The 144,179-nt window shown below is 45.8% G+C and overlaps 5 protein-coding genes and 2 pseudogenes across 5 annotated transcripts; 2 read left to right on the top strand and 5 right to left on the bottom strand.

The window, feature by feature from the left end:
• The first annotated feature begins 34,226 nt into the window (after positions 1–34,226).
• LOC136481731 (probably inactive leucine-rich repeat receptor-like protein kinase At5g48380) lies at positions 34,227–39,161 on the top strand. The gene is made up of 3 exons (XM_066479043.1): positions 34,227–34,552; positions 36,118–37,048; positions 38,084–39,161. Exons 2-3 carry the CDS (start codon positions 36,233–36,235, stop codon positions 39,077–39,079), a joined length of 1,812 nt encoding a protein of 603 aa, XP_066335140.1. The 5' UTR covers positions 34,227–34,552; positions 36,118–36,232; the 3' UTR covers positions 39,080–39,161.
• Positions 39,162–58,816: 19,655 nt separating this feature from the next.
• Positions 58,817–69,294, bottom strand: LOC136483638 (uncharacterized; annotated as a pseudogene).
• Positions 69,295–79,957: 10,663 nt separating this feature from the next.
• LOC136479656 (2-alkenal reductase (NADP(+)-dependent)-like) lies at positions 79,958–102,878 on the bottom strand. Its single transcript, XM_066477445.1, has 4 exons — positions 102,688–102,878; positions 80,993–81,050; positions 80,679–80,856; positions 79,958–80,595 (listed from the first exon to the last, which is right to left on the bottom strand). The coding sequence occupies exons 1-4, from the start codon at positions 102,876–102,878 to the stop codon at positions 79,958–79,960; spliced, it is 1,065 nt and encodes a 354-aa protein (XP_066333542.1).
• A 3,188-nt stretch (positions 102,879–106,066) lies between these two features.
• On the bottom strand, positions 106,067–106,693 carry LOC136481730 (2-alkenal reductase (NADP(+)-dependent)-like). Its single transcript, XM_066479042.1, has one exon. It carries the CDS (start codon positions 106,691–106,693, stop codon positions 106,067–106,069), a length of 627 nt encoding a protein of 208 aa, XP_066335139.1.
• A 2,647-nt stretch (positions 106,694–109,340) lies between these two features.
• On the bottom strand, positions 109,341–119,715 carry LOC136481728 (acetolactate synthase small subunit 1, chloroplastic-like; annotated as a pseudogene).
• On the top strand, positions 115,958–116,815 carry LOC136481729 (uncharacterized mitochondrial protein AtMg00810-like). The gene has a single exon (XM_066479041.1). It carries the CDS (start codon positions 116,175–116,177, stop codon positions 116,718–116,720), a length of 546 nt encoding a protein of 181 aa, XP_066335138.1. The 5' UTR covers positions 115,958–116,174; the 3' UTR covers positions 116,721–116,815.
• A 21,446-nt stretch (positions 119,716–141,161) lies between the features above and the next one.
• On the bottom strand, positions 141,162–143,526 carry LOC136481727 (probable pectinesterase/pectinesterase inhibitor 35). The gene is made up of 2 exons (XM_066479039.1): positions 142,464–143,526; positions 141,162–141,862 (listed from the first exon to the last, which is right to left on the bottom strand). The coding sequence occupies exons 1-2, from the start codon at positions 143,524–143,526 to the stop codon at positions 141,183–141,185; spliced, it is 1,743 nt and encodes a 580-aa protein (XP_066335136.1). The 3' UTR covers positions 141,162–141,182.
• Between the last annotated feature and the right edge of the window lie 653 nt (positions 143,527–144,179).

Genomic DNA, 144,179 nt, shown 5'->3' with positions numbered 1-144,179 from the left:
GTTCGATGGTTATTAATGCCACCTCATTGGGTACCTCGGTATTAGGTCCCCAACAATGGTTCTTTCAAGTTCAACAAATTTTATCAAAGACACGAGTTGGCTTCAACAGAGATCAATGGCACTCATGAATATTTAGCATATTATAGATCAGATCAAAGACAACTAGAAAGAAATCTACTACGAAAAGTGTTGAAGGTTGTTAACATCAATCATAAACCATCAACATAACTTGTATAAATGCATAAAAATGGTCACCAATATAGGTTTAGGGGTTTAAACTAATAAATTCCACAAGTTTTGGTGAATTTGTGTTTTCAGCAGAGTTAGTCTAAGCTAAAGTTGGGTATATATATATATATACTTTGATCCTGTAATAGGAATATCATAGGAATATACCTCGCCCGTTATTCTCTTGAGTTGACTAGTTTACATTATCTTAGTGATCTATCCCCTGAGTGTCATTTTGCTTAATTCCTATCATTACATTCACCCCTATTTTTGCTATGTTGGTATGTTGATTAGTAGACATTCCTTTCTTATCTAATAAATCTTTACTCCATAGTTTCCTGTGGTAAAATATAAATAATGATACCTGGAATACTCCCGGTAAAATGCTACAATAGTATTCCGTGTGCTTGCGGAATCCTTCATATTCTATTTGCACTTAATAAATACCAACAAGCATTTTTGGTGTCATTGCCGGGTAAACAATTGGCGTAAAGATCAGTAACATACCACTAGCTTTAGTAGGATTACCCCTGGTCTATTATATTGTAAAATAGATAGGACAATAGATGTCGTTTCGACCTTCCGGCAAGCTTCCATAAGAAAAGAAGAAATATTGAAGAACCCCAGGGTGCTTGAACATTCAAGATCCATCAACACTGGAACCCTACCATCTCACAGGTTTGTATAGACACATATATATTCTCTAACCATGTGTAGATTGGAGAAAAAGGTCGACGTCACAAGAATTCAAATAACATCTCAAGTGATGAATACAGATGCTGCACTACTCATAAATTATATCTTGTGAGTCATGGTAAGTTTGATCAAGAAAGGTGAGATAGTCTTGCTCATGGACTTTAAACTTGATGAGTAGTTATCTTTTAACATTTTACATTTCATTGCATGTTTACTTTAAACACTCCATGCATACATCTCATTTAGTTTAAATTTTTGTCATATCAAATCCACATCATATTTGGTTACCTACATATATCCATATCGTTTGCCTTTAAAAAGATAAAAAAATGTGAGCACATGAAGGTTCATGCTTATTTAAAAAAAATCTCACCATGATCATGTTGTTTCATCTCCATTTGAATACATCTATTTTATGTTTTCATGCTACCTTTGTTTGTCATAGTATGCTATGGTTTGGAAGTACTCGCCATACTTCTAAATGTTTTTAAATTAAGCATGGTGCTTAGGTTAAAATGCCTTCCCTAATCAAAACTAGACATGGAGTTTAGTTTGGTCATTGAACTAAAAATTGCTTATGTAGACACTGGCTATTTTGTTGGACTAACCTCTATAGAAAATTCTCAAATTCAATATGGGAAAGTCCCAAGATAAATTCACTCTAGAGATGAATCAAGGCATGTGATGAACTCCAATAACTTTGCATAAAGAAGACCCAATTCTTCACGGAAGGAAAAAATGTGAGTATCAAGGTTTATTCACTTATCTTTTGTTGCAAGTTATGTTTGCCTTGAACCATGCTAGAATGCAGCAAACACATAAAAATTGCTATAAGACATGATAAACAAAATCTATGCTAAGGTAATTCTAAAAACCATCCTTTCATTAGCATAGAGGAAAATTACAAAAGTTATGGACAACAACCCATGTTTCAAATTCATTGTATTCCCTCGGGTAGGTGTCCACTAACATTTTGTAGGAAAAATCAATAAAAGCCATGCATGTTCATGGTTTGGTATAAACTTGCAAAACCAAATCAAACCGCTACTTCAATAATGGATCAAAAGGAAGAAGACGAGTGCCATAAAAAGAACTCACTCATAGAAAGTGGATGGACAAATCAACTGGACATGAGCAAAGTCGAAGATAACATAGCATTGAGCCTTTCTAGGACTCAAGCTAGGAGGCTGATGAGAAGCAAGGTGCAACTCACCTCATGTTAGCCAATCGGATGCCTACTTTCATCACCTTCGAAGACACCATCTCGCACGTCGTCAACAAGGACAAGACAACAAGATGCCACAACATCATGGCGTACATTCTCGTGCTAACAGATATCATCAATCAATGGTTCACTACTGACTATGTCTCATAAGGCCGTGAACGACCATGGTCACACAAAAGACACCCCTAAGTCATTGGAGATGAAGCTTTCACACGAACACCAATGAAGTTCCATCCTTGATCATCTAGACGGTTGGCGTATTGCTAACAAACAAAGAAGAATAACTCTCTGCCATACCGCTAGAAGACAAAGACAATCAAGAAGGAGCTTGAGTTGCTTCTCTAATGAACACCAATTCGTCAACCAAGAATCAATAAAAATCAAGAAAAGTTGATGAAAGAAGAGCATGCAATTGTCTGTATCCTCATCTCCACGACCGAGGCTTAATACAAGGAAAGGTCATATTCAATGGACTACGAGCTCTCGCCAACAGGTAAATCGGATAAGCCTCCTTTAGGTATGTTTGTCATTAATCACTTCAATAAAAAGAAGGAAAACATAAGGTATATCCAACCAAGCATTATGCAACATAGAATCACATTCATAGGAGAATTCTATCATCCAAACTTGATTCTACATTTCATAAAATTCAAGTATGGGGGATGGAGTTCTTCAAAACATCTCATGCCATGTTGCTAGGTTGTCTTTGTCATCCCTACCTTTATGATGTGCTCAACTTGTTAAATCTCTAACAAGTAAAAAATTTAAATAATCATGGTCCTTTGGTTCACCATACATTTTCTTATTTCTACTTGAATAAATCTCTTGAGCCTTTCAAGCTTTCTTATTCTATTATAAGTATGCTTTGGAATACTATTCAAACATAATTATTGGATCAGAACATACTTGTATTCGGTTGGGAATGTTAGGAGATCATTTGTACAAACAAATCAAGGTTTGAGGTATTCTTCAAAACAATTTCACACATCTTTGCCTTAACCTTATTGAAAATTTGAAGTAGTGGTGAACAATAAAGGCATATTATTTAAAACATGGGATAAAGATTCTATGCTAATTAAAATGTTAGAACCAACTCTGTTACAGCATAGAGGATGACCTTCAGCACTATGACAACACTATCCTTGCTTTGAATTATTTGTATATTCCTTCGGGTATGTGTTGTCTACTAATCCTTTGCAGAGAAGAAATAATAAAAGGAGCAGAAGGTCCAAACAAAGTGCCAAGATCCATAAAAGAAAGGACAAAATATGGCATGATAAAAGGATGAGAAAGGAATACAATATAGGAGACAAGATGTTCATGAACAGCTCAAGCAAGGAAGGCTTCAAGCACGAAGAAAAGACCACCATAGTCATCTACCTTTGTCACATGGTGTCATTACGCTCCACTGATGAAGAACACACTTCGAGCAAAGTGTGGGGGAGTCGATCTCCCAAATTCTACAAGTGAAAGTTCTGAATTGGTAATTATGATGCACACAAGATGTCGCCAGTTTCTATTACTGATGGTTGACTTTGAAACACTAAGCAAGGAGGAGGAATAATTCAAGAAAGGATGAACATGTTAATCCAAAATCAAATTCAAAACCAAGATGGGGTTTGGCAGAAGAAGGTGGCACCACCATTAGAAGCGCCACTACTGGAGGCACCACCACAAGAATCCTCATCTTCAAGAGTGAACTGTGGTACTCGATCAATGAACTTCCACAACTATCAAGGGCAAGATTATGAAGCAACTTCAAGTGGGCATCAGGGAGGACACATGTCTTTCTCTAGCCGAGGGTATCATGACTCTTAGGAGGCCTACCACCGCTTCGACAACAAACTCGCAACCATTGAAGAGACAAATGCTGCCATACATGGTACGTTACATAATCATACATAATGGTAGGTAAGCATGAGACACAAGATGGCCAGCCTCCAATAGCAACAGCAAAAATCAAAATTGGAAGGCTCTATCCCAGCATCTCCACATCCGGCCACCTCGTTGAGCAACCACGATAATAACCAGCTTGGGGGATAAGGCATCCCCCATGTATCCAGATAAGTATTTCTTTTCCTTTTATTATTCTTAGTTTGCTTTTTATATATATTAAAAAAAGATGAATAACTAAAAATGAAATAAAAAGTTATCTTTGTAGAAATATATATAGTTATAATGTGTGATCTAAAAAATGAAAACAAAATAAAATAGTGTGTCAAGTTTGCTTTAATTTCTTTTAAGAGCTAAATAAAATAGAAAGGTCTCTGAAGATAATCTCTTAAAATGGAAATGATGAATAGTTGCTCTGTTGTAATTCCTTTTAAGTACCTAGTTTTCAGCCTTAAATTCTCCCATGTTTTGGATAAAATTATTTTGATATAAGGATTTACTCTGAACTTGAAACTCGTGGGTAGCACATGCTTGATCTAAGTTAGGTAATTGACGGATATGATATCAGAAGGTCTGAGCTATTGTTTATCTTGTTCCAAGTGATACTAAAGTTCTGGAGATTTATCTTTTGAAAAACATAAAAATGCTACATGATGAGTTCCTGTATGACAAAGCTTGAATTCCTACCAGAGCCATACATATTATTCAGGCTAGGAGAACTTCCACATATATGCTGCTTGTTTTGCATTGAGTTTTGTCAAGCTTTGTTGACCCTTATGAGAGGTTTGTCGTGCTCTTAAAATCAAGATCATGTACACTCCACTCACATATGCCCTACTCCTACACTAGGGGTAGGCGCAAAAACATGTCATTCCATTTAAATCCATCCAAAAATGTTCTACTCCTACACTAGGAGTGAACACAAAAACATGCTTAATAGGTTTTTCATTCACCAAATAAACATTCCAAAGTTCTTCTCGCTATCTCTCAAAAATTTTATTGCAGAAAAGAAGCATGGGCTATGCAAAAGTTATTCATAAAAAGGGAAAAAGAGTTGAAAAAATGGACGAGTGTCCAAGATATCTAAAACAATGGGTACTCAGATGCCCGTATGAAAAAGAAGAAGAAGAAAGATGAATAAAGATAGCCCTTGTTCTCTTGCAGAAATATTTCTAGAATTCAAATGAAAGATATGTTTTCAAGGAGCAAAGTAGAATTAGGTTAGCCATCGTATATATCCACACACATGCACATCTTAATTTGATTGTATGACTCAACTCTCTTTGGATCCAAGGTTTGACTTTACAATATATGCATTGCAAGTATGCTATTTCATGTTTTCCCTCCTATGAACTCCACATAAGCCTTAGTTGTAGGAAGAGAAAGGCATAACATCACAATTGCCTTGGTGAGGATCCAGAAATACCACATATATTGAGAGACTTGAGAGTGTCATACAATAGAATCTCTGAGTTTTATTTTGAAAACTCATAAAAACTCTAGACAATTGATGGGGAAAGGGGTTCCAGATCTTCCATTAGGTTCAAGATCACTATTGATTTGGTGGAGACTGACATACCGATCTAGCTTTAGATCATAAAGACCTGAAGCCTACAACCTTAGCACCATGTCTCCTCTGGTTATCAACCATGTCATAGTCCAGTTGACCTTGCTAAGAAGACTAATTCCTATTGCGAATCAAAGAACACAAGCTAGAACAAGATAAAACGCAACTCAAGTGAAGTCACTATTGCAGATATATGATTAAGCTCTCGAATGTGGGGTTTCACAAACCAATAACGGTGACTATTCAAAGATAGATTGATCTAAAGCAAAAAACCCAAGCCCTAATGTAGGTGGCAACTACTGAATATATAGCCTAAGGGGCGTGCAAGCCCTCTTATTCACGTCCTTAAGGAGCCCCGGCATGTTACAAGGCCCAAACGGCCCAAAAGATGGCGATGTAGCACCTTGACAGATTCTGGATGTCAACTTCTTTAGGCGATTACCGTTGATTGGAAAGGAATTTTGATATGGGACCACTTCCATTGGTTGCCTTATCAAATTATATTTTCAACCATATATGGATCATTGAAAACAAAGTCCGTATGCGACTTTGGCGTCCGTTTTACTACATACTGCTACTGCAGCCCGAAATGGACTCAAACTTGACTTAGATTGGGCCTCCAACTTGGCTTGGACGCCCTTGCTTGCCTCCTAAGGTGGTGGCCAAGGGGGAGGACATCCAAGGTCTTCCTTTATGTGTTCTCTATCTCCTTAGGGCATGGTCCATCTTGGGCTAGGGTTCTAATGGTGAAAAACAAGCCCATGATGATGATGTAGCTCCCAACAGAAATAGTGACATCATGTCTTGATGATTTGGTGGCCTTACTGACATGACATTGAGATGGGACCAGATCTATTTGAAATCTTATCAAACAAGCTTTCCATCAAGTGCTCATTGACCGCAATCGCACTCCGGATGGATAAGTTATGACCTTCCCAATGAAGTATTGTTGGGCCATCAATGAACTGAAGGTTCAATGTTGATGAACTTGCACTTTGAGACACATTTGTACCTATAAGCAAATAATGACATGTACATGTGGAACCAAGTGAATTGAACCAAAAATCACTATGCAAATATAGGAATGAGCTCACCTTATAATCAATGGTCATATCCGAAGGTGTCACGTCCTCATCATCAATGGTGGAATGAAGAACTTAAGACATAGTGCTTGACTTGATCGTTCTGTCTTTCAATTGCTCAAGACCAAAGTGAAGTCTAAGAAGCCCCATGCTTGGAGGTAATATGGGTAAGTTTGAAAGTTAGATCAGTTTATTCTAATTTAGAGGATAATTTTTGATTGAACACATGTGTACTTTTGAGGAGTAAAAGCATTGTAGCAACTCCTGATCCATTGTTGAGTTTAGCTTTGCTCAGGGATGAGCAAAGGTTAAGTGCGGAGGAGCTTGTTGACTATTGACAGTAGTTAACAACCATTATAAACCGTCAATATAACATGTATAAGGGCATAAATATAATCACCAACGAAGGTTTAGGGGTTAAACCAACAAATTCCAAGAGTTTTGGTGAATCTGTATTTTCTGCAGGGTTTCTCCAGAAACCGTCAAGGTGGATCTACATGTTAGATTCAATCGCGCTTATCCATAGCAAAACAGACACCAGAAGGTTCTAGAAGACTCGAGAGGACTCCATGCTGAGGCAGAGGGGCAGAGGCTGCCAGGTAGCCGCCCGGCCCCCTAGGCCCACATGTCAGCCCCTCCTTCGAATGTTGGTTCTCAACCACATCCTAGGTTGCATCCACGCCATCCTTTAAGTTGGTTTGATCCAAGGGCTCACGTTGGATGCTCGGGACTATATATATCAGCCCCTGCCATCCCCAGGAATAAGCATAAGTCATTTGAGAAGATAGAAACCCTAATCATCCTCAGAGCTCCACCAACTCTAGGGTATAGCTAGTTAGGCTAGGTCTAGAGGGAGGCAAGCACACTTCGCTTGGATTCCCGATCGTGTCAATAGCGTGGTTTGGTATAATCTTTGTACCCCCTCTCTTTTGTACCTCCATTATTTTTATATGCTAGTTAGAGTTGTTATGACAATATTAGTATTCATCTTATTCATGTTCTTTGTTATAATGTTCATCGTCTACTTTGATTATATGCTTAGTATAGTTAGATTATCACCATGTTCATGCATAAGTTCGTATAGCGCTCACTCTAAGGTACCATGGATGATCAAGAGTAAAGCCATCTATTCAAAGTACATTTTTCCGAACTGTCTCTACACCCGCTGCATAAGGAACCCTACTTCTAGATGGATGAGAAAGATTTTTGCTGATAGACTCAATCTAAGAAAGACCACGACAACATCCAACTTAGGGGAGGAGCATCCCCCATGTATCTAGCTAAGTATTTCTTTCCCTTCTGGTTTTATTATTTTTGCTTCATATTTGCTAAAGAGATAAAAAGATGCATAACAAACTAAAAGCAAAATAAAAATTTATCTTAGCTAGATATATATATAGTAAGGTGTGATCTTAAATTTTAAAAACAAAATAAAAGAGTAGGAGCTAAATAAATGAACTCTGAGGATAATCTCTTCCAATGGAAATGATGAATAGTTGCTCTATCGTAATTCCTTTCAAGTACCTAGTTTTCAGCCTTGAATTCTCCCTAGTTTTGGATACAACTATTTTGATATAAGAATTTACTCTGAACTTGAAACTCGTGGGTAGCATATGCTTGATCTAAGTCTCGGTAATTGACGGATATGATATGAGAAGGTCTAAACTGTTGTTTATCTTGTTCCAAGTGATACTAAAGTTCTAGAGATTTATCTTTTAAAAAACATTAAAATCTTACATGATGAGCTCCTGTATGACAAAGCTTGAATTTCTACTAGAGCCATATATGATATTTAGATTAGGAAAATTTCCACTCATATGTGATGCTTGCATTGCATTGAGTTTAGTCAAGCTTTGTTGACCCTTATGAGAGGTTTGTCATGCTCTTAAAATCAAGATCATGTACACACCACCCAAATATGCACTACTCATACACTGGGGGTAGGCGCAAAAATATGCCATTGCATCTAGATACACCCAAAAATGTTTTACTCCTACACTAGGAGAAAACATCAAAAATATTCTTGATAGGATATCCACCAAATAAATGCTCTAAGTTCTTGTTGCTATCTCTCAAAAGTTTGTTGCAAAAAAGAAGCATGGGGCAATGCAAAAATTATTCATAAAAAAGAGAGAGAGAGAGATGAGAAAAAATGGACAAGTGTCCAAGATATTTAAAACAATGGGTACTTAAATGCCTGCCTGAAAAAAAAGAGAGAAAAAGAAAAGATGAATAAGATGGCCCATGTTTTCTTGCAAAGTTGTTTTCAAGTTTCAAGAGAGAGATATGTTTTCAAGGAGCAAAGTAGAAATAGATTAGCCACCATATATATCCACCACATACATCCATACACATGCACATCTTGATTTGATTGTATGACTCAATTCTCTTTGGATCCGAGGTTTGACTTTACAATATATGTATTGCAAGTATGCTCTTTCATACTATTTCCACCCCTATGAGCTCCACATAAGCTTTAGTTGTAGGAAGAAAGAAAGGCATAACATCACTTTTGCCTTGGTGAGGATCCACAAATACCACATATATTGAGAGACTTGAGAGTGTCATACAATGGAAGCTCTGAGTTTTATTTTCAAAAACCTATAAAAACTCTAGAATAATGGTTGAGCAAAGAACTTGAGACATAGTGCTTGACTTGATCATTCTTTCAATTGCTCAAGACCCAAGTGAAGGCTAAGAAGCCCCATGGTTGAAGGTAATATGGGTAAGTTTGAAAGTCAGATCGGTTCTGTTAGCACGAAAATGTGCCGGACACACGAGCAAGCTGGATGGGTCTGCTCGATGGAGCTAGAGATTCGCCTGGCTTCAACGCAGGGATGATCGATCCTACGTACTCCTCTCAAGACATGCCAGTCAATTTGACCCGACAATTGATAAGGAGAGAAAGTTTATCAGTACTTTAAGGTGGAACGTGCCGGTCTGTGCCCAAATAGTTCCAAGTGTGCCGCTTCGGGAGCAGCCATACGGGAAGAGCAACTGAATAGCCGATCCGCACAGAAATCGGCTGTTACGGACTGTAAAGCTCATGGGTAGCGATTAATTTCATATTGACCGGTACAGTACTCGTAGATGTAAATAAGATCATCAGCTAAATAGATATTGCTAGTGTAAATCATTGAGCCAATGAATCTAATTAGGAAAAGATATAGCACACGAACGAATCGACTATCTGATACGAATGGATCTACAAACGCTCTGAATCTAATCTGTTACCACCAATAGTGAGGTTTGACCGGATCGATGGCAGCTATGATGATAGTAACAAACTAAAACCGAAGAATCTGCAAAAACATCCGTACTTCGATAGGCTTTCCGAAAGACATGCTATACGTGAAAGCTCGGATGAATTGACTAAAATAGCCGATTCAGGTGACAAGGACTACAGCGTGTGAACAACCGACTATTTCACGTGAACAAACCTATGGACTCCTTAGACTCAACCTGCTATCTCTAATAGTGGGGTTCAACCAGATTGATGCAGCCGTGAAAAAGACAACGAATTGAACCCTTAAAGTACAAAGATCTATTCACGCTTGATAGAATCATGGACGCACACCGTAGGCGTTAACGCACAGGCAATCGGCTATTTAGCTGATGTAGGCATAGCAAACAGCTAAGGTCATGCCTAACAAGGAACAAATCTACTAACTAGCGTCCTCTAATCTACAGTGCCATTAGTGGGGATCGACCGGATCGTTACAGCCATAATGGTGAGCTATAAACTAGATTCAACTAGCCAGCAAACCTCTTCAAGATTATTCATGCCTTAACCGCATATTATGCACGATCAAGATCGAAGTAAAAAATAGCCGATGGAGCATAATCCGTCGCTCAGAGTAAGAAACATCGTGTTGTAGTAAAGCGAACGACGGACTGAAAGGATATAAGGCCGATCTAAATCGATCTCGACCGGGCAGATTGATGTTGCTATAAACTAATAACAATGAAAACATCAGCAAGATCGGTAACTTAATGAATCTACACGAAGGACGCCAACCTTAGATAGAGCTGATAACTTGACCTTAATCTAGTTCGAGTAGTGGAGGTCGACCGGATCGATATAGCCGTACTTGAACTAGACAAGAGTCGATAACAAGCTTATACTAGAGTCGCAGTGGAGGTCGACCTGATCGATGCAGCCATACGAACAGAAGTATAAGCCATGACGATACTTACAGACAAGCTAGAGGTCGGCCGAACTGATGCAGCCCTGCTCGCTGAAGAACTCACTGAGATCTACTCTACTCCTACTCCTAAGGGTTGGTCGGAGCCAAAAAAAAGTAAATGACTTGTATTTGATTGGTTGTGTCCCTTACAATAGCCGGGGTCCAATATTTATACCTGAAGCCTAAGCATAAATCCTACTCGAGTACGACTCATTACAATCAGAAAACATTCCTAACTTAAGATAACTTGGACCCTAATCTTTCCCTTTTTGTAGAGTCCGATATGTTGTTTCCCGACGCCAACCGTAGCTTATCATCGTTATCTGCTAACATCATTCAAAGAGAGTCGATTCCAATATCGCATCTGAATTAGCTGATATCGATCCTCATGCAATTGATTCCTTGATTGACATAATCTTGGAAGCCTTTGAGTTCCCACGTTCTTCTCCCAATTTTTTGTGTAAACAGGTTCATTCTATTCCGGAGGAGAATTCTTGCTTGAACGCATGTGTACTTTTGAGGAGTTGCGTCAATGTTTTCAAAATCCTTAAACTCCTAATCTATTTACTAAGTTTAGCTTTGCTAAGGGACTAGCAAAGGTTAAGCTTGGAGGAGTTTGTTGACAGTAGTTAACAACCATTATAAATCATCAATATAACATGTATAAGGGCAAAAATATAATCACCAACGAAGGTCTAGGAGTTTAAACTAACAAATTTCATGAGTTTTGATAAATCTATATTTTCTGCAGGGTTTATCCAAAAAAAGGTTAAGGTGGACCTACATGTCAGATTTAATCGTGCTTATCCACAGCGAAACAGACACCAGAAAGGTTGTAGAAGACTCTAGAGGACTCCGTGCTGAGGTAGAGGGATAGAGGCTACTAGGTAGCCGCCCAGCCCCCTGGGCACACATGTTAGACCCTCCTTCGAAAATCAATTCCCCACCACCTCCTAGGTTGCATCCACGCCATCCTTTAAGTCGGTTTGATCCAAGGGCTCACGTTGGATGCTCCGGGCTATATATATCAGCCCCTGCCACCCCCCAAGAATAAGCATAAGTCATTTGAGAAGATAGAAACCCTAATCATCCTTAGAGCTCTACCAACTCTAGGGAATAGCTAGTTAGGCTAGGTCTAGAGGGAGGCAAGCAGGCTTCGCTTGGATTCCTGATCATGTCAAGAGCGTGGTTTGGTATAATCTTTGTACCCCCTATCTTTTGTACCTCCATTATTTTTATATGCTAGTTACAATTGTTATGACAATATTAGTATTCATCTTATTCATGTTCTTCATTATAATGTTCATCGTCTACTTTGATTATATGCTTAGTATAGTTAGATTATCATCATGTTCATGCATAAGTTCATATAGCGCTCACTCTGAGGTACCATGGGTGAGTGGTCGACATTGTGTAAGCATGGTGCTTATATGTTGTTTACCTATGGATACACCCTATATTCTAGGTTATGTGATAGATTGTGGATGTGACACTCCCGTTGAGTCCTTTGTAGTCCACTCCCCGAATATAGGTTCACATATAGCTTTGTTCTTAATCTTCCTTAGTAATATCCCTTATGTGTAGATATGAAGATGATCTTAACAATGACTACTAGGTATAATTGCACTAATCAATTTATGCTTTGACTTGTAATTAAGAATGACTTAGAAATTATTCCTCTAATATTCTACATGACCATGCTAATGCCATAGAAAGGAGTACTCTGGGTGATTTATCATTATCATTGATCAATACTTATCATATATCTTATCCTATGACCTCTCCCTGTTATGAGTAGAACATTGGTTATGGTTTATTTCTCCATTAATAGTATAAGTTATCAATACATGTCTGGGCTAGACCTTCCCTACGGTAAAAAATATAAATAACGATACCTAGAATACTCCCAGGTGAAGTGCTACAATGGTATAATTATCTGTGCACTTATATATATATATATATATATATATATATATATATATATATATATATATATACTTCCTAGTCACTTCCTAGTCACATAAATAAACAAAGAACTACTTAGTATTATTCTAGAAGTAATGCTATGTAATACCAACAAGCATTTCTGGCACCATCATTAGGGATGACAACCTAGTACAAGTGATGCTAGGAGATGTAAGCGTATTACAGGTGACTACTTAAAACAAGTGACAAGTTAATAAATACCAACATTGATGGTCGTTAACACCAATCATAAACCATAAACATAACTTGTATAAATGCATAAAAATGATCATCAATATAGGTTTAAGGGTTTAAACTAATAAATTTCACAAGTTTTGGTGAAACTATGTTTTCAGCAGGGTTTATCCAGAAAACCGTCAAGGTGGACCCAAACGTCAGACTTAATCATGCTTAACCGCGGCGTAAATAACTCTAGGAGGTTTCAGAGGTGTCGACATGGAATTTTTGTCCCGTGCCGAGGGCACATGAGCAAGCCGAAAAGGGTCCGCTCGATGGAGCTGGAGATCCGCCTAGCTTCAGTGCAGGGTGGTCGATCTTGCGCACTCCTCCTGAGACGTGCCAGTCAATTTGACCCTGCAATTGACAAGGAGAGAAAGTTTATCAGTAATTTAGGGTAGGGCATGCCGGTGTTGCCAAACAGTCCTGAATGTGCGGCTCTGAGAGCCGATATAAAAGGAGATTGACTAAATAGTCGATTCCAGCATATTTATAAGAATAAATCGATTAGAGCTCATGGGGTTGTGTAAGAAGAATCGGTTATCATTCAGGATGGATATCATTCTTTAGACAAATATCAGTCAATGGCAATAAGATATTAACAATAATTAGTTTATACTGAGCCAATGACTGCAAGTAACAGAACCCCTTTGTAAAAGAAATAGTTCATCATCATTCAACCATTTAATAGAGATAAATGTAATGAACATATTAGATCTCATCTATTGCTATGACCAGTGGGGCACGAGACAGAATCATGCAGGCCATAGAAACAACAATAGACTCGATGACCCTAACTTATTACTAATATCAGTGGGGCATGAGGCAAAATCATGCAGGCTATAATACAATAATAAGATCAAGGGGCTAACACATCTTTCAACCTATCGCTACTTCAACGGTCTCGTGACGTGAACTGTTCATGAAAGCACTCGATATCGGCTAAAACAGTTGATTCAGGCATAACACACAGTTAAAGTCATGCTCTCTCAGGAACAGATTTACCAAATAATGATCCCCACTCCACGGTGCTAACAGTGGGGTGTGAGGTAGAATCACACAGGCCATGATAACAGGCCATGGAGCAGTTTTCGCTAGCCAATAGATCTACTCAAGATCAGACACGCCTTAACCTCACGCTATGCACGATCAAGATTGATATAAAACAACCGATAAAACATAACTCATCGTTTAAAGTGTAGATTAGATCAGTTTAGATTAACAACCGATGGGTTCAAAAAGATATAAGGCCAATCTAGATCAATCCCAATCGGGCAAAGTGATATTGTTGTAATTAAATAAATAATGGAAGCAATAAGCAATATTGGTAACTTAATGAATCTATCTGAAGGAACACCACCCTTAGATAGAGCCAATAACTTGACCTTAATCTAGTTCGAGCAGTGAAGGTCACCCAGATTGATGTAGCCTTACTTGAACTAGACAAGAGTCGATAACTAACTTATACCAGAGTCGCAGTGGAGGTCGACCGGATCGATGCAGCCGTACGAACTGAGGTATAAGCCATGATGGTACTTATAGACAAGCAGTGGAGGTCGACCAAATCGATGCAGTCGTACTTGCTGAAGAACTCGTCAAGATCTACTCTACTCCTACACCTAAGGGGTGGCCAAAGCCGAAAAAGTAAGTAACTTGTATTTGATTGATTGTGTGTTTTCTTTACAATAGCCAGGCTTTGATATTTATACCCGGCACCTGCGCATGACTCCTATCTAAGCATGACTCATCACAATCTTTGACCCTAGAGAAAACATTCCTAATTTAAGATAACTTAGACTCTAATCTTTCCCTTTTTGTAGAGTCCAACGTGTCTTGTCCCGGCGCCAATCGTAGCCTTTATCGTTATCCACTGGCGCTATCTGAAGAAAGCCGATTCCAGTTTTGCATTCGAATCAGCTGATACCGACCTACACGCGATTGATTCCTTGATGGCATGATCTTGGGAGCTTTTAAGTCCCTGTGACTCTTCTTCCAAATTTTGGTGTAAACACATGCCCCCTAATTTTATTCCAAAATTATTACGTCTGTATCCCCGATTGGTCCATAGTCATGGGTAGAGAATCTTGATCTGGGGTCTACTGTTTGTCACCATCTATGTTAGCTCATGAGCCCATGCCTCAAAACTTTTATGAGAGCATCAATGCTTCACGGGCACTTAGATTTATCCTACCAAGCCAGCTATAAAATGTCTATCCGACCCTGGCGAGAGCAATTCAACAATCCAGCTATGTTTCTCTTCCATATGCCCCCTCGAGTGCTTCTGACTCCGCTGGACCCTCCATGGTCCATCTTTTTTGCTATGAAGATCTTGAGCGGTTAGAAGAATTCTTGTGCATAGGGTAATTGTGTCGCTCATTCTAGCGCATTGTCGAGCAAGAGGATCAGCCACTGTGGCTAGAAGAATTCTTGTGATATCACCTGAGTCTTCTCTCCATGCTCGTAGTGCTATTCTAGTGTTTGCAAGGGCTAAAATGTGTGGACACCTTCCCCTTGTTTGCTCCACCAAACGCCCACTGGGAAAGCCATAGGCTTCTTTCCCATAGCTCCCAGTTATCGAGAAATCAGCTAGGCATCTGTTAGGCGAGCGGCCTTTCCCCTTCTCCTGGCATAATTTTATCAACAGGCCGATGTAACTCGGTTCACGATGACCTTCAACCTTGTGGGGACCCAGACACCCTTCAATCCAAAGAAGCCTTGGTGGGTTGATCTCTAGTCAATGTAAAGTCTTTGTATCCATCCCACGATTTTTGTAATTTGGGGGAAGCAATAAATTCGAATATGTTATCTCTTCGTTATCTGTCCCCTGAATTTCCGGAGTGTCGATCCGCTTCCGTATCTAATTTCAATTTCACACCCTCGGCGGAATCTATCTTCTCGGCCTTCCCGGGCTATATATACGGGCTACGGCTGTCAATCGAAAAACAAACCGCTTCATCTCAAACCTTCTGTGTCTTCAGTATAGTTCCCGTTTTTCCATAGGTTTGAGACCATGGAGAATAGCAAGAGGTCTGCTAAGGAGGACCTCAACGGATCTGCATCATCGCGTCAATGCCTCCATCGCCAAGAGGGTGCAACTTGGGGTGTTCCCATCGCTCCGGAGCAGAGGGCCAACTCTACCCAGCCTTTAGGATCACCTTCAGCACCAGTTCGCCGCCAACTCCCCTGCTATCCGAGTAGGCAGATCAGCAAAGACGATCTGCTAGCCTCCATCGATTGGACTGACTAGAATCTAGCCAACTGCCTCTCCCTTATAGAATCAGCTTTGGCCATGATTCAAGGCTGATCATCCCCTAAGGCCCGCCCAGTGGGGGAAAGGTTAGCCAGAGCTGAAGCTAGAATCATGGGTGAGACATCTACCACAAATTTTCCTGTCTTTTTCCTAATTTTGCCTTCAAGAATTCTGATCATTCTTTCCTTAAACCTTTTTAGATCTAACTGCTCAGTTGGAAAGCCTTTGATCAGCTATGAATCACGCGGCGGGATTTGTCAATGCTAGGGGCGTCGTTCCAGTGGTTCGCTTGCATGACATCCCGAACCATGTCAGGGAAGTCACTCTTCATGGCGTTTGTCATGGTGCTACCATGGCGTTGGTTGCTGCACAAGCCTGTTCTTGTCACAATCTTCATCTTCTTCCTCACAGTTTTCTAGACGTGGTGCATCCTGGGGAGCATGAGCATTTGGTTGAGGATTTCTCTAGCGCCGCCAACTCTGTAGCTTTCAACACCCTAGCTGATGATATAGTAAGCAAAGTGTTTTCCGGCCCATAGCTTGTATTAAGTGATATTTAGCAAACAACTTCCTCGTCTTGAGCGATTTTCCTTTGCTTCGCACTTCATATTATACACATCACTTTGTCCATGTTTGTTTTGCTTCTATAGGCGATACACAGCGTACCAGCTTTACCCCTTCGAGTTTATTTTTTGCACTAGAGGCGATACCTTTCTGATATCGGCTATTGGAGCTGACGGCCGAACAACTTGGTTATTAAGTATTAATCCAAACACTAGGGTAATATTTCTTTAGATATTTTCCATTGATTGCTCGGCAAAATTCTTCCTCTCCTCTTAGTGTTTCCAAAATATTAGCATTACCAAGCGCACAACGTTTGACCCGATAAGGTCCTTCCTAGTTAGGTGACCATTTGCCAAAATTGTTGCCCTTTGATCCAATCGGCAATTTCACTTTTCAGACCAAGTCTCCCTTAGAAAATTGCTTAATCTTGACCTTTTATTGTAATATTTTGCAATCCTCATTTTATTGGCTTCGATATTTTCGAGAGCACGCAGCCGAAGGCAACTCAAGTCCTCCAAATTGTCTATCATAAGATTCTTGTAGACTTCAGCTGACAAATCATTCTGCAATGTAACACGCCTTGACCCAGTCCAAACTTCCCAAGCAAGAACTGCACTATGGCCATACACAAGTTCGTAAGGCGATGTTTTAATTGATCCATGACAAGCCATCCTATATGCCCATAGTGCCTCATTAAGCATTGAATGCCACTTCCTTGGCTATTCCTCAATCTTTTTCTTGATCAGCTTAATCATAATTTGATTGGACGCCTCTGCCTGGCCATTAGCTTGAGCATAGTAAGGAGAGGAATTCAGTAGCTTGATTCCCATACTGGCAGCAAAATCCCCAAACTCTTCTGATGTGAACATTGTCCCTTGATCGATAGTTATAGATTGAGGAATCCCAAAACGATACACAATGTGTTCCCTGATAAAATCAATCATGTTCTTTGAGGTTACCGTATTCAAAGGAATTGCTTCAACCCATTTAGTGAAGTAATTTGTTGCTACCAACATGAATTTATGTCCTTTGCTTGAGGGCAGAAAAATCTATCCAATTAAATCAATTCCCCAACCTCGAAATGGCGATAGCTTGATTATTGGATTCATGGCTGACGTAGGTGATCTCTGGACATTACCAAAATGTTGATAGTCCTGGCACCCCTTGTAATATTCAAAATAGTCTTCCAATATCGTTGGCCAGAAATATCCAGTTCTATGAATAATCCATTTCATTTTATAAGCCGATTGATGAGCTCCACATATCCCTTCATGTACCTCACCCATCAACACCTTAGCTTCTTCTTGATTTAAGCATTTGAGCAACACCCCATCGACTGTTTTATAATATAACTGATCATCTAGCAAAAAATATTTAGCCAATTTATACCTTAGCTTTCTAGTAACTTTCTGAGATGGATTTCTAAGGTAATTGGCTATTTTGACTCTCCAATCATCATTCGAGGTTTCACTGCTCAAGACCTCTCGAAACACTCGATATCCTGACGCACTTTGAGCTAGATGATTAGCTTCTTGGTTTTGTGCTCTCGGAATATGTTGAAAAGAGACATGAAGAAATTCTTTGAGTAACCTTTGACATTCATCATAATACCGCTTCTGAGTTTCTTCTTTGCACTCATATAGGCCGATCAACTGATTAATAATTAATTGTAAGTCTCCAAATACTTCGATTGCTTCGACCTTTACTTCATGAAGAAGTTGAAGTCCCTTAAGAATAGCTTCATATTCCGCTTGGTTGTTGGTAATCACTGGCCCAGTCGGAAGAGCAAACTCAAAACTTGCCCCCCGAGGTGAAATAATAACGATGCCAATGCCACCACCTTGCTTGCATGATGATCCATCAAAGAACAATGTCCAAGGCACCGGTTCTACATAATCAATGCTTGGTTTATGATGCTGGGTGACAAAATCAGCCATTATTTGTCCCTTGACTGCTTTAGCTGACTCATACTTCAAGTCAAGTTCCGATAACGCAAGAATCCACTTTCCCACTCTCCCATTCAGTATTGGCATTGATAACATATGCTTAATCACATCGGCCTTGGAAACAACTGTACACTCAGCCGATAATAAGTAGTGTTGTAGCTTTGTGCAAGAGAAATATACACAAGCATAACTTTTTGGTGGGAGAATATCTTGTCTCTGGATCTAGTAGTCTTCTACTCAGATACAAAATAACTCTTTCTTTTCCTTCAAATTCTTTCATCAAGGCCGATCCAATTGTCTTATCATCAGCCGATATGTACAACTTAAAAGGCTTACCTTGCTAAGGAGGGACCAGCATAGGTAGACACTTCATGTACTCTTTTATCTCTTCAAACGCCTTTTGTTATATGTCACCCCACTTGAATTCTTGATCATTTTTCAACTTCAACAAGGGAGAAAACGACAGGATCCTTTTTGACAAATTTGAAATGAATCTTCTGATAAAATTGATCTTACCAAGCAGAGATTGCAACTCTATTTTAGTAGTCAGGGGAACTGCCTCATCAATTGCTTTTACGCTTTTTTGACCAACTTCGATTCCTCTCTCGTGGACCATGAATCCTAAGAATTGTCCAGCTGATACTCCAAAAGCACACTTATTAGGATTCATCTTTAAGCCAAGTTTTCTTGTGCATTCCAGGGTTTCTTGCAAATTAGCTAGGTGCTCTTTGTACCCTTTGAATTTTATCATTACATCATCGATGTAGATTTCAACAATCCTGTCGATCAACTTATGAAAAATATAATTCATTGCCCTTTTATAAGTTGCACCAGCATTCTTCAGACCAAAGGTCATCACAACCCACTCAAACAGACTAATTGCACCAGGGCACCTAAAAGCAGTCTTTGCTATGTCTTCCTCAGCCATGAAAATTTGGTTGTATCCTGCATTGCCGTCCATAAAGCTAATAACCTTGTGCCCGGCTGCTGCATCCACTAACATATCAGCTATCGGCATCGGATAACCATCCATGGGTGTGGCTTTGTTCAGATCCCTAAAATTGATGCAAACTCTCAATTTTCCATTCTTCTTATATATAGGGACAACATTCGATATCCACTCTGCATATCGGCACGGTCGGATAAATTTTGCTTCCAGTAACCTTTCAGTTTCCTTTTTGATATCATCGAGCACATTCGGGTTGAATATCCTTGAAGCTTGTTTAAACGGCTAATATCCAGGTTTGATTGGCAACCGATGTTCAACAATTGACCGGTCTAAACTAGGCATCTCATAGTATTCCCAAGCAAAGTAGTCTTTAAATTCCTTTAATAGATCAACTAATTCTCGTTTATACTCCGGATCCAACTTAGCACTTATGTACGTCGGCCTAGGTCTATCTCTAGAACCAATATCTACTTCCAATTCATCGGCCGACGTAAAGCCATGTCCTAGTTTGCCATTTGTGCCATCGATTGGATTATCCATTAAGATAAATTTTTAAAGCTGACTACTTCGATCGGCTATTAGCTTTCACCATTGACTCTAATGAAGCCTCCTTCCCATAACTTGCCAGAAAAGCATTCGAAGTCTCCTAGTTCCTAGAAGACTAGATCAACTGTTGCGATGCTCACAGATTCATCAGCGCGAACTAGTTCGACATCATCTCCATGCCATTGAGTTAAACACTGATGCATGGTCGATGGTACACAACAGTTTGCATGAATCCAATCACGACTAAGGAGCAAACTGTATGACCCTTTTCCATCGATGACGAAGAATGTGGTGAGCAGAGTCTTACTCCTAATTGTTAGCTCGACGTTTATTGCCCCCCCCCCCCCGGGTCTTAGATGCATTACCTCCAAAATCCTTAAGCATCGTGTCAGTCTCATCAGATCTTCTGGTCCTTTACCAAGTTTACAAAAAGTGGTGTAAGGCATAAGATTGACATAAGCACCTCCATCCACTAACATCTTGTTCATCGGCTTCCCATCAACAAAACCTTTCATATATAAAGCCTTTAAGTGCCGATGCTTGACTGGTTTATCAAATATTGCTTGTTGTACAATTGTCAACTTGGCAACTATCTCCTCATACTCCGATTCATCAAAATCCGAATACCCTTCTTGATCTGCCAGAGCTCTAAATTCTAATGGCAACAAAAAAGCCATTTGGATATTAGCCGATGGTTGCTTTCTATCAGCTATTTGCTTAGTACATCATACTTGAGGTTTACCGGATGCCTGAGCCTGTTCCAATTCTTTATTCCTTAGGCATTGCACCCTTCCCTTCTGGCTTCTTGTCAAACCTCCTGGACACCTTTGGCCTTCCTGCCAAACATATTCTCTTTCATTGCCTTCTTCTTCATAATCAGCCCAGTCTTGGTCGACAACTCGTTTTCTAAGCCGATCATGAACACTTTTATTTTTTAAGCACCGATCCATATTATTTTGATGATATGCATCTTGAGCATGGATAGACCGGAGGTAGGTTTGAGATTGCCTAAACCCCCAATGTTGATTGATGTATTCTAGACAGTCATGTCTGGTAGGCAACTTCAAACCTTCATTCTAGCAATGTTTGAAGAAAGGACAATTCCAATGTGATTCGGCATGTTTCCTTTCATACCTCTCTTTTTCCAATTGACGCTGGTATTCTTCATCCTTTAACCAACGCTGATAATCCTTTTTCTTCTGCCGCTGCCACTTATTCAACAGGATCCAAGATATAACTCACGTCTTTGTCGCCCCATCTTTTGACGCTTCCCCTGCTCACATCGGCTCTTTTGCTTAGCGCGACGTCTTCTAATCTCTCTGTACTCGTCAGCCGATATTTGCATCTTGGGATCGACTGTTCTAGCTTCTCTTGATTTGGTCGATGTTAGGACCTTAGTCTTTCCTTTGATCACCCTAGCATCAACCATGTTTTGATCTCCTAGGAAAGGATTATCATCAACCCTCATTTTTCGAGGCGTATCGAATTTGAGCCTTCCTTGCTGAATAGCCCTCTATATATGCTGCCGGAAGATTCTACATTCATTAGTGGAATGAGAAGTAGTGTTATGGAACTTGCAGAACTTCTTATTTTTCAACTGATCAGGGGGCAACATAACATGACCATCGAGCAACTTGATCTGCCCCTTCTCAAGCAAGAAATCAAAAAGCTTGTCTGATTTAGTGACATCAAAGTCATAGCTCTCCTCAACTCCTCTTCTCCAAGGATTTGGTATCATTACTATTTTTTTGCCCCAATTCCATTCAGCCGCAGCAACCTCTTCTTCATCATCTTCATAGCCATCATCGACTAAGTATGGATTGTAAGCTTCGGCTACTGTGGTACTCTTCTAAAATCGGGTATCTCTACGCATACTCTGGAACTGGCTATTGAGCGTTGTCACTCGTTGAGCCAATTGACCCAAGTTATCAAATTCTTGTCCTAGCAGTTTCTCCTTCCACATTGGCTGCATTCCTTGAACGACTAAAGCAGCTAGTTGATCATCAGCCAAGTTTAAGGAGAAGCACAAGTTCCTAGTTTTTCAGAACCTCTAAAGAAACTCAGTGCCCAATTCATTAGTCTTCTACCTTATAGTTGTCAGACTAGTAATCTTCTTTTCTCTAGTCATTTGTAAAATTATGTATGAAATTTCTTCTCGAGGTCAGCCCAGTTGGTAATGGAGTTAACCGGCAATCATGAAAATCAAGTGAAGGCTACCCCTGATAGGGACAAGGAGAAGAAACAAACTCGATGGGCATCCTCAACTGACGCCTCACCCAATTGCGTGAGATACAAACTAACATGTTCTATTGTGCGTGTACTGTCTTGGCCAGTGAACTTAGCGAATTCTTGGAGCCTATAATTTGTGGGAAGAGCGACCAAATCATACCATTCTAGATATGGGTGTTTGTACAAGAAGGTCAGCCCTTTTGGCTTTAGAACGAACTAATTCTTCATCATCTCAATCACCCTCAGCAACAACTCGTCAGCTTGTGGATTTGGATTTCTCTGCACCTGCTGACCCATCTATGGATTGAAATCCCATGTGCCTTGATACCCTGGATTCGAAATCATGTGAAGGGTGTTATAATATGTGCCATAGTGATACCCTTATGGAATCTCTATCTGCTGGGTCCTTTGCTGGTTTGCTGCTTGACGTCTCTGATTATAGACATAAGGATCTATATCTCTACGGATCCTTTGAATTGAGGTGCTATTTTTTGAGCCAACGACGGTATGTGGCCTGATGTGCCAAAATTGATCACCTGATTCTGACCTTGCCCCGCTAGCTGTTGCACATGCTATACTAACGGTCCAGGATTATACTGTATTTGATTCATAGTAGTACCTTGAGCTTGTTCAGATGAACCCTAAACTGCCTAGACATCACCATTACCAGCTGGTGCTACTTCTTGATGGCTAGTACCGACTTGATTAGTCCCTTGGGTCGATAGATCTGGAATGTTGTAATAAGCCGGCCCAACTTGACCAACTGGAAACCCATGAATCGCCTCTTTCATGGCGTTGTCGAATGTGTCTAAGAAAGCTTCATTATGGCTTGATATGGCATCACGAACAGATTTGTCTACAACTTCCATAAAGAAACGCCTGTCTTCAGCTTTGGCTGTATCTGTCTGCCCGTGTAATATAACTCTTGGTAGTGGAAATTTCTGAATAATTGTGTTGTCACGTGTTTTTGTGTAGGACAACAAACATTTGCTCTAAAATTCTTCTGTAGCTTTGCCGATGACATCTTTATCTCCATCAGGTAGATCTTTATAATGTACCATAAGGATGTCGTTGTTGTTGTGAACTGCCATGATGATTGTGGGGTCCCACCGGGCGTGCTAGAAATGTGTGTCAACACGGAATTTTCGTCCCGTGCCGAGGGCACATGAGCAAGCCGGAAGGGTCCGCTCGATGGAGCTGGAGATCCACCAAGCTTTAGTGTAGGGGTGGTCGATCCTGCGCACTCCTCCTAAGACATGCCAGTCAATTTGACCCTACAATTGACAAGGAGAGAGTTTATCAGTAATTTAGGGCGGAACATGCCGGTGTTGCCAGACAGTCCCGAATGTGCGGCTCTAAGAGCCGATATGAAAGGAGATCGACTAAATAGTCGATTCCAGCATATTCATAAGAATAAATCGATTAGTGCTCATGGGGTTGTGTAAGAAGAATCGGTTATCTTCAGGATGGATATCATTCTTTAGACAAATATCAGTCAATGGCAATAAGATATTAACAATAATTAGTTTATACTGAGCCAATGACTGCAGGTAACGGAACCCCTTTGTAAAAGAAATAGTTCATCATCATTCAAAAATTTAATAGAGATAAATCTAATGAACATATTAGATCTCATCTATCGCTATGACCAGTGGGGCATGAGGCAGAATCATGTAGGCCGTAGAAACAACAATAGACTTAACGACCCTAACTTATTACTAATATCAGTGGGGCATGAGGCACAATCATGCAGGCCGTAATACAATAATAAGATCATGGGGCTAACACATCTTTCAACCTATCGCTACTTCAACGGTCTCGTGACGTGAACTGTTCGTGAAAGCACTCGATATCAGCTAAAACAACCGATTCAGGCTTAACGCACAGTTAAAGTCATGCCCTCTCAGGAACAAGTCTACCAAATAATGATCACTACTCCACGGTGCTAACAGTGGGGTGTGAGGCAGAATCACATAGGGCATGATAACAAGCCATGGAACGATTTTCGCTAGCCAATAGATCTACTCAAGATCAGACACGCCTTAACCGCATGCTATGCACGATCAAGATTGATATAAAACAGCCAATAAAACATAACTCATCGTTTAAAGTGCAGAATAGATCAGTTTAGATTAACAACCGATGGGTTAAAAAAGATATAAGGCTGATCTAGATCAATTCTAATTGGGCTAAGTGATATTGCTATAATTAAATAAATAATGGAAGTAATAAGCAATATTGGTAACTTAATGAATCTATCCGAAGGAACGCCACCCTTAGATAGAGCCGATAACTTGACCTTAATCTAGTTCGAGCAGTGAAGGTCGACCGGATCAATGCAGCCTTACTTGAACTAGACAAGAGTCGATAACTAACTTATACCAGAGTCGCAGTGGAGGTCGACCGGATTGATGCAGCCGTACGAACAGAGGTATAAGCCATGACGGTACTTACAGACAAGCAGTGGAGGTCGACCGGATCGATGCAGCCATACTTGCTGAAGAACTCGCTGAGATCTACTCTACTCCTACTCCTAAGGGGTGGCCAGAGCCGAAAAAGTAAGTAACTTGTATTTGATTGATTGTGTGTTTTCTTTACAATAGTCGGGCTTTGATATTTATACCCGGTACCTAAGCATGACTCCTATCTAAGAATGACTCATCACAATCTTTGACCCTAGAGAAAACATTCTTAATTTAAGATAACTTGGACTCTAATCTTTCCCTTTTTGTAGAGTCCAACATGTCTTATCCCGGCACCGATCGTAGCATTTGTCGTTATCCGCTGGCGCCATCTGAAGAAAGCTGATTCTAGTTTTGCATTCGAATCAGCTGATACTGACCTGCACGCGATTGATTCCTTGATGACATGATCTTGAGAGCTTTTAAGTCCCTGCAACTCTTCTTCCAAATTTTGGTGTAAACAAGAGGACACCAGAGGACCCCACACCAAAGAAGACTACGAGAGGCTGCCAAGTAGGGCCAGCCAGTCAGCCCCACCTATAGGTCGGCTGGCTTGTGGGGCCACCTATCAGCCTCCATGTCGCTACATCGGTTCTCCACCGCCTTAAAGATTGCATCTATGCTGTTTATTCAAGTCAGTTTGATCCGAGGGTCCAGAATTGACGCTACCCCCTATATATACAGCCCTGTACCCCCCTCCCTAGAGCCATCCTAAAACCCTAATTCATATCTCTGATTCAGATCAAGACACAACAAGAGGAATAGGTCTAGAACTTTCCAATGTAGTAGATTAGTAGCTCGGGAGTGAGGGTCGAGTTGGCTCATGCTCAAGTTTCGGTTCTAGTCTTGGAGGCTCAATAAAGCCTTGTATCTTCACTTCTACATCTTGTAAGACTTATTATCAATTCATCATATTCCTATCTATATGGCTATGCTTACTTTTAATATGTATCGTGCTTAGTTGAGGTTATCATTACTTTTGTGTGCGGGTTCATAAAGCGCTTAGCTTGCTAGTTTACCATGGTTGGGTTGAGTAGCCGAGCCACATGTAAGCATGGGCTTATACGATGCTCTACCTATGAGTACACCCTATTCTCTGGTTGTATGGTAGCAGTGGGAGGTGATAGCCCTGTCTATCCTTCATAGTCCATACCGAATTGAGCATGTTCTTAAATTGTAGGACCGTAGTCGCGTTAGTAGAGTTATCTTTTATGGATGCTCTACTATCTAAGCGGCATCCCGAAGTGCGCAAGAGTAGAGTTGGTCTTAGCTAAAGTTGCGTGTATATATATATATATATACTTTGATCCTATAATAGGAATATCATAGGTACCTCACCCGTTATTCTCCTGAGTTGACTAGTTTACATTATCTTAGTGATCTATCCTCTAAGTGTCATTATACTTAATTCCTATCATTACATTCACCCCTACTTTAGCTATGCTGGTATGTTTCCCTGTGGTAAAATATAAATAACGATACCTGGAATACTCTCGGTAAAATGCTACAATGGTATTCTGTGCGCTTGTGAAATCTTTCATATTCTATTTGCACTTAATAAATACCAACAAAAAGCAACCAACAGGGGCTACAAACCAGCTACAAAATGACCAAAGGACCTAAGCTACACCACGCTCAACAGAGTTTAACCCACTTAAGGCCTTTGTTTGGATGCGCATGTATTCATCTCAATCCACATGTGTTGAAGTGGATTGGAGTGGAATTAAACTAAATTCCATTCCATTACACTCCAACACATGTGGATTGAAGTGGATACACATGCATCCAAACAAGGATGTCCATGTATTCATCTCAATCCATATGTGTTGAAGTGGATTAGAGTGGAATTAAACTAAACTCCATTTCATTCTACTCCAAGACATGTGGATTGATGTGGATACACATGCATCCAAACAAGGCCTGATACAAAGTTCAACAAAAGTTAACACCAACATGCAAATAAGAGTTCACATATTTTGTAAGGGTGTCTTGCAGATCAAACTTTTTTATGACTACTAATACTATTGATATGTCCCATGGATCAAGGGTCAAGCTTGGCATGTAGGATCTCGTCCACGCCCACCTTTGGTAAGACGACGTTGGCGGCCAGCTTGAAACTCTCGATCAGATCATCGATGTCATCGTGCGTCGTATGCGGTGAAAAACCCTGCTCCATCACTCTGAGGTTCACCGTTGTGCCAATCTGAAGCTAGGTAGCAGCTAGCGCCATGGTAGCCCCCTAACGAACGGCTTTGGTCACCATGGCTTGAATTCAGGCTGGTAGGGCTTGAAGGTGCTCCTCTACGGCAAACAGATTATCCACTCTTCCAACAGGGAAGGCCGCATTACAGGTGGCTAGCACAGACATCTGTAGGGTGTCGACCCACGTGTTTAGTACCATAACAAGGTTCATCATGTGTTGGGCCTACTGTTGGGCGATCGCTAAGTTGGCTCACACCTGGGAGGCCAGATTCTTGGAAGCTTGAAGTGCATCACGCGCGGCATCTAGCTCGCCATGTAGCATCTTGACGTTCAGCATGGTCGATGACAAATCCACTTGGGCCTTGCAATAATCCTTCAATAATTAACAGTAGTTTACGTCGTCTAAGTATTCACACTCTTTTGACGATTTGCCCACTTCAGAACCAGAGGGCTGTGTAGGGATAGACGGGCTCGGTGGTGGCAAGCGGTGACGAGACGACTCTCCGGCACCACCGGGGGAAAGCCCCATGACCTGGGATGGCACCGCCATGGAGGAAGCACTACACAATGCAAGCCAAGTTCAAGCCCATATAAGATAAGGGGGAGAGCGATATGATTGAGAAGGTAAATGACTTTTACCGAACTGACCGGCGCAGCATGGCACGGAATCACGGGTGGCTACCTCCATTGAGGGATGCCTCGTGGGGCCACTTTCCGAGCACTACCACAGACGAAGAACCCAGCTCCAGGGCCAATGATCCTCGGGATGCTGTCACGCCCATGCCCACCCGTTGAGAGAGTATGCAATTTCCAAATACTAGTTAAATTAAGCAGCATAAACTCAAATACTAGTGTGAGCATTGCTCGCATACTCTGGTTATATGAAGATAAACAACATGAAGAGCGGTGATGATCCACCTCCAAAGGGGGAACTGGTGGGTTAGAGAGCAGGCCGACGAGAGATCTGTCTGTTAGTGCAGGATTGCTGGCGTTGAAGGCCTTCGAGGACTCCACATCGACAGACGACCTCGTCCACTCCACCATGGTCCTAGCAGGAGGTGTCGGCGGCATAGTAGGGTGGAAGGCAAAAGCTTTGGGATGGAATTAGGAGCTCTAGAGATAGAAGGCAGCAGGTATAACCTTCCCTCTCGCCCCTTGTCTCTGCTGTTATAGTTTGGGGGCCATCGATCACCTCACGACCGAGAAGTTTGCATGGGTGGGTAGCGGGGCTTCGCCCCGTCATGTCAATGCGATGGGCCAGGAGGCGATGTCCCCTGCTGCAACAGGCTGCTGATGCCACCCATGCATGTGCACCTGCGCGGGGATGCAAGAGCACGTCATCCGGGTAGTCAAGATTTCAGACAGCTAAACCCTATGTGATCCTATAAAGTATAAAGTTTTTGAATAAAAATAATCCTTGATTCATGGTTCTTACAAGTTCAACAAATCTTATCAAATACATGAAAATAAAATGGGTTGGGTTCAACATAGAACAAAGCCACTCATGACTACTACTATTACTACTGATACAAATGTTGTGACCGAGTGCACTCTGTAGGCAATAGTTTTACTCATAGCTCTGTACTGTATAGTGTCCGACGAGATCAAATGTGCTGTATTTGGACTTTCTTGTGAGTGCAGTAAAATATGAGAGTGAAGCGAATGCGTCAGGAAAGCTAGACATAAGAAGTGATTCTAGAAAAGGAGCTTTTGACACGCTCGAGACTTGAATGCCTGGTATGGTTGTGATAGGTCTTTTCTGTACTTATTTGATTCTAATCCAATTAGTCAGCCAGTCACAGCAATCGAGGGGCAAACTGAAGGCGTGTCCGGCTCAGTCAGATTTATAATGCTTGGACCATCACAGGGACTCTAGGGAAAGGCAAGATAAAGATTTTTTTTCTAACCGGTGTGCTTCACCTTGGGTGCTATCGCACTCCCTTGGGAACCTCAACCAGTTGTACCACAGAAGGCATGTTCGATTGGACATGCAAGAGTATTGACATTCCCAAGCATACACTGATGAAAACAAAGCACGCCTCCTGCATTTACGCCGATGAGACGACGTCAGTCTTGGCACTGGTTTTTACTACATGTTAGCTCCTCTACTGATGCCCTAATAGTGTGTGAACTCCTTGCGTTTGTGACAACACTAGAAACACAGAAAAAGAAAGCCCCCCATGAGAGGATAACGAGAACAGAGATATACCAGCAAGGATTCCTCAAGACTGTCAAGTTCCCTAGTTGGCACAATAGGGCTGCAAGAAGACATGGCAGGACTGAGCCAGAGTGACCTGGAGTGCATGAAGATCCTTCTTCCTAGATTATATGCAGAAACATTAGTAAGTGCCTGTTTTTTCTATGTGCTGAATCCGATCTGCTAGGGTTTGCCTTTGGGAATGAAATTGTCCCTCTATCTGGCTATGTTGATCGTTGTGCACACAGAAACTGCCAGCTGCAATGGCCCGCGTCGTCGAAGGTTGCTGAAAATTCGAGCTTTGTCTGGATGATGAGTAGAGCCTGGCTCGGTGGAAGGTGGAGGTGTTCCCCGACGGCGGTCACTTGTACCTCTGTCGGGGATAGAAGCACTTTGCCTGTACCCTAGACCTCCAAGATGGGTTCTCTCTTGTATTATGGTATGACGGCCGACCACAGATTAATGTCAAGGTCTTCGACCTTACCACCTGCCGCAAGCAGTACCTGCATGACTTCGAGGCTGGCAGTAGTCAGCTCTTCCTGCCCATCATGGAGCCGAGGAGTTTTGCAGTGATCTTGGATGAGTACCACCTCAAAGTGAAGTATCTGGTGAGCACTCACAAGAGACGCAGAATGTACCAATGATGTCGCAAGTTACCATTGTCCTCTTTGTCATCAGTCTTTTTTGTGTGAGGCGAAGAACATGCCAGTGGACTTCAAGTGAGCGCACGACTACAAGCAGCGGTGCATGGTCGAGCTACAAATGGCTGGGCAGTCCTAGTTCATGGGCTTGGAGAGGACCTTCACAAACAGTCTTACGAGTGTCATTCAAGTACGGGTGGGGCATCTTTGTAGTCCACTCCCCGAATATAGACGCATGTAGGGTCAGGTTACGAAGGAAGAACAAGCTCTGTTCTTAATCTTCCTTAGTAATATCCCTTCTGTGTAGATATAAATATGATCTTAGCCATGACTACTAGGTGTAATTGCACTAATCAATGTATGCTTTGACTTGTAAATAAGAATGACTTAGGAATTATTCCTCTAATATTCTACTTAACCATGCTAATGCCATAGAAAGGAGTAATTTGAGTGATTTATCATTGATCAATGCTTATCATATACATATTTTATCCCATGACTTACTCCTATAGTGAGTAAAATTTTGGTTATGATTTAATTCTCCATCAATAGTATAAGTTATCAATACATGTCCATGCCAGACCTTCCATGTGGTAAAAATATAAATAACGATACCTAGAATACTCTCGGGTGAAGTGTTATAATGGTATAATTATCTGTGCGCTTGTAGATCCTTTTCTCCTTTTCATATATATATATATATATATATATATATATATATATATATATATATATATATATATATATATATATATATAGTCACATGAAATAATGAAGAACTACTTAGTATACGAGCAATAAGAGTAGTAGTCGAGGGGTGGGCATGTTTTCCTATTTTGATGATGAGAAAGTCCAGCGCGTTAAATACACAGAGCTGTGGACTTTCTTGTTATCAGAGCTGGAAAACGCATCAACCCCTCGCCTACTACATTGGCGATTCGAGTAGTAATGGCGACGAGCAATGTGAATGACACATGTGCCAAGTAGAAAACTGACATGTGGAACAACAAGGAACCGACATGTGATCAAGTAAGAACCTAAAACATGCAAGAACCAAAGATAGCCGCGTTGTGCAATAAGGTGACACGTACCCGAACCATCTCCAATGTAATCGGCTATAGCATGTACACGTGGAAAGTATCACCAACGGAAGCACCCACCAGCGTGGCAGCCCCCCTGCCACGCATGCCAAAACAGTTCTATCACCTTATGTTTTCGTCACAGATCAAGCCACTTCTATGATGATTTGCAAAAATCATCATAATAGTTCAAGTATGACGTGACTTTTATGACGAACCGGTTTTCATCATAAATTCGTCATAAAACTAAAATTATGATGAATTTGGATCCTTCCGTGACGAAAATGGATCGTCATAGAAGTGAATATTCTTAGTAGTGATTGGATTTTGACGAACATTTTTTTGGGGGATTGCCTCCCTTCCCTAGAGTAGAGAATGGGGAGCACACCGGAAGTAACCAGAACAAGACACATAACGTGCCTCTATGCTCGTGCCCTATGCTTTGTTGATCATACGAGCTCTAAATCTGTGGCAACCCTAGGTGGAGGCAAAACATGAGTTCGGCATAAGGTCATGTAAGCAAATTTGACCACCCTATGTATGCAAATTCTCTTCTAGTTGATGAGCCCAACTAGTTTTGTGCTCTTGGGTGCAGCAGGTAGTCTAGTCGAGTTTGGTTAATCCAATGCTCAGAAGGTCTTTAATATTTTACATTGAGTGACCCTCAAAGGTCTTTGTCATTGTACATCGAGCATAGTAACATATCGAGTAATCTTATTCGACTAACACTACCTACCGAGTACATCGAGCACTTTCAACTAGGGTCTACACTATCCTCCCTACGGATCTACCATAAGGATTAGTGAGTTCATGGTACACATCGACAATAATAATGGTTTCCATTAACATCATCTTTTGAGCAATAAACCTTTTGCATCACGAGCAATGACTTTTATGCTCATCGAGCTACAAACAGGATGAGCGAGTGGCATTCGAGTGCTCACCATAAAACAACCGGCTCTAGAATCCTAGCTCAGGGTATGCCATAAACTCTTGGTTGGATCTCAAACAACATACTTGGTCCAAGTCGATTAGTTGCCTTTTGTGTTCCCTTGACGGCATGCTCAAACATCCAAGTGGGAGCCCACCTGCATACTGCAGCATCCGAACATGTGCGACATAGTTTTAGGACCGTTTGACAACAATCATGAATACTCCCCTTTTTGTAAGTTTGACCAAGTCGGTATAAGTGGTCCCATCATCTGGGCCTATGGTGCGAACCTAACCGTTTACGTAGGGGCAGAAGGAGAACTGTCGAGTCCCACTCCATTAAGTGCCCAATATAAAAACAAGAGTGGGAGCGAGACCTTATCGTTTCCACTCCACCGTCTCCGTATTAAACCCCAACTCCTCCATCGGTTCTCGCACTCTTGCTCGTTTGCCGCCTCATTCACTAAGGCGAGCACATCTTCAATTCTCGCCTCCACCAAAGTAGATGGGGAAGGGGAAGTGCACCGCACTCAAGGCGGAGGGCTCACTATCGACGAGGCTGGAGGATCTCGATGTGACAGGTTTCTAGGAACCGTTGAATGTGAAGGTCGATCTCTGTGATCTAGTGAAGAAGGGCTAGCTAGGACTATGGGAGCTTGTCAGATGGAGGTCCGGCGCGAGGGAGAGGTTCCCTATCTCCGAACATTGGCGAGGTTGTTGTCTTCGTATCCTTCTTTGAGTAGGGATTCTTCATGCCAAATAGTGTCCTACGAGGCCTAGGTCCATCATCTAAACCAAATAGTGTCCTACATATTTCAGTCTTCATTTCTCTCTATGAGAATTACCTAGGTATTGAGCCCCTTTTCACGTTTTTGGAAGGAGTTAATGGGGGGATGACTCCAAAGCTACCATGGGACTCCTTTACTACTAGGGGCTTGAACTTGTAGCTCCAGCACAAGAGTACCTACTTCAACAGCCCCTTTATATCTTCCAATGTGGGATGGCACAAGCATTGGTTCTACATCTCGAGGGAGATTAACGAGCTGAAGTCCTAGGCATGAAGGTGAAAGTCTGATCGGAGCTTAATTCGTCGCCGGGTGCAGCTGATCAAGGATCATGTGCACCCGATGTATCAGTAAAAGGGCTAGCAGGATCTGACTAGGGTGTCGAATTAGGAGCCGGAGAACATGAAGTGAACGCGTGAAAAGCTCAACCAAGGGTGAGGAGTCAAATATCTTATTGATCACATACTACTACTTTTAATAAAGCCCGCTAGAACTCGAATGCTTTTAAAGAGTACAATACACCAAAGTTTTAAGATTTTTTTTATTTTTAAATATAATTATTGGTATAAATATAGATACATTCCTAGTACATATAGTGGGTGTTTGTAGAATGGAGTAGTCTGTCATTATCTCATTCTTTAGTTTTTTTGTCTGATTTGGGAAATAGAATGAATTAAAATTGATCCATTATGATCTTGTTCCTCGTAAGCTAATAATTAGTACACCCTCCATCTTAAAAATATTTAACGTTTTAGGTTTGCACACAAAAATTTAAAAAGATTAAAAAGGTGTGGCACACATAAAATAAAACGGAGAGAGATAGAGAAAAATAGAGATACATATGTATTGAAAAAGGTATATTAGGAAAATTTTGCAACGTCAATTATTTTTTGACAAACGGACTAGTATAAGATGTACCCTATCCGTCTTAAAATAAGTGTCACCGTACGATGCGTGCTGGTCAAATTTTTCTAAGTTTGATTAGGTTTATAGACAATAGGAGCAACATTTATATCTCAAAATAAGTTTATTATAAAATTATATTCAACTATTCGTCATACTAATTATGCACCATATATATATTTTTCTTATATATATTTGGACAAAGTTAAAAACATTGACTTCTTGGTAAGTTAAACTAACACTTATTTGGAGAGAGTGCGATTATTTTACTAAATTTTAGAAATAATCAGTCTGTTCGTTTTGTCGTAAATGATCGTAGATTATTTACTGCTAGCTTTGGTGTGAAAGAAAACAATCGTATACGTGACACATCAGCCGACTCGTTTGTGTGAGATGGACAGTGTTGTCAAATCCATCTCGCAATCAGCACAAACCGTCTGACAAAAGTACCAAACTGCCCCTCTCCCTCCCACAGAGTCACAGTCCAGTCGGTCTAGTCCACGGTCCACCCTCCCCTCGACCAAACCCTGGAATCACGCCGCCGCCCCACTCGACACCCCCTCCTTGGGGACCGCTCGCCTCGCCACTGGAGCCGGCGGCGACCTCGAGCGACAGGGATCGACAGCGAGCGCGCTAGCCCGGCCAGCAACCTGATCTGCGGCGAGGCTCCACCGGGTGGGAGGCGGCGAGATCGACGACGGGCTCGGTTCGATTCGGCTGAACGCTGAGCACCGGCTTAGCTGAGGCGGGCATCGGCGGCGGAGAGGCTAGCGCGCGGCGGAACGCTGAGGTAGGCTTCCGGCGTCTCACCATTTCTTGGTCAAAGTCCATGTGCTTTGCTGTTCATGTTCCCAACGACCCGCCGGCCCCTTCCCAGGGCTGATTTGTTCTGGTCTGCGCTCTCCTGCGAGCAATTGGATCGAAATGTTGGTGTGGAATACCGCCTGGACAGTGTAAAAGTGTCCATTTTTAGCATAATCTGATTGCGTTCGATAGCTCGGTTCGGATACTTGCGCGTTCTACTGCTTGTTGACCACTTGACCATGGTTAGCGCCCAAGTTGCTCTCGCGAATCCGCTGTTCTGTGCAGTGGTGGACCCAAAAATTCTTAGGGCCACTTTCAAGTCACGATAACTACCCCATAGAGGTGAAACGATCAGAAACAATTGATAAAGGACTAAATCACGAAACAATCAGCATCGATCACCAAAAAGCTAAATCACTTTCAGTTTCGTTTTTTTAAGACCAAAACGATTTGATTAAACTGCAGCTGAGGCGCCGAGCTGAGCATCTAATCCCCAATTTCTTCATCTCTCTCTACATAAAACAACGTTCCTAGCCTAATATAACACCTGCTACATCCGTCCAAGATGAGGCCTTCACTTCATTTTTCAATCCTGTTGAATTGATACTAGTACACTACAAGTCTATAAATGGTTGGGATTTGAAAATTGGCGTAGAAAAATACCTCAAATGAGGCCAAATCGTTGGAGGGGAGCAGCGGCCTGCGTGATGGCCTGTGACTACGTGAGCTTTGAGCATGGATGCGTGGCGCAAGGAAGCCACTGGCCAGGGCAGCACGTCACCTTTGCTCCCGCTTGAAGGCCTGCACTCTGCCTGACTGCCTCTATGCGCCGGATGGCCTCTGCGACCATGGTCCCTGTTCCTGTTCGCCTGGACGCCTGCAGCCTGCTCCTCCTTGGCTTGGCCAGCGGGCAGCGGGCAGCGGCCCCTGGCCGCCTGGCAGCCGAGCGGGGCCGGGGCGGCCACCGCTGGGGTGCTGGGGCTGGGCAGCGGTGGGCGGGCTGCGTCCGGCCGAGGGACGATGGCGGAGTCACTGAAAGCAGAGGGAAGGGGCGAGCCGGTGAGGGGCGGAGGCGTGGAGCATAGAGCGGAGGGGGCGACGGGCGGAAGCGCGTAGCACCAGTGGCGTGCGGCGCGACTCCAGATGAGCGAGGCGGCGCGACTCCGACGCGACGCGAATGAGCGCTACCCCTGCCGTATTCCCTCACTTCAGTTGGACCCCTCCATTGTTGGGCTGGTATCTGATGGGCCAAGAAATTGAAGAACTGCTCCCTGATTACTTGGGCCCTAGTTGCCCTACTGCTGGGTCCGCCAATAGTTCTGTCCTACGTTGCTTGTGTGTTTGGCCCCTCTAGCTGTTCTCAGTGACAAACTTAATCCAGTAGCTGAATCGATATATTTGATTCAAGGATTTATGCTTGACATTTCTGATGCATTCAGACATTCAGTCTCCTAGCCATGTATCTTAAGTATGGTGATTTTTTGGATAAATTGGTGATCTTGTGATTTGTAAATTCAGTGCTAAACCTGATATATTCTTTGGAATTTGCAGGTTATCTTGTATTCTTGTCAATAAAACTCTCTTGTCCCTCAGGGCACTGAGCAATCCTTGTGATTTATGACTAACTCTGGGTGGTGAAAGGATTCAGAAAGTAGAAAACAACAGGATGGCTGTTTGGTGTTCCTGTACTGCTCTTCTCCCTGTACTCTTCTGTTTTATGATCTGTCAGCTTTCCTATGGCACAGTAACTGATATCCAATGTCTGAAGAAGCTGAAGGCATCAGTTGATCTGGACAATAAGTTAGAATGGACATTCAATAACAACACAGAGGGATCCATATGTGAATTTAATGGTGTGGAGTGCTGGCATCCTAATGAGAACAGGGTTCTTTCGCTTCATCTTGGTAGCTTTGGTCTTAAGGGCCAATTCCCTGATGGGCTTGAGAATTGTAGCAGCCTGACTTCGCTGGATCTCTCAAGCAACAGCCTTTCTGGCCCGATCCCAGCTGACATCTCGAAGCGACTTCCATTCATTACAAACCTTGATCTGTCATATAATAGCTTCTCAGGAGAGATACCAGAAGCACTAGCTAATTGTTCTTATCTCAACGACATCAGTTTACAACATAACAAATTGACTGGAACAATCCCAGGTCAGCTTGCTGCACTCAGTCGCCTAGCCCAGTTTAATGTTGCTGACAATCAATTGTCAGGGCAGATTCCTTCATCTTTGAGCAAATTTCCAGCCTCCAATTTTGCAAATCAAGACCTTTGTGGTAGGCCTCTAAGCAATGACTGCACTGCCACTTCAAGCAGACGAACAGGGGTAATTGTTGGTTCTGCTGTCGGTGGTGCAGTTATAACTTTAATAATAGTTGCTGTTATTTTATTCATTGTCTTGCGAAAAATGCCTGCAAAGAAGTTAAAAGATGTAGAAGAAAATAAGTGGGCAAAGACTATTAAGGGATCAAAAGGAGTAAAGGTATGTTTTCACTCCATAATTTTGATATATATCAGTTTATATTTTGTATAAATGTGTAGTCAATAGCCTTGCCATTATTCTTAGCAATCAACTTTGCTTTCTTGTTCTCCAGTGTCTTGTAACCTCATATGGAAAGTTTGGGAACACAAGATCTTACCATACTTATAGGAGGGTTAAATTTGTATATTGGGTCGTGGGACATCTTTACCACCGAGTCAGGATGTCTACTTTCTTATGCAGTCATGTCATACCGTGCCCTGCACTCCACACATGCTATCAGCCATTAATTTGGTTAACACTTGACACCTTTTCTCTAATTGATAACTATGGCCTTGTTTAAATCCGGGGTGTAAAGTTTTGGGGTGTCACATGGGGGTGTCGCATGGGGTGTTCGGATACTAATAAAAAATTAAATTACAGAATCCATCAATAATCCGCGAGGCGAATTTATTAAGCCTAATTAATCCGTCATTAGCACATGTGTTACCGTAGCGCCCCATTGTCAAATCATGTACTAATTAGGCTTAAAAGATTCGTCTCGCAAATTAGTTGCAAACTGTGCAATTAGTTATTTTTTTAGTCTACATTTAATACTCCATGCATGTGTCCAAACATTCGATGGGATATGTAGTAAACTTTAGGGGGAGGAACTAAACAAGGCCTATGTTATGTTGTATGTAGCTAATTAGTTCAATATACCTGTGCTATCAAATAAGAAGCTATGTTGTCTTTGACTAGGAGTAGATATGTCTGACAAACATTCGGTATATTATTGTACATGCTACAGTCTTCGGGCATGTTTGGTTCACAGAGCAGCCTTGCCTTGCCTAGCTTGCACAAACTCCCAAAAATTTGCCAGCCCCAGTGAGCTGATCTAGCTCGCTCATGGTACCAAAAATCTACCCTCACTTCAGATCTCACTAGGCAAGGAGAAGCAAGCCTCGCTGCTAGAACCAAATGTGCCCTCCATCCCTCAGCTTTGCTTAGATGAGTGGTTTGGTTTGCTGAAATTTTCACATTTATTTTGTCATTTAGGTATCAATGTTTGAGAAATCAGTTTCAAAGATGAAGTTGAATGATCTTATGAAAGCAACAGATGATTTTACAAAGGACAATATTATTGGAACTGGTCGATCAGGAACTATGTACAGAGCAACACTTCCAGATGGTTCATTCCTTGCTATCAAGAGGTTGCAGGACACTCAACATTCGGAGGACCAATTTACTTCTGAGATGTCAACACTGGGAAGTGTACGGCAACGTAACTTAGTGCCACTTTTGGGATACTGCATTGCCAAGAATGAGAGGCTCTTGGTGTATAAGTACATGCCAAAGGGTTCACTTTATGATAATTTACACCAACAAAACAGTGACAAAAAGGCATTGGAATGGTCATTGAGGCTAAAAATTGCCATTGGGAGTGCTAGAGGATTGGCGTGGCTTCATCACAGTTGCAACCCTCGCATTCTTCATAGGAACATTAGTTCCAAGTGCATATTGCTTGATGATGACTATGAGCCTAAGATCTCCGATTTTGGTCTGGCAAGGCTTATGAATCCCATTGACACCCACCTGAGCACATTTGTGAACGGTGAATTTGGTGACTTAGGGTATGTAGCTCCGGAGTATACACGCACTCTTGTGGCCACTCCAAAAGGGGATGTCTATAGCTTTGGGGTTGTCTTACTTGAACTTGTTACTCGTGAAGAGCCCACACATGTGTCAAATGCGCCAGAGAACTTCAAAGGGAGTTTGGTGGATTGGATAACTTACCTGTCAAACAACTCTATTCTTCAGGATGCAGTTGACAAGTCTTTGATTGGAAAGGGCAACGATGCTGAGCTGCTTCAATGCATGAAGGTTGCCTGCATTTGTGTGCTTTCTTCTCCAAAGGAAAGGCCTACAATGTTCGAGGTTTACCAGCTTCTGAGAGCTGTTGGGGAGAAATATCATTTCAGTGCAGCTGATGATGAATTGATGATGCAACCTCAAAATGCCAATCCTGAAGATGAGCTTATTGTAGCAAACTAGTTGAACCTATGTGATGAGTAGTGCTTGTACCAAATATTATAGGAGTTGCTTTAACTTGGAATAATCAGGTCGTTTTTAATCATTTCTATATCTTCTCTACTTCTGGCACTACATGTCAGGCAAGCACTAGGATTTGTCATTCGATTGTAAGGTCTATCAAAATGTGCTGTTTACATTTGTACATTCTTGCCTTGTTGTGTATCCTCAGGATTATTTTCTCCTGCTGTTTTAAGATGAATCAGCAATGTGAAACATGCAAATTTTAGTTGTGGTAGCAATGCGAAACAATGATGTCCCATCATTCATCTGCAGTTTCGGTGGTGCTTTCGTTTAGCATTTTGGTATCATTTTCATACTTATTTCTAATTTCAAATGTTAGACCAGTGTCGACTGGTTTTCAGAGGTGGGAGTTTTATTTTCTAGTTTGGTAGAGCCTGGAACATGCTGGTAGGTACCTGGTACTTATATGTACATATTTACATTACATCCTGTGCCTTATGTATATAATTGCCCCATATTTCTTTTTTGAGATGCTACTTTCCAATAGCCAGATGACACTGCAGTAGATTCTGATTTCAGTTCTGTGTTCCACTCAGAGAGGTAGAGAACCGTGCTACCTAAAGTTTATAGAACATGTGTCCATCCCTAAAAGAATATTTATCCCTGCAGATGGAGATATGTATCCTTTTGATTAAAGTATACTTATTCCCCGAAAGCCCACCACCTCTGTTTCCTGTTTACAACTTCAAATACAAAACCCCATAAGTTTTTATTTTTTATTTTGCAAACAGTTACCTTTTGAAAAATATGAATTATGATGACAACCCGTGGAACCTAATGTATTTGTCATCAACAAAGTAGCAGACCTGTAGATGTCCAACTCGGAAACAAAATACTATCGCTCGCCTGCCCATGCTCGAAATATTCCGTGTTCAAAGTACAATAGTAAAGCCTTTATTACATGGACTAACAAAAATGCCAGTGCATTGCAATAGGAGAACAATTTATTATGTCAAAGACATCACGAGTGTTGTTGTATGGTAAAGCCCTGTGTGGCACAGTGGCCACAATAGCACGCACGCCTAGTGTCAGTGGCGAATCTAGGATTTTAACTTAGGGTATGCTGTCAAAAAAATTCATATACAATTCGATAAATCTATTTTATCAATTCGGTAATAATTATAAAATTGACAACATAATTCGGTACATATGCAGTAAGTAACACAATAAGGCTTAAATTCATGGATTAAGTTCAAACCATCCACTAAATATAGTATAAATAGTTCAAAAGTCATACCGATAATTGAAATATGGGCATAAAAGAGAACCGGAGACTTACAATGCTATTTTTCTGACTATTTTTTGACGCTTTCGAAGGGACATAAAATGTCTTGATTATATCATTTTCATCAACTTCAAAGAAAATATCTCGCTCAATGAAAGTGACTAGACTTATCCAAAAGACTATCTCCTATCTTATTTCTTAACTTGTTTTCACTAAAACCACTGCAGAAAATACTCTTTTAACACTTCTCAATATTATAATCAATTGCAACCTTGGGATTTTTAAAGCCAATGTATCTCTATCGAGCTGCAATATGTGCCTTAGAACCCAGGGTAGTGTTTGCCTGGGATAAAATTTTCACTGTTCATGTTGGAAAACACTTTTCATGCTAGAATGTTGTGAGAGAAAAACACTACTTCGGCTGAAAAAAGAAGTCAAACAAGCCGGCTTCTTTCCCAGCCGAACACTCCCCAGATGTTTAAGAATCCTACGTTCCAATTCTTCCAGATTATAGAATACCAAAAGCCAATAATGAACTATCATGTAGGCGTGTACGTGAGTATTTTTTCTTTTTCTTTATAAATACATATGTATAATGCCTATATTATATTGTACACTTGCTGGTCAAATAGGGTATGCTAGGGCATACCCGGCATACCCTGTGGCTCCGCCACTGCCTAGTGTCGTCGGGCACGGCCAAGCAATGTAGGACGCCAGTGTGCCAACCATTAAGACATGGGCTAGCACTGTGCAACTACGCGATAGGGCGGCACAACGCTCGTGTGGCGTGACTCCAGTGGTGGTTGAGCGGATCAGGCTCCTTGCAGCGGCAAGGCGTGGCATGTCGATCGCAATTGAGAGAGCGTGCAACCCTTATGGTGCTGAACGATCTAGAAGAGTGGCGTCCATGAGAGATCTAGTTGTGCCATTAGTGCCCGCAACGGCGCAACAATTTGCAGATAAGCCTGGCAAGGAGTAGATGTATCACGTGAGGGTCAATCGATTGCTCCACTATCGGTTTTCCGAACCGCAGGTCCACATAATTTCAATATGCTTGATGTGTCTTTTGCCTTGTCTCAGTTATTGATCTCCTACGCTCTCACGAGGGCTCCGAATCTTATAGGGCCATAGGTCTATGACAATCTATAGCGCACGTGCTAACGAGACTCTAGAGGTGTAATGGGTTTGGACCTAGGAAAGGGAGCAGAACAAAGCTACCTCGCCCGGCACGAAGACAAAACGGGTGACAAACACATTGATTAGGAAGCGGACAAACAAATGTAACTCGAGCAAAGAATATAATGGATGCAACAAACTGGTGACGAAAAATATTTATTGAAAGAATAGAAGATACTTGTTATTAGAAAAGAAATACGACCAAGTCGTTTAGTATCGGAGATAGAAGCATAGGTAAGAAATTAAAATGAGAGGTACACTTGAAAAAAAACTATGCAAAGAAAACTCGGAGGGAGAAAAGAAGGGGGAAAACATGGAAAGAAAATAAATGAAGGGTTCAAAAAAGAAAAAAAAGATGCAAAAACAGGAAAAATATATGGACGAAAATAAAAAAATAGAACCAAGTGAAAAACAGAATCAGAAAGAAAAAACAAAAAAGAGATTCAATGTAAAGGTTTGAAGGTGGTAGAGGGTAAATAGAAAACGATTCAGTGACATCTCGTGAGTTCACATGGTCTAGTGGTGTCGGTGTTTCGTACAAGCATGGGCAAGTAAATTTATAGTAATGCGCGTTAGGCTCGGATGGTGCGCTAAAGAACACAAGATTTATACTGGTTCGAGCTGAATATCCCTACGTCCAGTTTGTTGCTGCTCGTGTTATTAGCACCGTGAATGGTTCGTAGTAGGGGATACAAACGATCGAGAGAGGGACAGGTCCCAAGTCTCTGATGGAAGGATCGAAAGGAGGCCAAGAGCTTGGTAGCAGCTTGACTGTGTGTGTGTCTTGTGTTGTTCGGTCCCCCCTATTTGGAGGAAGCACATCCCCTTTTATAGATAAAGGGGCTGGCTTTATAAGGGTGAGGGCTTAGAATGCGTACTCTACCTAGTCTTGTGGCTCACGTCTACTCAGCCTGATTTCTCATTCTGATGAGTGCGAAGGATGATAAGCGCCTACAATACTGTTGACGCCCCTGTAGAATGTCAGGATGTTTGCAGAATACTGCCCTGCGCATGGTATGAGCTGCAGTACAGTGGTTTTGACTTATGAACCTTGCCCAGCCTTGCTCCGCATGCCTTCTAGCTCCTATGAGTCTCTATCGGAGGGACGCGGGGTCAGGGTCCGGAGTAGCGCTGTGGGCAAGGTCCTTTGATTTGGTGGACCCGAGGGGTCAGGAAGCGGGCGCCGCTCCCTTGGGTCCATAACGTGGCGACGGCATGTTCGTCCTTCGTGGAGATCGCAAATCTTTTTCTGGAGTGTAGTGGTTGTCGTATATCTTCGTCGGGTTCCGTGTCCCAGAGCTGAAGGCGGCGCCTACAACTCTATAGGGCGAGGAGCACGCTCCTGCAATACCTTTTGGGCTCTGCGGCGCCCGGAAAGGGTCTAAAGCACCCGTCTAGTCGTTGCCTGGCAGTACCTTTCCTGCCGGGGCGTAGGGTATGGTCCTTGAAGCCGCGGTTGACCCAAACGTCTTGTCTTGCTCTGTGCCCATGATCATGAGGGAACGAAGGAGAAGTTATCAGGTAAGACGAAACCAGTCTTTGGACATCGAACGGGGGAGCTTCGTCCTCGATCGTCGGGCAAGACAGAGTCTAGTCCTTATCCCTTGGGCATGACTGAGCCCACCCCCCGGGGGTCGGGCGAGGCAGAGTCTATCCCTCAACCCTTGGGCGAGGCGAAGCTGTCCCGAAGGCGTCGGGCGGATCGGAGGCTAGCCCTTAGCCCTCGGGCGAGGCGAGGCTGACCCAAAGATGTCGGGTGAGGCGGAGACTAGCCCTTAACCCTCGGGCGGGGCGGGGCTAGCCTAAAGGCGTCGGGCGAGACGGAACCAAACTTCTGTCATTCGGGCAAGGAAAATAGCGGCGCCTTTGTCCGTCCTGAAGTTTTTAACGTTCGATGGTTATTGGTTCCACCTCCTAGGGTACCCCAGTATTAGGTCCCTGATAGTAGCCCCCGAGCCTCCGGGTGATTTGGATAGAATCGCCTGGGGGTGTTCTCGATTTCGTCGGAGTTACTTTGCTGGAAGGTGCGCGCGAGCGCACCCGATGGGTGTAGCCCCCGAGCCCTCGGGTGATTCGAGTAGGGTCACCCGGGGGGTTGTATCGGACCCTTCGCGGGTAAGGCTGAAGGACTTAGTTTTTCGTCAACTAGATATTTTTTTGAGGGGGTCGTGGTATCTCGTTCGTGGGGATCTCATTTAGGGCTGACCTAACTGGGGCTTGACCGTGGACTGAGATTCCGGTAATACTTGCGCCCTTGATTTTGGATCATTCATGGACCCATCCTCAGTTGGGCCGGCCGCCGAGCTTCTGGGCCCTAGGTGGGCCAAAGAGGAAAAAGTCTTCGTGCCCTGCGTTTCCCAGGTGGGTAGAGAGTCCGGATTCGCCTGGGGAAGGCAAACCGTCCACCGTGATTTTTGGTGGGAGAGGATAGGGACTGTGGGTGCGTGTCCCGCGACATGACGCGGTGGGGTGCGTGGCAGGCCCGGAGATCGAGGCGGGCGGTTGCCCTTCTCGTGTCCGTCGCCCCTATAAAACCACGGGGTTCGCCCCCAAGGTTCCGTATTTCGCTCCCTGCCTTTGCGTCTGAAACATCCGCCGCCAATCGCCCCAGCCTCCTGCGCTCCGCACCGCCATCGTCGACCGGCTTGCATCCGTGTTGCAGCCGCCGTCAAGCTTGCGCCTGCCTTGTAGCCATCCATCGAGCTCGCGCCCACCTTTCTCCCCAATCGCTTTAATGGAGTTGTGGGGCAGATCTAGCATCACCTCTCGGCGTTTGGAGGGCCTCAGTCCGCCGTGGCCTTCTCCGTCCACTGTCCGCCGTCCAGGAGTGGCTGCTACCTGGTGACGAGGGTGAGCCGGCGCCGCCCGAAGGGTATGTCGTGTCTTTCGCCATCTTCCATGAGCGGGGATTTGCGGTACCCACGCATAGATTCCTTCGGGGGCTGCTGGATTATTATGAGGTGGAGCTGCAGCATCTACTCCCAACGGGGTTCAACATATGGCGGCGTTTGTTGCCCTATGCGAGGGTTTCCTAGGGGATCGATCCTCATTTTGATCTGTGGCGGTATTTCTTTACCGTTAGTTTGTCGAAGAGGAAGATTGGGGGGAAGGATGTGAGCGTGCCGATGGGATGTGCTAGCGTTCATCTACGCCATACCCGGTCGAGGGGTTACCCGTTCATGTGTCTGGCGACCTCTAACAAGGGATGGCACTCGTAGTGGTTTTATGTCAGGGATGATGTGAGTGCCACCCTACCGAGGTACACCGGGCGCCTTATTGAAGAGGCTCCGGAGTCGTGGGCTTGGGGCGTCCAGTTCAAAGACAAGAAACACTTTTCTGACCTTCTTTCCGCCCTCCAAGTCCTAAAGGAACGGGGCGTAAAGGGGGCGGGAATTATCGGCGCCTATCATGCGAGGAGGGTGGCGCCGCTGATGGCGCGTGCGCTTCCCCTGCATCGGATGATGCCTGGGATGTCATTTGAGGGGACGGTGCTTGTTGACGAGGCGCTCCCTTTCTTGGAAGTGGCACAGCGCATTAAGGAGGCGACGGAGCCGACGAAGGATTCCGCAGGCGGCGTCCTCGACATTGTGTATCCGGTGCCCGGACATCCCCCAATGCGGCGGAACCTGGGTTCTTCGAATTCGTAAGCCTTCTTCTCCCGTGCTCTTTCTTTTTCCTGAATCTCCATTTTTTTTATACTCGCTTTTGCGACGTTGGGACCAGCCGAGGGGGCTAGTCTTCAAAGACAGTCTGGTTCCGCTGCCAAAGGACAAGGCCATGGCGGCGGCGAATCGACTCTGGCCGAGCGGGACAAGAATGCAAGGGAGCAGATGAAGAAGAAGAAACGACTGAAGCAGGAAGCACGGATCGGGGAGAGGACGTGAGCAGTGATGATGACGACGACGATGATGACGATGACGATGAGGTAGCCAGTCGATGTGGATTGGGGCAGTCCTGGAGGACGAGGACACGCTGACAAGTGCCCACCCTTCCGTGCAGGGACCCTTCCCGTTCCACGCGGAGGGAAGCGAGTCGGTGAGGTCGGTGGAGGCCGGAGAGTCCACCGCTTCGCACGGCGTGCTAGCCAAGGATCGGTGGATGGGGGAAGCCAGGCCTGCTGCCACCGACCCCGAGGTGATGGTGGAGGGGAGTGGCACTGGTGCCATGGCCCATGAGACAGTGGAGGGGAGCGGCTGTGGTGCCACGCCCCATGAGGTAAGGGAGATGAGTCCCCCTACCGTAGAGCAGGGGGCAGGCTCGAAACGATCCCGTCTAGATGAGTCGGGGCAGGGATCTGGGGATCGGTCCCCAAAACGCTTCCGTCGGCCGAAGGCATTAGCGTAAGCCGCTAGTTCCCCTATTTTCATCCTTTTCCCCTTTCTATTTTGATCTAATGGCTTTTACCTTTGTGTAGGTTCTTGCGGACGGGCCACTCCCTAGGGCTGGCGCCCAAGAAGAGCCTCGCCATTCAGGTGGGACGGATGGCGCTGCCAGACATCGCCCCTATTTTGGGCATGAGTGGTGCCGATGTTGGAGCCATGTTGGCCGATCTGACGGCGCCTGTGGTGGCGCCCGCGCCCTCGGTGGTTGATGAGCAGGCGACATCTTCTGTGGCGGGCGTGGTACAGCCAGCCAAGGGTCTGGTATTGCCGACGGAGGTGGTACCTGAGGGCGCAGTGCAGTCCATGCCACCGAAGACCCAGGTGGAAGTGGTCGCGGCCGTACCAAGCCCGGCGGGGCTGGATGTTGCCGTGATGGCGTCCGAGCGGGTGGCGCAATTGATGCCATCGGCGGCCTAGGCCATGGCGGATGAGGCGGGCCGGATGGAGGCAGACATGGCCGGAGGGTCGTCGGGCGTGGTGGTGGTGCCGCATAGGATCAGGAGGGAGCCGCCCCGGCCCCTTTGTCAGGAGGCAGCCGCTCCCCCATGCGGGGGGAGCCTCCGCTCCAGTGGATGGCCGCCCAGGATCTAATGTCGGCTCTTTTCTCGCTCGACGATCATGCCGAGAGCATGGAGTGGGAGGGTCTTGATGTCGAGATCTCGACCATGCTAGATGCCCTGGACCAGGCCAGAGGAGCCCTGCGTGAGATTGTTATCCCTACTACCCAGGTATTCGCTTGGTTTTCTTCTTTCTTCGCATGTTTTTGTGTTTTCGTATTTCTGATACCGGTCTTCTTCTTCTTCTTCAGATTCTCGTTGCTCGTAGTCGGAATAAATCCCGATTCCTCCGTGAGCAGAAGGCGGAGTGGGATCGCCTCTCCGAGGAGGCCCGGCTGTGAGTAGATATGGTCGCGCAGCTTGCTGCTACCCAGGAGCGGGAGGCCGAGACGCGTCGGGACGCGGAGATCCATGGGATGTTCACGGACCTGTCGGCGAGGATGAAGCTAGAAGAGGAAGAGGCCACCAGGATTCTGAAGGAGCAGGACGAGCTGCTTGAGAAGGATGCCCAGACCAGTAAGCGGGCTGTCGAGGTCCTAAAGGAGCTGGAGACGGAGTGGGATCTCAGGCGGAAGGCCGAGAGTAGGGCCACGGCCCTTCAGCAGAAGGTAGGATGAGGACGTCGAGGTGGTCCGCACCCTCTAGGCGGATCTTGGTGACGCGGTGAGCCGAAGGTTGAGCACCGAGAACGTCTCTGTCAAGCTGGAAAAGGAGCTTGCCCATGTGCGAAGAACCCTTCAGGCTGAGAGCGACGAGCATGATCTTCTGCAAGCTACGGTCAGGGATGGTCCTTGATGCCCTGAAGGTGGTGGAGACTGGTGGAGACCAGCCCGCTCGTGGCTCGTGCCGCAGGTATCACGGCGTGGGTGGGCCAACTTGAGGAAGATGCCTTTAGTGCTGGGATCACCCAAGCCTTTGCTGTCGCCCATTCTCATTATGATCGGGAGATCAATTTGAAGGTGATGAGTCAAGGCTTCAGCACCTGTTTATGAAGATCCTGAGCTAGACGAGATGGAGAAGGCGGTGGCACCTCTTGCGCGGGACCTGGCGGACAGATTGAAAGAAGCGGTTCTCCCTTCGCGGAAGTAGTTAGTCGAATGAACAAGATTTATATGTAATATGTGAACAAGTGTCGGTACTTTTGAGTCTAGGAAGCAATTTCGTGATTTTGCTTCGTAATTTCGTTTTGTTAGATTTCACCTTCTGCTCGTGGCCGTCTGGTCGTTTGGTTTTTGCGGTCTTACCAATCTGTTCCCCCGAATCTTGCCGCTGGTCTTGACACGAGGAGGGAATCTGATGTAATGATTGTTTCAAAAAGAGGAAGGGAGGTAGCCTGTACCTTTACCAGGCCCCGAGTGAGATCCGACCCCTTGGGGTTGCTGGGGTCGGGTGTTACTGGAGACTGGAGCGATGGTGTGCCCGATGAGCTTGCCAATGGGGATGTTCAGACGGAATCTTGCTCCATGGTTTTGTGACGGGGTCGGCAAAGTCCTTGGATGGCGTTCCACCATTCCCTGCCCTGCCTTCCAACAGAATTCCCTAAATGGGGACTCTATGGGCTCGGCAAAGGGGGCCTTTGAACCTCTAGTCCCTACATCGAGCGGCTCGAGCCCCTGAGCCCTCTTAGGGTCTAATAGGGGTCGGCCGTGTTTCGTGCGTTACCCCGTCCTCGATTTTCGTAATCGGAGGGGCTGAGTAGACGACACTTGCCTCGACGGCTCGAGTATCGGCTCAATGAGCTCGCTAACGGGTACGTTCATGTGGAATCTAGGGTCCATCATTTGCTGATGGGGTCGGTAGAGCCCTCTGGTGGCATTCCATAACTTCTTAACCCGCCTCCCGGTAGATGCCCGAGCCGTTTGATAGGCTCAGGCGGCCCGATGGCCTCTCCTCGATGGAGATTCTATGGGTTTAGCTCGGGGTTAGAATTGAACTGAGAAAAGGTTGAGACGTCCCTGTCCGCCTTCTGAGCGGGGTCGGGCAGGGCCGCTGGGGCTCGTCTCAGTTATTTCTCCCTGGCTCTGTTCGCACGAGGCGGCCTCGAGCCCTTCGTGGGCCGGCCTTCGAACCTCGGCCTGCTGCCACCTATATCGAATGAGGCGACGGCCATTTCGTGACGCGACACGAAGCGTTGGGATGCAATGTTTTGCATATGTAATGTTTGAATGTATAATTTAATCAAAATAAAGGCGGGGTCGGTAACGTTACCTTGGTGGCATGAGTGATGGAAAAGCTCCTACCAGATGTGTTCGTGCGGGGTTCGGGCCCTGATGTTTGCGACGAGGTTGGAGTAACCTGCATAAGAATCGCTATTCTTTGTTTTTTGTATCTCGGTGGCGGTCCGAGCCGTTCGATTGACTTGGGTGACCTGACAGCTTCTCCTTTGGGGGAGATTCTATAGGCGGACCCCTCCGAACCCTTCTTGAGAAGGCAGATGTCGAAGCTGGAGACGCGGGGGGCATTGAGTATGATTATTCTGGTGAACAGAAACACCGTAGCTATCGGGGCGTAGGGTCTGCTAGTTCGTCCAGTTTTACTCAAAGTTCTATGCCCGTATTCCGCGCCCCTGGTTTCAAGCGTATGGAGGGGTCGGGTGAGGAGGATGTCTAGACTGGTAGACACCCTCGGCAGCCCCCGAGTGATGTTCGTGTCCCCGCCGTTTGACGGGGTCGGAAGCTCGGTAATGAATTTTAACGCGTAAAGTAAGAAGGCAGAGATGCTTATCTTTCTTTGGACGTTCGTTCGTCGTTTCTCCTAGGGCCGCATGGTCGACCCAGGAGATCCGTTGGGCTCCCCTTCATAGAGGTCCTGTCGTCGGATCGTTTCGTGGTCCTGCATGGGGAGGCGAAGGGTCGTCTGCCCATGTGGGCGCCTTAATTGCCGCGTCCTAGAGGGGTCAGTGGCGGGCCATACCCAGGCAGTGTCCCAGTTTGACAGGGGGGTGCCCTCGTCGACCGGGGCGCGTCCCGTCAGTTCCTAGCGCGTCCCCTCAGGTGTCTATCAGCATTGATTTCGTATTTAAGGAGGGGAAGGGAGAGAGTTTTTTCGTCCAACCTTTCGCCTTTCCTTAGCTGCAGCGCCTCCTCTTTAAATAGGGAGGGGGAGGGGAGTTCTCATCCCACCTCTTCTTCTGCCTCTAAGCCGCTACCTCTCCTTCTTCCTTTCTGCCGAATGCGTCCGTGCGTCGCGGCAGTTCCTGAGTGAGGAAGGGTAATGCCAGAGAGAGAAAACTCACAAATCCGCTCGTGAATCTGGAGCATGATGTCGAGCTGGAGGTCATCCAACGTAGATGAGATGGTGCATGCCGCCCTTGCTGAGGAGTCGCTGCTGCCGAAGGAGAAGGAGCGCTGGTGGGCGTCGTACGTCGTCGACTTTGTCGTCGTTTGCTGTGTTCCTCCTTTGGCGGGAGAACTTCCTGCCCTGATGCCGTGGTCAGGGTTGTGGCTGACGACGATGGCGTAGTCCCTGGACACCCTGGCAGAGGCGTCGCTATCGGGGTTGCGGTTGATGACGATGGCGTAGTCCCCAGTGGAGGGGCGTCACCGTCAGCGGTATGGTGCTCGGCGTTGCAGATGATAGCACGTTCGAGGATCTCGTGGAGCGGTGGGACGTCGCCGATGGAGAGCGTGGCAGCGGTGGCCAGCAAGTAGACAAACTGGCCCGTGCACATGCCTCGGGCATTGCCGATGGAGAGCGTGGCGTGGCGGCCGCAGTAGACGAACTAGCCCGTGTACATGCCCCGAGCGTTGCCGATGGAGAGCGTGGCGCGGCGACCTGCAGCAGTACTTGTAGTAAAGCTAGGCAAAGACTGTAATTGAATAATTTTGTGGGGAAGCCCCCAAGTAAATAGTCCTCTAAATTTACAAGTATATTAGTCCTTTTTGTAATGAAATCACTTTGTAAGTGGCGAATTTGTGCAAAAATGAACAAATTTTCATCTTTTGCTTATGGCAAGCAGTTTTTTAACTTTCTCTTTTTGTAGAAGCGGTTTTAGTGCCCTCCGACCCTTCTCATGGTCTAAGTCGTAAGAAACTAGGAACGCGGGCGAACTAATTCTGATTGCGCTGGTGAGCAAAGAGGTTGCAAGCCGCTGGGGCGTGGGTCTCCCGCAGTCCTACCAGTTGTATTTAGAATTTGTTCCCGAAATCTTAGCCCTTAGGACTTGTTTATGAGAAGAACGGAAAACTTAGAGAACGTTTGCAAATATAACACAGGAAGTTTTTTGCAAGCGCACTTGTATCATTCATGTTAGCCCCCGAGTGAGGTCTGACCCCTTGCGATTTGCAGGGGTCGGAAGACACTAAGGATCGAGGTTTTGTAATGACAAAAACTGATAAGGAAGAGTATGCGCTTATTTAAGGGTAAAAACGACGTAGCTGCTCAATGTTCCAGGCATTGGTGAAGACCTCGCCGTTGATGGTTTTCAACCTATAGGCGCCTAGGGCGAAGTACTTCCACGACGACGTAGGGCCCTCCTAGGGTGGTGAGAGTTTGTGGCGGTCCTTGTTGCTCTGCACAAGGCAGAGGATGAGGTCCCCGACGTTGAAGGCTCGACCTCGTACCCATCGGCTGTGGTACCGTCGCAACGCCTGCTGGTACTTAGCCGAACGGAGGAGGGCGATGTCAGCGGGCTTCATCTAGCTGGTCCATGGCGTCTTGGTGAGATGCCTCGGCCCCCTGTTCATCGTATGCTCTGATTCTTGGTGCTCCATAGTCGAGGTCCGTTGGGAGAACGGCCTCAGAACCTGTAGACCATGAAGAAGGGTGTGTAGCCTGGTGGCCCAGCTAGGAGTTGTCCTTAGGCTCTCGAGCACGGCCGGGAGCTCAGCGAGCTAGCGCGCGCCGAACTTGTTCAACCGGTTGAAAATTCTAGGCTTGAGGCCTTGAAGGAGCATGCCGTTTGCGCGCTCGACCTGCCCATTCGTCCGGGGGTGTGCGACGGCTGCCTAATCGATCCGGATGTGTTGTTCATCGCAGAATCGAACGAATTTCCTACCGGTGAACTGCGTGCCGTTGTCTGTGATGATGGAGTTCGGTACTCCAAAGCGATGGATGATGTCGAGGAAGAATAGCACAGCTTGCTCGGATTTGATCGTGGAGATTGGTCGAGCTTCAATCCATTTTGTAAACTTGTCTATCGTGACAAGTAGGTGGGTGAAGCCCCTGGGCGCCTTTTTGAGTGGCCCAACCTAGGTCGAGCCCCAGACCGCGAAGGGCCACGTGATGGGGATCATCTAGAGTGCCTGGGCTAGGGAGGTGAGTCTGCCGAGCGTAGTACTGACACCCTTCGTAGGTGCGTACAATTTGCTCGGCATCGGATACTGCTGTGGGCCAGTAGAAGCCTTGTCGGAATGCATTCCCAACCAAGGTCCTTGGTGCGGCATGATGACCGCAGACTCCACCGTGGATATCAGCTTAGCAGAAGTTTTCCCTGTTCGCTAGGGATACAGAGTTGCAGAATCCCGATGTGACTCCTGTTTGTAGAGTTCAGCCCTCTACAAGAACGAAGGACTTGGCGCGATCGTGCTAGCCGTCGGGCTTCCGTCTTGTCGCTGGTAGTATGTCGTGGAGGAGGTAGTCGAGGTAAAGCGTTCTCCAGTCGTCGGGAGGGTCGGACTCCGCCGCTGGGTCCTCTCCAAGCTCCATAACCTCGGGGTCGGGCGGAGCAGTTGGCGGATCAGCCCTTGGGGTTGGACTAGATGGGCCATCGTCGGCTTGTTCCGACCCCGCGTAGCGTACCGAGGGTTTGTGTTGATCGCTGGCAAAGACGCCTGTCGGGACTGGCTCTCGGCCGGACGCTGCTTTCGCTGAGCGTGTCGGCTGCTTCGTTGAGGCACCTTGGGATGTGATTGAGTTCGAAGGCCATCGAATCTGTCCTCCAGCCGTCGGACTTCTTGACAGTATGCCTCCATCTTGGCGTCGTAGCAGCATGACTCCTTCATGACCTAGTTGACGACCAGCTAGGAGTCGCCCCTGACGTCGAGGCATCGGATGCCCAGCTCGATGGCGATTCGTAGGCCATTGATGAGCGCTTCGTATTCTGCAGTATTGTTTGATGAGGGGAAATGGAGCCGAACCATGTACCTCATGCGGACCCTGAGGGGAGATACAAAAACTAGTCCTGCTCCGATGCCCTTCTTCATCAGCGATTCAGTCGAAAGTACATTGTCCAGTACTCTTGATTGACGACTGCTTGGTGGCATCTGGACCTCGGTCCACTCCGCGATGAAGTCAGCTAGTACCTGAGATTTGATCGCTGTTCAGGGGGGCATAAGAAATGCCCTGATCCATCAGCTCAAGTGCCCACTTTGCGGTTCTTCCCATAGCGTCCTGGCTACGGACGACCTCAGCCGAGGGGGAACGATGTCACTACTGTCACAGGGTGTGACTCGAAGTAGTGGCGTAGCTTCCTCTTGGTGATGAGGACGGTGTATAGGAGTTTCTGGATTTGGGAGTAGCGGGTTTTGGAGTCGGATAATACCTCACTGATGAAATATATAGGGCTGCTGCACCCTGAAGGTGTGCCCCTCTTCTTCCGCTCTACTACTAAGGCGGCGCTAACCACTTGTGTGGTGGCCGCTGATATATAGGAGGAGGGATTCTCCGTTGCTTGGAGGGACCAGAACCAGGGGTTTAGTTAGAAATTGCTTAACCATGTCAAGCGCTTCCTGAGCCTCGGCTGTCCACTCAAAGCGGTCGGATTTCTTCAGGAGTCGATAAAGGGGGAGTCCTCGTTCGCCGAGGCACGAAATGAATCGGCTGAGGGCGGCAAGGCACCCTGTGATCCGCTGAACCCCCTTTATGTTTTGGATCGGGCCCATCTTTGTAATGGCTGATATTTTTTCTGGGTTGGCTTCGATGCCGCTCGAAACAATGAAGCCGAGCAGCATGCCCCTCGGAACCCCGAAAACACATTTTTCAGGGATTGAGTTTGATGTCGTTTGCCCAGAGTTTCGCAAAGGTTTTTTCAAGATCGGCGACAAGGTGGTCAGCTCGCTTGGACTTGACTACGATGTCGTCGACGTAGGCCTCTACGGTCCGCCCGATGAGGTCTCCGAAGCAATTGAGCATACAGCGCTGGTAAGTTGCCCCAGCGTTCTTCAGACCGAACGGCATTGAAATGTAGCAGAACGATCCGAAGGGGGTGATAAAAGATGTCGCGAGCTGGTCGGACTCTTTCATCGTGATCTGGTGGTAACCAGAGTATGCGTCAAGGAAACAGAGGGTTTCGCACCCCGAGGTGGAATCGACTATTTGGTCTATTCAGTGGCAAAGGAAACGGATCCTTTGGACACGCCTTGTTGAGGCCTGTGTAATCGACACACATTCTCCATTTCCCGCTCTTTTTTCGCACAAGAACAGGATTTGCTAACCACTCTGGGTGGTGTACTTCCCTGATGAACCCAGCAGCTAACAATTTTGCTATCTCTTCACCGATGGCTCGGCGTTTTTCCTCGTCGAAGCGGCGCAGGCGTTGCTTCACTGGCTTGGAGCCCGGGAGGATCTGGAGAGTATGCTCGGCGACCTCCCTCGGGATGCCCGGCATATCCGAGGGTTTCCACGCAAAGATGTCTTTGTTATCGCGGAGGAAGTCAACGAGCGCGCTTTCCTATTCGGAGGAGAGCGCGGTCCCGATACAGGACTTTTTTGCCCTCGGAGTTGCTGGGGTCCAAGGGGACCTCCTTGGGTCCTTTCGCCGATTCGAACGACCCGGACGACCTCTTCACGTCGGGTGCTTCTTCAATGACCTCCTCCCTGAGGGTGGCGAGCTCTTCGGAGGCGATGACTGCTGGATGCGTGTCCGCAGCATTCGACTTCGCACTCGTAAGCGCGACTGGAAGGAGGTGCCGATGGTGATGACCCCGCGGGGGCCCGACATCTTCAGCTTAAGGTACGTATAATTGGGGACGGCCATGAACTTTGCGTAGCATGGTCGTCCTAGGATGGCGTGGAAAGTCCCCGGGAACCCCACTACGTCGAAGGTGAGGGTCTCAGTCGGTAATTGGACCGATCCCCGAAAGTGACGGGCAGATCGATCTGCCCTAGTGGCACGGCTTGCCTACCAGGCACGACGCCATGGAAAGGCGCTCGGATGGGACAGAGGTTCGTTCGGTCGATGCCCATCTCGTCGAGCGTCTTGGCAGTACATGATGTTGAGGCCGCTGCCTCCGTCCATCAGTACTTTCGTGAGCCACTTTGGACCGACGATCGGATTGATGACAAGCGGGTACCTTCTCGGGTGTGGGACGACATCCGGATGGTCGGTCCGGTCAAAGGTTATGGCAGATTCCAACCACCGGAGGAAGGTAGGCGTGGCCAGTCCGGCTGTATAGACCTCGCTGGCGCGTGACCTTCTAGGCGGCGCTTGGAGTCGTAGGCCGTTGATCCTCTGAAGATCATGAGGGCACCGGTCGATGTTGGGAAGGCGTCGTCCTTCTCCTCTACGTCGTCTATGGCGGGAATAGGCTCCTTCCCCTGCTCCCCTTTGTTAAGGCCCCCGGACAAGTATTTACGCATGAGGCCGCAATCCTTGTATAGATGCTTGGCTGGGAAGGCGTGGTTTGGGCATGGCCCCTCAAGCATTTTCTCGAAGTGGTTCAGAGTGCCCTCCATGGGCTTCCAGCCACCTTTGCGGTCGGCAGTGGCCACGAGCGAGTTGTCGCGCCGTTGCTTCTTATTTTTCCTTTTGGCGGGACGGTTGGAGGCGCCTTCGCCGGCGTCCTCGTCCCGCCTCGTCTTTCCGTCGGAGCGGTCGAAGATGGCTCCGACCACCTCCTCTCTAGAGGCGTGACTGGTGGCGATGTCTAGGAGTTCCTTGGTAGTCGCAGGACCCCTGCGTCCTAGCTTGTGGACCAGGGATTCGTAGGTTGTCCCGGATAGGAAGGCTCCTATCACGTCGGCGTCGGCGACGTTAGGGAGCTCGTTGCACTGCCGAGAGAAGCGCCGGATGTACCCGCGGAGGGTTTCATCGGCCTTCTGGCGACAGTTCTTGAGGTCCCATGGGTTTCCGGGGCGTTTGTACGTGCCCTGGAAGTTGCCCACGAAGATCTCCGTCAGATCCGCCCAACTTTGAATGGCGTTGGACGGTAGGTGCTCCAGCCACGCTCGTGCCGAATCGGCCAAGAACAGCGGGAGATTGCGAATAATGAAATCGTCATCACTCGCACCACCGGCCTGACATGCAAGTCGATAGTCTTCGAGCCAAAGCCCGGGATTTGTTTCGCCAGAATATTTAGGGATGTTGGTAGGTGGTCGATACCTTAGTGGGAACGCAGCGTTGAGGATGTGTCAGCCAAAGGCCTGAGGGCCTGGCAGGCCAGGGCTTGGGCTTCGGTCCTCGTTGCTGTCGTAGCGTCCACCACATCAGGGATGGTAGCCGTGGCGTGCTGCCTCTCCATGGTCGCCGTGGATGCGCCTTGCGAGCGTCGATGATGCTGCGTACGTCGTGGTCATGGCCGAGGCGTTGATGCACCTGGGACGGTCGGAGGGCTGCCTGCCGCCTGGCGGTGTTTGGTGAACGGACGCATCCTTGGTGGGACGCACTGAGGGCGTGCGCTGGCTGGTGTCGGGTTCACAGTCGTCGAGATAGTGAACTTCCGCCTACTGCGTCCGCCGCACGCTCGAGCAACATGTGAATTTCTCGACTGGGCACAGCGATCCTTGGACGTCGCGGCCTCTGGTAGGCCATGCAGCAAGGCGGTTGCTGCGGCGATGTTTTGGCTCGCCCGAGCGAAAGTGAGGAAGGGTCCCGTCAGTCGGTGAGGATCCTTTGGTGTACGGTGCGAGCCGTGGCGTGTGCGCGCCCCCCCGTCTTTGCGGCGTTCAATCTCGCGATTGATGTCCGCGTACTCCCGGACGAGCCCTTGCCCGACCTCATCGATCTCTAGCTGACAGGCCCTCAGCTGCTCCATCCTTAGGCGAGATGGGGCTGTCGTCTCTTCCCCAGATCTGCCGTTCAGGGTTGTTTGTCGGGGTGACCTCTTCCCCGGAGACACTTTCGACGTGCCCCTCGGGGGTCTGCGCCATGAAGCATTCCCGGGAAGGGTGGTGGCTCCCCCTACTGGAGTCCGAGCTGGAGAACGATCCTGGCTCCTCGTTGAGGAGTCCGTAGAGAGTCTCCGTATCATGCTCAATCAGTCCCCAGAACTCGCTGTCCGTGGGCGGCTGAACCATACGTAGTGCCAGAAGGTGGCCAGCGGTCGCCGCAGCGTTGCGGAGACCGAACGAAACGCTGTCGGGGCGCTCCGTACGGGGCCTTCCAGAAACAGGGCGACGTTGCGCGAGGCCTCCCTGGATAACTGGGGTCCAAGGGAGTTGCCCGGCGGGCCCTCAAGCCTCAGACGGCTGAGGTTGATGGAAGGGAGAGACTGGGCGGCCGTGTGAGTCAGCGCCAGTTCTCCTCCTAGTGTGACGATGAAATCTAGGTCGCCGAAAACGCACGTGTGCACCCGAGGGCCCAGCTGATTGCGTGGGTGGCCATCCGAGGCCTGATTTGGAACGCGCAAGCCCCCTACCTGGCGCGCCAACTGTCGGTGTTTCGTACAAGCACCGGCAAGTAAATTTATAGTAATGCGCGTTAGGCTCGGATGGTGCGCTAAAGGACACAAGATTTATACTGGTTCGGGCTGAATATCCCTACGTCCAGTTTGTTGCTGCTCGTGTTATTAGCACCGTGAATGGTTCGTAGTAGGGGATACAAACGATCGAGAGAGGGACAGGTCCCAAGTCTCTGATGGAAGGGTCGAAAGGAGGCCAAGAGCTTGGTAGCAGCTTGACTGTGTGTGTGTCTCGTGTTGTTCGGTCCCCCCCTATTTGGAGGAAGCACATCCCCTTTTATAGATGAAGGGGCTGGCTTTACAAGGGTGAGGGCTTAGAATGCGTACTCTACCTAGTCTTGTGGCTCACGTCTACCCAGCCTGGTTTCTCATTCTGATGAGTGCGAAGGATGATAAGTGCCTACAATACTGTTGACGCCCCTGTAGAATGTCAGGATGTTTGCAGAATACTGCCCTGCGCAGGGTATGGGCTGCAGTACAGTGGTTTTGACTTATGAACCTTGCCCAGCCTTGCTCCGCACGCCTTCTGGCTCCTATGAGTCTCTATCGGAGGGACGCGGGGTCGGGGTCCGGAGTAGCGCTGTGGGCAAGGTCCTTTGATTTGGTGGACCCGAGGGGTCGGGAAGCGGGCGCCGCTCCCTTGGGTCCATAACGTGGCGACGGCATGTCCGTCCTTCGTGGAGATCGCAAATCCTTTTTCTGGAGTGTAGTGGTTGTCGTATATCTTCGTCGGGTTCCGTGTCCCAGAGCTGAAGGCGGCGCCTACAACTCTACAGGGCGAGGAGCACGCTCCTGCAATACCTTTTGGGCTCTGCGGCGCCCGGAAGGGTCTAAAGCACCCGTCTAGTCGTTCCCTGGCAGTACCTTTCCTGCCGGGGCGCAGGGTATGGTCCTTGAAGCCGCGGTTGACCCGAACAGTCTTGTCTTGCTCTGTGCCCATGATCATGAGGGAACGAAGGAGAAGTTATCAGGTAAGACGAAACCAGTCTTTGGACATCGAACGGGGCGAGGTTCGTCCTCGGTCGTCGGGCGAGACAGAGTCCAGTCCTTATCCCTTGGGCGTGACCGAGCCCACCCCCCGGGGGTCGGGCGAGGCGGAGTCTATCCCTCAACCCTCGGGCGAGGCGGAGCTGTCCCGAAGGCGTCGGGCGGATCGGAGGCCAGCCCTTAGCCCTCAGGCGAGGCGAGGCTGACCCAAAGGCGTCGGGCGGAATGGAGGCCAGCCCTTAGCCCTCGGGCGAGGCGAGGCTGACCCAAAGACGTCGGGTGAGGCGGAGACTAGCCCTTAGCCCTCGAGCGGGGCGGGGCTAGCCTAAAGGCGTCGGGCGAGACGGAACCAAACTTCTGTCATTCGGGCAAAGAACGTAGCGGCGCCCTTGTCCGTCCTGAAGTTTTTAACGTTCGATGGTTATTGGTTCCACCTCCTGAGGTACCTCAGTATTAGGTCCCCGACAAGTGGTTAGCAATTGTTAATTGCATGGTGGAAGGCACGGTTTGAATCCTCGTGTGGCCAGAATTTGTCTCATTTTCCAGTTGTTTTCCTGATGGGTGGAGTGGACTGGGGTGTTTACGTGTTGGGCTGATGGGCTGAAAAATTGACCGGACAGTCTGGTAACTGGAGTTCCCTCGCTTGCACAGGTGGGCCGTGAGTGGGCCGGCCGGACAGTCAGTAGGTGGAGCGAATCACGAGTGGATTGAACAGTTAGGCCAGATTAGAATGGACTGGACGAAAAAAACGCACCAAAAATTTTACCTCTTTATTATTAGAGACAGATTCCAAGTAACAAAAACAATCATGTTGTTCAGCAGTTAAACATTGCAACATATATTGTATCCTTATGTTTTCAACATAAAAACAAGAAAACAGATGGAACCAGTAACGAAGGCGATGAAGCTAGAGCAAATCGAGGAGCTCCGATTTGAAAACCTGACCCAAACCCAACCGAAATCTCAGTCTCAAGATGGGCCATTCACCAAAAAGCTTAGTAAGAATGGGAAGTAAAGATGTCACAATGCAGATCGCAACAGCCAGCCATGGAAGTTGAGGAGTCAGAACAGTGTATAAACCAGTTGCGAGAATGCGGTGGTGGTTGCCATGAAAGCAAACCACATAAGCTTCTTGGTAAAAAGACCTGTAGTAAAGCAAGAACTCAAGATCCTCCCATCTTGCTATGACGCATATGAAGGCAACAGCAAGTGAGGAGCACATTGCCAATGCATTAGAGATCAAGAATGCCTTAAACGCAATCTTCCTTGCCATGATGGGAAGCCCCTCGTTTCCAGCATCAGTGCTGTATCCTCCAGGCAAAGTGAATGCAGCAGCAAAGGTAATCGTAGCGATGAGGATCGCCACTACGGAAGTGTTGCCTGTGTATGTTTGAGTCAGTGACTTGATATCCTTCCTTGATAAGTTGGTCACTTCATCCTTGGCGTCCTTGAGGAGATTAAAAATAGAAGGAGCACTTTGAGGATCAGCTTTCAGCATGCGCATGGACACTTCATTCTGCTTAAGGTTAAAGAAACATTTTGCATTAGTGTAAATAAAAATGGGAATGGTGCTTGCATTAATTAATATAACACTAATGGAAAAAATGAAAACCTACAACTCCATGGTTTGTTGTCACGGTTGCAGAAATCCAAATAGTCATTTATGTTTAAAATCTGTCTTTTCATTCCTTCAGAGTGGATCTTAGTTGTTTATGGGAACTAGTAAAGTGCGCCTGCGCTTTGGCATTGTTTTCACACTAGTACTGACTAGTCCATCAAGCCATTCTCTCACATGGGTTAGAATCAATGTTAGTTACTGCTTAATACCTTTAACTAATAAAAGTTTACTTATATCAAAATGTATGTTTTTCTTTGTCTATTTTTCTAATACAACAGGTATAATGTATACTCTATAGTCCCTATCTAGTTGTGATAAACTTAATTATCAATTACTGAACATAGTTTAAACTAAATATTTTTCATCCATATCTATAGTTTGTCTTATTAATTGCTAAAAAATTTTATCCTCAAATAAAGTTGAAACTCTTGTGCTTATAATATCTATTATGAACTCTACTTTTGTACTATGATGACATAAATAATCATTTATAACTGGCATCACATCGCATAATATCAGTGCTAGAGTTTGAAGTAAGATCTAGAATGGGGTAATGGTGCTAATCTTATGAGGATAATAATATCTAAGCTGCGTAACCAGATCTTTCAAAAAAAAATACTTCTTTTTTCCAATGTAATATAAAATTGCTCTCTGCGCCGCAACGCATGGGGAATTCAACTAGTATAGCAATATATGATTGATGCAAAGGACATGCTGAATTCCAGAAGTGCATATGGGTGGTAGGAGAACATGACATTGCAGATGATCGGCATGCATACTGATTTATGGACTAACGTGAGAGAAAACATACGCACCCAGTTTAAAGTCTTGGCACGGTCGGTGGTAATGTCCTATTTACTGGGTAACCGTTGTTGTTAACCACTGCGATGTCAATGTCTCGGTGAAGCAATAAAGCAGCAACCATCTTTGGATCGCACTTCTGGACTGCGACATGCAGAGCACTCCATTTTCATCTCGCATGTTAACGAGTTTCTGAAGCTGTGGCAAACCCAGCACAAACTTTACGAACTCCGTCTGTTGAGACTGTACAGCTATGTGCAGACATGTCGAGCCTCTTGTATTGTAACATGGAGCATCTGGACAATGTTTAAGAAGCTCCCGAGCAACATCAACATGGCCACGATATGCGGCAGAAACAAGAAGAGGGTTACCTAATGACGAGACTTGGTACCCTAAAGACCGATCGTGTTCCAACAATACACTTAGCACGTCAATCTTGTGCCAACGTACAGCCAGATGCATTGGAGTGTTGCTACTCTTGTCTTCTTCTCTGGCAAGCCAGGGACGTGCCTCCATAATCTTGTTAGCGATGGCTGCGAATCAAGCATGCAGTAAGGACGGTTAGCAACCATCGAATAATGGCAACTGCATGTATGTATTAGTTAAAGATGAGTTTTGGTAAAAATAAATAAATAAATATGTTGCCCTCTTGTGTAGTAGGTCACACCTGAATTACCGTTCCACACCGAAGCATGCAGAGCATTCATGCCATCGGCTCCTCCATGAGCAGAATCACGAATCTCAAATAGTTTATCGAAGACATCCTCATATTTCCTCATCACCGCGATGAACATGGGTGACTCACCGTACTGGTTCACATAATGCGACAGGGCAGGCTCTGCTTGTATCAGTTCCAGCGCGAGCTTCCTGTGTCCGTTGCGTATGGCGTGGTGCAGCGCATTGCATCCACGCTTGTCTTGCTTCAGGATCGCCCCACTCAGCTGCTGATCACGACAGCACCTGAGCAAAACAGAAGCTACAGAGAGACATCCACTCGCCACGGCGGCAAGCAGAGGGGTCTCGCCGTCCGAGTTGATGGCAGTGAGGAGTGACGGGTTCAGAGCCAAGACCTCCTTACAGAACACTTCGTGGCCTTGGATGGCGGCGATGTGGAGGCATGTGTTCCCCTGAGCAGTGGTTCCAAGCACGCACGGAACATGCAGACACAGGTGCCTCATTTCTGCGACATGACCAGACACTGCTACTTCCACGGGTCGTTCCATCCCCTGAGGATGTACAGCTTATTACACAAACAAACAGGAGTATGTTTTAACAATAACAATTGACATAACATACACGATTACACGGAGAAACCATACGTACCAACGTGAAAGGCTCTGCGTGGATACTTAGATTACTAAGATACAACTGTAAAACAGCGACCATGCTCATCATTGTTTGTCTTTTTCGTTCGTCACCTGCTGACATGATTCTGGCCGCGAGTTGCAGAGCGGTTTCTCCTGTGTCATTGGGCAGGTTCATAAGATGCTGAAGTTGTGGAGATCTCGCGAGAAACCTCACAAAATCTTCCTGACCAAATGATATAGCTATGTGAAGACATGTCGAACCCATTGCGTCGAAGTAGGGAGGATCAGGACAATGTCTAAGAAGCTCTCGAGCAACACCAACATTGCCCTCAGATGCTGCGATACAAAGAAGAGGAGCACCATCACCATCTGTGGAGATGAAATAACCCAAAGACGGATCATGTTCCAACAATACTCTAAGCACGTCAATCTTGTTCTCAATTGCGGCCAGATACATTGGTGTGCGCTTTTCTTCATTTACTTGTCTGACTAGCCATGGACGTGCCTCCATAACCCTTTTAGCCATAACTGAAACAAAACCAAGGCAAGAAACAGGCTATAGGTGACCAAGCTGAGGACATATAGTACTGTATTAGATATCAAGTGTCTGTTAATAAAGTAATAAATGAATTTCACAGCCTGTAGGCGATGCATAGGTCTCACCTGCATTACCACTTGTCACGGCAGCATGTAGAGCGTTGTACCCATAGGCTCCCCCATGAGCCGCATCAGGAATCTGCAACAGCTTCTCCAAGACGTCCCCATAATCTCTCGTTACCGCGATGAACATGGGTGACTCATAACATTTGTTCACAGCTTTCGATAAGGCGGGCTCTGCTTCTATCAGCTCCAGTGCGAGCTTCCTATATCCCCTGAAGATGGCATGGTGCAGTGCGTTGAACCCATGCTTGTCTTGCTTCAGGATCGTCTCGCTCAGCTGCTGATCACAGCAGAACCTAAGTAAAACAGAAGCTAAAGTGGCATGGCCCCTAGCCACGGCGGTGAGCAGCGGCGTCTCGCCATTGGCATTGATGGTGTTGAGTAGAGGAAGGGACTGGCTGAGCGTCAGGACATCCTTGCAGAATCCCTGGTGGCCATGGATGGAGGCGATGTGGAGGCAGGTGTTACCCTGCTGAGTGGTTCCAAGAAGCACTGATGGATTGTGAGAATCAAGGTCCTTGATTAATCTAGCATCGCCAGTTACGGCTGCTTCCAGAACCCGTCCATCCATCGGCGTTCCTTCCGACGAACTAACCGAAGCCCAATTGCAAATAAAAACACTATCAACTGTTTGCAAACCTTCCGAATAATGACCTATATACTGCAGAAAAGAATACTTAGCAAACCATTGTTTGGACCTACAGATTAATGTCATGGAAAGAAGTATCTGTTAGTATAATTTTTACAGTCACATACAGAGAAACAAAATACTTACCGGGTTGTTGTTAATATTTTTTTCTCCATCACCTAGAACAGACGCTATCCACGTTAGCCCTCTCCTCCATGCTAGATGCAGAGCAGTTTCTCCACTGTTATCTGCCATGTTTATAAGATGGTGAAGCTGCTGAGACCCCAGGACATATTCTACAAACTCTGCCTGACCATTTAATACAGCTACATGAAGACATGTCAAGCCATTTGCATCGCAGTAGGGAGCATCGGGACAATGCTTAAGCAGCTCTCGAGCAACACCAACATGGCCCTTAGATGCCGCGATACAAAGAAGAGGAAAACCGTATGTGGAGATTAGGTACCCTAAAAATGGATCATGTTCCAACAGTACTGTAAGCACGTCGACCTTGTTCTGGTATGCAGCTAGGTGCATTGGAGTATATTTATCCTCACTTTCTTGTCTGGCTAGCCAAGGACGCATCTCCATAATCCTTCTAACGATAGCTGAAACCAAATGAAGTAGCAGAAAATGGTTGAGAACCATGGAACGATGAAAGCTAGCTGACGATAAGTAATGGTTGTACTCTAAAGAAGACTTCACGTTAATTCTCAAAAGTTGTGTTTATGCAAATAAATAAATCCTAAATTTGAAAGATATTTTAATATGACCCCATAATTTTATATAAATTACCCACCTCTGTTGTTATAAAAAATTATGCTCCTCTGTCCTCTCTGCTCCCAGTATCTTCCTTGAATCCTTCCTCCTATGCACCTATGACTCTACTTCTCTGTCATCTTCCTTATCTCTACTACTTTCCCCTCGGCGCCTAGGAAACACCTAGGTGCTCCTAGTCATGTCTAGGCTCTAGGTGGAATTGGAGGTCACCGTTTAGGGAGCATCTAACACCTTTTTCTAACCTTGATCTAAGTTATCCATTTCCGGTGTAATAAAAATAAATTAAAATATATTCTAAATCTACAGATAAATACCTATATAATTTATTAACAAAAATAGCCTAATAACCCTATGCTATATATTTCTAAATAACATATTTCTACCACATTTATGCTATATGTTCCGCAGTGTAGACTAAGTAATGATCTACTTCAGGATTAATTTTTGTTTTACTAGTTTACCAAGAATGGAAAATATCCCTTTAACAAACCACATATCAATATTAAAGACACAAATAATACACTTTAAATTATATTAGTACTCCAGATATTAAATTTTCTATCACTTTATACATTTTGATAGAAGCATTATGACATACCAAGTTAAACATATGTATATATATATGTTTCCATATTACAACTTATATTAATATTAATATTAACATATTAAAAATATAATTAAAGTAAACATACAAGTTGCGCCATAAGTACGCATGCATACCTATTCGATAAATATATATGTTATGTTTTAGTAATCATGAAAAATATTTTCATAGCAACATATATACTAACGAATACTAACAAATCATTTAAAATTATTATATTAAAAAACATGACATATAACTTACAAAAGTGGTTATTTAAGATAAATGTATATATTTCAACTAATGACGTTAGTCTATATCCTTATAGTATAATCATAGGAACTCATTTTTCTAAATAAAGACATTATCACACATATAATCCTTGATTAGAAAATTCAAACAACTTGAGAAGTTACGAGGTTTAGTGTAGATGACCAAAGGTGCTATAGCTGTCTAATCTTTGGGATTAATATCCTCTTGAGAGATTAGCACCGCCACCCCATCTTAGATATCCCTTTAGAGTCTAGCACCGATCATAAGCATTAGTGTATAGATCTTAAATAACCATTATGCCTTTATAGTACCGAGGAATGCATTTTACAACGTAGAATCCTTGTTTTAAATAAAATAAAAAAGAATGGCTAATAAAAGATAAAACATGCACATGAGTTTCATTATTTTAAATAAAATATAAAAGGATGGCTAATAAAAGATAAAACTTGCAAATGAGTTTAAGCTTAACTCGAGGATAAAAAATCTGTAAGTAAGAATAAGATTAAGAACTAAAAGCTACGTAACTATCTAGATTCATTGTGTCAAGATACAAGGTAAGACAAGAGCCCTCATAGTTTAAGCTAATGCTTCAACTGAATGCACCATCTTCAAAATACAGAGATGCATTGCAAAGGAAAAAAAATTATGGATGGAAAAATATTAGTACTTCTACGTTCCATATGGTAAGTTACTTAGTATGTATCTAGATAAATAAAAGAAACTATATATCTAGAAAAACCAAAACTGCTTACAATTGCAAATAGAGGGAGTAGTTGATTAGTTATCCCAAATAGTGACTAGAGAGCACTCTCATTCTCTTTAATAAGACGCACATGCATATCGAGATTTAAACTTTAAAATCTTTAACCAGTAAGCTAATAATTTTTAACTATTATAATATGAAAATGGTACGGTTAGATTTGTAATCAAATTTACTATCCAATAATTATAAATTTACAAGTGTAGACAATATAATATAAAACAAATGAATGATCACAGTGTAATTTAGGAGAATATGTATTTCAGACTGCGCCTTATAAAACAAAATGGAGGGAGAACCTATTAAGCCAATTGTGTTCGAAAATGAACAAAAAGTAAAAACTTGCAATCTAATATAAATAACTTTTATTAGTCATAGATATTAAACAGTAACATCTAATGCTTATGTCTCCTAAAATTCTGGCCCTGGCGGGAGCAAAGGTTGATGGATAACTTTGTGAAGAATACAGAAAGTTCGAGAATGCATATTAATCAGTTAGCCGCATGGGCATTCGTACAGCGAAAGTCTCACCTATATTTTCATTTCTGACAGCACCATGGAGAACATTGAAGCCAAATGCTCCAGAATCAGAAGAATCTGGAATCTCCAACAATTTGTGGAACACCTCTGTAAAATTTCTCACTGCCGCAATGAACAGAGGTGACTTGTTGCGACTGTCCACAGCTTTCGACAAGGTAGGCACTGCTTCTATCAGCTCGAGTGCCAGCATCCTATGTCCTCTGCGGATGGCGTGGTGAAGCGCGTTGCATCCGTGCTTGTCTTGCTTCAGGATTATCTCACTCAGCTGTTGGTAACGGCAGTACCTGAGTAAAACGGAAGCTAAAGAAGCGCAGCCCCTTGCCACTGCGATGAGCAGCGGCGTCTCGCCGTCTTTGTTGACGATGGAGAGGAGCGCCGGAGCCGGAGAATGGTCCAGCGTCAGGATATTCTTGCAGAAGTCCTCGTGGTCTTGGATGGAGGCGATGTGGAGGCAAGTGTTTCCTTGTGGAGTTGTCCCGAGCAGCACGCCCGGGCCATCAAGAGCCAGTAGTTGCTTCATTGATGGAACATCACCGGATGTGGCTGCTTCCAAAAGACGCCGGTCCATAGATGCTTCCTGTGACGAACTCATGATACGTGTACCCTAGTGCGATCAAGATTCTTTTTTGGTGGACGGCCCGCCGTGACAAACTGGATTCTAAAAGCACGTCATATAGTACCAGCAGTTAGACTCCTAAAATTGTAACAACTCGCATTATAATATCAAGTATTTAAGTGTTCCAATGATCTTGGCAAAAATATATTTTTATATCATCGTTTATTTTATTTGTTTTTTTTTGTGAGATTTTGTTTTGTTTGTTTGTATCGTGCCAGCTTTTTTTTTTTTGCCTTCAACTCAAAGCAACTCTATGAAGCTGCTTTGGTAAACCGTTCAGTAGAAAAACAGCTCCTTCTGGTCAATGAAAAGAATGAAATGGTCATTATACCCTTCTTCATTATTTTCTTCCTTTTTTTTTCTTTTCATCATCTCCTCTTTCTTCCCCACACCAGCCTTTCTTCCCCTCTCTCTCAACGCCTCTCTTCCCCACAGCATCAACGCCTCCCTTCATGCCCCACTATCCTTGGTAGCACCCCTGTGCCCGCACGCCTTTACGCCCTGGCTCTTGCTGCACTACCACCCTTCCCACGCAGGCACGCCGCCTCCGCCCCTCCCCGGCGGCACAGCCCATCCCCAACAGCGCGGCGTCTTGCTTGTGTCACAAACCCTCCCGGCACGAGTGCGTAGCCTCTGCCACGCCCCATGTTGGCCTCACCTGCCATGGCTGTGCTCGCAGGAACGAACCATGGGGGACAAAGCCCATCATGGCCGCAATGGACACCCTAGGAGAAACCAGATATTTCAGCTCTTGCTCTCCCTCCTCGCTTGTCTCAGTGGAAATTCTGGGGCTCATGGCATGAAACTAACAGCTCTGATCTGCTTTGTTCATATAATCTGTACCAAATGGGTACTAATTAATGCATTTGACTAGAGGTAATAAACCTATACAATATTAAAGACTGATATTTGTAAGGTAACTATGTCAAAAACCGTTACTTAATTACGCAAAAAAAAGTTACTCCATATATAATACATATATCAAATGTAAGTTCCCCATTCTCTTAACACATGTTGATTAACCAAACTAATTTGTTTTTACCTTTGTATTTGTGCCTATACCCATGGGTGCACTTGGCCATTGAAACTCCGGGGCACCATTATTACTTATATTTTTCTAACAACAGATAAACATGAGCTCATGTTATGTTACATATACATGTGTTGGAAAATGATCTCCGGTTTTGGAGAGGATGGGCCAACACTAGACCCGTTGCACACCAAGGGGAGTGTTACGTTCCCACCTCGCGCCACCATCAGAAATGCAACAACGACCTATGGTTGCAGCCCCAGGGTGAACGGCACTACAATATAATGGGGCGGACATCATTAAGTAGAGGCAGCCATGAGTTAGCCTCCAATCCACTATCATGTTCATGCAACTAGATTAGAGATCCTGTGTTAGCTCCCTATTTTATCCAATATTGTCCCTTCTTCCTCACTGATCATGGTTAGTCTCCAATCCACTATCGTGTTCATGCAACTAGATTCTCCTGTGGTTAACTCCCTATTTTCTCCAATATTGTGGCATCCGAGCCTCCTAATCTACTTTGTGAAACCCTAAGATGTGGTTTATGCCTCGGATTTAGTTAATTTTGAGGTAAATTAATTAATTAGAGCCAAATTGGTGCCCTACTGCTCAGTGTTTAGCCCTATTGCTCTCGGCTCAATCTCGTTGAAGGTTGATCAAGTCTCTGCCCATGATGAACCATGCAAAATCAACACGCATTAAGGAGCATCTGGGGCTAGGGTTTTGAATTAGCGCACAGAATGAGGGGAATTTGCGAATCTCACTTCAGTTGAAGCTTTCCCCAAATTCCGAAACCCTAGATCATGAATCCCCAAACCTTTGCTCGAAATTGAACCCTTAATCTCAAGACCAGTGGCATGAGTCAACGGATTAGTACCAGCTTTGGCGCTTTGGCCTTGGAACGGAGGCGGGATCACTGTTAGCCCGCTGAGTTCACCGTCCCGTGCGCACGCAGCAGCCGCTACTGTGGCGGATGAGGGCGCCGCCACCGCAGACGCGGATGAGGGCACCGCTGCTGCCAACACGAATCAGGGCGGCGCAGTCGCGCTGCTGCCACCGCGCATCAAGGGGTCGCCGCCGCCGCCGAGCATCAGGGCCTGCTGTAGCTCGCCGCTGCAGACGCGCATTAGGGGCACCGCCGCCGATGTCGCACGGATCAGGGCGCCGCCGTCGCTCAGCGCATCAAGCCGCCTCCCTGCCGTGGCTGAAGTCTCCCCACGCGCCGTCTTCCTGGGCACCGGGTGGGGGCGCTCGACGGAGCCGCACGCAGCAGTGGCCGCGTGGGTGCGCCGGCGAGGGGCCCCGGGCCGGGACCTTTTCTTGTCCCGCGCCGCCCCCTTACGCCGATGCTGGGCAGCGCTCGTGCCGTCATCACTCCGGCCGGCCGGCAGGCTCTATCGCGCTCTCTCTCTCGGCAGCAGAGAGTGAAAAGCAGAGGACGGAGAGCAAATGAATGTGCTAGGGTTTTGGTGGGTTCGCGTCTTGTTCGAGGACGGAGTCGCCTAGACCGTCGATTATGATCCGACGGTGGAGAGTGGCTCCGGTGTTAGCAGGCCTGCGGAAAATTTGTATCACACACGAAAACGCAGCCCAGGCCCAGGTTGCATTGCTCCTAGCCCAGGTGGGTTAATGTGCTTTGCTCTAAAAAAATGGGGTCAATGTGCACCGGGCACGTGGCACCTGGTGCCTGGTGGACAAGGCCGATCCACGGTAACACCGTCCTATGTTCAACTCCCTGTATAAGTGAATTTTCTATGATTTAGGCGACGTTCCGTGGATAACGAGGCGTCTGTGATGACTTCGTCAATCTCAAAGGTTTGCGTGAGTACGTTTATATGGGTGAGTGTGCGTGGTTCGTGGGTGTCTGCATTGTACTGTATAGTTCGCAAAAAAAAAAATCGGAAAATAATGTTTCATCCTTTGAAGTTTTTTACTTGAGCCGCGTCAAACAGTAAGCTGAGCTTGACTTAATGACATATACATGCTCAATCATAATCAGTGGAGTGTTAGACATGAAGTATCAATATTAATATAAGAAACAATTAAATGGAGATACCCATATATAGTACCTGGCTGCTGAATGTGGCCGTATAGTATATGGACACGGCGGCAAGAGATGATCCAGTAACTTCAACGCGCTCAATTTCTCGTTTTCCTCAATACAGGTGAAGAAGAGGCAAGGGATTTCAACAGGCCTGTGTATTCAACGAGAAAACAGGCTAGCTAGGCAGGCAAGAAACTTGTTCCTTGTCCGGTTGTCCCTCGCAGCAGCCTTGTTATAAACACAAGTTACACAACCGACAAATAAAGCAGTGAAAGAAAAAGGAAAAGAGAAAGAGAAAGGAGAAAAAAAAAAGAAAGATCGTTAGAATGAAGCAAAGAATCGATTGTTCTAATATAATAGTTACTGATGTGGTTGTCAGATTTTGTTTTGTTTGACTCGGAGTCCGACCATAGGACAACGAGAAAAGCATTGATCCAGCGTCAGGACATCCTTGCAGAATTCCTCGTGGCCCTGGATGGTAGAGATGTCCCTGTGGAGTTGCCCCAAGCAGCACGCCAGGATCGTTAAGAGCCAGCAGTTGCTTCATCGATGGAAAGTCGCCAGATGTGGCTTGCTTCCAGGAGACGCCGGTCCATACTGACGAACTCATGATGGCCGGCCGCCATGAGTTCGTCAGGGGAAGCATCTATGGATGGCCGGCCGCTGTGACAAATTAAACTGCATTCTAAAGCACGTCATATTGTTTGATGAGGATATAATCATTGCATATTAGTATCTGCAGCAGTCGTTACACTAGTATTTAATGATTTTGGTAATAAACATATACACTAGTAAATGTTTCCCATCGATATACGTGGATGGGTGCATTTGGCCGTGAAACTGCGGGGCTACTTTACTTATATTTTTTCTAGTAACAAAAGATGAACAATAGCTCTTGGTATGTTGCATATACACACCCATATATTAGCCATGAAGTTTTAATATAAGGAATAAGGATACCCATATATAATACCTGGCTGCTGAATGTGGCCGCTGTAGTATGGACGGCAAGAGATGATCCGGAAACTAACTCAACTGCGGGGCTACTTTACCTATATTTTTTTCTAAGAAGAAAAGATAAACAATAATAGCTCTTGTTTATGTTGCACATGCACACTCTATCATCACTAGTGCAGTATTAGCCATGAAGTTTTAATATAGGGATAAGGATACCCATAAAAAATACCTGGCTACTGAATATGGCCCCTGTAGTGTGGACGCAATACAAGTGATGAGGCAAGGAGTTACAACGGTCTAGACTATTCAATTCAATCAGAAAAGAGGCTAGCTAGGCACACGCAAGGAAGTTGTCCCACGCTGCGGCCTCTTTATATACAAAATACAAACGCAATGGAGGGAAAAGGAAAAGGAAAAGCGAAAGGGGAAAGGGGAAAAGAAAAAAGAAAGATACATAGATCTCAATATACAAGTGATGAGGCAAGGAGTTACAACGGCCGGCTAGACTACTCAATCAGACAAGAGGCTAGCTGGCACATGCATGGAATTTGTTCCTGCCCTCGCAGCAGCCTATTTATATGCAAAATACAAAAGCAATGGAGGAAAAAGGAAAAGCAAAAGCGAAAGGGGAAAGTAAAAAAAAGATACTTAGATGTCTAGAACGAAGCAAGGAATTAATTTTGCCAATAATGGTTAGGTTATCAGATTCTATTAGATGGATCGCGGTGACAACTCCAATCCCATTGACATCCACCTGAGCATATTTGTGGACGGTGAGTATACACGCACTCTTGTGGCCAGCTACAAAAGGGGATGTCTACAGCTGTGGGATTGTCAAATGCGCCACAGATCTTCAAAGGGAGTTTGGTGGATTGGATAACTTACCTATCAAACAACTCTATACTACAGGATGTCACCGATCTTTGATTGGGAAGGACAACAATGCTGAGCTGCTTCAATGCATGAAGTTTGCCTGCTCTTGTGTGCTTTCTTCTCCAAAGGAAAGGCCTACAGTGTTTGAGGTTTACCAGCTTCTGAGAGCTGTTGGAGAGAAATATCATTTCAGTGCAGCTGATGATGAATTGACGATGCAACCACAAAATGCCAATCCTGAAGATGAGCTTATTGTAGCAAATTAGTAGAACCTATGTGATGAGTAGGTGTGGAGGGTACGACCCCGGGTACCCACGCCTATGGACATGGGCCGTGCTACCAGAGGCGGTCCAGCCCACAAGATGAAGATTTGCGGAGCACGGCACCGCTCGGCGCACGCCGCAAGACATCCCGGCGATATCTTGAAGATAGCGTAGGATCTGTTAGGATATGCCGAATGTTTGATTCCTTGTAAAGATTATCTCTTACCTGATTAGACTTAGACCTGATCGGCATGTAACCCTACCCCCAGGCTATATAAGGCGGGTAGGAGATCCTTGAAAACACGTTCAATCATTAAGATAGCCAATACAAACCAACAGGACATATGACTCGGGTTTTACGTCACACTGACGGCCTGAACCTGTCCAAACTCGTGTCTCTGTTGCCATCTCTTTCCTATTCACGCGCACCCCTCCGTACAATCTACCATTATGGGTATACCCCTCGGTGGACTGCCGACGATATTCTGTCGACAGTTGGCACGCTAGATAGGGGTGTGCATGTTGTTCCCATGGCGAACCAGATGGTGCGTCTTCCAAGCTCTCTATTCTCCCCCAAGCCCGGCCAGTCCTTCACGGTCAGATCCATCTCCTGGGTCATCAACACCAGCGGCGACAGGGAGATCGTCGAGCTGGTGCAGGATAATCCTGCGTCGATCATGCCAACACCTGTGTTAGCAGATACGATCCCGGAAACATGTTGTGGGGTCACCTTCCTCGCCGAGAGCGCACCGATCGGTGCCACGTCGGTCGAGGAAGTTGATTGATCAAGACGACCTGATCGCATATATAGATCAGGTCAATAAGGGCTTAGCCGAGTGCTTGTCGCTCGCGGAGTCGGTCTTATATTGGTCTCCTTACGACGATGAGTTTCCACTGCTCCAACACTTCCAGGCGGTCAGCACTAAGCGCTCCGCTCGGTCACGCCGTCCAAGGTGGCAAGATGCAGATCTAACCATCACGGTGACTCCAGAAGAGCGTACAGGACAGTGCCGACCACTCTCTAGATCCATGGAGCCTAAGGCTGGTCGGAAAGCTCCAGCGGAGGACACCACGGTGGCCCATCCTTTTGGGCTAGCCAATGCGGCCATAGTTTACCAGGAGGTCATGCAAGATCACTACGCCTATCAGATTGGTCGCATCCACCCACTCACCGAGCTTGATCTGCCTAAGGCCGACCAGTTTGCACTAGCCATCAACATGGTGTAGATTCGATAGCTCAAAAAAGATTCCCTATTCCCCATCTTGGAAGAAGATCCGGGAGCAGAATCAGAACGTTCCACCAAGACCGTCACCGAGACCGTCACCGTCAACTCGATCCCACCCCGACGTTTCCCCGGGGAGCGCTCAATAGTTCCTCCAAATTGATAGACACGATGTCCAGCCGACACCTAGCGGCAACCTCGTCGTGGCCGTTAATGAGCTAGGTAGGCTCCAGTAGACATCGGAAATCACCAAGGATACTACAATGCTTAAAGCAGCGCAGGTCCAAGTCAATGAATTTTGTGGAAACCAGGCTTCGTCTTTCTCCACAACGTCAAATCGATATACAGGTCCACGGCGGGGTTGCTCCAATCGCCTTGGAGGAAGTCGTTTTCAAGGCGGCGGCCAATATCTCCATAGGGGGTCGAGGGGCAACCTTGTTGTCAACCCTAACCAACCACCATAGTACGCCAACCCAGGAACCAACCAGGAGGTCAATCAACCTAGTGGCGACGTTTGTGGGCATCTCAACAACCTCCACGATGTTTGCAATCACATCGAGAGGTGGTGCAACTCGCGCCATGAGGAGGAGATCGCTGATGGACAAGAATATGATGCCGAATGGGGAGACCCCAATGCTGCTCTCCAGCCGATTGCTCATGCCAACTCCAGCAATGCCGCTATGCCTGCCGCCCTAACATCCTTGAAGCTGAGGTTATCTCTACCTTCGTCCGCAGGCTGTATTGCCACGATGAGCTCTGTAGAAAGGTCAACAGGAAGCCACCGAAGATGATCGACGAGATGTTCCAGATGGCCAATCTGTATGCTGATGCTAAAGAGGCCGATCATTGCCATAGGGATGACATCGCCCATGTTCCTCGACCCGATCGCCCGGGGCATTGCAATGGTGAACGCCACGATGAACGGCGCAACGATGATAGCCACCGCCACTACGATGACCATGAACGTCGCTTTGACTATCGTGACCATCGTGATAGGCTAGACAGCTCCAAAGCTAGGCAGTTTTGTCGTTGCCGACCAGAATATCATGGCCTCCAGTCGACTAGCCCCGTGCTAAGCTGCAGCTATGATGCGCAATATTCAAAGCTCCTTGATGCTCCATACCCAGTCCATAAAGGTGCAAAGCATACCATGAAGGAGTGTCTTGGCTTAGCCAAGCCTTTTGTGACTAGCAGAACAAGAGGCGTGACGATCAGATGACAACGGCGGCAAGGACCGCAAGCCCCCTAGGGATGCGGGCAATGCCTTCCAAGACACCAACAAGATCATCAGCACAATTTTTGGAGGCCAGGCAACCTCTAAGAATAGGCGCAACCTAAAGCTCACCGCTCGGTGGGTCTTAGCGGTAAAGAGCAATGACCCCGTGGCCGATCCTAGATACCTCCCCTGGTTAGAGAAGCCCATATTACCTTCACCAGGGCTGACCAATGGGCGGACATCCCCTATTTAGGGCACTTCCCGCTCGTGCTGGACACCATCATCCAGAAGGTGCATTTTAGGAAGGTTCTCATCGACAGAGGGAGCACCCTCAATATCCTTTTTGCCAGCGCCCTAACTAAGTTAGGACTCTCCAAGGAAGATGTCACCCCATCGACTCTCCATTCTAGGGGATTGTACCCAGCAGGGCATCCTAGCCCTTGAGCGAGATTGCGCTATCAGTTCAGTTCAGCACAGTTGAGATGTTCCTTACTGAGTACGTCAACTTCCTGGTGGCCGACTTCGACACTGCTTGCCACACCATCCTCGGACAGCTAGCTTGACAAAGTTCATGGCCATACCATACTATTCATACCAGGTGCTAAAGATGTCGGTGCCAAGAGGAGTTTTTACCCTATAGGCCAACCTCACCGTCGCCTATGCTTGCAAGAGGGAGAGCCTCGCCCTTGCCGAAGCAATCGACCTCTCCCCACACATGGAGGACTACTTCATTGAGTCCACGAAGGTTCCTGAAGATGACCAGGAGATCCTAACACTAGAGGCGCCCCGAGAAGCCACAAAGGCCAAGGAAACCAAGAAGGTGAGCCTTGGCGTCAATGACAAGAGCAAGACCGCCAAGATTGGGGCCCATCTGGACCCTAAATAGGAAGGCACGCTCGTCAACTTCCTGTGTGCCAACGCAGACGTGTTTGCATGGAAACATGCAGACATGCCTAGGGTACCACGGGAGTTCCGACCGCCAAGCCGATCAAGCAAAAGCTTCAACGATTCACGCAAGACAAGGAGGCTATTAGGGTAGAAATAAATCGGCTCTTAGCTACCGGATTTATCAAAGAGGTGTATCATCCCGAGTGGCTGGCTAACCCAGTCCTTATTCAAAAAAAGATAAAGAATGGAGAATGTGCGTTGATTACACCGATCTCAACAAACATTGCCCTAAGGACCCCTTCTGTCTACCTCATAAACATTGCCCTAAGGTTCCTGGTTTTTGTTCCATCTCTTTTTTTATTGTATTTTTTTGCCTTCGTACTGCTTCTGCGATGCTTTGTTTTGTTCTGCCTTCGGCATCTGTTGCCGTTGCTGGCTACTCCCTTGCTGTTCTAGGTTGAAAACTTGTTGATCAGGTGCTTGCTGAGGCTATGGCTAGCCTTGGCTTTTGTTGCCCTTTTGAGCGTTCCTGTCGTTTCCTTGGTAGTGCTTGTTCTGATTTTGTTCTTCTAGTCTTCTTCGGAGGTCGTTGTCTGACCTGAAGTACTTCTCAAACTCTCTGCATAATTCTTCTAAGGTGCTTGCCTTCTCCCGAGCTAGATGAGCTAAAAAGGCTATGATACGGAGGCCCTTAATTGCGGCCTCAATTGCTATGTCTTCGGGGACTTTTGGTGCCTTCACTTTAAGCTACACAAATCTTTGAAAATAATCCCTCAGTGCTTCGCCTTGATTCTGTTTGCACTGAAACGAATCCATTGATGTCAAAGATTCGAGGGTGAACCCTTTGAAGTTAGTGAAGATATTATCTCGGAGGTCCTCTCATGAATATACTGAACTTGGCCTCAGCATTGAGTACCATGCCAATGCATCTCCTTCAGCTGCAATGACGAATGACTTGGCCAAGATAGTGTCATTTCCTCCCGTGGAGGCTACGGCCGCCTCAAAGGTCATGATGAACTTGCGCAGATCTGACCTTATGTTGAATTTGGGTAGGGTAATAGGCTTGTTAGATGGTGGCCAGGGTGAAGTTTGGATTCCCTTGGACAGTGAGGATCTTGAATCTATGCTTCTTTGCGCTAGCGGCAAGTGGAAAGGTGTGCCGAAGGTTGGTTGGGTGGCCATACCCGCTGAAGGGTTAAGCTGGCTTTGATTTGCTGAGTGGAGCTAGTTGGATGTGTTGGGTTGGGGCTGACTTTGCTGCATGCTTTGTATCTCCATCTGTAGGACTGCCAACTGTTGCCTAATCTCCGCTGCCTATAATGATGTCTGGGCTACTCTTTGTTTTGCAGCGAAGGTTGCCGCCAACATATCTCTTTCCTGCTGTGTGCTCTGCAGTTGAGCTTGTAGTTGTTGGAGCACCTGCTCGGGGCTAGGGTCTGAGGCTGGCTGATCTTTGCCTGCCAGAGGTTGATCTTCGACCATGGGCTCCTCTTGAACTTGGTCTTCTAGGACACTAGCGTAAAAGCTGCGGACGCTGCGCCTGGGTCGTCCCCTCGTCGAGGGCTCCACTGGAGTTCTAGCGGAGGCTGCTCTCTTTTTGGCCATCGTGGGTTTTGCTCGGCCAACACGCGGTGGGTGCCAAAGTTGGAAAAAGGATTTCTAGCAGGTGGGAGTAGAAAGGACTAGCGGAGGCCTTCGCCCAACCGAGTGCCCCGGGCGATGTCGTGAAAGATGGAAAGTGGGCCCAAGCCTGATTAAGGTTTCATAAATACATTCAACCACCCACTTGTACAGAGTTTGAGTTCCCCTTATATAGGGCACTGCTTACTAGGTCTACTCTTTATAATTCTAAACCTTGTTGGTTACAGTACATCCTCGAAATATTTCTATTCTAATACAAACTGCTAGGGGTACTTTGGGTGCCTTCTTCTTCGACTGCCTTTGCTTGATGGGCCACTACCGTGAGTCCGCTTGCGGCCCATGGCTCAGCACCACCGCCTTGCGGGAAGTCCCCCGGCTCCTAGAACCTTTGCCTGGGATGACCCTCGTCCGGACCTTTGCGCTGACTCCTGTAGCCTTCGTAGGTATTGCCCGAGCCTTCACCCTCGGCTACATCCGGGCGCCTTCGCCATAGTTTCTGGACCTTCGCTCAAGGCGTCCAGGCCTTTGCCTTCGGCTGCATCTAGGCGTCCTCATCATAGTTTTCGGACGTTCACTCATGGCGACCGGGCCTTTGCCTTTAGTTGCATCCAGGCATCTTCGTCATAGTTTTTAGACCTTCACTCAAGGCATCCGACCAGGCGGAGGTTCCATCCTTCTTTCCCTATACAATGCTCACAGAACATGGTTAATGATTAGTTCTTAGCGCGACTGCAATCCCTAGAGCTTCCGCGACTCGTAACCGTGTCCCAACAATGGTCCACCTGATGAAGATGTTAATGCTGTGGAAGTCTTCAGGGACTTCCATACCATTAGGAAAAAGGGTCTGAGCGATGCTGCAAGAGCAGCAGTTGTAAGTACCTTCTTTTGCTTCCCTTGAAATCTACTGAAGTCGTTGCCATAAAAGAAGGAAACGTAGCAGTAACCTAGTGTTATGGAAATCTACTAAAATCTACTGAAGCTTATGTAATCTCTATCAGCAGTAGGCTGAGGAAGACCTATGCATTACTTATTATGAATCAATCTCTTAGGTTTTCAATTGAAGTCCTCTTATACTATCTGTAACCTAATTTTTACTGATTGAATTTTGCAGGAAGCTATGGAAACTATGCAAGCAGAACCTGTTGCTAATGGGCAGCAACCAATTGCTAGTGCTGATGTCGTTTGTAAGGTTCTCTGCATCTACTAGGGCAAGGCCCCCTCCTAGGGAAGCAGCAACAACCTTTTTAAAGAATGCTGGTATCCAGACAAGCTCCACCAGAATAGAGACATCGACGGAGAGAATGCTTCGGGAACAGCTTACTGTTGAACAAGAAAGTTCAGCTGCCCTCGTCGATCAAGTGGATGAACTAAAGAGGAAGACAGAAAAGACTAAAAGGGAGCTTGAGGAATACAAGAAATGGCAATAGGAGGAGTACAACAATCTCCATGAGCTATGCACGCGCATCAACTCTTTTGGTAATTCTCAGTCTTCAACTCATGCAACTAGAAGCAGTGAACATTTGTGGTTTGATGTGAGGACTCATGTGCCGGTTTGATGTGTGGACTTGTATGCTGGTTTGATGTGGTGATACTCTGTCAGTGGTTTGCCAGGCTAAATAGTTATGTAGTCAATCCGTGTAGTAGTGACGATCTCGAATTACTTCTATGACAAATTGATTGTACTCCACGCGGTAGAACTAGGACAGACCATGTGATAAAATAAAATTGCGACATGTGGACGAACCATAGCATGACACGTGCAACAGCCAGGACTCGACACATGGGCTATTAAAATCCAACATGTGGAAGAAAGTCATGAAACCACGTGGCCGAATAAAAAAACAAAACATGGATGGACAGCACCATGACACGTGGTCGAATAAGAAATGGCCACGTGGACCAATAAAAATATAAAACATGGTCAAATGAAGAAGTGACACGTGATCCAATCGCAACATGACACGTGTGCCAATAGAAAACTAACATGTGGAACAACAGCGACCCGACACGTGGTCCAGGAAGAACCTGATACGTGCAAGAACCAGAGATAGCCACGTTGTGCAATAAGAAGGTGATACGTACCCGAACCATATCCAATGCAACTGGCTATAGCATGTACACGTGGCCTATAGCATGTTCACGTGGAAAGCATCTTCAACGGAAGCACCCACCAGCGTGGCATTCCACTCTTGTCAAAAAAGTTCTATGACGATCTGTTTTTCGTCGCAGATCAAGACACTTATATGACGATTTTGTCAGATTCGTCATAGATGTGCAAGAATGACGCAACTTCTATGACGAACCGTTTTTCATCATAAATTCATCATAAAACTAAAATTATGACGAATTTGGCTCCTTCAGTGACAAAATCTATTCGTCATAGAAGTGAATATTTCTAGTAGTGCACGTTTCTTCCAATACATGTGGAACTATGTCAAAAGTAAATGCCTATGTGTTAAAAGTTTGTTTATTTCTCCCGTTTGGGATATAAATTGGCGGTTGGAAACTATCGTTAAGGACTGCCAACACACGACAGCACCGGGCGCTCACTAGCCATGGAGCTACAAGCTGCTCCCTCCATGTCTACCGCAAAGCCCATGGCCTGCTCCCTTCGTTCCTGTCGTGCGGCCATGGCCTGGGGCGAGTGCGGCCTGGCCAGGGGCTTGTGACTCGTCGGGGGCACGGCCATGGCGGACGGCGGCCACGATCGGGGGCGGGCCTGGCCGGGGGCACATGGCCTCGCTGCGACAGGCGCGCGGCCTCACCTTGGATGGGGGCGGGGCCTCGCCGGGGGCGCAGCCATGGCGGACGGTGGCCATCACCTGGGCGGGCGCGGCCTCGCCGGGTGCGTGGCCTCGCCGGGTGCGTGGCCTCGCCAGGCAGCGTGTGGCTATGGTGGCAGCGGCGCACAGCCAGACTCCGGACGACGTGGTGAAGAGCTCGAGGAAGCAGGTGATAGAGTTGAAGACGAGGGCAGTTTAAACATTTTCCCTACCTTCTCTCTTCCCAAAACTAAAAAGTAAATAAAATAATCAGTGCGGCTGTAAGGAACCACGAATTTGTAATGTCCACTGGCAAATTTTGACTTTGGCTGTGTTCAACAAATTTCCCCCTTTTTTATTCCAATACAATAACAGTGCCCTCTTATTTAAACAAGAACCGGTAGGAGAGGCATCACACAAGTATCACAAGACTTGTTTTTGCTCAGCTCCTCACCATTACGGAGTTCCTGCTTCAACTCATGCCCTTGCATGCAATCGCAACCAACTGTTTCCCAACATTTTTCCCTGAGAACAGCCCGATTAGAGCCGCCGGCGCGCTATCAATGCCCTCGACGACGTCCTCCACGACGGTGACCTTCCCGTCCTTGATGTAGCCAGCCATCTCCTCCTCGAACCTCGCGTACACATGCATGTAGAAAGCAAAGTAGAACCCCTCCACCCTGATGGCCTTGGCGATGATGCAGTACAGGTTGCGCAGTCCGTAGGGCTGCTCCAAATTGTACTGCGAGATCATCCCGCAGATGGCGATCCGGCCGCCGTGGCGCATCTGCAGCAGCACGGCGTCCAGCGTCGCGCCGCCCACGCTGTCGAAGTAGATGTCAATGCCATCGGGAAAACACCTCTTGAGAGCGGCGCCGAGGTCGGTCTCGGACTTGTAGTTGAACGCGTCGTCGAAGCCGAACTTAGTCTTGAGGAGACTGACCTTCTCGTCGGAGCCGGCGCCGCCGACCACGTAGCAACCGGCGATCTTGGCAAGCTGCCCGACCAGTTGCCCGACGGCGCCTGACGCCGCCGAGACGAACACGAAGTCGCCCTTCTTCGGCTTCCCGACATCGAAAAAGCAGGCGTATGCCGTGAGCCCTGGCATCCCTGTACGGCGGTTAACATTGGATCATTGTCTTTGACGAGCAAACTGGCATATTTTGAGAGCAAAACGTCAATGAATCGCTGACCAAGAACCCCCGTGTCGTAGGAGAGCGGCAGCTCGGTGTGGTTGATCTTTTTCAGGGATTCCGGTTCCATGACGATGGTGTACTCCTCCCATCCAGTCATCCCCCAGACGAGGTCGCCGGCGGTGAAGTCCGGGTGTGTAGAGTCGGTGACCTTGCCCACGGAGAAATTGACCATGGCCTGATTAACAAATCACAGTACCACACACAGATTTCTTCACCTCTGATTCTAATAAGGCTGCCACGTGGTTAGCAACTGGCAATGTAGCAAGTGAGACCAGACCAACCGACTGTGTGGATAGAATTTGGATGCGTACCTCTCCGGCGGGCGGCACGGTGGGGCTGTGGTCTTGCTTGTTTATGCGGCCACGCATCACTACCGGAGACGGTTTCTTTGCCGAGTGTCCCAGACTTTGCCGAGTGCTTTTTATTGGACACTCGGCAAAGAGGCTATTTGTCGAGTGCCAGAGAAAAAACACTCGGCAAACTGCTGGCACTCGGCAAAAAATAACGCTCGGCAAAGACTAGGTTTGTCGAGCGTCGGGCACTCGGCAAACCAGACCACTCGGCAAAGGGCCACCGCCATTAATGGCCGGCAGCCGTCGTTAACCCTTTGCCGAGTGTCTTATCCTGACACTCGGCAAAGAGGTGATGTGTCGAGTGTCATTTTTTATACTCGGTAAACCATATTTTTTTTTCACTTTTGACCTCCAAACTTTTTCTGCAGTCCTCATACAATACCTGGTACTCCATGTTCCAATGTGGCACATTTTTGGACTTTTTCTATATTTCTTTAATTTATTTCATTTAATTGAATTTTCTTGGATAATTCAAATTATAACGGCTAGTCATTCGAATAATAAAAAAAAATGAATGGAAAAATGATATTCATGTTATTTAGTATAATGTGAGGCCGTATCTAGGAACAGACCACCAATTTCGAACATCTTGTTCACAAAACACGACCACGAACTTGCGGTCGAGTTGTTTTTAAATTCTATAAAAAGCAAACGAAGTCCAAAAATCATGAAACTTGTCAAGATGTCATAATATCATATGTGGAGGCTGTGATAAAAATTTGAGAAGGTTTCGCGCAAGTTTGTCACGTACGATGCTTACCACCTCGTCGGCCTCTTCATGAAATCATGTTCGGAGATTCTTCGATTTGCAAGCATCGTACGTGACAACTTGCACGAAACCTTCTCAAATTTTTATCACAGCCTCCATCGGCGCCCTGGCCACTTCACTACCGCCGCCCTACGACACCCACTAAGTATGCCCTATCGTCGTCGTCGTCGTAGTATTACTAGTAGTTGCGGTAGTAGTAGTGGTAGAGTAGCAATGGTGGTAGTCGTAGGAGTGGTTGTGACATTGTTATATATATATGTGGTTGGATATAATCTTGTACATGTCGGCCATCGTGCCGTTCATATATATGTGCAGGTCAGCCATTGTGCCGTTGGTTTTCTTGCAGGTTTTGGACACCTCACCGTGCAGGGGACACTAGTAGAGAAACGACATTTGATCCACTTTGAAATTTGGCTTTAGTCCCGATATTTTTGGCGCCCGGGACTAGAGAAACCTTTAGTCCCGGTTGGTAGCTTCAACCGGAACTAAAGGTCCCTGCCCAACGGCTACTGCGGCAGGCTTTTGCTGCAGGGGACCTTTAGTCCTAGTTGGAATTTTCAACCGGGACTAAAGGTTAACTTTTACTCCTGGTTCATATCTCCACCTAGGAGTAAAAGTCTACTCCAGGCTGGAGGCTTCGTCCGGGACTAGAAAGGGACCTTTAGTCCCGGTTGCTGTCTCCAACCGGGACTAGGGATGAAAACGGATCGGATACGGACGGATATCACTGATATTACATTTGTTCTCATATTTCTGTCCGGATTCGGATTCGAATACGGATAGTGTCAACTATGCCGGATAGGATACAATTAGATATCGACATCATAAATATGCTATTTGAGTATTCGGATATGGATACGGTATCGGATGTTGAATATCCGGACTCGGATACGGACAGATCTAAACCCCTCTAAACGAATTCGGTCTCGAATACAGTCAGAAAATATTCGTACCGTTTTCATCCCTATCCCCTCCTATATGCCCCTTCGTCCTCCCCGAGCCCGAGCCACTTCGAGCTCAGTGTTCTGGCTTCATCATCGGCCTCTCTTCTTTCCTCAACGCCGGTAATCACAAGATTTCTTCGATTCCTCCATCGATTCTTTGGTTCTAAAGGTTACCAACTTTATACTCTCATGTTTCATTAGTAGCATATCACATTTTGTGGACTAGATATATGTGGTTTTTATGGTGGATTTTTTTTATTTATAAGCCATTTAAGCTCAAAATCACTTTAAAGTTTGCATATTTGGATGAAGGAAGGTTAAAGTAGTTATTCAAAACTAGTATTCAGCTTTCATTTCTAGCATGCATAGCACACTTCATGGTTTAGAGATATAGAGAATTTTAGAGTTTTTTTAATTTTATTTGTTTATAAAATGAGAAATTTATATTATATTAAAAATGAGTATAGAGAGTAGATGGCAACTACTTCCTGGTCCTCGGCCTCTCATCGGGTTCCAAAGCGACTGAGGCCAGACCTCCCTCTCATTGCATGCGGCAAGTGTGAGGAGAAGATCGTGATGGAGTACCGGGTGAGGAAGGAGTGTCCCAACAAGGGCCGTATCTTCTAAAAGTGTCCGGATCACAATGTGAGTTATTTTGTCGCATTTGATGATTATGGTTAATTTATACTTATTTTCATGATGATTGTGATTAGAGTTCTAATTTTTTGTTTTAATTTCAGTGGGATGGCACTGGATGTTTAGGCTCGTACTGGGAGGAAGAGTATGTTGAACACGTGCAAAACTCTCTTGCATAGGCGGCTACGGTGGCTGATTAGGCAGTGATCCTGCGGAAGAAGCCCATAGATGTTGAACAAACGCATAATTTGTCTGTTTTAGTTGGGATTGGTCGCGAAATCCTTATACTGCTGAAGTGCATTTTAGCTTTAGTTTTTTTAGTGATAGTTGGGATTACCTACATTGTAGCGAGACTTTCATAAATTAATACCTTGTGTGGTGGCATGCATGTCGTATAATTAACTAATTATGTTCTAGGTTTTAATATGGTATGTATGTCATGTAATGCAGATGAGCCGGCATTGGATGTACAATGCTGATCGCTGCTCCCAAGAGTTCATTGAGGGCGTGCATTCTTTCTTATGTGTGGCCGAGGCAAACAAACGCGATGGTTTCATGTGCTACCCATGTGCCATATGTAAGAATTTGAAGGAATATGCTAGCTCAAGGAGTCTTCATTCACACTTGTTGAAGTCGGGTTTCATGCCAAACTATATTTGTTAGATGAAGCACGGAGAAACTAGGGTTGTAATGGAAGAAGGTGAAGAAGAATAAAGGGACGATGATGACATTATTGCTGAATATGGTGCCTTCAATGATACTGCAATGGGGGAAGCTGGAGAAGAGGTTGGGGCAGAAGATGAGCCCGCTGATTATCTTGGTTAGGTCATTCATGACGCACAAAGAGAATGCGAAAGTGAAAAGGAGAAGATCAAGTTCGAGTGCATGCTAGAGGATCACAAGAAATTGCTATACCCAACTTGTGATGCGGGGCAGAAAAAGTTGGGTACCACACTGGAATTGCTACAATGGAAGGCAAAGAATGGTGTATCTGACAAGGGATTTGGGGAGTTACTAAAAATCCAAAAGAAGATGCTTTCGAAGGATAACGAATTGCCCGCCACTACGTACGAAGCAAAACAGGTAGTCTGCCCTTTGAGATTAGAAATCCAGAAGTTACATGCATGTCCTAATGACTACATCCTCTATCGTGGCGAGAAGTATGAGAAGTTAGATGAATGCCCGGTATGTCATATATCGCGGTACAAGATCAGGCGAGATGGCCTTAGTGATGTTGAGGGCGAACGTCCCACGAAGAAAATCCCTGCCAAGATTATGTGGTATGCTCCTATAATACCACGCTTGAAACGTCTGTTCAGAAACAAAGACCATGCAAAGTTGTTGCGATGGCACAAAAAAGACCATAAGGTAGACAATATGTTGAGACACCCTGCTGATGGGTCCCAGTGGAGAGCAATCGATAGAGAATTCTCAGAGTTTGCAAATGACGCAAGAAACTTAAGGTTTGCTTTAAGTATGGATGGTATGAATCCTTTTAGGGAGCAGAGCAGTAGTCATAGCACTTGGCCTGTTACTCTATGTATCTACAACCTTCCTCCCTGGTTATGCATGAAGCGTAAGTTTATTATGATGCCAGTGCTCATCCAAGGCCCAAGGCAACCAAGCAACGACATCGATGTGTACCTGAGGCCACTAGTTGAAGAACTTCTACTTTTGTGGAACAGACCAGTTGTACGTGTGTGGGATGAGCACAAACAGGAGCACTTTGACCTACGAGCATTATTGTTCGTAACAATCAATGATTGGCCTGCTCGAAGTAATCTTTCAGGACAATCAAACAAGGGATATAATGCATGCACGCACTGTTTCGATGACATTAAAGGTATATTCTTGAAAAAATGTCGAAAGGTCGTGTACCTTGGCCATCATCGATTTCTTCCTATGAATCACCCCTAAGAAAGAAAGGCAAGCATTTTAAAGGTAAGGCAGACCACCAGACCAAGTCGGGCAACCGAACTGGTGTGGATGTACTCAATATGGTCAAGGATGTGAAAGTAGTATCTCTAAAGGCACATGGTAGCGAACCTGTTCCAAACGACATCGACGGTCACGCACCCATGTGGAAGAAGAAGTCCATATTTTTGGAGCTACCCTATTGGCAAGTCCTAGAGGTCCATAGCGTGATCGATGTGATGCACCTAACAAAGAATCTTTGTGTGAACCTACTAGGCTTTATGGGTGTGTATGGGAAGCCTAAGGACACACTTGAAGCACGACAGGACCTACGGTGTTTGAAAGAATGAGACAACCTGCATCCAGAGAAGACAGATGATGGACGCCATTACTTAAGTCCTGCCAGCTACACTCTTAGCAAAGAAGAGAATGAAAGCATGTTTGAATGCCTAGCAAGCATTAAGGTACCATCTAGATTCTCCTCTAATATAAAGGGTATAATAAATGTGCCAGAGAAGAAATTCCTAAACTTAAAGTCTCATGACTGCCACGTGCTCATGACACAATTGCTTCTAGTTGCATTAAGAGGAATTCTACCTCCAAATGTATGTCTAGCCGCCGTGAAGCTATGTGCATTACTCAATGCAATTTCTCATAAGGCAATTGATCCAATGGATCTAGCTAAACTACAGAATGATGTGGTTCAATGTCTTGTCAGCTTTGAGTTGGTGTTCCCTCCTTCCTTCTTTAATATCATGACACACCTCCTAGTTCACCTGGTCAAGGAGATTAGAATTCTCGGTCCTATGTTCCTACACATGTTCCCCTTTGAGAGGTTCACGGGAGTCCTAAAGAAATATGTTCACAACCGTGCTCGGCCAGAAGGAAGCATCGCCAAGGGCTATGGAACAGAGGAGGTCATTGAGTTTTGTGTTGACTTTATTCCCAACCTTGACCCGATTGGTGTTCCTGAATCGCGACACGAGGGGAGACTAAGTGGAAAGGGGACACTAGGGAAGAAAACATATATTGGTACGCCGGACAATTATTTTAATAAAGCACACTATACAGTTCTGCAAAACTCCTCCTTGGTGGATCCGTATATCGAGACACATAAAGAGTTGCTTCGATCCGAGTTTCCAGGGAAGTTTGAAGCTTGGATTACGTGTCAGCACATGAAAACTTTCAGCGACTGGTTGCGAAAAGAATGTCAGGGTGATGAGAGTATTGATGAGCAACTGTATTTGTTGGCTAGGCAGCCATCGTGGCATATCCTCACATACAAAGGGTACGAGATAAATGGGAATACATTTTACACAGTAGCCCAAGATAAAAGGAGCACCAACCAAAATAGTGGTGTCCGCATAGATGCCACCGACCCTAATGGAAATAAGCAAACATATTATGACCGCATAGAGAAGATATGGGAACTAAACTATGCACCTACTTTTAAGGTACCTTTGTTCAAGTGCTAATGGGTAAAGGCAACTGGAGGCGGGGTAGCAGTCGACAACCAGTATGGAATGACAACCGTAGACCTCAACAATATTGGGTACAAAGATGAACCGTTCGTCCTAGCCAAGGATGTGAATCAGGTGTTCTATGTCAAGGACATGTCTACAAAACCGAAGAGAGGGAAAAACAACAACGACCCAATCAATGAGCCAAAGCGTCACATAGTTCTTTTAGGGAAAAGAAACATTGTCGAAATTGAAGACAAGTCAGACATATCAGAAGATTATGAAAAGGATGACCGAATTCCACCTTCACAGTGAACAAAGAACCAAGCATCCAGCTAAATGATGAGGACACTCCATGGTTACGGCGCGATCATAACCAAGGGATATACGTTAAGAAGAAGTTCACTACCGTGCCCGCTTGATATATATAGTGATGTTTAATAGTGTATATTAGAGGTATTATATAATAATTGTGAATTCAGAGATGTTTATTAGGTGTTTTCTTTTTTTTTCTATGTTCAGATTAAATTTGTGCTTGATGGTGGGATTTCCATGTCGCTTTTGGACAATGAGTGATGAAAAAAATGAAAAGATTTACGTTAAAATGATGTGAAAACAAATTTCCAATCGAAAACAAAAGTTTTAATGATTTAAATTAAACACTAAATTTTTGCATTAACGAAATAGTAAATATTAATGACATTATGTTTCAATACTTATAAGAAAAAACAAAAAACTTTAGGTCACACAATTTTTCTGTGTGCAATAAAGCAAAACTAAATCCATATTCTTTTAAAACAATTTTATGCCTTGTATTTAATTTACTGTGCAATTACCAAGACTTTAACATTTTATAGAAAGAAATATATAAAAAAACAAATGGAGATTCAAACTAGCAGGAAGCCAAACTGCAGCCCACCTATACTCTCGGGTGGATCAAGCATCCGGGACTAAAAGTGGGCTGCGTTTTCGAGGCCCACCAAAATCCCCTTTATTCCTGGGCTATGGCTACAACCGGGACTAAAGATTAGAGCTTTAGTCCTGGTTCTAACCAGCACCCGGGACTAAAGAACCTTGCCAAGGTGGGCTGCACTTTCGCGGCCCGCCAAAAGCACCTTTACTCCTGGGTCATGGCTACACCCAGGACTAAAGGTCAAACCTTTAGTCCCGGTTCTACCCATCACCCAGGACTAAAGAACCTTTAGTCCCGATTCTAACCATCACCTAGGACTACAGGTCTCCCTTTATAAACCACGACCTTCTCCCTTTTCTAGTCCTCTTCCTCTTTGCCTCCGCCACGCCGTCACCTCATCTTCTCCACCAGATCGATCCGATCCAGCAGCGCCGCCGCCCCCAGGTGATCACCCAAGCCTCGCCTCATCACACGCGCATGCTGTCACTGGCCCCACATGCACGCGCGCTTCTTCTTCGGCCGGCCAGCGCATGCCTCGCTCATCCTCGACCATCGTCGCCGCAGTCCTCGTCGGAGCGCGCCCGAGCCTTCCCCGTGCTGCATCACCGGAGCACGTCCGAGCCTTCCTCGCGCTGAGCGTCCCTGGCCCAAGTGACGCCACTGTGGAGGAGCCACCCGAGCCGACGCTCCGCCGAGGACAAGGAGCCCCGGAGCCATTAATTGGGTCTGTGTTTTGCTCGTTTTGATTTCTTGTGGCTTGACATCAATTGGGTCTCTTGTATGTGCCCGTTGTATGTGCCGACGGGGTTTGGAAGACGACGACTAGCTAGGGCTCATTTGATCTCTTGTATATGCCTGTCAGTAGCATGAATCATGAATGAACCGTCAGCCAAGGCAACCTAAACGACGCTCAGTGCTGGGCAAACCCTGTCGGATCGGATCGACAAGCGGCGGCTTACGTGATCTTAGAAGATGTGTGAGGTCATGAGAGCGTGTGTTTTTTCTCAATTTTGTCGAGCAGGTCACTTAGAATTAATTTTTTCATGAAACACCCACGAGCTTGCCGATGTCGAGCAGGTCACTTAGAATTAATTTTTTCATGAAATGAAATACTTAGAAATCATGCCTTTTATTTTTTAGAATTAATTTTTCCATGAAATAAAATACTTAGAAAATTGTTAGAAAATTGTTGAAAATTCGTACTAGTTGAACTTGCGGACCGTGTTCATCTCGACTAGCATGTTCTCTGCTGAGCGGTAACGGACGCCAAGGAGGAGCTTTGATTCTACGAGGGAGAGCGGCAACGGTCGTGGAAGACCGTGTTCCCTTCCTCATAGAATCGGAGCTCTTCCGTGGCCAAGTACGGTGCCATCCGGTGGAGAAATGCTCACCGAGATGATCACGTAAGCAAGGTCATGAGAGCGTGTGTTTTTTCTCAATTTTGTCGAGCAAGTCACTTAGAATTAATTTTTCCATGAAACGCCCGCGAGCTCGCCGATGTCAAGCAGGTCACTTAGAATTAATTTTTCCATGAAATGAAATACTTAGAAATCATGCCTTTTATTTTTTAGAATTAAATTTTCCATGAAATGAAATATTTAGAAAATAGTTAGAAAATTGTAGAAAATCCATACTAGTTGAACTTGCGGACCGTGTTTATCTCGGCTAGCATGTTCTATGCTGAGCGGTAATGGACGTCCAGGAGGAGCTTTGATTCTACGAGGGAGAACGGCAACGGTCGTGGAAGACCGTGTTCCCTTCCTCATAGAATCAGAGCTCTCTCGTGGCCAAGTACGGTGCCGTCCGGTGGAGAAATGCTCGCCGAGATGATCATGTAAGCAAGGTCATGAGAGCGTGTGTTTTTTCTCAATTTTGTCGAGCAGGTCACTTAGAATTAATTTTTTCATGAAACACCCGCGAGCTTGCCGATGTCTAGCAGGTCACTTAGAATTAATTTTTTCATGAAATGAAATACTTAGAAATCATGCCTTTTATTTTTTAGAATTAATTTTTCCATGAAATAAAATACTTAGAAAATTGTTAGAAAATTGTTGAAAATTCGTACTAGTTGAACTTGCGGACCGTGTTCATCTCGGCTAGCATGTTCTCTGCTGAGCAGTAACGGACGCCAAGGAGGAGCTTTGATTCTACGAGGGAGAGCGGCAATGGTCGTGGAAGACCGTGTTCCCTTCCTCATAGAATCGGAGCTCTTCCGTGGCCAAGTACGGTGCCATCCGGTGGAGAAATGCTCACCGAGATGATCACGTAAGCAAGGTCATGAGAGCGTGTGTTTTTTCTCAATTTTGTCGAGCAGGTCACTTAGAATTAATTTTTCCATGAAACGCCCGCGAGCTCGCCGATGTCAAGCAGGTCACTTAGAATTAATTTTTCCATAAAATGAAATACTTAGAAATAATGCCTTTTATTTTTTAGAATTAAATTTTCCATGAAATGAAATACTTAGAAAATAGTTAGAAAATTGTAGAAAATCCGTACTAGTTGAACTTGCGGACCGTGTTTATCTCGGCTAGCATGTTCTATGCTGAGCGGTAATGGACGTCCAGGAGGAGCTTTGATTCTACGAGGGAGAACGGCAACGGTCGTGGAAGACCGTGTTCCCTTCCTCATAGAATCAGAGCTCTCTCGTGGCCAAGTACGGTGCCGTCCGGTGGAGAAATGCTCGCCGAGATGATCATGTAAGCAAGGTCATGAGAGCGTGTGTTTTTTCTCAATTTTGTCGAGCAGGTCACTTAGAATTAATTTTTCCATGAAACGCCCGCGAACTTGCCGATCTCGAGCAGGTCACTTAGAATTATTTTTTTCATGAAATGAAATACTTAGAAATCATGCCTTTTATTTTTTAGAATTAATTTTTCCATGAAATGAAATACTTAGAAAATAGTTAGAAAATTGTAGAAAATCCATACTAGTTGAACTTGCAGACCGTGTTCATCTCAGCTAGCATGTTCTCTATCGAGTGATAACGGACGTCAAGGAGGAGCTTTGATTCTACGAGGGAGAGCGGCAACGATCGTGGAAGACCGTGTTCCCTTCCTCGTAGAATCAGAGCTCTTCTATGGCCAAGTACGGTGCCGTCCGGTGGAGAAATGCTTGCCGAGATGATCACGTAAGCAAGGTCAACTAGTACGGATGGTTATTTATTTAAACATGTTTTTGAGCTAGAATTTGATGGATATTTGATAACTTCAGACCTACAAATGTCATCTACAAATGTTACTATCCTCGAGGTGGCACGTCCTGCAGGAGTCCATTTTATAAACATAATTTTTATTTTTTATAGATATATCTAGTGGTGTAAAAGCTAGATGGCTGCCCCGAGAGACAACATGGATGAAGAAATGATGGATATTATCAACACCGGCACTCAATTTGCCAATGGTGACCAGCAGGATGTAGATGACGGGAGTCAATACCTGGCTCTTGAAGATAACCAAGAGGATATTGTGAAAGAAAATACCGGCAAGGTATATATATTTATATATATATATATATATTTGAATATCTATCATCTATTATGTGTACACATGATATTTTTTTAAACGTAGCCCTCTGGATCGATGACCACAACGGCGAAAAGCAAAAATATTCGAGGCCCGAAAAAGCCATTGGAGGGGCGCTATATAATATCGAAATTCAATATCGAGACAGGCGAACCACTTGGTCCACATGCAAGGAAATTCATGCAACACTGTGGGTGCCTTGTAAGGGACAGACTTCCGATCAGTGCCCGTGAATGGAAGCAAAAGATCAACGAGCCTCATGTTAGTTTTGTCTCTGATCTTGATAAGAATTTAATTTGGGATGATATCCTTCAACATTTCACGTTGCAAGCGGATGATTATGATGATATCAACGATGACGAATTGAAGGAGCTAGTTCGAAAGTAGGCTATGAAGAAGATGGCCACACAATTCCAGACTTGGAAGAAATCCCTATACATGAAATACGTCAAGAAGAACCTAACGCCCAATTTCAATACTAGTGGCCTGCTCGCGAAGTTGAGGCCCTACTGGAATGATTTTGTACAATATAAGACATCGGAAGAGGGTGAGGAACAGGTGAGAAGGAACCAAGAGAATGCCCGACAGAAGGTATACCACCATGGCATGGGATCAGGTGGCTACGCGTCTACCATTCCCAAGTGGGAAAAAATGGAAGTGGATATTCTTACCAAGGGTATCACACCAGAATCACTCAATTGGCCCAAACGCGCGAAGAATTGGTTTTTTGCTCATGGGGGAAGACTGGACCTAGAGACCGGGAAGTTGGTTCATGGCCTAAAATTCGAAAGAGCAACACAAAGATTTTCTTATGCTCTACAAGCTAAAGCTATTGGTGCGTTCAGGCCCAATAGAGAGAAGGATGAACTGACGTATGCCATCAGGACTGCTAAACATAGTGGCCGAACGAGAGGTGTAGGACAGAACATTTCTTGGGAGCATGGTTTCCCTAACGACAGAGATACCTATAGAAGCCGACAGAGAAGGAAGGATGAGGAAGCAGCGCGGATCTGCAGGTTGGAGGAATATGTTCGTGAGTCACGGGACGCATTGCTTCAAGCACAGGAGTGCGAAAAAGACATGTAAGCTAGAATGTAGGACGAAATCATAAAGCAAGTGCAAATAGCAATGAGTGACCAATGGCAGGCATCAGATCTAGGAATCAACATTAATATTAGCCCCCCTGATCAGTTGAAAAGCAGCTGCGCTTCCACGGAGTTGCCAAATCAAGATGAAGCAGTGTTACATTTCCTCGTGGATGACATCATTGCCACTGTTTACATCATGTGAGCTACATATTCCAAAAGGGAATGCCACAATCATGGTGGCTCTCGGTGTTTTTCTCCTCCAGACCCTACCAAGACACCAAGAATCCATGGGGCAATAATACCACCTGGATATGTTAGCGTCTAAGTGGATAGAGTTAATAAAGGTTTTAGTGATCTGGCTCTTGACATTCCAGGAGGTGATGGGGAGAAGACTCTAGGACAAGCAGAGAAGACATTCATACTATGGCGCAAGCGCTACATCATTATTCCTGGGGTCTCTAGTCCACCATCGCTTCCTTAACTGCCAGACAATAGGTGTGGAGAAAAGTGAACGAAACAATTTTTTCACTAATTTTCTATTGACATGCATGATTAATAATAACAATTTCTTATACCTAATTATTCTTTTTTGTACTTAGACAGCAGGGCCTCCGCCAATCTAAGTCCAATTATTCAATCTCTAGATCATCATAGTGCTTCGGGCAATGATTATGCAACGTCGCCACCGCCGCCACCTCCAAGGAGGTCTCCAACGCCTCCAAGGAGGTCTCCAACGCCTCCAAGGAGGTCTCCAACGCCTCCATGGAGGTCTCCAACGGCTGCCCCGCCTCCCTTCATGACCAAGAAGCAGCCAACTCCTAAGAGGTCCGCCCCACAAATGAAGTCGTTGGCCCACTAGCCGGCAAAAAAGAAAGCCTCCTCTAATCCAGTTATTCCCCAAAAACTGGCTTACGAGAAAAGTGAAAAGGAATTAAATGCTGCAGTACAAAAAGATGTGAGCAGTTTCTTCAAAAAAGTAAGAAAACAACGAGAAGTGAGGGAGAACCCGGAGAAACCGTACTTCTACCTACCTCCAGATCTTCTAAGAAAGAAGGTGGACCAGAAAAAACGGGAATCTCAAAAGACCCTGCCAAAATTAGACTGCGACCGCTCTCTCACCAAGTCATTTGAGGCGGCGCAGAAAAAGACTAGAGTAGGAAAAGGTGTTGCACAACTCGGACAACAATCGCAACAATCAGTCCCCCCTCTTGTCATTCGTAATGAATATGGTTCAAACTTAGACGTACTGGACGTCGATTTTGAGGACCTGGCTTGGTTTTACGAGGATACCGGTTTGGACCTTGCCCAAGTGCTCACTGAAGGACCATCTGCTCCGAAAGTGGATCCTTGGAAGAAATTTGAACATGGAAAGAGTCTATACAACCCTGAGGTCTTAGGTGACCTGGGTACGCAAATGTACCTACTAAACAAGTGGTACATGGCGGCGTGTGAACGGGGAGAGAACTTTATTTCTATCAGAGTTAGAAACCAACATTACTTCCGTGGCAATGACGTTATATATGTCGAGTTTTTAGAATTACACCAACTATGCCACCTGGACTCTCTCGACAAAAGTCTCATTAGCTGGTATTGTCTGTAAGTTTGATTATTTTCTACTATTAAAGTGTATATATATAAAGCTACATGTATATATATAAATTATATATCCTCACACTATATTTTTATATATGCAGATATGAGATGACATAACTCAGAAAGAGAAAGGATAATGATGTTGGTTTCATTGATCCAAATGTCGTATTCAAACACCCTAATCCCCCGCCTCAATGGAAAGATAAACTCGAGAAAAATCTCATGAGGTTCTTAGTGAACCAACAAAACAAGGACATACTCTTCCCCTACAACTTCAAGTGAGTGTTAAATAATTAATGTCGATCATATGGACATTTGTTCAATTATTTGCTTACTAGCTAAGCTATCTCCCATATATATATATGTTGACTATAGTTAATGTCGATAATATTTGTGTATAAAAATATATGCAACAATCACTGGATATTGATGGTCATCGATATGGCCAATAGTCGGTTGAGCATCTTAGACTCGTTAAGAAAAGAGCAAACAGAGTACCAAGACATGATAGATATTATCCAAGGGTAATTTGGTCTCTCTAGCAACTATATATACCCCAATCTCTTAACTGCAACAATTATTAAAGGCCAAATTAATTTTTTATTTTATTGGGCGCAGTGTTTGGAAAAGTTTCATTGAGGAACACCACATGAAACATTGTAAAGCGCCACTGGATACAATCGCACACAAAGTAAGTACTAGCTACATATATATATATATATATATATATATATATATATATAATTCAATTAACACCATGCATGCTTTCAATTCACCGGATCTTTTTTCTCGTAAAAGTGGGTTCTGAGGCAAGAACAGGGGAACAACTACTATGGATACTATGTTTGCAAGTTTATCATGGCGTATGCTAAAAGAACTCCTGAAGAGACCATCAAAGTACGTTATATAAATATATTCATATATTCACAATTTCTTTTATTGCTCATATATATAAGTAATCACGTGACCAACACACACACATATATATATATATATATATTAATACTTTTCCTTTAACTTTTATTGAAGACTCTATGGTTGAAGGAAAAAGTCATACGACGTGATCAACTGAAAGCAATTCAAGAGACCATAGCAAGATTTCTTAATGACCAGGTCTTAAACCCCGACGGCGAGTTCTGCAATGACGTGAACGAAATATGGAAGCCAAACCAGATGGAGTGAATTTGTTATCCCAAAAATATGATAGAATATACAATACAAGCTTTATTTGTAATATATATATATACATATTATATCTACATAAAATAACATACAATATATGTATATGCATGTAATATATACGTTAGTTTCATACTGTAGTTTGTATAAAATGTTTGAACATTATAAGCGTGTAGAATACGTATATTATTAGAAGCGTAGAATGCGTATTTGAAAACCTATTCGAAAACAAAAATAAATCATCAATTGAAAATAGAAACAAAAATAAAGAAAAAAATGAAAACCTTTAGTCCCGGTTGGTAATACCAACCGGGACTAAAGGGACAGCCCACGCGGCCAGGTCAGAAGGACTCTTTAGTCCCGGTTGGTATTACCAACCGGGACTAAAGGAGGGGCCCTTTAGTCTCGGATTCGTGCTCCCGGTTGGGAAACCGGGACTGAAAGGGTTTCCCAACTGGGAGTAAAGCCTGTTTCTATACTAGTGGGAGGTGCTGCCAAAATTTTGTATTGACAGTTTTATGTTTCTTTTTTTGCAGAGAAGAGCCCGTCGGAGTGGAGCCGGAGTACCTCGGCGACCCCGATCGCCTTCCTTGCCGCTGTGGGTCTGCCTGCAACGCGTCGCCTCGCCACTGCACCGACCCGCCATGGCCTTGCTAGCCTGACTCCACCGTCACCCTAGGTATAACCCCTCTTTCTGTATCATGGTCGTAGATCACGTAACCTAGTTAGGCGTCTCCTGTTCGAAAGAGATACAGTTGGAAATATGCAGATATTTTCATATCTAAAACCATATCTGTTTCGAATTGTCCATGTTTTTTGGACAGCCCGTGGATGCGTATGTGGGCTTAGTTTCCATGGTCTGCTCCGATCCGAGACAGAGTTTCGGCATCATCTCCCTATTGTTCTCCGGATACACACTCTCCCTGGCAGGAGGTGTATTTGGAGAACAGTGGGGAGGTGCTGCCGAAATTCTATCTCGGATAGGAGTAGAGCAAGGAAACTAACCTCATCTATGGATCATTGTGTGGGATTAGGACCTATCCTCACCTATTAGATAGTAGGAATGTCGTGTAGATGCAATTGATGTTTATATTAATCGCCGCTATATATGTTAGAGGATGGAGGACCGTGAGTGGATGTACACTGGCCGCGCAAGTCAGGGTCAGGTCACCAATGAATGGATCGACAAGACCGATGCTTTCTTGGAACAGGCATTTGGCGTGGCTGCTAAAGGAGTGAGTAAAATTTGCTGTCCCTACAGCAAATGTGCAAATAGGAAAAGACAAACGAAGGTCATGGGGGAACATCTTTGGAAGAATGGATTTACGGCAGACTATAAACTAGTGGGTCTACCATGGTGAAGCCGATCGTATGAGAGAGGAGGTGGTGAGACCACACGTCGAGGATTATGATGCTAATGCCAGAGTAGCAGACATGTTAAATGACTATCACGAGGCACAATTCGCTGAAGGACATACGGAGGAGGAGCCAGAGGCAACCGCAAAGGCGTTCTACGACATGTTTGCCGTGGCATAGAAACCCCTTCACGGCCAGACAAAGGTTTCTCAACTAGATGCCATTGGACGCATAATGGCGTTAAAGTCCTAGTATAGCCTGAGTCGAGACGCCTTCGATGGTATGTTGACAATTATTGGCAGCCTGCTTCTAGAGGGTCACCTTTTGCCAAAGAGCATCACGAGTCATAGAAACTCCTTCGTGCACTTAAGATGCCATATGAGCAGATACATGCTTGCTTGAAGGGGTGCGTCCTATTTAGGAAAGAATACATGGAAGCAAAGTACTATCCAAAGTGTAAATCCTCTAGGTTCCTAGAGGTAGATTCTGGTGATGGCCAGAAAAGGTAGCTTGACATTCCCATGACAATCCTATGGCACCTTCCATTCATACCGAGGATCCAACAGCTATACATAACCGAGGAATCGATGAAACAGATGACATGGCACAAAAATAGCAAACGATACAATCCTGACAGGATGGTACATGCATCCGATGGTGAAGCATGGACCCACTTTGATGGCATTCATCATGAGAAAGCTAAAGAGGCTCGTAATGTATGTGTTGCACTGGCAACAAATGGGTTCAATCCTTATGAAATGATGGCTGCCCCATACACATGTTGGCCCGTGTTCGTTATCCCCCTCAATCTCCCCCCAGCATATGCTTTCAACGATAGAATGTATTCTTGTCATTGATAATTCCTGGACACCCGAGGAATAATATGGGTGTGTTCATGGAGCCTGTGATTGATGAATTGGTCCATGCTTGGGAGGAAGGGGTATGGACATACGATCGAGCTACAAAGAAAAACTTCAAAATGCATGTTTGGTACCACTACTCCCGCATGACTTCCTGGTGTATGGAATATTCTGTACCTGGTGTGTTCACGAGAAGTTCCCATGCCCAGTATGCAAGGAAGGTCTGAGATTCATTTGGTCGCAGAAGGGTGGCAAGTATTCATCATTCGACAAACATCGGCAATTCCTCCCTCTTGACCATGCATTCAGACGAGACATCAAGAACTTTACGAAAGGTGTCATAGTGATAGACCCTGCACCACCGATAATGACTGGTGCTGTGGTTCGTGAACAGATAGATGGTCTCATGGTCAATCCAGAAGGTGGTTTCATGGGATATGGTGAGCAACATATGTGGACTCATAAGTCGGGCTTGACTCGGCTCCCCTATTTTGATGACCTTCTCCTTCCACACAACATTGATGTAATGCACACTAAAAAGAATGTCGCCAAGGCACTTTGGACAACAATCATGGACATTCCTGACAAGTCAAAGGACAACGTTAAGGCTAGAGTGGATCTTGCAATGTTATGCCATAGACCAAACCAACATATGAAGCCTCCTAGTCGCGGCAAGACATGGAGAAGGCCTAAGGCTGATTTTGTCTTGAGCAAGCCCCAAAGGAGGGAAGTACTAGAATGGATCCAAATGTTAATGTTCCCTGATGGGTATGCAACTAATCTGATGAGGGGAGTGAACTTATCTACTATGCGAGTCTTAGGGATGAAGAGTCATGACTACCACATATGGATTGAGCGGCTTCTTCCGGTGATGGTTCGAGGCTATGTCCCTGAGCATGTCTGGCTAGTGCTGGCAGAGTTGAGCTATTTCTTTCGCCAGCTTTGTGCCAAGGAGTTATCTCAGACCGTGATTGCTAACTTGGAAAGAATGGCACCTATGTTGCTCTGTAAGTTAGAGAAGATCTTTCCACCTGGCTTCTTCAATCCGATGCAGCATTTGATTTTGCACCTCCCATATGAGGCACGAATGGGGGAGCCCATACAGGGCTGTTGGTGCTATCCAATCGAGAGATGTCTAAAGGTTCTTCAAAAGAAATGTAGAAATAAATGCAAAATTGAGGCTTCCATTGTAGAGGCATACATTCTGGAGGAGGTGGCGAACTTCACAACAACATACTATGGTGACAACCTCCCTAGCGTGCATAATCCACCCCCTCGTTACAATGCTGGCAAAAATGAATCGAACCTCAGCCTTTTCCGAGGGCAACTCAAAAGCGCAAGTGCATCGACCCCCAAGACCTTGAATCATGAAGAGTGGCGCCATATCATGCTATACGTGTTGACCAACCTTAACGAAATGGCGCCGTACATGCAGTAAGTTCTCAACGAACTTGTTAAATACGTCATCACTATTCTGCATCCAACCCCCTTGTTTCTCGTTGGTACAGGGAATTTCTTAATGAATTCTGGCGTCAATCAAGGGATCCTACCCAGCAGCAGCTAGATACCCTTCTTAGACAGGGTGTGGAAAATGGAATGCTTGATTTTATTTCTTGGTTCAAACAGAAGGTACCATCCAATTTAGCTCGTACTTAGTTTGACATTCCAAGTTACTCGTACGTGCAAATAATATAACGATGTATCCTGCTTGAGCTTGCAGGGCTAGAGGGATGCGTCTATGCATGTCGAGTTGAGACAGGTTGCCGATGGCTTTACCTATAGGGTTAGGTCATTTTCTAGTTATGACGTGAATGGATATCGCTTTCACACAACAAGCTATGAGCAGAGTTGGCCCAATCGAAGAACCACAAGTTCTGGAGTTTTTACGCCCGACGTTGATGAGGTCGAGTATTATGGAAGAATTGAAGAAATATACGAACTCAAGTTTCATGGTTCCAAACCTTTTAATCCCATCATATTCAAATGCCATTGGTTTGATCCTGAAGTAACGAGACGGACATATTCTAATCTTGGGTTAGTCGAAATTCAACAGGATTTCGTCTTACCAGGAGACGATGTCTATATTGTGGCCCAACAGGCCACGCAAGTTTATTATCTCCCATATGCGTGTCAAACCAAAAGGCATCTTAAGGGTTGGGATATTGTGCACAGGGTATCGCCACACGGTAAAGTGCCTGTCCCAAACGATGAAGATTACAACTTAGACCCAAACACATATGATGGAGAGTTCTTTCAATAAGAGGGACTAGAAGGGAGGTTTGAGATAGACTTAACCAAAGCGATCAGAATGGAAGTAGACAATGAAACGGTTATTGAAGAGGACACTGGAGATGAGGTGTAAAATGTGAAGGACTTAGAAATGCTTGAGCGATTACATTTAGACAATGACAATGGCAACATTGCTCATTCGGATAGTGTTGATTATTTCGACATGATTGATAGTGATGATGAGACTTATGATCTAGCTAATCCCGATCATGAAGATTATTTCTAATACATGTAATACTATGTTATTTTGTAATTATGTTTTGTTTATTTTGCATCTCTTTCTAAGTACTTCTTGTTTACCTGTGCTTATTGGTTTACTCTTTTTAATTGCAGGTGATTGAACAAAGATGGTGGGCTGTGGGATGAGGAGGAGGAGGAACAGCCGCAGCGTCGCCTGGCGCCCCATCGCGTGAGGAGGAGGAGGAGGAGGAGCATGTGCCCCAGGAGAACGCCGAGGAGGTGCAGGAGGACGCGCAGGAGGATGAGGAGGAGGAGGCGACAGCAGGGGGTTCTGCTTCCTCTAGTTCATCGAGCGTCTACTTGTGAGGTCCGGCGAGCCTCCCTCAGTGACCGATACCTCATGAGAGACGCACGCTGATTCGACCCGAGAGGGAAAAGTAAGTAACTTTAGATGTTATCACTACTTTGTATGATATGTTGAAAATCAAAATAGAAACTAATATTTTTTCTTAATCACTTGGGTAGGAACTGGATGATTGTGGCGAGTGGAGATGCTCACACACGCCAAGTCAATGGCATCCTCGGTCTTCTGTGCAAGGAGAACTTCCCTGGCCTGGTTGAGTACGCTGGAGTGACGGGGCCGACCTACTCGTTTGACCACTACACCGTCGTCCCCGATGTAGCAGATCGGGCCCGTAGGGTATTCAACAACAAGGTGGAGCGGGTGAAGCAAGAGATGTGGGTAAGTCTTCCTCGCACTACATTGCTCAATACATCGCATTCATTGGACATTCTTGAAATAATGAATGGATACATCGTGTTTGTATGCAGGATTTCTTTAGATGCCAGGACGGACATGAGGCTAGGGCGGAAGCGGTGGCTACCAAATGCAGCAAAAAACTCATCGTGGACATGCATTACGAGGCGCGCATCCAGGCCGTCGTAACTTACCATGGGACCGTCCTTGGAACGAAGGTCACCAAAAGGGACGCAAGAACCATGACGCTGACCCGGGACCAGTACCTATAGGTAAATACAGAACATTAATACTAATTCCTTTTGAGATTAAGTAGGCTTAATTTCATATTCTGATATGTCATGTACTTGATGGCCTATAGATGATTCCTTATTGGTGCGCCGTGCATCCCCAGTGCTGGGTACAGATGGTGGACAAGTGGTTCTCACGCGAGTGGGAGGAGACGCACAACTTGTGTCAGGAGCAACGTTTCATGATGCCAGGTGTAGCACACCATCAAGGCAGCCGCAGCCTTAGTGGATATGCAGAAACATGGGTACGCGAATTCATTTATTTATTCTAACGCTCAATTCTACATGATTTCTAATCATCTTGCTGTTTTTCTCGCAGTCATCGTCACATGGTGGCCAACCTTGCTCCATCTTCAAGGCATTTGCTATGGCCCACAAGGGCAAGGCGACGTTCGACGTCGACTACAACCCGGAGGATGGGCCCGAGGCGTACAGCAATGCGACCGTCCACAACCGCCTCAGTGAGTACACATCGATGGCAAGGGAGGTCCATGGGCCAGAGTACGATTCGAGCATCGAGGACTTTGATGGAGAAGTCGCCTTGAGGGTGGGAGGAGGCAAGAAGCATGAGCGGTACTGGATTGGCGATGGTGCAATCGACTCGGCCGCTACTCCCTGTCTCTCCTAGATTCGAGCAAGCAGCACGAGCAGGAGCCCGGCCATACGACCTCAGCAGGACACTTCACACCACCAGGTGGACGCACTCGAGGTTATTCCTGGTTTATTCGTCGTTCATTGGGTTTTTCATATCTTTCCTTTGCATTATTGTAACATTGGGGTGAATATATTGTAGGCCCAGCTGGAACAAGAGAGGAGGATACGGGAGCAGATGTAGACAAAGATGGAGAGGGTGGAAGCCGAGCGGGAGGCCGAGCAGCGGAGGATGGCAGAGATTCTTCAGTACATGCAAAGTCTTGGCGCCGCTACGGGTGTAGTTCTGCCACCTTCGCTATTCGCTCCACCTCCACCTCCTCACTATTCTACTCCCGTGAGTATATATGTTTTAGTTTGTATGTTCATGCTTACGGTCAAACCTAGTGGAGTATGAAAGTTTTATTCATGTATGATATATATTTATCTTGTCTCACACATGCAATCTCTTCTCCTTTGTGTAGAATCAATCGGCGGCATCGAACGATCCTCATGCTTCAGCAAATCCTTCACCAAATTAGTCTCATTGGCCATCTTGGTGATGATACACTTGTGGTTGTTAATGGTACTTCTATTTGCAATTGTGGTTGTAGATGATGGAGCACTTGGATTACTTATGAACTTATTTGTGATATATTGTGAGACATGTGACGTTTGTGATATATATGTGGTGTTGGTGATATATATGTGCTGTTGATGATATATGTGATGTTGGTGATGTTTGTTATATATATCTTCTGTTTGTTTGGTTGGATGTAAAAAACAAATAAAAAAGGCTGTTTTCAGTCACTTTGCCGAGTGCAATGACTATGACACTTGGCAAAGTGACTACCTGGGAACATGCTTTGCCGAGTGCAAAGGCCATTGCACTCGGCAAACATCACAGATTTGCCGAGTGCCATGGGCCAGACACTCGGCAAAGGGCGCCTATTTGCCGAGTGTCTTGCTGGTGGCACTCGACATAGTGGCCACCTTTGCCGAGTGTCTAACCAACGGCGCTCGTCAAAGCGGCGACCTTTGCCGAGTGCTTGACCTTGACACTCGGCAAAGCCGCCGTCACGGTGGCGCTCGCCGTCACGGTGACTTTTCTTTGCCGAGTGTCAGATTAGCACTCGGCAAAGGCTTTGCCGATAAACTGTTTACCGAGCGCCCTTTGCCGAGTATAACACTCTGCAAAGGCTTTGCCGAGTGTATATCAACCTTTGCCGAGTGCCTGAGGCACTCGGCAAAGAAGCTGTCTCCGGTAGTGCATCCATGGGTCGCAGGACAGGTACATGTTCTTGACCAACACGGCGGTCCGCCCCACCGGCACATGCAGACTGATAGTGTCCACAATGATCTCCATATCATCTTCGGTCGGGAAACGGCCGGTGACGTACCTCCTTAGCACCACCTTCTTGTTCTGCACCACCGCATCCGTCTTCTCGTCGACGCTGGTCGCCATATTAATCTGCTGCGTGCGCGTCACTTTGGTCTACTTTCGGATTGGTTCACTCCGAGTAGCTATATATACTTCTACAACTGTACATCATCTATCCACTACTAGGCCGGCCTGTCTTTTCTATTCATAACTAAAAGTAGAGGGGCGGCTACGGAGCTCAGTTCCATATGGGGAAGTAGGTACAGAAGCTACAAAATAAGATGAGGTATGCGGCTATGGAGCTCAGTTTCATCTGGGGTAGCACTGTAGTAGTAGCAGACAAGAGGTATTCTTGGAGGCGGCTATGGACCTCAGTTTCATCTGGGGTAGTACTGTAGTAGTAGCAGACAAGTTGGAAAATAAGATGAGGGATTCATGCATGGTTGGTGCTTGGTGAACGGCTGCAATGATTGCTCATATGAAGAGCTCAGATTCATATAAGTACAGAAGTTAGAAAATAAGATGAGGGATTCACGCATGCTTAGTGCTTGGTGAGGAGCTGCTATGATTGCTAATATGGCGATCTCAGTTTCATATGGGGTAGTACAAGAAGTTGCAAAATAAGATATGAGCGAAAGGGCCTGTAGCTTAATGGTTACAAGAGCTTCAGTAGCACCTCAGGTTCTGGGTTTGACTCCTCGTGAGAGCGAATACTCCTGGATTTAACGGCTTTTATGTTTTCGGTGGTAGGCGATCGACTTTCTCGTCGATAGCGAGGCGCCTGTGGTGATTTGGTCAATCTCAAGGATTTACCGGTTCAGTCTTCGAAGATGCTCACATAGATAGAGTTTGCGTGTGTGTATTCATTGGGGTCAATGTGCGTGCGTTGTGAGTGTCTAAATGATGCTGTGTAATCGAGAAAAAGAAAGAGAACAAGATACGAGGGATTCACACATGGTTGTGGGTGCTTGGTGAGTGGTTGCGATGATTGCATATTGGCTATTTGCATTCATGCCATTATAAAATTTACGGTTACCAGAAAAACCACTACAATTCATCTAATTAGAAACTTGCCATTATAATTTGTCATCTACCTAAATCTTGCCACTTTCTCGCGTAAAAAAAAATCTTTCCACTTTCTATGGTCTAGACATTGTTGGTCCCATCTGCAGGCCACTATATTCTTGTATTGACTAAAGTGTCCCTGCTACTCTCTCCCTCTAGTCCTCCACATCACTGATACATGGGCCCCACAAGTCATCTCTAAGTCACCATTCTTCTTTGTTCAATCACCATTCTTCTTCCCCATGGACACCGCCAGCGCCGCCCTGCGTCTACCGCCCAGCCCTGTCCGATGCCCGGAAAAGTGTTAGATTTACATTTCAAAAATCTAGCTAGCTGTCATTCACCACAAAAGCATGAGGTTTACCATCTTACTATTACAAAATTGATTTGTAGCAATGTCACTTTTTTAGTAGAGGCAGCTCTATCTAAAACTACGTTTAAAAATGGTTTCTGAAATGACTGTCTCTAGATATAAATTTTTAGAGATGGCAGATATTTTTAGTCGCCTCTAAAAATGCCTCGTTCTTTAGAGACAGCTATATCTTGAGCCACGCCTCTAGGAATCAATTTGTAGTGGCGCCTGGATCTAGAACCGTCTCTAAAATAAGTGCAACATAATAAAAATTCATAATTTTTTCTAACAAAGACGTATGAAAATAAACTTTTATATCAAAGTTGGGTATCAATTTGTAGTGGTCACTTATCAAAATTGGTGCAACATTATAAAATTCAATTTTTTTTCTAACAAAGACGTATGAAAACAAACTTTTATATCAGAGTTAGATACCTCGAACATATCTACAACTTTATAGTCGATGACTTGTTCATTTGAAATCATATAGATCCAGCAAATTCTGCTTGAAGTTCTAACATTTCGAAATTCAAATTTTTTTTATTTTAAAAATGACTTCAGATGCAGAAATGACCAAAATCAAAGATATAGATCTCAAAAAAAGATCAAAAGCATTATAGTTGATAATTTTTTTCATGGAAAATAATCTATGGTCCCCAAATTCACATATTTTGATATTCAAATTTTTCAAATGACCTCAAATGGAGAAATGACCAACCTAAAGTTGTAGATCTCAAAGAGCTATACAACTTTGTAATTGATAACCTTTTTCATTTGAAATCATGTTATCCAATGAAAATTCTATTTGAATTTCTTATATTTTAATTTTTGGAACGGTCTTAGTTGGAGGAACCACCAACCAAAGTTGCAGTACTTGATGATATCTACAACTTTCCAGTTGAAATATTTTTCATTTGAATTTGTTTAACATCTCAAATAATAATTTCATAATCTAGTAAAGTGAATACAAAAGGAATGTATCTATCCTTTAGTCAAAAGTGATTTGAGGTGAAGTGGTTAGGTGTTTGAATCCAACCAGCTGTACATACGTGAAAAATCACATGACTTGTGAGTTGTGATGCTCGACGATCTGACCTGCTTGGTGAATGGTTTCTAGATCGAGATGGCCAGATTTCGATCCGCCTCTAGAAATTGATTTGTAGACGCGATTCATGTTTCTAGCCACATCTACAAATCAATGGACATGTAGAGCGTCTAGGTCAGGTACGTCTATAGAGGCTTACTAGCCGCCACTACAAATTATTTAAGTAGTGTATATGGTTTTTTAAACCAGATCATGCAGTTGGTTTCCATAATCACCTATACAACGTATTAAGAGCAACTCCAAGACTCTATATCCTTACTAATTGTTAGGAATTGAGATTTTGATGGAAAAAAATATCCTCCAACAGCTTCCTTAAGTGGTTATCTAAATATAGTCATCTTTAATTCCGGATTTCTCGCTAGCTAAAGATCGATGGCGAAAATAGCTCTTTAGGGTATACACAAGATATAAAAAAGTTGTTGGTGAGTAATAACATATAGAAAGTGATTTTTATGCAGATGACTCTCTAAATAATGATTTAGAGAGTGAGGAGATGTACTAACACGAGTGACTGCTTGTTTGATTTATCATGACGGAAATGTGTTGAATAATAGTACACTGGCATTTATTTAGATGTGAATATGCTGATGAAATGCAAATTGTAAATATGTTTGTTCTCAATACAATAACGTTATGATGCTGGTAGGGAGGGGCTCTATTATCCCATCAGATTGTATTACCCCCAGACCACACCCAGTCCGCTGGCGTCACACAAGTAGCATAAGACTTGTTCCTGCTTCAATAATTCATTCATGCCCTGGCAATCGCAACCAACTGCTTCCCTACATTTTTGCCAGAGAACAACCCGATTAGAGCTGCCGGTGCGCCGTCAATGCCCTCGACGACGTCCTCCACGATGGTGACCTTTCCGTGCTTGATGTAGCCAGCCATCTCCTCCTCAAGCCTCGGGTACAGATGGAAGTAGCCATTAACGTTGAAACCCTCCATCCGGATGGTCTTGCCGATGATGCAGTACAGGTTGCGCACGCCGTACGGCTCCTCCAAACCGTACTGCGAGACCATGCCACAGACGGCGACCCTGCCGCCGTGGCGCATGTGCAGCAGAGCGGCGTCCAGCGTCGCGCCGCCCACGCTGTCGAAGTAGATGTCGATGCCGTCAGGAAGGCACCGCTTGAGCGCGGTGACGAGCTCGGTCTCGGACTTGTAGTTGAACGCGTCGTCGTAGCCGAACTTGGTCTTGAGGAGACTGATCTTCTCGTCGGAGCCGGCGCTGCCAACCACGTAGCAACCGGCGATCTTGGCAAGCTGCCCGACGACCTGCCCGACGGCGCCTGACGCCGCTGAGACGAACACGAAGTCGCCCTTCTTCGGCTTCCCAAGCTCGAAAAAGCAGGAATATGCAGTGAGCCCGGGCATGCCTGGACGGTGGCGACGGCCCATTATCCTTCAGTTACCAAGGAGGGCAAAGAAACTGCAAGTTACTCTGTAATGTCGAAAACCGGATATAATATATACCTATGCACCAACGTATATGTGTAATATACACGTTTTCAATGTATATTTAACTCTTATTACTCTTGTATCTATACTAGATAAATGCCCGTGTGCGTTGCACGGTGACAAACTTGATCATTTAAACAAAATAAAAAAAAGCTAATAAACATTTTTGCATTGGGAACCCTAAACTATTTTTAAATCCATTTAGGTCTTCTTTGTTCTTTATCTTTAATTATTTATCAATTGGAACCATATTCCCTTTCTGTGCACTCCCCACATCATTCCCCTCTTTTTCCACTCTTGACAATCATATATAGAAAAAAAAAGAGATATTAATGTGGCAAAACAAAGATTGCTAAAATATGAAATTAAACATTGGATGATTATACTAATGTTGAATGAAGACTATATGTCAGTGTAGGACGTGGCAATAATTTCATTCCTCAGTTTTTTCCAGTTCTTGATCATCAACAGCCTGGGCTTCTAGTTCATGATGAGCAGCAGATGTCGTCTGTGCTTGTTTTTGAGCTACACGAAGTGACGAAGACTCGCAGTCGCGCTAGCTGGTGGAGCGATCACTCGATCAGGATTGTGCTTGGTGGAAGTCGGAACCAGCCGAAGCAAGAAACGGTGGAATACTGGAACTGAATAACAGCCACAACAAACACAACCCAGATGGTCATCCAAATCAGCTTGCGTGTTGCGTCTGGGGCCTGGACTTCCATTATACTCATCGTCATCGTTTTCCTACTCGCAAAAACAGACATCGGCCATGGCAGAGCCCTCCATGTCTCGCCCAGGTGCAAGGACAGGGGGTGGTCACCGGAGGGTAGGTCTGGTGGCCGCCAGAGCTCACCACATTGGTGAATCCGCCCCTGGTTCGATCGACCCCGACGACGACGTCCGCGGTCCGCCTCCACATTTTCATGAACGCCCGCGTCAGGAACCAGAGCCGCCGGCCGGTGCCCGTTACAAATGCAACGCGTTTGCTTTTGCGGCGGCGTCCGCGCGTCGGCCGTGGAGCTCTGCCGGAGGCCCTTCTGCTACTGGTGGAAGCCCAGGGGCGGGCGTCGAACGAGGGGTACGCCGTACGCGGGAGGCTCAAAATCGTATCAAACTCGGAGTTCGAGCGCGCGCAGGAAAAAAGTGTTGGACGAAAGCAGTCTATATTTTTTAGGTGTAATAACAGATATCCAAGACGTTTTGCCCGTCTTCAAAGACTTCCCTGTGCCCACGGACGCGCGCGAGGGTGCGCGACTCGTACTAGTATCTTGAAACATTGAGACTCATCAGATATGTCGCATTCCAATAAAAAAAAAAATTGAACCAACGATACAGGTCCATTACGTATGGAGATGGGCATGGGCATGTTTTGTTAGATTAGATCAAATTGCAAGTTATAATTTCTAGTTTTGCTGTTGTATAATAAAATATAAGATATATAATTCTTCTCTTGCCTCGATCGAGTGAGATAATGTTTGATCATATCCGTCTCCATGCGTTCCACTCTCCTAAATATTGGCATTTCTTCTTTTTTGAAACAAAGGCATACCGCGCTCAATTAAGACGAAAGAACAATAAAATGTACAAGAAGTTTAGCCAACCGAGATGCCAAAATGACACATGAGGGGCTAATCACCCTACAACGTAGTTGAGCACAAACACGACACATTATCATGAGTCATCGTTGCCGAGCATGGAAGCCAAGCTGCCATCAGCACCGACTTTCCATGGCAGGCCACCCACTAGTCACCCCCCGATGAGTCTAAAGGTAATGGCCGCCACAGGTCATCATTGCCAAGCTCAAACACCTAAGAGCAGCTCCGACTACCAGTCGCGAACCCACGTCTCGCATCGAAGCCACGGCGATAATCCAGATGTGACGCCTTCAGGAAGAGAGCGACGCCGTTGGCGCCACCGTTGCACATCCAAAGTGGACCTGGTTTTCACCCTTTGAATGACATACTAGAGAAGAAACACGACACCACCAATGGGGAAACAGCGCCCAACGGTGTCACCGTCGCTAAGGCAATCGTATCGCTGCAAGAACCCTCTAGCATGAAACAAAAGCTAGACATAGTGTAACAAAAGCTAGAAAAGCCAAAACGTTATTGACATGTCCCCAAGGCCCAGGGAGTCGCGGCTGTTCAAGGGCAGCGGTCGTGCACTCGTGCGAGGAAGTGGACCGGATATCGTCGAGTGGGGGAGTGGTATTAAGATTAAATGGGCCAGTATCCATTCACGGTGTGACTCGACTGCAGACGGGACCAGCCCAAGCCAAGCAAGGGAACCTATTCATGGTGCGAATTGATTACGGGCTTACGGCCCAAAATCCCAAACCAAACAGCACATTAGTTGGGCAATATGGTTTCTCCGAATATATCTTGCCTTTCCTTCAACTAGGATACGTATACAACCTGTGTAATGAAAATATTGGACCCCGGATATGGTTTCTCCCCATGTGCTGCGTGATACTTGCATAAGCAAGAAGCTTAACAGCATTAGCACGTAGCAACCCAGACAATATATTGTCCTACAGTTCTCACCTAGGATTTTGAATATTCCTCCACTTCCATGCTCATAACTCAAAAAATGGCCGTGCGATCTGAATCGTGGAGTGTTATGTCGATCTGCACAAGTGGAGAATTACAGAGGGAGGGAAAACCCACGGAGGTATTTGGAGTCAACTCCAGACTCACGGAGCAGAGCCACCCGTCCTGTCCGTGCAACCTGCACATGCATCAAGCATCTCATCACACTTTAGCATTGGATCCAGTGATGTGTGCTACATGGCATAGAAAACTTGGACAATTTTGCTCATGGGTCATGCATGTAATGGGCTAATGGTAGACATAGAATGTGAATTAGAAGCTCAATGGTCAATACAAACCTCACAGATACCATATTGCTCCAGCATCTTCTGCAATCTAACCATTCTGTCAATATCTCCGGTGAGCTGCATATGCCAACAAGGTTATTGCTCACTAATCATGGGCACCAAGGAAACATTATTGATTAAAGAAATTGGTACAAGTATGAATGCGTATTGATCAAAAACAAAGGGGAAAATCATTGGTCAAGCCAAAAAAAAATATATAAATTTTGAATCAGTCTTCTACAACTACAATGGACAGTTGCTAAAAATTTCAGTAGCTGACCTTATTTTACCTTTTAACATAAATATACTATGTCACTTCATGGTAGGATCATAACTACATGATGAAGTCAATGATAAACCATATGGTGTTTCTACTGTCCCAAGGATTTTATACAAGTAGATTAAATTGTCATAATTTTGGAAGGATATTAGAGTGCTACATGAGGTAAGTGCCAGTAAACATTCTTTCAATAATAGTTACCAGTAGTGTAATCGTGTGGTCTGATATGTCAACTTTTTGTGCCTCAAAAATCTGAGCAATATCTAAGACATCCCTTCGAGCTGTAGCATTTGCAGCGACCTTTATGATCATTAACTCTCTTCCAACAAATGGTAAGTGAGTAAAATCCTGGACCTGAGAAACCAAAATGACTTTCAGCACGACTTCTATAACAATCATGCAAACTGCAATGCTAATTTTTACCTCATGAACATCAATGAGCTTGTACAGTTGATGTACTAGCTTGCCAATGGATTCATCAGTTCCGGGAACAACAGTAGTGATGCTGAGAAGTTCCTTCTTTTGCAGCTGGACCAACAGCAAGACTCTGGGAAAGTGATGGTTACTGTTTAGCAAGGACTGGATTATGCAATTACCAAAATAAAGGGAGCATAAAATACTAAATTGGTTTGTACAACCTGAATATTGTAGCCCCTTCTGGAGAAAACACCTGTTACAACATTGAGAACTCCAGGGACATCATTCACAAGAATTGATAGAGTATGTGAACAAAACCCTGTTGGCTGAAGCAATAAGAAATTGCTAGTTTAGTTTATAAATAGTTAAATTTAGTTGCAGTAATTGTATTTTAGATTCTTCACTGTGAACCATAATTTAGTTATATATCTAGTCTCAAATTTGGATTCATGGGTACTCATGCGGTCATGTCTTTTAACTTTTAACAACACAATAGCTTCTAGTGAAATGAGTACAACTATAGATGTAGATCATCTCTAGCTAGCACCAAACAGTTCAAAGTTAATAGAACACAAGACCGTACATCACCATCAGTCATAACACCCCAATGAGCATCCAGAATTTGACTTGATGAGAAGCTTTCATAAGATTCCACCGGATAAACATCACCCTGGGTAGAAGCAGAGAAGCACATATAAAAAACTCATTCAAAATTCAAACCAACAGTGTGAGGATGATAAAAAGTATTCCAGAAAACATGACAACAATAAGAAAAAGAATGTGCGAGTATTTTCTTACTCTAGTAACTAATGATACTGCCAAAATACTTAAAGAGTCCAAAAAACAAATTAAGTAATGCATTCGTGCTATTTGACTGCAATGTCAGATATGTGCAAATAGGAAAATATATAAATGACAACATGTGCATGTGCACACATACAAGGTTCACATTGGAGGGACTAATGTTACTAAACTATCAATAGCAATAAGAAATTTCCTCAGAAAGACAAATGGAGTTGTACTTACTACTTAGTACCCAATTCAACAGAAAGAACACCAACTAAAACCAATTCAAGGAGATGAACCAATTGTCCACATGAAGCTAATCAACAGGAAGCATAAAACTAGGCAAATATCAGTTCAAAAACATCGTAACCGTGACGAGAAGCTAAAGCACACATCATACATAAGTCATTGTCAGATCACAATTGTGGTTTCCTACCCCTGAAGATTCATCTGGATTCTGATCGACTGCCCTCACACCAGTGTTTTGCCTGAAATTTGAAGGTATTGCCATTTCGAGATCAGGATAAGAAGCTGCAGAGAACCTCCAAAACGGAGCAGTTTCTCCCATTCTTTCACGGCGCAAAGCTATCTAAAAGACAAATGTTCATTAGGTCTAGTAAAGAACAAGATCACGATATACTTTCACTATTTTCTGAACAAGAATGACCTTGCCAGTTCTAGCAATTTCTCTGATCCCATATTTGCTCAGAGTCTTCTGTATTGCAACCATCTTTCCAGGATCTCCAGTTACCTTTAACATAACCACAAAGAACCATAAGAAGGACAACATGAGTAATCTCTGAGTCAAGACACACCAAAGATATTACCTCAATAGTTAGTGTATGGTCTGAAAGATCAACCACTTCTGCTTTGAAAATGCGAACCAAACCCATTATCTGCATTCACAACTAGAGATGTCAGCCAAACAACAAAGTTTAGTAGTGACAGGTCCACAGACCTGATCTGTAATGTCCCTGTTGTCAATTTTCATATTTCTCTATACAAAAAAATGATCCACATTTAATGTTCAGTTTTAGAGTTACATGGCAAGTGCAGATATTGATAGATAAGCCTAGTGCTAAAGCACTTGTATCTTACTTTTCCTACACTTTTTACTTTCCTTGGCTTCTAAGCTTAGTGTTAGGAATATGCTCAGCATCCACTTTAGTGGTTAGAATATACTGTAACAAGTGGGAGGCCCCTTTACCTATAAAGGGCAAGCGAGTGTCATTGTAAAAACAAGCCATTGCATTTCCATTCAATCCAAGCGGCCAAGGGCCAAGCTGCCCTCTGTTAGTTCCAGATCTAAATCTGAGATCCAATCGGACCAACAATCTGGTTGGAGCAGAGAGGGTTCTTGAGTGAGCGAGCGCCATGTCCACCGCTAGCCACATCGCGAGAGTGCGCGCCGCCGCGGGTGCCAGAGCCGACGATCGCGCCACGCGCCTTGCTGCCGCAGAGGCAGCGGCCGAGACGGCCTGGCAGCAGCACTGCGCACCGAGATGGAGCGGGAGCCGAAGCCAGCCAGAGGATCGCGTTGCCCGGTCAGGCGCCGCCGCCAGTCGCCGTCACTAAAGCGGCGGCGTGGTCGGCGTGGCCGCTCCCCGGTGCTGCAGACGGTCTACCGCAACTCCGGAGCAGGAATGTCGTGGACGATGCTCACCAAGTCGAACTACCACGAGTGGAGCCTGCTGATGAAGGTCAAGTTGCAGGCCCAGCGGCTGTGGGAAGCGGTTCACGTCGGCGGCGTCAACTACAACGACGATCGCCGGGCGCTGGAGGCGTTGTGCGCCGCCGTCCCCACCGAGCTCGGCGCCTCCCTCGCTAACAAGGCTACGGCAAAGCTGACGTGGGAATCAATCGCCGCGGCATGCTTCGGCGGAGATCGTGTGCGTCGGGCGACGTTACAGCGCCTCCGAGGGGAGTGGGAAGGCCTCGCCTTTTAGCCTGGTGAGCAAGTCGAGGACTTTGCCCTTCGTCTTACCAATCTGATGGAGCAGATGGCGCGCAACGGCGACACCGACTTCAAGGAGGAGCGCGCAGTGGAGAAATTCCTCCACTGCATGCCGAAGAGGTACGCGCAGATCGTCAATTTGATCGAGACGCTCCTTGACTTCGAGCAGTTCACCATCGAGGACGTCACCGGAAGGCTCAAGGTGGTGCAAGACCGCGAGCAGGCGCTGGACTCCGAGCAGGGTGCCGCCAGAGGCAAGCTACTGTACACGATGGAGCAGTGGCGCGCCTTCGACAAGGAGGAAGGATCCGGCTCGTCCGACTCCAAGGAGCGCCGTCGGTGTCCACGCGGCGACAAGGAGAAGGGACCCCGAGGCCAGGTCTGCAGGGCGGATGGCGGCGCCGCCAGCGAGTGCAAGGCCACCCGGGATGACACCTGCAACAACTGTGGTAGGACTGGCCACTGGGCCAAGGACTACCGCCTTCCTCCACGACGCAGTGGGCAGGCTCACGTTGCGCAAGCAAAGGAGCAGGATGCTACCCTGTTCCTGGCGCATGGATGCGTCGAGCTGCAGCAAGACACAGGGGAGGGGGTGAAAGGTCCTAGCTTTCCCCTTTCCAGGTCAGCTAGCTCCGCCGAGCTCCACCTCGACGAACCGCACGCCCACGCCTTCCACGGCAAAGGTGCCGCCGATGACAAGATCGACAGCTGGTACCTCGACACCGGTGCGACGCACCACATGACTGGTTGGCGCAAGTTCTTCTCCGACCTGGACTCCCGTGTGAAGGGCTCCGTCAAGTTCGGTGATGCCTCCGCCGTCGAGATCAAGGGCGTCGGCTCGGTCATCTTCAAGGCCAAGACGGGGGAGCACCGTCTTCTCACCGGGGTGTACTACATCCCGGCCTTGAAGAACTCCATCATCAGTGTCGGGCAGCTGGACGAGAACGGCTCACGGGTGGAGATTGAGGACGGTGTGCTGCGCATCTGGGATAGAGGTTGTCGTCTTCTCGCCAAGGTGAACCAGGGAAGCAACCGCCTTTATGTGCTCCATGTATAGGTGGCGCACCCCCTCTGTCTTGCTGCGCACCGGGCTGATGAGGCGTAGCGCTAGCACGAATGCTTCGGGCACCTTCACTTCGAAGCCCTGAAGCAGCTCAGCAAGAAGGAGATGGTCCGCGGCATGCCCTGCGTCGACCACATCGAGCAGCTCTGCGACACCTATGTGGTGACCAAGCTGAAGCCTCCTACCGCGCCACCGAGCAGCTCGAGCTGGTCCACGGCGACCTCTGCGCACCAGTGTCACCGGCCACTCCTAGAGGTTGGCGCTACTTCCTACTGCTCGTCAACAACGCCACTCGCTATATGTGGGTCGTGCTGCTCGATTCCAAGGCGGCAGCTGCGGACGCCATCAAGCGCCACCAGGCAGCTACGGAGTACGGCCGCAAGCTCCGTGTGCTCCGCACGGACAACGGCGGTGAATTCACGGCAGCTGAGTTCGCGGCGTACTGCGCCGACGAGGGGATTAAGCCACTACTCCGCGCCCTACTCACCGCAGCCGAACGGCGTGGTCGAGTGCCGCAATTAGACGGTGGTGGAAGCGGCGCGCGCGCTCCTCAAGCAGCACAGCATGCCAACGGTCTACTAGGGAGAGGCCGTTATGACCGTCGTACACCTGCTCAACCGCTCTCCGACCAGTGCGCTCGACGGCAAGACGTCGTATGAGGCCTGGCACGGTCGCAAGTCGGCGATCAACTACCTGCGCGTCTCCAGCTGCCTTGCCTTCGTCAAGAGCTGAACCTGCCGACGATCGCAGCTTGCCGGGGGTCTTCATCGTCTACGCAGAGGGGGCCAAGGCCTACCGCTTGCTCGACCAGGCGACACGTCGCGTGCGCGTGGCGCGCGATGTTGTGTTCGATGAAGGACGCGGCTGGGCATGGGACAAGGCGATGGATGACGGGTCGGCGACCACGTTTCGCAACTTCACCGTCGAGTACGCGTGGGCTGGAGGTGCTGAGGAAGCACAAGGTGCATCTTCATCGACGTATTGGTCTTCATCACTAGCACCGACCTCTTCACCAACTCCGCCTCGTTCGCCATCACCAAATCCAGGGGAACTCGGCATCCCATCGGCGGTGGTCGGTAGTCCATAGGCAGCAGCTCCGACCTCTCCTGCACCGCAGCCGACCTCTCCGACCTCTACAGCATTGCAGCTGATTTCTCCAGCGTACCAGCCGACCTCCTCGGCGTCTTCTACCTCGCCCGCTGCGACACCCGCGCACGTAGGGCAGCCGGAGGTCGAGTACGCCACACCGCTAGAGGACGATGAAGACCGCCTAGACGCCTACTACGACACGACGATGAGCCTCTATGATACCGCATGGTGGCAAGCATCTTCGGAGACCAGTTTTCACCGGACCAGCCTAAGAGGCTCTTCGCCCAGCTTCATCTGACGCACGCCGGTGAGCCGACCACTTTTGCTGAGGCGCAGGGTGATCCGGCGTGGCGGGCGGCGATGGAGCAAGAGCTCAAGTCCATCGAGCAAAACTGCCTGACGGCCACCGCCCTATCACCCTAAAGTGGGTGTTCAAGCTCAAGAAGGATGAGCTGGGCACGGTGATCAAGCACAAGACGCGGCTGGTAGCACGCGGCTTCGTCCAGCAGGATGGGATCAACTACAACGACGCCTTCGCCCCCGTGGCACGTATGGAGTCAGTCCGTGTCCTCCTCGAGCTGGCGGCTGAAGAGGGGTGGCAAGTCCACCACATGGACGTGAAGTCCGCCTTCCTCAACGATGACCTCAAGGAGGATGTCTACGTGCGCTAGCCACCTGGCTACGCCGTCGCCGGAGAAGAGGGGGAAGGTGTACTGCCTACGCAAGGCACTCTATGGCCTGCGCCAGGCACCGCGCGCCTGGAACGCGAAGCTCGACGCCACACTCAAGAAGATGGGCTTCAAGCAGAGCGTGCATGAGGCAGCGGTGTACCGGCGGGGCAGCGGATGCAACGTTCTACTAGTCGGCGTCTACGTCGACGACCTCATCATCACCGGCGCTGAAGGGCAGAAGGTGGAGGTGTTCAAGGCGTAGATGAAGAAGGCGTTCGACATGAGTGACCTCGGCCTCCTCTGCTTCTACCTCGGCGTCGAAGTGCGCCAAGACGACAGCGGGATCGCCCTCCGCCAAGCCCACTACGCCAAGCGCATCCTTGAGCTCGGCGGCATGACAGGCTGCAATCTGGCCCACACCCCGATGGAGAAGTTCAAGCTGAGTCGGGAGAGCACGGCGGAGGAGGTCGATCCAACCCATTACCGGCGGCTGATCGAGAGCTTGCGCTACTTGGTCCATACCCGGCCGGACATCACGTTCGTCGTCGGGTACATAAGCCGGTTCATGGAGCGGCCAACGATGGAGCATCTGCAGGCCGTCAAGCGAATCCTGCGCTACGTGGCGGGCACCCTCGACTACGGTCTTCACTACGGAAGGGCCCCCGACACGGCACGGTTCGTCGGCTACTGCGACAGCGACCTCGCCGGCGATGTGGATACCAGCAAGAGCACAACCGGGACTATATTCTTCCTCGGTGATTGCTTGGTCAGCTGGCAATCCCTCAAGCAGAAGATGGTGGCCCTCTGAAGCTGTGAAGCGGAGTACATCACCACCACCACTGCCGCAACACAGGCGCTGTGGCTGTCAAGGATGCTGGCAGAGCTCCTTGACAGGAAGGTGGATGTGGTTGAGCTGAAGATGGACAGTAAGTCTGCTATAGCTCTGGCTAAGAACCCTGTCTTCCATGAAAGAAGCAAGCACATCCGCATCAAGTACCACTTCATCAGAGATTGCTTGGAGGGCGGAAGCATCAAGGCCAGCCACATTGCCACTACTGATCAGCTAGCTGACATTCTCACCAAGTCGATGGGGAAGTCAGTTCCAGGAGATGAGAGAGAGGATTGGGCTACAACAGATCACCTCCAGTGCTCGGCACAAGGCTTAGAGGGAGACTGATAGATAAGCCTAGTGCTAAAGCACTTGTATCTTACTTTTCCTACACTTTTTACTTTCCTTGGCTTCCAAACCTAATGTTAGCAATATGCTCAGCATCCACTTTAGCGGTTAGAATATGCTGTAGCAAGTGGAAATCCCCTTTGCCTATAAAGGGCAAGGGAGTGTCATTGTAAAAACAAGCCATTGCATTTCCATTCAATCCTAGCGGCCAAGGGCCAAGCTGCCCTCTGATAGTTCCAGATCTGAGTCTGAGATCCAATTGGGCCAATAGATACATTTTGAAAGATGTGTATGTTTGTACCTCAGGTAGCTTTTCTCGCTCTGCATTTACTTTTATAAGCATAAGTTCTCTTTCAACTTGTGGTTCCATTGATAAGTCATCAACCTGTTTATTAATCCAAATATTAAGCTATGAGTACAAGATACACTATTGAACAGAATAAGGACAGACCAACAAGCAATGAGTTTCACGGCATATTAGTTATCAATCATTCCATAAGTCAAATGGTACAGGAAAATGACTAACCTTTATGACATTAACAAGTTTGTTTAGTTGCTCTACAACCTGGTTCAATATTTTGTCTGTTCCTGACACTACTATTGTAAATAATGCTTTATCCTTGTTCAACCCAACAGCCAATGACTCGATGTTATATCCTCTTCTAGCAAAAACCCCAGCAATTCGATTGATCATCCCACTTTCATCACCAACAAAAATTGATAGCGTGTGACGCTTTATAACCCTACAAATTAAGGAAAGTTCATCAAGGCACATCAGTGAGAAACTGCAGTAAACGTTGTTAATAATAAATAATTAGTTGTATATGCTTAATAGCACTTTGCCACAGGATCGAACTATCTACAACACTTACAGTTTAAGCATGCTACTTCGCTGTTTAGTTGTTCCCTAGGTTCCTGGAAGAAAAGAACTAAAATAGCATATAACAGAGAATAGTTTTTTCAATTGATATTGATCAAACTGAACTTGAGAAGAAAAATAGAGGTTTAAGTTGTATTATAGTTTACATCGCTTTAGCAAAAATTCAATAAACATGGAAGATTACTCATTGTTTATTTGAGTGAAAATAAACATGTTTCATGAGTTCACTATTGATCCTGAAAGCTTCTTTTTATGAGTGAAAATATTACACTTTTTCCAACATAAAGATCTGTACAAACTAAAGCAAGAACTGGTTGCTACATGTTTTCCAATAGGACCATTGGTGCCAATTGGTAAAGTATATCAACAATAAAGTGTAGAAAGTAGAAGCATTCATTATTTTGGCAGATTATCCATGTTTTTCCTAAGGTATAAAAATGTGCCACGCCATAATGTATCTTACCAACCATTTGAATTAGCATTTTTGTATTATACATGCCTTTTCTTTGCACTATTGATCCCACTACAACATTCTAGAGTTTTACATCAGCAATTGAGTTTTATTTTCACAATCAGTGCGGAGAGCTGCGGGTCATTTCATTAAAGAATAGTGATAAGTTAAAAAAAGAAAAGAAAAGAAACAATCATGACTCAAACCCATATTTGCAATATAACTAACAATTTGGAAAGAGAATGAAAAACATAGATCCCACAGCATAAGCTCATGCTTTACTCTCACAAAATGCAATCATCCGTCTATTCCATTTGTCATGTGAATAAAAATCTAGCTTTTTGTTGGTTATATTATCTAAAACCCAATTCATTTCTTTAGTGTTTGAACTTACTCTGTGAATCTAAATCATATACTAGTAGCAAGACCATCAAATTACATTATATGTATGGCACAATAACGAAAACAGTAGCATATTGATTTGTTTATTTTCTTAAACAATACCAGACCAAAGGTACAAGGATTTTTAATTTTCATATTAATATGATCATCATAATGTAACCGATGCCTTTGATACCCCCACTGCACTAATGATCAACACCAAAATGTGTTGCCCCTTCCAGAATTACTAAAAGATGATGATCTCTGAAACTATTTTCCTTAACAATTCATGCGCCCTGTATAATCATGTAAAGCACTACCAAAATTCCGTTTTTGTTAGGGACGGCAATGCAAGATTTCAACATAACAACCTGGTCAGCACAATCCATCTGGCAAATCTCGCCAAGATCCACAATAATCTGGCTTCTGGCAGTCTACAAAACTAGTTCTGCTAAATTCTTCACAAACGACATAGTCCCATCCGCGCAATACAACGACACATTACATCAATTGAAAGGGGAAAAAAAACCGATTGGAGAAGGCTCCTGCGTCCTCCCCTTAGTCCCGCGAACAAGATTCCACAGGAAGTTCAAAGAGAGATACGGAGATCTTACGAGTGATTCGAACGGGGCAGCACCGGCGCCACGCCGCCGGTCGCCGGAGAAGAGGAGGCGGCGGCGGCGACCGCAACTGAGCGCGCCATCGGCCCCGCCGTGAAAACCACTGCCGGCGTCGGCGGCCGGCAGTCCACGCGGGACCCGCCCCCCGACCCGGAGGTGGCGAGGCCGAGTCGGGAGATGATCGCAGCATCGTTCATGGCGAACGGATGCCGGAGATGCCGAGGGGGAACGCCGCGGCGGGGGTTTTGACTTTTGAGGGGAGGGAGAGGGACTTTTGTGCCAACGCGCACGCGCGGACGGATGAGGTGGTTGATTTCCAAAGCTAGGACTGGCGGCTCCGTGGTACACGGTACAGCAAGGTCGCATCACCTTTTTTCTTCTTTTTCTTTTTTTTTATTAGGACGGCAGCACAACTTTGTATTAAAGCCGGATATCTTCAAAGATCTTTCTAAGATCATAAAGTCATTTCCTGTTAACATTTGTGTCTTACATTTTTGCTAGATTTGGTTCTTTTGGTGTGCTTATAACTTGTTCTATTTCTTCAAGTTAAAGTTGTATGGACTCATCTTTACTTTGCTCTGCAAGTCTAAATCCGTGATAAGAATCCAATAGTGACTAATGTGCATGGTCAACAATCTGAGAAACAAAATGGGTCTAACAAGAAATGGGCTGCAATCAGCTCGACCCAAACCAATTGGGCTTTACATGGTCTCAGCCCAAATAAGTAGGATGAAAAAAATAATCTCATGCCATATGGGGCAAGGTAACTTATGACAATCAATTTTGTTACGACATACGTGCCACATCATCTAACAAGTCACTTGCCATGTCATCTATGCCACGTTATCGTCCATGTGTTGAAGCCTTATGCATTATTATGACATTTTCTATGAAGATTGCGAGCATCATAATTGTTTTCCATGAAAATGTGGTCTTCACCAAATCTATGATATTCTATTGTTTTGCCATAGAAGGTGTTGACACATCTTGTATGACAATAGTTTTTTTCACAAGGACGTCATGTCATGGATTAGGTACCGTGAGGAAAATAACCCTATATATTAATGCGATTATATAGTCATGTTGTAATGGTTATATAGTTAGAACATCTTTGTTGCATTTCCTTCAAGTAAATGGGCCACATTACATACAAGAGCAAGTTAGCCAAATACATCTTTATTTAATTGATATTGTTGAAACAAGAAAACAGTAATGGAAAAATATTATTATTTAAGTAGAACCCCTAGGCTTCTGGGGTCTTGGACTTAGGCGCTTGGTGGTAGAGCACTTATTTGGCAGCAACAATGGTCAGGAAAAGGAGGAGTCCTCTTGCAAAAGGCATATTTGAATTGGTGTTCTCCACACTCGACATAGGTGGATATTACAATTTCTAGGAACACATCGTTGTCGTAGCACATCACAGCATACATCATCTGCAAATTACTGGTTAGTGTATTTTGTGAGCTCAATATATTGCGTATCAAAAAGTATGTATGTAACTGTTGTTGGAAATGATGTTGATTGTATAATCATGACAAATACAAGAGCAACTATAAGGCACACATTCCCCATTGTGCCATGTCCGAAGGCTGCCATGATTTGAGGGAAGAACTACTTGCAAATGTGCTTCTACTAGAATGTGGTCCTTGATAGGCTCCTTAGATGGTAGTATTTAGGGTGTGTTTAGTTGGGGAGGTAAAAATTTTTGGGTGTCATATCGGATGTGTTGGAAGGATGTCGGGAGGGGTTTTTGGATACTAATAAAAAAATAAATTACAGAACCCATCAGGAAACTGCGAGACAAATCTAATGATACTAATTAATCGGCCATTAGCACATGTGGTTACTGTAGCACTTTAAGGCTTTTCATGGATTAATTAGGCTTAAAAGATTCGTCTCACGATTTTGCCGAGAACTGTGCAATTAGTTTTTTTCGTCTATATTTAGTACTCCATGCATGTGTCCAAACATGCTCTTTTACTGTAGGAGGCAAAAAATTTTGGAAACTAAACAGGGCCTTATATAGAGGCATGGACAATGATATAATAAATGTCTGGTTTGTCCTTACCTATATTAATGTATGCATACTTTAGTGGTATGTTTTGTAATCTTGATACATATAAATAAATATAACCATATCCAGGTTAGAAATATACTATTGAGTAGTCCTCTTTATTATCACCTTGAATGACATTCCCTCCAGTGTCATTAATTGTTTTTGAATCAGATCAGCATGGTCTAACACTCTATTCTGGAACAAATCATTCGTGTTGGCCTTAACTCATGTTTCATTGTGAAGATAATCGGCCTATGGGACCCATGGGGCAGCCCCTCCTCACTACGTCGGTTTCCCACCGCCTTAAAGATCGTATCTACACCGTTTATTCAAGTCGGTTTGATCCAAGGGTCTAGAATTGACGCTACCCCCTATATATATAGCCCTAGACCCCCTCCCTAGAGTCATCCCTGAAATACTAATTAATATCTTCATAATCGAGCCAGCTATCAAGAGAAGATTAGTCCTCCGTAGGATCTAGTCTTATAAATAGAAATAGTGAGATAGAGAGTGAGGGAAGAGTTTGGAGGAGATGCCGGCCTATTGGTGCTCTCTCTACGGCTTGTATGTTGGTGGATTCAAGTTCTATTTGAGCTTGCTTCTGAGACTTCTCTGGTAATCAACTTCTGATTCAAGTAAGCATCTTATTTATATTGTTCTTCAGGTTCACGACTCTTTTGGATGCTTTATTCCTGTTCTAGAGGGAGTAAAGTATTAATCATAAGTGTAAGCGTGGTGCTTAGACTTAGGTTAATCGTGGATGCACCCTATATTCTAGATCGGTGGTAGCTCATAAGGGTGACTCTTATACCCTCATTGAATCATCTATAGTCCACCTCCCATTTGTAGGCCAAGTAGGGCCTGGTTATTATGGAAAGCATCCACTGCTGGTGTTTTTCCTTAAGTAATGTCCCTAGTTAAATAGTAGAAGACATAGCTTACCCAAGTCAGAGCTAGAGAACCTTAGTAATCCTCTCTACGCTTCTATTTATCCTAACCTTGTTGCTACCCCTAGTTAAGTTAGACCGTAGTTAGTCTCACATGTTTTCTTGTGGATACGATACTTGGAATACTTTCAGGTGAAAGCTACAGCAGTATCTGTACGCTTGCGGATTTATCTGTGTGCATTAATAAATATCAACACTCCCTATTCTGGTCATCGAAGAATTCTAGTGATACTCTAAACTTTCTGTTGAACTTTATTTGCTACACTGCGCTCTCTAGTACACATGTGGTCACCACCACTAGAAAAATCCGGTAGGTCTTTGAGACCCCATGCAGAGCTTCTCTGATGCCACTTTCTCTAGTGCTGTGTATGGGCAACCCCTAGAGATTTCCTATGATACTATGCAGCCTTGTTTGACTTTGAAAGGGACCAAGACGCCTAAGAGGGAGGTGAATTAGGCAACTTAAAAATCTACTCTAAACTATGGCCTCTAATTCCACCTTAGCAAAACCTATTGAAAGGTCCTAATGGTTAGAGGGGGTGAATAGCCTATTAAAATTTTCTACAACAACATTAAGACAAATAATTAGTCAATAAGATGGCGAAGCGAATTTTGCGCTAGCACTATACTTGGGGTTGCAAGCCACCTACCCAATTATATTTTCTATGATCTCTAGTATATCACAACAAAGCTATGTCACTATTATACACCTAGGTGATCAACCTAGTGAGAGTAATACAATTAAATAATACACTATCTAGTCTTAACTACCACTAGCTCTATCCAAGTGAATGTATAATGAAATACAAGAGAGTGGTAGATGTAACAGAACCGACCAATTATACGAAATTAAGTAAGAAAATCATCCGCCAGAGCAGATGATTTAGCAAACTTAAGCCCATATAACCCGGTAGTCCGTGAAATCACGAAGGATTTCAAACCAACTTCCATTCCAGCCAAGATCGTAATAAGTTTAGCGGTCACCATCACATATTACATAAAATTTTGCATCTCAGATACATCAGAGTCTAAATATAGTTATTACAAAACAAGTTCGGATAAAAGTAGCGGAAGCCATTTGTTCAAACCACACACACTCACACGGAGTTCAAATACAGTGCCAGCGAATAATCATCTCCAACAAAAGCATCAGACGAGACGTAAGGAATGACCATACCCATGGTCCTAAGCATCACCCATTGCAGGATAAAGGCAGTTGATACAGTAGCCATAATACATCTGCCTATCTACAACAAGGGGAATAAAACCCTGAGTATGAGAAGGTACTCAGCTAGACTTACCCGATATAACCGAAAAATAAGTGACACCAAGGATTATGAAGGTTGTATAGTAGGGTAGCTGACTCATTTGCAAAAAGAAGCATTTTTAGCATTTCAAGACCCCTTTTCAAAAGCATTATTGTCAAGTTAATTATTATTAACCCGTCGACTAGATTTGCACCTATACTAGAGCAAACATATGATTAAGCAGATAACGATAACCAATGATCATTAAACAACTTCCATAATGTCATATTCATTATAACTGTCCAAGTGTTCCATCAACATTACTACGATGAAGTCACTCAAGTCAAGTGCTCACTATCCAGGAGCGATGGCGATTCGAATCGATTCCTAACCAGCTGGTGATTTATTCCTTACACAAACCTCACTCACCCGCTAAAGTGAGGTATTGATCACCGAGTCAACTATCCAGGTATCTCGAGTTTGCTAGGAACCACATGTACCCGGGGGCCGACCGACTGCACTTTGGTCTTATCATCTCGCCCCCGTGTCCTACCACACCTGCTCCGGCACAGTGCGCTGCGGGCAATCTACTCGGCCCGAATAATCTCCCAGCTTTGCGGTCGGAATGTACTTTATCCAGCCAGCTAAATGTAAGGCATGCGTTCAACATGACTCGAGGCCCAACAACGGTCGGTCCTTAATCGACATAGACGGAAAGCACTACAGTCCAAAACTCTATAAGTCTCCGTCCGGTCTCAACTTCATTTAACACTTAGTTATACCATGACTTCATAGTCATCCAAGCAGATCCAGGTAACCACCTATAGCTCGCAGGTGACAGGAAATCACCCGACTTCTACCGGTCTAAGCCAGCTAAGCATTGACTCGACTAGCGGATACCAGGGTAACAAGGATATAGTATAATAAAGGTAGACAAGGTATAATGCAGCAGCGGTTGCAAACAACTCCTGAACGTAATGCATCAATTAAAGTAAAGCATTTAATTAATAATTGCAAACCGGGAAGAAAAATGCTCCGGGGCTTGCCTCTCTCGAAGGAGCTCGGGCGGTGATCGGGGCACTCCGGAAGTTCCTCAATGTCCTCCTCGTCGGCTTCGGGCACTTCCTGCGGCTGCACCTCGAGCTGCTCCTCGGGCTCCTCGGGTATGACGACTAGGGTTCTCGGTTTGCGATCCTGTATGATGCAATGTGCGTAAGTGCTTATGCAATTGGTGCATCGGATGAGATGAATACAAGGGATATGCTTGAATGCAAGGTAGTCAACATCATCCAAGAACATATACTACAAGCACATGTCATCTACTGCATTCTCTTCTACTACTAATATGTTAAGTCAACACATCTTATTAAATGCTTCAAAGATACACCAAAGCTTCACTAATTTCTTAATCACACATAAAGCAACACTTGATTAAACCCTAATTAATAATAGATTTGAATAGCAACATCTATTTTTATTGCTTAGAAAAATCTTAGAAAATTACCATAGCATAGTACTACCCTAAGTAGTCTACTATCAGATTTTCATGGTATTTGAATGAGTGGATTAGCCTACACAAAAATAACAAGCTATGGCATGATTATGAACATGAAAATACTTTGTACTGTGAAAAGTGTTCAAACAACAGAGTTAGCATTTTTCCTATGATCTTCATAGCATACAATCACTGTACAAAAATTATCACATGCATGTTTTATACAAAGTTTGCTCTCTAGCTAAAATAACAAAAATCAGCCATTAAAGGCACTTGAACTACACCTCATAATTTTTCTACAGTACATGCATGACACATATTTTTCCTAGGAAGTACATTACATAAGAAGATTAACAAACTTGGAATCATATTTTTCTGAAGCCTATAGGTTTTTCTACACATTTTTCAAGTTATCAGCAATATCAAGGATTAAATGAAGCTCTACAGAAAAGTATATCAAAAATGACATGCAAAAATTTTATCATGTAGATCTGGTGACAAGGAACACAACAAAATTTGTTTCAACAAATTTGGAGCCAAAAGGAGTACACAAACATTTTCCAAAGCATTTAAATAGAAATCTGAAAAATCATTTTTTAAATCCTTTTAAACTTCATGCTCAAATTTGCTAGATCCACCCGGTTCTTCACCCAAAACCCGCACTAGAGAGACAGACAGGCGGGACCCAGCAGGTCAACCGGCCCACTGGCCAGCCACCCGGGGCCTTCGCTAGCCACTGCGGCTGGGCCCTGCGGGTCAGCGACCCGGGGGCAGGGGAGGTGCTCCGCCGGCCGGTGCTCACCGGCGGCGAGCCCCTCCGTGGCGTGGGTGGTGCCAGCATGCTCAACACGCTGAGCCGCACCGACTGACAGAGAGGAGCTGGCCCGACGGCGTGGCGGTCCACGCGGCCACGGCAGCATGCTCGCCGTAGAGGAAGGAGGCGCCAAGTTCGGCCCTCACCTCGACGACGGCAGCCGCGAGCGAGCGCAAGCAATGGAGATTGACGAGGCGGAACTACTGGCGGCGTGAATCGAGGGATGGTGTGGTGGTGCGGGAGCTCAACGCCGGCGGAGCGCATCGGCGAGCTTGGCAGCTTGGGCGCTGCTACTGTGGAGCGAGAGGCAGGGAGGGTGGCGAAGTGAAATGGTGGAGTGGGGTGGCGTGCGCGCGCTCGGACCGCTTTGAAGGTGGGGCACGGCCGGTCAGAGCAGGCACCGCCCCTTGCCGCCGGTGTACGGGCGCCGCGTGGCAGCCGGGCAGGCGGGGAAGGCGGGCGCGTCTGCACGCGGGAGCGGTTGCGGCGTGGGCCTGGGCCGGCGAAGCGCTGCTGGCCAGGGAGAAATGCACGGCAGGCGGGGATGCAGGCCAGGTCGGCTTCGGCCGTGGGCCGGGAAGCGGAGTGGTGGCCTGTTAAGCGAAAATGAAAAATTTTTCTTTTTATTTCTCAAATAAACAGAATTAAATTCCCATTTTTGAGCCATTTAAAAGCATTTTCACAAATTGGTGTAAAAATGAAATTTGTTCCATTTTTCAATATCTACAACTTTGCTTTTATGACCAAAGTCAAATTCCAAATAGATTTTGATTACCAAATTAAACTCAATATTACTTCAAAACCCTAATTTTGGAGAATTATTTTTAAAGCAAAATTTGGCAATAATTTAAATACAAACCTTGCTCCAAAAATTGTGCTAAACAATTCTAGATGATTTACAATCATAGCCAAACATGTTTTACTAATCCTAGCAAGCATACTTTGGGCAAAAACAACCCTAAACAAGTGTATGCAACATTCATGTTTCACGAGCATGTTTCGTATGTTTTGAAGCAGTGTTTCAGTTATTATTTACATGATTAGGCATGTATGATTAGGATGCTTGATGATGCATGATATGCATGATTTGCAGTGCCTAAATGCTTGGCATAACACCGGGGTGTTACAGCCTTCCCCCCTTATAAAAATCTCGTCCCGAGATTTGGGTTACGAACCATTTGTTATAAAAATCTTCATAAGCTTTTTGTAGATATTCTCCCGTTTCCCAAGTTGCATCTCCCTCATCATGATGATCCCACTGTATCTTGTATGTTTTCACCACACTACTCCGAGTAGCATGTTCTTTAGTGTCTAACACACGGACTGGTTGCTCACGATACACCAAATCTGATTTGAGTTGGATGCCTCGAGGTTCTATTCTTTCCTCCAGAACACGCAAACATTTCTTGAGATGTGATACATGGAAAACTAGGGAAAACAGTACTCATTGTCTCAGGTAACTCTAACTTGTAGGCTACCGGACCTCTTTGTTCTAGGATCTTGTATGGTCCTATGAATCTAGCGGCAAGCTTTCTTCGGACTCCAAACCTTTTCTTCTTCATTGGCGTGACCTTCAGATAAACATAGTCACCAACTTCAAACACAAGGGGTCTCCTTCTTTGTCTGCATAACTTTTCTGACTGCGATTGGGCCGCCTTCATATTTTGTTGAATAATATGAACTTTCTTCTCGGCCTCTTCTACAAAGTCAATGCCATAATACCTTCTATCTCCAGGCTCGACCCAATTCAATGGTGTTCTACATTTTCTGCCATATAAAGCTTCGAATGGAGCCATCTTGATGCTTTCTTGATAACTATTATTGTAAGAAAACTCAGCTAATGGTAACCATGACTCCCATGATCCCTTAGAAGACAATACGCAGGCTCTTAACATATCCTCCAAAATAGCATTCACTCGTTCAGTCTGACCATCTGTCTGAGGATGATAAGCAGGTACTACGAATCAAACTAGTTCCTAAGCCTTTGTGTAAATGTTCCCAAAAGTGAGCCAGTGAACTATGAGCCTCTATCAGATACTATGGTCTTTGGTATACCATGCAACCTCACAATTTCTGTGATATACTTCTCGGCATATTGAGGTGGTCGATAAGTTGTCTTGACAGGTAGGAAATGAGCGGTCTTGGTAAGACGATCCACAATCACCCAAATCGAATCATGTCCTTTTTGAGTAGTGGGCAAACCCGAGATAAAATCCATACTGATATCGTCCCACTTCCAACTAGGGACTGACAAGGGTTGCAACATACCGGCAGGTTTCATATGAATGGCTTTCACTCGACAACATGTGTCACATCTGGCAACATATGCTGTAATTTCTTTCTTCATTTTGGTCCACCAATAACGAGATCTTAGTTCTTGATACATCTTACTACTTTCGGGATGGATAGATAGCTTAGAAAGGTGAGCTTCATCCATGAGTTTATTCCTAAGCTCTCGATCCTTGGGAACCACAAGACGGTCGTCAAACCACAACATGCCCTGTTCATCCTCTTTAAAGTGCTGAGACTGACTTTTCTTTGATTTTCTCTTTGATGTGGAATATTCCCTTGTCGGTTTTCTAGCCTTCTATTATCTTACTCTCCAAAGAGCAACTAATCTGAATACTATGTAACACAGCAGGATGCATCAGATCGAACCCATCTTCAAGTAATGGCTGCACATTCAAGTAATGTGACTTTCTGCTCAAAGCATCTGCCACTACATTGGCTTTTCTAGGATGATATTGCACATTCAAGTTGTAATCCTTGATCAATTCCAACCATCTAGCGATGTCTCATGTTCAGCTCTGGTTGGGTAAAGATGTACTTAAGACTCTTGTGATCCGTGAAAATATTGCACACATTACCAAGTAGATAATGTCTCCAAATTTTTAGGGCATGCACAACTGCAGCAAGTTCAAGATCATGTGTTGGATAGTTGACCTCGTGCTTTCTCAATTGACGTGAAGCATAAGCAATGACTCTCCTTTCTTGCATAAGAACACAGCCCAATCCAGTCTTCGATGCGTCGCAAAACACATCAAATGGTTTCTCGATATCTGGTTGTGCTAGAACAGGAGCAGTGGTCAACAGTTTCCGCAAAGTGTGGAAAGCTGCTTCACACTCCTCTGTCCACACAAACTTGTGATCCTTCTGTAGCAGACTTGTCATCAGGTTTGGCAATCTTCGAGAAGTCTGGTATAAAGCGACGGTAATAACCGGCTAGTCCTAAGAAACTTCTAATCTCAGGAACTGTGGTCGGTGCTTTCCAATCCATAACCTCTTGCACCTTACCTGGATCGACTGAAACTCCATTTTCTGACAGAATGTGACCAAGGAAAGGAACTTTCTTCAACCAGAATTCACATTTGCTAAACTTAGCATACAGTTGATGATCCCTAAGTCTGGTCAAGACAATTCTCAGATGCTCTTCATGATCCTTCTCGTTCTCGGAGTACACCAGAATGTCATCGATGAACACCACCACGAACTTATCCAATTCTGGCATGAAAACTGTATTCATCAAAAACATAAAGTATGCAGGAGCATTTGTCAAGCCAAAGGATATGACAAGATACTCATACAACCCGTATCTGGTGGAAAATGCAGTTTTCGGTATATCCTGTGGCCTAATCTTGATCTGATGATAACCGGATCTCAAATCTATTTTTGAGAACACCTTGGCCTTGGCTAACTGGTCAAACAGAACATCAATATGAGGCAAGGGATACTTATTCTTTATGGTTACAGCGTTGAGTGGCCTGTAATCTACGCACATTCTCAATGTGCCCTCTTTCTTCTTCTTCACAAACAAGGCGGGACATCCCCATTCAGACTTGCTTGGCCAGATAAACCCCTTTTTCGATAAGTCTTCTAGTTGCTTCTTCAGCTCAGCTAATTCATCTGGAGGCATCCGATAGGGTCTCCTTGAAATCGGAGCTGTTCCGGGGATTAACTCAATTCCAAACTCAATCTCCCTATCCGGCGGAAGACCAGGTAGCTCATCCGGGAATACATCCGGAAATTCACACACTACCGGAATCTGATGAATAGGAATGACTGCCGTAGCACATGTCACACTTATAAGGTCTGTTCTCCGAGGCAATGGTACTTGGAAAGTACCCTCACCCAGGGGATCCTTAAGGGTAAGTACTCGACTTCCAGTATCTATGACTGCTCCCCAATCCTTCATCCAATTCATCCCTATAATGACATCCAAAACTAGTCCAGGCATAACTATCAAGTTTACTCGGAACTTCCTGCTACCTAATTCAAGGGTTGCCCCTCGAACCATCCGATTGGTCAAAACATCAGCCCCTGCTGAGCTTATACGGTAACCATAACCCAATTCTGTGCATAGTTGTTCATGTTTCTGTGCAAATGCTTGACTCATAAAAGAATGCGATGATCCAGAATCAAAGAGAACAACTGCAGGGTTTTCGTTGACAGGAAACTTACCAGCAGTGACGGGCTCTCCCTCAGGAATTTCATCCACAGTCATACTATGCACCCTAGCATTATAAGTCTGCTGCTTCTTCTTGGGCGGATACGGACAAAACCTCGAGAAGTGGCCGGGTTGATCACAGTTATAGCAGGGTCCCCTCACTGTCCCAGGCAGATCCCACAGCTCCCTTGGAACTGCCTTGTACCGCAGTTGTGGCTGCCTTGTTGGGCTGTACTGCCATCTTGTAAGGCTTCTGGGGTCCCGGAAATTCTAACTTCTCTGCTGAGGTGGCCTGAACCTAGCGCCAGGTGCCGATGGGCGATATGGAGGACGACCTCCCACTAGGTGCTCTTAGCTTGGGACGGACCACCTTCAAGGGCTCTCTTGCGAGTCTTGGCTGCGGTGCTGGCGTTGTTGTTCTTTTCCTGCTTCAGACAGTCGCTGATGAAGTCATTGAATCTGACGCGGCTGTTGGTACCCACATGCTTCATCATTTTTGGATTGAGTCCCCTCTTGAAACTGGCTATTCTCTTAGCATCGGTATCAACCATGTCGGGAGCATAACGACACAAGTTGTTGAAGGCATGCAGATATTGCGTCACGGTCTTGGTGCCCTGATTTAACGCCAAGAACTCTCCCAACTTCATCTCGGTCAGCCCGGGTGGAATATAAACTCCACGGAAGGCCTCAGCAAACTCTCTCCACGTAATCTGAGCATTTGGAGGGAAGGTTGTGCGATGGTGCTTCCACCACATTCCCGCTGGTCCTTGCAACTGAAGTGCAGCATACTCAGTTTTCAATACCTCAGTCATCCTCAACACACGGAATTTATCTTCCATAGTGTTTATCCATTCTTCAGCATCAAGTGGTTCTGTTGCTTCCTTGAATATTGGCGGCCTGGTGTCCATAAAATCTTTGAAGCTGCTATATTGGTTCACTCCAATGCCACCACCCTGATTGTTACCGCGTTGAACGTTGTTGGCGATGGTACGCAGAAAATCCTCCATGTTCTTCTGGGATTGTTCCGCGTTGCGCTGACTCCCGAGCAACTGTGCGAGAAACATCTCTAGGGGTAAACAGGGGGAGGAGGTGGCAAATGCGGTTCATGGGGAGGCTCATTGTTGTTGCCGTGGTTTCCACCACCACCACCGGTCCCCGCACCATTAGCACCGGTCTCAGCGGCCTCATACGTGGTTCGGCGAGTGTTTGTCATCTGCATATTTCAGCAACAAGTAATGATTGAGTGAAGCTGTAATAATTGCGAGTGAAGGAAAAATTATGCCGTACTGAATTTACTGGAGAGAATAAATTCATACAATAAAACAGAGGCACAACAATCGCATCCCAATTAAAACAACATCACTTAATCAAATTACTTCAACAGCAAACATCGCGTCCATACAACCAAATTGCCAGCATACATACACTGGACTTTTATGCGTTCAGATATCGCATTCTTAATCAAGTTCCAACCACATGCCAAGTCTCATAAGTTCGAAGCAAAATACATTAGGTTACATGCCAACAAAAGAAAGGTCATCGCGACAGGACCTAGATACTAGCGCAAGGCAACTAGCCTACTCCTCGGGGCCATCGTCGGGATCGGAGACGTCACCATCGCCCCCAGGTGAAACTACAGGCTCGTCCTCGTTGTCGTCGTCGATGTCCATGCCAGCGGCGTCTGGTGGAGCATATGGGCCAACCCCATTGTAGAGCGCGTGAAACTCCTCGTGCAGGTTGCCGTTGTATTCCTCTAGCTCATCGACCCTCTGCAGCAGAAGGTCCCTCTCGTCCCAGGCTTCATTCCTTTCCTGAACCAACTGTCCAATCATGCGGTCTGCATTGTTGTTGGCTTGAGTCAACATATGCACCCGCTGCATAGCTCTATCACCTCTCTCAACCGCCTGGTTCCACTGTAAGTTCATATCAGCTAACTGCTCCTGCAAGCTAGCTATAGCACGTGCCTGTCTCTTCTTCTGCTTTCTCCCCTTGAGCTTATCCTGACCATGCAAGCCAGTCAAAGTCCAGTAGGTACTCTCGAGACCCTCATACGCTCTGATGGCGGCGAACATAGCACTCATAGAATGGTTGTCGCTAGCCTGTCCCTCAGCTGGGCCTCTGACCAAGGCACTTCCCTGAGGCTGAACCCAAATGGCATCACGAGGATCATCCCTAGGAAAGGTGCCAGCTAGAGCTGCTGCAAGCTCACTAGGAAATCTGCTCATGATATCCCTGATGACACGGAAAGCTGCTCCCTCTGCACCCTCAGCAGGAGTGCGACCCTCAAACTCCAAGTGCCAACCATCCCAATCTAGGAGCATCACCGAGAGCAGGAACCGTGATCTCTACCACTACAAGTCCATCCTCTGCTAACTGGCTCTCATTCCAAGAGTACACCGGTTCTTGACCCTCTGGGTACCCCACATCATGGAGCACTCTCCAAAGCAAAGTCGGCATGCCAAACTCGCTCAAGAAGGTGTCCGTGGTGCGGTGCTCCCTCAGGGCCAACGGACGTCGAGGTGCTCTTCCTCCGGTGGACTTACGGGCGGTTTGCTTCGTGCGGGCCATCTGTAGCAAAAGTTCTTTTATTACCTCGTGGAAACATATTTTAGGTGATACAACTTTTATCAAAATGAGATAATCAATTTATAAGGGGAGGAATGCATGACATGAATGAAATGCACAAGTAATATGATGTATGTACGTGCCGTACGTTCTCACAAACTTATGAAATGAATAATTTCTAACGACGAATTCGGTGGCATACAAACGATCTCTCAAATACGTAGCTAATACGTTCTACACGATAGCATTGTTATGTACCTGCAGAAGATTCATTTCAGCCCAATTCCCAATGAATGCATAAAAGCAGTAAATTTTATCTACACGCTCTACACGAATCCCCAGATACGTGTACAACGGTAGTAACTACCCGAACCATCGTCCTATTGACGGCATCGCCTCAACAGACGGAAGACCCACACATGAGATACCTTTGTAAAACATGCGTAGAACATGTAATTACTCCAGCATCATATAAGCATTCACCCTAGATCGGCGGTGTATCCGATCATGCTCTCACAACTCACACTTACCGAGGCGTAGAGGCAATTGATCCATACACTACCACTCAAACAAGTGGCACTCATACAATAGCACGCCGTATGAGCGACGAAAGAGAAATATGATGCAAGAACCCCAAGTCAGTACTTAATTAAGCCACCTAAAGTCCTTAACTGGGCATAAAGGATATGACCACTGGCACACTTTATAGTTTGGAAATCACGTTTTTCAAATGCCTTTTTGTTTTAAATACACTTGTGAACAGTAACACGCTAAACCATGCTCTGATGCCAGCTGTAACAGAACCGACCAATTATACGAAATTAAGTAAGAAAATCATCCGCCAGAGCAGACGATTTAGCAAACTTAAGCCCGTATAACCCGGTAGTCCGTGAAATCATGAAGGATTTCAAACCAACTTCCATTCCAGCCAAGATCGTAATAAGTTTAGCGGTCACCATCACATATTACATAAAAGTTTGCATCTCAGATACATCAGAGTTTAAACATAGTTATTACAAAACAAGTTCGAATAAAAGTAGCGGAAGCCATTTGTTCAAACCACACACACTCACACGGAGTTCAAATACAGTGCCAGCGAATGATCATCTCCAACAAAAGCATCAGACTGAGACGTAAGGAATGACCATGCCCATGGTCCTAAGCATCACCCATCGCAGGATAAAGGCAGTTGATACAGTAGCCGTAATACATCTGCCCATCTGCAACAAGTGGGAATAAAACCCTGAGTACGAGAAGGTACTCAGCTAGACTTACCCGACATAACCGAAAATAAGTGACACCAAGGATTATGAAGGGCTTTATAGTAGGGTAGCTGACTCATTTGCAAAAAGAAGCATTTTTAGCATTTCAAGACCCCTTTTCAAAAGCATTATTGTCAAGTTAATTGTTATTAACCTGTCGACTAGATTTGCACCTATACTAGAGCAAACATGTGATTAAGCAGATAACGATAACCAATGATCATTAAACAACTTCCATAATGTCATATTCATTATAACTGTCCAAGTGTTCCATCAACATTACTACGATGAAGTCACTCAAGTCAAGTGCTCACTATCCAGGAGCGATGGCGATTCGAATCGATTCCTAACCAGCTGGTGATTTATTCCTTACACAAACCTCACTCACCCGCTAAAGTGAGGTATTGATCACCGAGTCAACTATCTAGGTATCTCGAGTTTGCCAGGAACCACATGTACCCGGGGGCCGACCGACTGCACTTTGGTCTTATCATCTCGCCCCCGTGTCCTACCACACCTGCTCCGGCACAGTGCGCTGCGGGCAATCTACTCGGCCCGAATAATCTCCCAGCTTCGCGGTCAGAAGGTACTTTATCGGCCAGCTAAATGTAAGGCATGCGTTCAACATGACTCGAGGCCCAACAACGGTCGGTCCTTAATCGACACAGACGGAAAGCACTACAGTCCAAAACTCTATAAGTCTCCGTCCGGTCTCAACTTCATTTAACACTTAGTTATACCATGACTTCATAGTCATCCAAGCAGATCCAGGTAACCACCTATAGCTCGCAGGTGACAGGAAATCACCCGACTTCTACCGGTCTAAGCCAGCTAAGCATTGACTCGACTGCGGATACCAGGGTAACAAGGATATAGTATAACAAAGGTAGACAAGGTATAATGCAGCAGCGGTTGCAAACAACTCCTGAACGTAATGCATCAATTAAAGTAAAGCATTTAATTAATAATTGCAAACCGGGAGAAAAATGCTCCGGGGCTTGCCTCTCTCGAAGGAGCTCGGGCGGTGATCGGGGCACTCCGGAAGTTCCTCAACGTCCTCCTCGTCGGCTTCGGGCACTTCCTGCGGCTGCACCTCGAGCTGCTCCTCGGGCTCCTCGGGTATGACGACTGGGTTCTCGGTTTGCGATCCTGTATGATGCAATGTGCGTAAGTGCTTATGCAATCGGTGCATCGGATGAGATGAATACAAGGGATATGCTTGAATGCAAGGTAGTCAACATCATCCAAGAACATATACTACAAGCACATGTCATCTACTGCATTCTCTTCTACTACTAATATGTTAAGTCAACACATCTTATTAAATGCTTCAAAGATACACCAAAGCTTCACTAATTTCTTAATCACACATAAAGCAACACTTGATTAAACCCTAATTAATAATAGGTTTGAATAGCAACATCTATTTTTATTGCTTAGAAAAATCTTAGAAAATTACCATAGCACAGTACTACCCTAAGTAGTCTACTATCAGATTTTCATGGTATTTGAATGAGTGGATTAGCCTACACAAAAATAACAAGCTATGGCATGATTATGAACATGAAAATACTTTGTACTGTGAAAAGTGTCAAACAACAGAGTTAGCATTTTTCCTATGATCTTCATAGCATACAATCACTGTACAAAAATTATCACATGCATGTTTTATACAAAGTTTGCTCTCTAGCTAAAATAACAAAAATCAGCCATTAAAGGCACTTGAACTACACCTCATAATTTTTCTACAGTACATGCATGACACATATTTTTCCTAGGAAGTACATTACATAAGAAGATTAACAAACTTGGAATCATATTTTTCTGAAGCCTATAGGTTTTTCTACACATTTTTCAAGTTATCAGCAATATCAAGGATTAAATAAAGCTCTACAGAAAAGTATATCAAAAATGACATGCAAAAATTTTATCATGTAGATCTGGTGACAAGGAACACAACAAAATTTGTTTCAACAAATTTGGAGCCAAAAGGAGTACACAAACATTTTCCAAAGCATTTAAATAGAAATCTGAAAAATCATTTTTGAAATCCTTTTAAACTTCATGCTCAAATCTGCTAGATCCACCCGGTTCTTCACCCAAAACCCGCGCCAGAGAGACAGACAGGCGGGACCCAGCGGGTCAACCGGCCCACTGGCCAGCCACCCGGGGCCTTCGCCAGCCACTGCGGCTGGGCCCTGCGGGTCAGCGACCCGGGGGCAGGGGAGGTGCTCCGCCGGCCGGTGCTCACCGGCGGCGAGCCCCTCCGTGGCGCGGGTGGTGCCAGCGTGCTCAACATGCTGAGCCGCACCGACTGACAGAGAGGAGCTGGCCCGACGGCGTGGCGGTCCGCGTGGCCACGGCAGCATGCTTCGCCGGAGAGGAAGGAGGCGCCAAGTTCGGCCCTCACCTCGACGACGGCAGCCGCGAGCGAGCGCAAGCGACGGAGATTGACGAGGCGGAACTGCTGGCGGCGTGAATCGAGGGATGGTGCGGTGGTGCGGGAGCTCGACGCCGGCGGAGCGCGTCGGCGAGCTTGGCAGCTCGGGCGCTGCTGCTGCTGCGGAGCGAGAGGCAGGGAGGGTGGCGAAGTGAAATGGCGGAGTGGGGTGGCGTGCGCAGCGCTCGGACCGCTTTGAAGGCGGGGCGCGGCCGGTCGGAGCAGGCACCGCCCCTCGCCGCCGGTGTACGGCGCCGCGTGGCGGCCGGGCAGGCGGGGAAGGCGGGCGCGTCTGCGCGCGGGAGCGGCCACGGCGTGGGCCTGGGCCGGCGAAGCGCTGCTGGCCAGGGAGAAACGCGCGGCAGGAGGGGATGCAGGCCAGGCCGGCTTCGGCCGTGGGCCGGGAAGCGGAGCGGCGGCCTGTTAAGCGAAAATGAAAAATTTTTCTTTTTATTTCTCAAATAAACAGAATTAAATTCCCATTTTTGAGCCATTTAAAAGCATTTTCACAAATTGGTGTAAAAATGAAATTTGTTCCATTTTTCAATATCTACAACTTTGCTTTTATGACCAAAGTCAAATTCCAAATAGATTTTGATTACCAAATTAAACTCAATATTACTTCAAAACCCTAATTTTGGAGAATTATTTTTAAAGCAAAATTTGGCAATAATTTAAATACAAACCTTGCTCCAAAAATTGTGCTAAACAATTCTAGATGATTTACAATCATAGCCAAACATGTTTTACTAATCCTAGCAAGCATACTTTGGGCAAAAACAACCCTAAACAAGTGTATGCAACATTCATGTTTCACGAGCATGTTTCGTATGTTTCGAAGCAGTGTTTCAGTTATTATTTACATGATTAGGCATGTATGATTAGGATGCTTGATGATGCATGATATGCATGATTTGCAGTGCCTAAATGCTGGCATAACACCGGGGTGTTATAGTAGAGAGGTATACTGTCGTGGCAAGTGACCAATGAGTGAATACCAATGAATACCAAGGAGACAATCAAGACACAATGATTTTTTTCTCTGAGGTTCACTTGCTTGCCGGCAAGCTAGTCCCTGTTGTGGCGATTCACTCACTTGAAGGTTCACGCGCTAATTGGCATCACATGCCAAACCCTCAATAGGGTGCCACACAACCAACACAAGATGAGGATCACACAAGCCACGAGCAATTTACTAGAGTACCTTTTGGCTCTCCCCCGGGGAAAGGTCAAGAACCTCTCACAATCACCACGATCGGAGCCAGAGACAATCACCAACCTCCGCTCAATGATCCTCGCTGCTCCAAGCCATCTAGGTGGTGGCAACCACCAAGAGTAACAAGCTAAACTTGTAGCAAAACATGAATACCAAGTGCCTCTAGATGTAAACACTCAAGCAATAAACTTGGTTTCTCTCCCAATCTCACAAAGATGATGAATCAAAGATGGAGATGAGTGGGAGGGCTTTGGCTAAGCTCACAAGGTTGTTATGTCAATGCAAATGGCCAAGAGAGTGAGCTAGAGCCGGCTAAATGATATTTATAGACACCCCCAAAGAATAAAGCCGTTGGCTCAATTATTGGGCTGACTGTGGGACGATAGGACGCGCAGGTCATGTGCATTGGACGCATCTGGTGTGTTGACCAAACATGTCCAGTCGCTGCCTGACCACCATGTGTCCCTTTCAAATTGTTTAGCCATTGGCACCCTACAACTATGTCTGCGCACAGTAATACTACATGATCGGACGCACTGTTAGAAAACGACCGGACCTGGAAGACGCAGCGTTAGGTCGAGTCCAGAGAGCTCCTAGAACCGCTTTGGGATGACCGAACGCGTTCGATCACATCGGATCGGACGCTCCTAGCGTCCGATGAATTATTGCGCTGAAAACCCAAGACTTGCTGGTTCACATCGGACGCGTCCGGTGTGGCGACCAGACGCGTCTGGTCGCTCTCTGCAATCCTGCATCGGGCTATATCACTTTGACCTAACGCTAAATAGTAACTTGTCAGCGTCCGGTCACTCCACTGAGTCAGAGTTCGGTCACTTTCACTTAGTCGCTCACCTCGGGTCCAAATATCGGACACGTTCGGTCCTGATTTCGGACGTATCCGGTCACTTCTGTCTGACTACCCCAAGACTGGATAAAATACCGGACGGGTCCGATCCCAATTTTGGACATGTCCGGTCACTCTGTGACTAGCGCGACTAACTCCTTTTCAACTCTATCTTTTTTACCCTTGCTTAAATGTGCCAACCACCAAGTGTATCACCTTGTGCATATGTGTTAGTATATTTTCACAAATGTTTTCAAGGGTATTAGCACTCCACTAGATCCTAAATGCATATGCAATGAGTTAGAGCATCTAGTGGCACTTTGATAACCGCATTTCGATACAAGTTTCACCCATCTTAATAGTACGACTATCGATCCTAGATGTGATCACACTCACTAAGTGTCTCGATCACCAAAACGAAAAAGCTCCTATCAAGTTTTACATTTACCTTGAGCTTTTTGTTTTTCTCTTTCTTCTTTTCCATGTCCAAGCATTTGATCATCACCATGCCATCACCATCATCATGATTTTCACCATTGCTTCATCACTTGGAGTAGTGCTACCTATCTCATAATCACTTTGATAAACTAGGTTAGCACTTAGGGTTTCATCAATTCACCAAAACCAAACTAGAGCTTTCACCTATGCAAGAAAGTAATCTATCTAAATGTGTAAATACGGTTTTGCTAATGTGTTGCTATCTCTACCGCAAAAGAGTCTTGCAACCTAGGTTCCAACCCTATCAACTAGCCTATCAACTAAGCTAGGAAAGTAAAGCACACAACCTAGGTAATAATGTAAATGCGGAAGGTAAAGATGAGGAAGAGATGCAAACTCCCACCAACGACTCTAGTATTTTTACTGAGGTATTGAGAAGCGTTCAAGCTTCCCCCTAGTTTTCGTTGGAGCCCCTCGCAAGGAATCCCTCGCAAGGGCCAAGCTCCCGATCGGGTAACACCATGGATAGCCCCGGGCCTTCCCCACGCACAAGTGGGTCTCTGGTGTGCCTTCTGGCAAGCCTCTCCCGGACCGCTCCCCGCCGTCTTTACTATCAGGCTTCTGGTCGAACCGTCGCAGGCCTTGTTCCCTTCGATACACGGTGGTGGCCACACCACAAATGCGGTTGGTGTGATCTCGCAAGACTACAAGCCCCTCCGATGTACAACAATGGTGCGCACAAGCACCAAGTGATAAGAGGTGTGCAAACCTCACTAGACACTAGGCATAAACCTAGAGCAAGCGCATAAGAGGTGGTCTAATCAACCTAAGCACTTCGTAAAGCACCTACGCTAATCACCTAACGAATCGCTAAGCACTATGCAAGTGAAGATCACTAAAATGGTGTATCAATACCCTTGGTATGTTTTCTCAAGTCTCCTCACCTCAATTGGCTAGTTGGGGGTGTATTTATAAATCCCACAAAGAAAGTAGCCATTGGGGACGAAATCCAGCTTTCTGCCTTTGACCGGACACGCGGTCGTCCTGATCGGACGCGTCCGGTCGTCCCAACCATTGAAGCCGACTGTTGGCGCTCACTGTTGATCGAACTCTCTGGCGAGTCCGGTCGCTTACCATCTGACGCGTCCGGTCGATGTTTCGCCGCTCTGGAACCTCTCTAGACTCGATCAGACGCCACTGCCTGGCGCGTCCGGTCGTCCACAGCTGCTGCGTCCGGTCCTCACTGAGTTATTGTCGCAGCGATGAACAATGAAGTCCGTGCGTCCGGTCACTGCCTCGCTCAGCGTCCGGTTGTTGCTGCTGACGCCTGCTGTTGCTGGCCAACTGATCGAACGCGTTCGGTCCTCATAAGGGCCGCGTCCGGTCACCTCTACCGGGCTCGTTTCTTCGCGATCTTGGGTCCGGCTTGGTTCCTATCTTCGTGTTTGGACTTTGTTTGGTTTCTTGGGTCTTCTATTGTGCTTCTAGGGTCTTGCTTGAGGTATTAATCATCGGATCATCACGTCGCCTTCATCCAAGTCACGTTTGCAACCTATTGGACTATAAAACTAACACTCGCAAACACATTAGTTCAATTTAGTCTTGTTGATCATCAAACACCAAAATCTAAAGTAAATAGACCAATGGTCCATTTTCCTTACAAACTCTGTTTCTTCATGTCTTCCCATCCAGGCTTCTTCTACTTGATGCACTGGACTATGATCTCCAACAGTGCTCCTTTGTCTTCCTTAAGGTGTTATTTTCATGTTATCTAAGTCCAATCCATCTTTGCATCTGAATGAACTGTACATTTTATACTAGCAATCGATATTAATCCATTTAATCATGTTCTAATAATTCAACCACCAAAATCAACTATGGCCCATGCTAGGTGGCATTTTCATCTTTTATTTGTTCATTATAAAATTGGTTCATCCGACCTAAGTTAATCGGTCCCCAGACACCGAATACATATAGGGACGAACAGACAACCTCACAGTCCTGAAATATAGCTGACTCCAGTGCCACCCAACCACGCGTCTCCCAGGATGAACTCCGCCACGGTAAACCTCGCGGCATCCGACCTGGACAGTGACGTGTGCACTCCGGGCCACGTCACACGCCGGCTGGTCCCGGCACCAGGCCCGGTGTTCCCGTACTCCCCGTAGTACAATGTGCTGAGAGCGAACTGCCCCGACCACTCGAGCCACCCGGCCGGCGCGACTGACCGGTCGAGGAAGGTCTCCATCACGACGGTCCGCGAGTACCTCTGCCACGGCCGGCCCAGGTAGACCGGCGTGCCGCCGAGGTCCGGCGCGCCGGTGACCCTGCACCGGTGGATGGAGATGCCGGTGTTCTGGTTCGGGTCCGTCCGGCCCTGCGCCGTCACCGTGTCCTCCTGCCCGGGGCTCGGCCTCCGCGCCTGGATGTTGCAGCTCTGCAGCACCACGGCCGCGTTGCCGAAGACGAAGTCCACCGTGCCGGCGATGTCGGAGGCCGCGTAGAACTGGCGGCCCGAGTGGACGTAGAGCGTGTCCTGGTACGCCTGGATGCCGCACTGGTACACCACCGAGAGGTCGCCGCCGACGCGCAGCGCCACCGCCTGGCCCTTCCCTGGCCCCGCGCTGTTCACGATCGTCAGGCCCTTGGCGATGAAGCCCGACCCCATCGCAGCTGTACCACACACGTATACACGCAGAGAGATGAGATCATGAAAGGTGTTAGTGTTACTACTAGTAGAATGTGTAGAAGACAACAATGGGAGTGCACTGTCAAGCACAACACAAAGGAGAAAAAGGGGTGAAGACGAGTGGGGGCGACATGGCAAGTGAACGTCGCTGTCGACGCTGCATTTGACGGTGCCCATGCATGCATGGTGCAACCACATGAACCATGCATTGATGCTTCGTACAGGTCTTGGTGTGCTACACAGGTGTATATAGATGAGATGGCAACAGAAGAGAGCATGGAAATGTGTAGGCAACAAACGATCAAATCGAACCAAACGCATCTTTCGCTTTGCTTTGCCACTTGCATCTATATATAGCTAACTGTAGGCCTGTAGTGCAAAGAATAGCTGTAAACCCTACCATTTTAGGAGCTTATTAAGCTTTTTACATTGCAGAGTGCAGACTGAAGATTAAATTCACTCTCCTCCCTAGTCCAACAAATCACTTTATTCCACACGTGAAAAGGTTCCAAAATGCAAGCGCTAGGCGTACGTGTAGCTTTTGTGCAAGAGAAGATGAATAATGCAGACGCGTAGAGCACGTACCGACGGTGGCGGAGGCGTAGGTAGTGTAGCCCTCGCCGGCGCTCTTGTGGCCGACGATGACGCTCTTCCCCTTGCCCTCGCCCATCAGCATCACGTTCTTCTGCTTGCTCGAGATGGTCACGCTCTCCTCGTACCGCCCGGCCTTCACGTGTATTACCTTCCTTCCTCCGCCGCCGCTGCCGTTCCCCGCGGTCACGGCCGCGATCGCCTCGTTGATGCTCCGGTGCGTCCCGCTGCCGTCCAGCGCGACCACTGCGTCCGCCACGATGGCGCCAATCGCTGCCGCCGGGGACGACGACTCCAGGAGGTTCCGGTCCTGCTGGGTCACCCAGGACGGGAACGCCGCCGCCGCTGGCGTCGGCGGTGTGGGTGGCGAGCCGGACGGTGAGCCGCCGCGGCTGCTATCGTGAGCCTTTAACTTGTTGACGTGCAGAGCCAGCGCGGTGGCGATGAACTGGGTGAGCGCGGAGACGCGCGCGCGCACGGCCTCGCGCCCCGCGGAGGCCGGGTCTGCCACGAGGCTGTCCGCGCAAGTGGCCTGGTTCGTTAGCGCGGCGCTGAGCCACGTGGTGACCCCGTCCACGTCGCCCGCCGCGCCCCCTGCGCCCGCGGCCGCCACGGCGAGCGCGTCGCCCAGCTGGTCCAGGCTGATGTCGAGCAGCTCGGCGCAGTCCTGCACGCCCGGCGGCGCGCCGCGGGGACGACGCGCGGCCGAGAGGTTCCGCGCCACCACGCGCGCCGACGCGGCCCGGGCCATCGCGTACTGCACGGACGCTGCGAACGGGTCGTCGGCCCTGCTGCTGGATGATGATGAGCCGCCCGGCGGCGCCGGCGACGACGAGAGCGCCGTCTCGCACGCACTCGGGTACGGCGTCGTCAGGCAGATCGCGGTGACGTTGACGATGGTCGACGATGGTGCTGCGGTGGTGCCGATCTTCGAGACGCCGCCGCCCACGTCATGCTTCGCTTCGTTGGCCGCAGCCACTCCCGTCGCGAGAGCTAGCAGCACCACCGTGGCAATGGCGCAAGGCCATGCAGCAAGGACCGCCTCTAGCCTTCGCATCTCACTTGTCTCTTGAGCGTGTGCTCTTTGTTAGTTGCACAATGCAAGTCTTGTACGTGCAGCTTCACCTGGGTCTTGGGCTCTTGGCTGCTGATATAAAGGCTACCTAGGCGTAGGTATCGGAAAGTTGGCACCAAACCGTTGCAAGCGTTCTTTGGACAAATCACGTCCTTTGCCGAGTGTAACTTTCTTTGTTGAGGACTAAAAGTCAGATATTCGGTAAAGAGCTATTTTGCCGAGTGCCACACTCGACAACAATATACACTCGGCAAAGAAGGCTTTGCCGAGTGTCAGGCACTCGGTAAAGCCAGACACTCGGCAAAGACCCTTTTTGCCAAGTGTCAGGCACTCGGCAAACCCCGGCGTTCGGCAAAAAGCGGCGTCAGGTAATGGCCGCCGCCTGCCGTCCAGGTTTGACGAGTGCCAACCGGTAGGCACTCAGCAAACCACTTCTTTGCCGAGTGCCAAATCCTGACACTCGGCAAAGAATAACGGCAAACTATTTTTTTCCTCACTTTTGAATTCCAAAATTTTTCTCGAGTCCTCCTACAGTACATGAGACTCCATGTTAAAATTTGGTACATTTTTATGGTTTTTTGCTATATTTAGTTAATTTATTTCATTTAATTGAATTTTTTCGGAAAATGCAAATT

The sequence above is a fragment of the Miscanthus floridulus genome, chromosome 9 (genome assembly GCF_019320115.1).
Source record: "Miscanthus floridulus cultivar M001 chromosome 9, ASM1932011v1, whole genome shotgun sequence".
Lineage (NCBI taxonomy): Eukaryota > Viridiplantae > Streptophyta > Magnoliopsida > Poales > Poaceae > Miscanthus > Miscanthus floridulus.
This window is presented reverse-complemented; position numbering and strand designations above follow the sequence as displayed.

Bases quoted from the DNA above. Each gene is read 5' to 3' on its own strand.
- LOC136481731 (XM_066479043.1), top strand. From the start codon at position 36,233: ATGGCTGTTTGGTGTTCCTGTACTGCTCTTCTCCCTGTACTCTTCTGT. The intron at 37,049-38,083 runs GTATGTTTTCAC...TTTGTCATTTAG, and splicing joins AGGGATCAAAAGGAGTAAAG to GTATCAATGTTTGAGAAATC.
- LOC136479656 (XM_066477445.1), bottom strand. From the start codon at position 102,878: ATGGCGACCAGCGTCGACGAGAAGACGGATGCGGTGGTGCAGAACAAG. The intron at 81,051-102,687 runs GATGCACTACCG...GTCTCCGGTAGT, and splicing joins TACCTGTCCTGCGACCCATG to GATGCGTGGCCGCATAAACA. The intron at 80,857-80,992 runs GTACGCATCCAA...TTTGTTAATCAG, and splicing joins CCGTGCCGCCCGCCGGAGAG to GCCATGGTCAATTTCTCCGT.
- LOC136481730 (XM_066479042.1), bottom strand. From the start codon at position 106,693: ATGCCCGGGCTCACTGCATATTCCTGCTTTTTCGAGCTTGGGAAGCCG.
- LOC136481729 (XM_066479041.1), top strand. From the start codon at position 116,175: ATGAAGAAGGCGTTCGACATGAGTGACCTCGGCCTCCTCTGCTTCTAC.
- LOC136481727 (XM_066479039.1), bottom strand. From the start codon at position 143,526: ATGCGAAGGCTAGAGGCGGTCCTTGCTGCATGGCCTTGCGCCATTGCC. The intron at 141,863-142,463 runs GTACGTGCTCTA...TGTGTGGTACAG, and splicing joins CTACGCCTCCGCCACCGTCG to CTGCGATGGGGTCGGGCTTC.